The sequence below is a fragment of the Myiozetetes cayanensis genome, unplaced genomic scaffold, assembly GCF_022539395.1.
Source record: "Myiozetetes cayanensis isolate MyiCay16 unplaced genomic scaffold, myiCay2020 scf1, whole genome shotgun sequence".
NCBI lineage: Eukaryota > Metazoa > Chordata > Aves > Passeriformes > Tyrannidae > Myiozetetes > Myiozetetes cayanensis.
The window spans coordinates 36,593,102-36,735,963 of NW_026086604.1; the positions used below are offsets into that span (position 1 = coordinate 36,593,102).

Sequence of the window (142,862 nt, forward strand, 5' to 3'; positions counted from 1 at the left end):
TCTTACCATAGAATTTAGAGAAGGAATTAGTTAAAAAATATGTAAGTTGTATGTAATTGAGTTAATTATGAGCAAAAATAATCTCTGGGCTGCTAAAATACTATATAGGTTTGAAGAGAATTAAAAAGGATAAAATGCATCTATCTAAGGAAAGCAGGCCTAAAGCTATACAGATTAATTTTTACCTCAAGGAATATTCTAGAATAAACTTCATGATTAAGAGGTTAGCGTAAGGTTGCTAGGAACACATGCACTCACTGTAGTCTAATGTCCTTTTTCACAGTCAATGCACTGATTCAGAAGAAAAAGAGAAACAGTAAGTATCAAAGATCTTGAGTTTAGTATCATTTAGACACCATCCCACAACAGTTTCTTTAAAACAAAATGCAAAGGAAACATAATTTTCATGAAAGCACCAACCAACTGGCATGCTGTTTGCAAAAATCAGACTTGGAGAACACCTGCAGTGAGAACTCATAAGGATCTGTTGTCATTTCAGTTCCATTCAGTACTTCCATTAGTGATCTGCAAGATGCAACAGAATATAGATATATGAAAAATCTGGTTCTCACCAACCTAGGAGCCAGAAGACAAAATCAGATTTCAAAACTAGTTTCGTAGGTAGGATAAATGTCTAAAGTTAGCAGGATGAAATCATCAAGGCTAAGGCAAAATATTATACCTGAGAAGAACTTACATGTACAGCATAAAACAGGAAGAACTAGGTGGCACTATGTTAGAAAAGGTTCTGAGCAGAAGCTTCTGTCATAATAAGAAAAACAAGTTCTTTTTGCGATGTATTTATAAATGTTCCTCTCATCTGTGACACATGGGACATAATTACTGCACTCTTGTTGGTGTTGATGGCTTATACCTTAAGATAAAGGTAAAAGTCACACTGGAAAGAAGCCAGAGTAAAGCTGTAAAAAGAAATCATTCATGAGTGCAGTCTAAAAGAAAAGTTAACAAAACCAGTTAGTCTATGAGAAGATGGTATACATATCTGCTCATATAAACAATTAAATAAATAAATATATATATATTTATACACCAATATTTATTAAAACGTATTTGAAGCACATAAATATTATTTACATTGGGTACTGCCTCCAGCTCTGGGAACAAGACAGGAAAGACATTGACCTGTTGGAGTGAATCCACAGGAGGGGATGGTGGATGAATAGAGTTGGTGGAGCAACTCTCCTACAAGGAAAGGCTGAGAGAATTGGGATTGCTCAACCTGGAAAAGAGCAGTCTTCAGGGTGACTAACTGTGGCATTCCAGTACCTGAAGGGAGCCTAAAAGAAAAATGGAGAGAGACTATTTACAAGCGCATGTAGTGACAGGACAAGGGGGAATGGCATCAAAAAAGAAAGGGGGCAGGTTTAATTAGATATTAGGAAGAAATGCTTCACTGTGGGGGTCATGAGGCATGGGAACAGGTGGCCCAGAGAAGGGGTGGATGCCCCATCCCTGGAAGCATTCCAGGCCAGGCTGGATGGGGCCCTGAGCCCCCTGGTCTAGTGGAAGGTGTCGCTGCCCATGGCAGGGGGGTTGGAACTAGATGACCTTTAATGTGCCTTCCAATCCAAATCTATATATGAATCTGTGATTCTATGATTTCCACTGGAAGTATGACAACATGGAATGCAGCAAAGAAAATTCAGGCTGGCTATTGGACAAATGCGTATTTATAAATGCTGTTAGGCATTTGTACAAGCTACATGCAAGCATTGCAGATTTCCTTCAAACAGGTGCTTTTACAAGTCGATTAGAGAAATGGGTCTTGCAGATGATACCAATGTTTTGCAAATTCTGATCTGTTGCCTCCTTAGATTCTGTGAACTACTCCTAAGAGGACCCTGAAAGACAACACTTCTTCATATTCATGTCCACAAACTGAAAATGTTTGAGTAACACTGATCAACATACACCTGAATCAGACTCAGCACAGAGAGTAAATCAGACAATGTCTTGAGGCCTAGAAGCCTAAAACTCTTTTTATTCCCATGTGGAAAATTACATCACCTCCATGAATCAGTTTTTTTAACTTATAAATACTCAAAAAGCAGCAATTTTCTACTGTACAAGAGATCGTAGTAAACATGTCATTGAGATGTAGTGGCAATTGTATGAATGGAAGGGTTTTTATATGAACTAAGGAATTTTATTTACCTCCCCTTTCCATAAAGTCTTTCTAGGCAGTGACAGGACTTGAGGTAACGGCACTAAACTGAGTCAGGGCAGATTTAGATTGGATATCAGTGAAAGGTGTTTCACCCAGAGGGTTGTTGAGCACTGGAACAGGCTCCCCAAGGCAGTGATCACAGCACCAAGCCTGACAAGGTTCAAAAAGTGCTTGGACAGTGCTCTCAGGCACACGATGTGACTCTTGGGGATGGTCCTGTGCAGGGCCAGGAGTTGGAGTCGATGATCCCAAAGGGTCCCTCCGAACTCAGGATGTTCTGTGAGTGTAGGCTTTCAACACTTGTCAGGACTTCACCTTCTGCCCGGGCAGCTCTTGCCACACGCGTCGCGGGCGGAATGAATCTCACTGCAGTGGCACTGCACTGACAATTTTTATTCTAACCCAGGCACAGGGGCAGTTTCGCGGTGCGATAGAGCGTGAGTTTCCCTCGGTGCGCGCAGAGAGCCCCGCGCCGCAGAGGCCCCGCAGGGCCGCAGAGACGCCGCAGCCCGGGCGAGGGCGCAGAGCGCCGCTGCCGCCAGGATCCCTTTCCCCGGCTGCCTGAGCCACCTTCCCCCGCCTCTCCGCGCTATAAACGGGGCGGGACGGGCCCGCCAGCCCGGCTGCGGCCGCGGCCGGCCCGCTCTCCCCGCCTCCCTGAGGCGCGGCCTGGCCTGGCCCGGCCCGGCCTGCTGTGGCGGCGGCACCGGCACCTCGCCCGGGCGGCTTTCATGGCTTTCATCCGCAGGCGGCGGCTGGAGCGGGAGCTGTACTCCAAGGAGAGGTGAGCGGCACTGCCCCGGCGCTGCCCCGGCCGCCCCCGCTCGGGCGCGGCCCCGCGGCGGTCCCGGCGGAGCGGCCTCCAGGGAGGCCCCGGCGGGGCGGCGGGAGCTGTGCCCGGCTATTGCTGCACTGCCTCGCTTTGTTACTGTTCGGGGTCAGGTGGCTGGTGATTCCCCGGAGTTAAGGCCGAAAAGGGTGTAGAAAGGACCTGGGAAAATGAAAATGCTGCTTGCCTTGTGTAAACTGCATGTAAATAGCATCTGTATATTTCTGTTTATTTTTCCTCAGTTGTGTTGGTGGCATGGAGCTACAGCTCCATGTGTAGCTCTGCTACACTGGAGTTTGGGGTTTTTTCTTTGCCTTTTTTTTTTTTTTCTTTCCCTCTCTCTCTCCCCTGAACACTATAATCAGTGTATTGTCAGCCCTTAAATTACAGACTCTGTGCTGGCTCTTTAAAGTATTAAATTCAATTAGCCCTTTCCTGCTTGTTGACTGTAATCTGTTTTCTTTCTGGACATGCAACAAAGGCTCATCACACGTGCTTGAAGTGTATCCTGACTTTACTCCCTTATTTTTAGGTAGTGTCCCACTTTCTTTTTATGTGGCTTATCTGCATATGGCTTGTTGCAGAGTTTCAAAATCCTTTCCAATCTTTATATTTCCAGGTAGGAAGTATAAGGTGAGAGCAATAGGTCGGCGTGGGTCGTGCAGCAGAGGGACACGGTGGGAACAGGGATCCCCCGTTGTTTCCTGCTGCAGGAACCGTGTGGAGGCATCAGACTGGTCCCGTGCAAGCCCTGTGCAAATTCCTGTTGCAGGTCTCTGCTGGTTACACAGCACTGTTTATTGTTGTTGAGAAAACCGCATGATGAAGAGCTGGACTCACTCTGTCCACATAAATTCTGATTCATGGCTGTACAGCCCGTGACGCTACCACATCCTCTGAAGTGCTTTTTGAAGTACAAACGTGTTCAGGATCACTTTTTGTCTTCTTGTTTATCTCGTTTTTGGGGGCTGCTGTGGTCTCAGTTGTGTGTGAAGGGCTGCAGGGAGAATGGAGAGTCTTCTTGTGTAGAAGGAAAAGAGAAGGATTTTTAATTTGTTTTAATTATTTTTTAAGTAAAACATCTTAATTGTAGGAAAGGCAAGAAGAATGACTCTGTTAGCTCTGTTAAGGATGTAATGTAAATAGTCTCCTTTTTTTTTTTTGAGAAGCTGAGAAAAAAGGCCAAAACTCATCAGACTTGTCTCAAAGATCCCAAGTGGGATCTAAATCTCTTCTAAAAAGCCCTGAAAACAAACTCAACATATTAATGTCTGCCAGCATTGCTGATCTGCAGTTATTGATGAGAACTTTTTTCTTTGCTCATACTTGGAAGCATTTCAGGATTTTATTATTTGAGTTCGTAATTTGAGCTCTTCATGAAAGATGAGTCTCCTTCTCATTTGCTCTGGCAGCTTTTCCTGTATCTGCAAACTCATTTCTCTGTTTCTTGCCCTTACCTAACAATTGATATTTGTGTAAAATCAAAGTAAATTTGTATATATTTTGTACCCCATATCAGGTCTTTCCCCTCCCTCTCTTCCTGTGCTTTTCTGAATTAGGAAATCTTAAAAACATTTAAGTGATTTAAAAGATTTTGAGCTTTGAAATGTCAGATTAGAAATACCGAATTTTTATCACCTGTTTTCCTCAAAGTTCTCCCTTAAAACAGCAAAAACCTCTTCTCTTTATTGCTTAATTGAAGGGACAACCTCTGAGAACTTTTCTCCTTCCTGCTGGGTGGTGGTTACAGAGACATCAACTTCTGCTTTAAAGCTTCTCTTGGTCTTTGTATCCTTGATGTAGATATTTCCTATTTGAGATGGCCAGGACTTTTTGAAACTTCGTGGCAGCTGCATTTGTTGTGTGGTTTTGGGTTTAGGTTTTGGTGTTGTTGTTGTTGGTTGGTTGGTTTTATTTGTACATTGCTTTCCACAAAGCAATAAGCTGTAGAAGTTCCGGTTAAGGGTCCTGTAAAACTTGGTAAGCAAGTTAAATCTTCTTATGCGGTTGCTGGGGGGGTGGGGTGGGGTGGGGTGGGGAAGGGGAGATCAGAGTGGTTTTAAGTGATCTGAAAAAAAAAAAAATTCTTCTTAACTAATTAGTTAGTCTGCTTTCACATCTGGTTACATAAACCTTCTTTTCTGACTATATGCCATTTTCTAGTAGAAAACAAGAAAATGTTGAAATGTCCTGTGAGCACACCGAGGACAAGGAGCGGGTTTTACTTTACATTTGATTGAACAGATCCATGTCTCTGCTGAGCAGGGTTCACTCTATAAGGAATTTATCCTTAAAATTCATCTGTATCTCTGTTTCAGCTGTGTTTGTCTCTATTTTCACTTTACCCAGGTGTTCAGGGTGCAGTTATTATGTCCCTTTTTAGTTAGTGCTGTATGCATGGTTATCCAGTTTATTTAATCCCTAAAATATTAATCCTTCATGACAGGAATCCTTTTTTTACAAACAACTTTAGTTCCAAAACTTCAAATTAAATTACATGGTGTTTTGGCTCAAGTTGTCACTCCCTTAGTAAACTGATTTCTCGGTTGTGTTGGCAGCGTGCCCAAAGGTGGGCAAGTGTAACACTGTACCACTTGATACATAGACTCTATAAATAGTTCTCCTGGTTTGTCTTGCGTGGTTCTTGGCTTCCAGTGTGAGGAGTTCACCTCTTCTGCTGGAAGTATCACTCACATGACACAACCTACTGGCAGCATGTAGGAGCTGAAGATGGATCTTTTGTGTGATGGCTGCTTGTGCATTGGGTCTTTTTTGTTTGGTTTTTTGGTGGGTTTTTTTGGTGTGTTTTTTTTGTTTGTTTGGTTTTGGTTTGTTGTTTTGTTTTTGTTTGTTCTTTTGGGTTTTTTTTTTTTTTAATCTGGAGCATTATCTTACTCTGTTGGGACAAAATAGACAAAATGAAAGCTTTTATTCAAACATCAGCAAATGAGTCCTACAGCTGGCCTGTAGATACTTAGCTTTTGTTAGGAGAGGGTTTAATTTTAGAATTGGTTTTACATAACTCTGGGCTGCTGCTGGATTGGGCTGGTCTGCTTTTTCATCCCTGGCAACATCCTTTTATTATCAGGATTGTACTTCCAGTATCGGGTCAAGTGATTGTGCAAGGTGTAGTGGATCAACCACTTGAAATCCTTGTGTCCAAGTAGATTTCCAACATGTGCTTTTCTGATGAAGTGATGAAAATAGTAAGAATTCAATCACACATCAGGAATTTAAAGAAGAATCAGTGGGGTACCTTCTTTGGGTGGTGTAAACAGGCTTTTGCCAAGGCACTGATCCCTGCACAGTCATTTCTGTGTCCAGTTTGAACAAGTCCAGCGCTTCAGCTGGTAGGCAAAATTGGTATATAAAAATATATGGGTGTATAAATAAGTATATAAAATGAACTGTGGGTTTGTTGTTGGTTTGGTTTTTTTTTCTGCCCACGTTTTTGGTCTCAGATGAGGTTTTTTTTCAAAGTGATGTATAGAGGAACATGCTCATCAAGCAAAGTAAAAATAGAATTCTCAAGTAGACTAAACCTGATGCAATACTCTTTCTATTTGGAGGATATTTCGTAGTATCTTGGCAGGACTTTCAAAGCCCAGTTTGCATTTTGTAAAGTGTGCTTCACTTCATTGTTGCCTACTCTGAACAATGCTAGGAATGTTTGGGCGCTGTTTGGGGTTTCAAATCTTATGTATTGAGAATGACATCACATGAAGTGAAGTTTTTCAAGTGTTTTCCTGCTACTTAGGTCCTAGTTTTCCTATGCATCTTGGGTGTGTTCTTGACTCGTATTCCTCAGCCCTTTTCTGAGTGGCAATTATGTGGGAGCTCTTTGAAAAAGGCATTAAGTTTTGTTTTTCTTGGCAAGGTCGCTGCTTTTCTTTTTTTTTTTCTTTTTTCTTCCCCTGAAGCTGCTTCTCAAAGCAATACTGATTCCCTTCACTAGAAAATACTGTCCACATCACTTGCATATGATTTTTTTCTGTTGTTCTTAGTGTAATTTTTTGGGGAATATACAAAGCTAGGAATTTGAAATAAGTCAAGCAAAATTATACTGGCATGCTTTAATTTACTTCTCCCCTTAAGTGTAGGTGTTTGCCTTTTAAGCTCAAACAGTTCCTCATAGACTAGTAAAAGATTAACTCTTTACTCCACCAGGTTCTGTATACTTCTCACACTGGGTGGGAATCGAAGGTGTGCTAACACAAAAGCAGTTAGAGCCTACATTAAAGTTATCTGGGGGGAGGTAGAGGTGAGTGTGCCTATATGATATTGATTATATGTTGCTTTGCCTCCTGCCCCCACCCTGCTCAATACAATCTCCTACAGACAGGCACAACTCTATGGCTGAAAATCTTTTTTTCCATTTTAGATCTGTGAAACTTCTTGTGTTATTTGAAGTTAGTGGCATTGGTTTTTCCAGCTATGTGAATTGTTATAATAGAAGATACTCCCTTAGCTATCATGTTCTTCTTTCTCCCCACACCAAGCTGCTGCTGCTGTTGATTTTGAATACAGAACTTACATTGAACATGAGAAGTAACAGCATAAGTGCCTTTCCACCCACTTACAGTGAGCTCAAGCTTGTAAAGCTCAAGGCTTTGCCTGGGTGGCAGCAGTGGCTACCAATTTATTTCACCCTGAGAAGTGAAACTGCCTCTTTCTCAGCACCTCTGACAGCAGAGCTGCTGTGCAGGTTTGCTGCCTTCCAAAGGGTAAGGCCTTGTTGCCAACCACCTTGTTCTTGCACCTGACCCCTTCACATTGTACTGGCTCTGGTACTTCATGTGCCCTTCCATGGACTGATCCAGGTTACTAAAACTGCAAAACTGTCCTGAAGAAACTCCACAGTTCTGAACAGAAGCTCGTTTTCTGTTCTATCTGCTAATGTGATAATTTTTTCAGTTGTAATTGGCTGATCTCCACAACTGTAAGTAGTTTTTGAGACACTTCAAGTGGGTGAGACCAACAAAGCTATTGAAGCTTCTTCTCTTTTTTTTTTTTTTAAGTTACAATTTTCAAATATTACATGTATTAAGAAAATACTGTCATTTTGGAAGTTTTCTGAAAACTTGCCTGCTATTGATGAGACTTTGAGGATATAGACTGGACTGTTAAGGTATAGTATAAGGCACTGAACACCTTGCAAACTCTCCTCCTTTCATGGGGTTTGAACTTCCTTTGAAAATCTTGTCTAATTTGTCTCCGTGTAATTTTCAAAATAATATATTTTTTTAAATAGTCTCTTATGTCAAGTTAAATGTACAAGAAAAAATGGTCAATGATCCCTGAAGACATGGCTGTGGCTTACTAACTTTGTCAGTCTGTTGCAAGCCATTAAATAGCACTGTGACCACAAAATTGCAGACATAAACCTGTGAAATGTCTCTATTAGGAAGCAAGCTTAAAAATAGCCTGTAATACACTTTAAGGTGTGAGTTTTATTGCTTGATTTCAAAAGATTTTGTGTCAACAGGTATTTGAGTTCCTTTCCAAGATATAACATTACATTTCTCTAAGTAGATTTTTAATAAATAGTCATTAAATCATTTATACTTGGGAATTGTCAAGTAAAACTTGGGTTATTAATTTTGAAAATGTATTGAAATGAACCACTTGCTGATAATAACAAAAATATCTCAAAATTGATCCTTTTCTGTTTGCCTGCAAAAGAACTTTGTGATATTCGATTATTACTGTATTATAGGTAAACAAATTTTAGAGCAGTAGGCAAATGTAGAAGGTCCCTTTGGTTTCTATTAAACACAACTCTTTCTGTTAGAACCGGAATTGGTTCTTTTTTTTGTTTGGTTTCAAGTTTGGTTGGGGGGTGGGGGGTGTTTGTTTATTTTGGGTTTGTTTTTTGGTTTGTTTTTTTTTTTTTTTTTCCAGATACTGGTTGTTGCTGATAATTTAAAAGTACAAAAAAAAATCCCAGCTGTTTTCATTTTAGATACCAAAGCATTTTTGTACATTTGCCGATTAAAGCTTATGATTTGCCTGACTAACTGCTGAGGTTGAGGGGTTATTTATGTCTTGGGGTCAGACTTGAAGGCAAGGGAGGGTAGGCTGGGAACAGACTTGCTTATTGTTATTTGAGTTGACATTGGTTCTGTGATCCAGGGCGTACAGTCTGTGCTGTTAATTACTCAGCACAGGGAACTGTACAGCTGCTCAGTGGCTGAAGACCAAAACACAGTTTTCACCCATCACAGGTTTAATCAGTTTCTTATACAGGGCATCTCATGCATTCTCTTACTACTGTTATTTGTTGTGTGGGGTTTTTTGTTGTTGTTGTTGTCGTGTCATGTGCAGAAGAATTAAATTAGTCTTTTAGGTCCATACTAAGCATGCATTCAAATTCTTGTTGTAGGACTACGTAGCAGTTGATAGTATATAAGTTTGGTACGCCAGTCCTCTTGATATCACAAGTTTCTTTGGAATACCTTCTTCAGCTCTTTGCTTAGGCAGTCAGTCTAAAGTCCAGCTGCTCAGCTGCACATTGAAGATCCCCAGTGCTGTAATTTTATAGCTGCTGTGGTTGATGTCCTGTTTTTTTCAGGCCTTCACGACACTTTGCCTACTTATGCAAAATACTTGAGACTGGTCTGATCCCTTGCTATCTGTAGATACTTGTTAAACCTTCTGGCAAGCCTGAAGTATCATCCTGTGTAGTGATGGTTCTCAAGAGGGACCTTGTTGATACAGTAACTATCAGTGGCTCTATTTGTTTATGTGAAAGATATTTGCTCTGTGAAGATAAAAAACTCTGACTGTACTCTAGTAGCATCGGATGAAACTTGACTTTTTTCCTTTTTTTTTTTTTTTTTTTTGACAACCCTATGGATCATTAACACAGGCAAATGAAATTTAAATATTTAACCAGTAAAGACAGATTAGTTGAGAAGTTCCTGGAGGCTGTTCCAGAGATGAGGCATCATAAGAGTTCACTATCAGCAGTAACTTGAACTGATCTAGATTTGTTAGCCAATAGTTGAGATGCAAGTCTGAAAATTTTGTTTTCACTTATGGCATTGTATTAGTTTTTAAAAGGGGCAGTTTTTGTGACAGAATCTTTGGACAGGCTGTTAAGTTCATCCCAGTATGCTGTGGGTGCTTGAGAGGAGTAGAGATTGGTGATTCTGTTTGTGGAGATTTGATATCTGACTGTCTGCCTGCAGAAGTGACTTACTGCAGCCTGAAAATATAGGAAAATGCAGTTAGAGTAAATAGAATTGCAAGTAGAGTAGCAACAAGTATAGAAATGCTTGGAAGAGTCTACAGAACCAAATGTACTCTGTGGAGAGTGGAGGGGAAGGATAAAATGTGGAAAATGCACTTGCCCTATATGAGGTATAAAGTTTGAAGAAATGCTTTTAACAGCTGCCAGCCAGCAATACAAACCTTTCTCAAGACAGGAAAGCTGAGGTCAGTGAACGTGAGATCACGGCTTAGGAGCTCACTGGTCTCCAGCAAGGAGCTCTGCAGAGATGCTGTCTCTGTAAACTTGGGGAGTGAGTAGTCACGTGGAAGAGACACAGAGAGAGAGAATAGCAAAAGGCTAAACTGGATGCTACTAGTAAACATGGCATTTTAAAGAAAAGAAACCTACAATTTCCCGAAGTACCTAAGTAGCCTATACAAAGAGTTTTTCTTGAGTTTTTGTGCATACCTTGTGCATTTTTTTTTCCATGAAATCATCTGATTCAACAGGAGTAAGGATTATGCCAAGGAAAGTGTACCTCAAGTCCTTCCCAGTAGCCCAGAGCTTCTGATTTTGGGAAGGTGAATTGATTCATAAAGTGCCAGCTGTAAAGATAAAACAGTTTCATGGAGATAGTTATAATGAAAAATTTGGAAGAGAACTCTCTTGTTTTATGTGTTTTGGGTTATGGTGAGCATGTTCTAGTTACTGGGAATAACAGCCGATGTTTTGATGTTAAAACCATGGCTTGTCTTGAATATATAAAGGATGCCTGCATTTACCAAAAACTTTACTTTTAACTCTGGTAATTACCAGTGCTGTCAACAGATGAATTTGGAAAGAGTATAAAAATATGAGGAGTTTGTCAGAAAACTAGGTGAGACAAAGGAAAGAACCCAAGAATGAAGAATTTCAGAAATGAATTCTATTAACCAGGCATTGTCAGCTTTCCTGGGGAAAAAAAATTATGGTACCTTGTATGTCATTTCTGTGAAGCTGATTGTTCCCTATGTCAATAGTGTCTGTTTCCAGATGAAATAAAATATTTTTCAAACAAATCTGAGCATTGCCATTGTTCCTAGCTTTTTACTTAAATATTTTGGCTTGTGGATAATGAACTAAATGTATATGTTTATAAATGCTAGGAAAAAAAGCATTCTGATGGTGAGTTCCTCTTTATATATCCAAATGTAGCTTTATTAAAAACTTTGAATTTAAAAATGTGATAGGACTTGCAAGAATCTGAGTTCTCAAAAGCACAGAAATTTTAGGTTGGTCCCAGATGATTTCAACTGGATGATGTGTTAAGAAATGTAATTTAATGGTAACTGTGTAGAAGCTGCTATGGTTTCATATGCTAAGTGTGATGCCATATGGTACAGAATAACCCTTGATCACTTGGGGTCAGCTGTCCTGGCTGTGTCCCCTTCCAGCTCCTTGTGGACTCCCAGCCCCCTTGCTGGCAGAGTGGGGTGAGAAGCAGAAAATGCCTTGACTCTGTTTAAGCACTGCTCAGCAGTAACAAAAACCACCTCTGAATTATCAACACTGTTTTCAGCACAAATCCAAAACAAAGCCCCATAGTAGATATTGTGAAGAAAATCAAGCACAAGAAAAACAGCACAATGGGATCATAAAATGCCTGTTTTCAAGAGAGGAGAGGTAAAGATAAAGCTGGTTTGAAAAAGCAGCAGAGAATTAGGACAAGGTGTCTTGGACACAGAGGCAGTTTTGTGTGTATGGACCCACTGTTACTTGTAGTTACAGTAAACTTTTATTGTTATGTTCTGTTTCACGTAACAGCCACAACACAAATCTTTAAGTGAACAAGATGTATTTTCCAATAATGCTATTTTTTTTATTGTGAAATATACTTTTTTAATGAACAGGCTATTCAATTCATCCAGTTCATTTTGTGAACTCTCAATGTATTTACTGCTGTTTGAATACTGCTCTGGGGACTCTTGGTGTTTATTAGTGTTTTCACGGGCATTTCTCACGAAGCACATCATGAACACAGTACAAAAAACTCCAGGTGTGGATGTGAATAAATACTAAGTACTTCTGCAGATCAGACCAGCCCTGCACACAAACAAGCTATTTTGCTTCCAACTGAAGTGCTATGTTCTTGCTCCTCCTGCTATATCAGGATCTTCTGGCATGTTCCCCACAGCTGAAACACTAAGTGTTCGCCCTATTAGAAAACTGTTGACTTTTGATCACTTGCAGCAGTTTGAGAATGCATTTTCATGTTCCCTCTGATCTGCCCTATTTGCATTTACGTGGTACCAGCACAATATTGCCACGATCCAGCAATTAAATATTTTAGAAGAGTTCAATTTCTTATTTTTGCTTTGTTGTTGCTGAGGTTTGTTGTTGATTGGATTAGTCCCCACTGACTTCCCGTGGGGTTGAACAGGCAGTGGTACAGAGGAAGTACAGGATGGGTGGCTGGAGAGGTAGGCAATGCTTCCTTGGAGCTCATCCATCAGGCGACTCAGCCGCGTTGTAAAATCTGTAAACGTGTTTTCACTTAACACTTTAGAGCAATGTAATTTGGCCTTGCTTCAAAATGATCTAATTTCCTTCATTCTAATCGATGAGTTCCTGCCCTTCCTTTTTAAGTCATTGCACATTTTGACTGGCATACACAGGTCAGGCCTAAACTGATCTTTACTGGGTAGAAAGCCTGGCTATACTAGAATAGTTTCCACTGGAGGCACGTGAACAAAATCAAATATCTAACCTTATATATGCTGGAAGAGCATCAATTGATCTTCCTTCGTGTATATACAAATTTTCCTATAGGTTGTTCCTTTAAAAAGTAAAAATAATGCATTCTTGGTATATGGAGCACAGCCCAGAAATCAGTGAAGACTTCCTAAACACTTGATATCTTTTATTAAGAATACTAACTGTGAAGGTATTTCCTCTTGAAATTAATTATTTTTATTTGTTTGTAGGTTTTCACTACTTCTTCTTAACCTGGAAGAATATTATTTTGAACAGCACACAGCTAATCATATTATAAATAAAGGTCACAAAGATGAAAGGTACACAACTTTTACATCCTTTCATTTACTGGAGTCATTCTAGTCTCGTGTATTTGAACACAACTAATTTTTTTTATTATTTCTTTTAGAAAATTCAGAGGCTCTCTAAAAATCTGTTCAAAGTCAATTATCTTTGAACCAGATGACAACATCCAACCCATTATCAAGGTAAGCAGTGTGAACTTAAATTTTCTGGTAACTTAAGAGTCTCTTTAAAAAGGTTTTAAGAAAGATTTTATATTTTTATGACTTGCTGCAGATACCACTGAGAGACTGCATTAGTATAAAGGCCCCAGAAGATAATGAAGCAAATAATCCTTTCACACGGTAGGTGAATTTGGGTTACTGTATACATGTATTTAAATTCCTTTAAAACTGAAACACCCATCACTTCAGATATCTTATTTACATTTTAGGGATACATCTGGAGGGATTTCAGTTCTATGTAGCCAGGTAAGACCTGCATATAACAGTTTCTTGATGTATAAATGAGTGAGGTTACATAAAGAAGCAAACTTACATTCTTTAATGGTGTTTGTCTCAAAACTGGAGTCCTAGGGTAGAGAGTTAACTGAAAACAAAACTAATTAGTGTCAAAAACTCAGCAGTAATATGAAGCTTTTGATACTGGAAATTTTGAACTGTTAATGACTTCATAAAGTCATTAATTTCATAAAGTGAACTTTTTGCAATTTGCGTTTTATAATTGAGCTTAAGGAAACTTTAGAATTGAATGAAAGAGGAGGGTAGACTGAAATGCTTTCTTCTACTTCCTCTGGTGTGTTGTGGTAATGGCAAAGACATCTTGATCCTTGCAGTTCAGTTTTGTGAAAACTTTGGATTGTGCTGTATGTCCACCAAACAGTTTTGAGAAACTGTATTGAAATATTGTCTTTAAGTTTCAGTCAAGAGTTGTGTTTAACTTAGATGTTCATACTTAAAGTTAACCAAGGGAATACAGTTCAGATTTTGATAAATAGCAGTTAGTAGGTGTTCCAAAGCTGTAAAAGTTTCAAAATGATGTTTTCATTTTGGGAAAGAATGATGTTGAGGTGGGAAATACTATTTTAAACATTCTAGCATATTTGTGAAACCTGTCTTTAATAATACCTGAAATTGATAGCCGTGCTCAGTTACGTACTGCTGCAGTAAAAAATAAACTCAGACATTTAATATTATCCATACCAGAGAAGTTTGTGCACTGTGTTAAAGTAATCAGTATATATGATTTCATCTTGAAACTGCTTCTGTGAAGAATACTGTGTAGTCAGGGTTTCTTGAGTTGGTGGGATTTTTGTGTATCGAGTGTTTGTAAAAAAGATGTTTCTAACTGTTCCATGCAATGGTTCCACCATACACCATTAGTAAATGTTCTTAAGAATAAATGATTATAAAAAACATAGGAAAGAAGCATTCATTTTTAAGATAGCAAGTGTGGTTAGAACCCCTGACTCCTTCTGTGTGCAGCTTGCTAGTCATCATTCTGTCTCTGGGGAAGTGTTCTGAAATTATTGGGTAGGATGATAAATGCTGGTATTTTGTGTAAGAGCATACCGACTTCCAAGTGTCAAGTAGTCACTTGTACTTATGACACATCATGATCTAATTATAAATATATTTCTAAGTAGAATTCTGCCTTGTAGGAAACTGCATGTAGTGAATAATTGGAACATCTTAAACATTTTTGCCTTTTGGACTCAAAAAAAAATTGTTAATACATAACTGGATAAACAGCTTTTCTTTATGCAACAGGCAACTTAGAAACTGATGGCTTTAAAAACAGTAAATGGGAATAATAATTTGAGAATATTTCAGTATTTTTTCTTGAGATAAAATTGTGGGGAAAATCCTCTAAAATAGGGAATGAATAGAGTATGCTAAAATTTCTGCTCAACTTACAAGTAAAGGAAAAAAAAAGTCTACTCTTTCTTGTAGCATGAAGTATTCAGTGTACAATAATGTTTAGTCATCCCACAGAAGAACAATCTGAGTTTCTCATTCTGATTCTCCTGTGGCATGATTCAGGTCTGATGTCAGATGAATGACTCTAATTGCCATTAGTTTTTGTGTAGCACTTGGAGAGGCATGCTGAGCTTGTGAGCTTCTGAGCACACCACTTATTTTCTTTAGCTGGGCGGTGCTGTGAGTGGTCCCTTGGTGATGGCTTGCTCTGTTGTCAGCTGGTGGAAGTGGGAAGGCTCTATGTAGCAGCCTGGAGGCTTCTGGCTAGAACATGGTACCTATCTCTTCTTGCCAGTTTGGTACTTGTCCTTGGTTTGAGGCTGCTGCCACAGTGCCTTGGAGTGTAGCCTTGGATGTGGTAGCTGTAGAAATGAAACCGAGGCACTGGAAAAGACTCCTTGATTGGCCAAGTCTCTTGGACCATGAACTAGAAGACAGTAGGTGATGCGGTCCAGTGTGTTTTGTGCAGTTCAGAACCAATCCTGAATCGTGTACTTTAGGCCTTTAGCAAACTTTAGCAAGTTTGAGCTTTCCCTACAAACAGAGCAAAACCATGACTTATTTCTGGCTTGCCTTTCAGACAGTGGATAGATAGTAAGGCACAAATATCTACAAGCCAATGTTCTAGCAGTCAAGTCGTTTTATAGAAGTTGTGAGAGTGTTGTGAAGGAGAGTAGTTTCATATGGCTTTTGTGGGGGGAAGATCCTCTCAGATGTGAGAAGAAATAAAACTGTTAGAAAGCATGCCATGGGATGAGAGAAGAAATCTGGTGTCCGTGGTGGTTGGAACTGGAAGCAAAGTATTTAGCAGCAGAAGAAAGGCATTCATTTGAGAAAGTTTACATAGTAGTTTATGTTGTGATTTGCCAGTCTGGGGTAATTCCCATTTGGACAAAACTCTAAGGCCATGAGTCACCAGAAGAGAGGGAGGATCTTTCTCCTGAATGTAGCTGTGTGTGTTGGCTTTAGTATTGCAACTCCTTGAAGGTCATGTGATTAGCATAAAAGCCTACTATAAACTACATAAGTAAGCCTCTGAACTAAACTGGATTCTTGCCCCTTCTTGCTACTAGCTGATATAAAAAGCTCATTGTTTTTCTACAGTTTATCTGGGGTAGCTAAAGCAGGATATTACAACACAGTGTTTTGCTTGCTTAAACAGTGTTCTTAGCTTTGTATTTATCAGTACTTCTGATTCATTTTATTATTTTTTAATGTCTGAAACTGTAATGTCTCTTTCAGGTTTTTCTCATTAAAGAAAGGAATGTTATTGCACCCTATAAAACAATAAGAGTGAGTATATATTTTTTTGCTGTTCTTAGCAAGCTGAAGTTTTGCAAGGATTTACATTCTCATTTCTGAAAGAGTAAGATAATTATCATTTGAGGAATATGACAGTAAAGGTTGGGGAAAAAAAAGTAATTGTGCATATTGAAAAAACACATCTGAATTCTTCCATGATGGCTTTCTGATATTTCTTAAAGGACACACTGCAGACTTCATGCTTGCCATTTACCTCGATGTTTAGCTCTTTCGGCTCAACAGTCAGAGCTGTCAGTGGGCTGCTAATATTCAGTGGACACTGCATCCTGGATAAATGGCTTCTCCTCAGTTCTCCTCAGACCTCAGATGAGAGATTGATAATTGGTATTTTCCATCTGAGTGCTTCACATTTCAAAGAAATTGCAGATTAGGTGGCTCACATCAGAAATTGGAGGTTACTTCTAGTTGCTTTCTGCTGATGAGATCGGTTTGCTCTGATTCTGAGCCTGGAGGCTTCGAGGCATGGAGGTAAGGGTTTTTCACCTGAAGTGTGAGATGAGTTAGGATGCAGACACAAAAAAAAAAAAAAGCAGAGTCGTTAGACATATTGCCCAAGAATTGAAACAGACAGAATTATATTTCTCAATATATTTGTGCAAGTAAGAAATGTCAAGAATGATGGAGTCCATACATTTGCATTACTGTAGTGAACAACAAAGAGGCAAGAGATGATTTCTGTTCTCCCAGCAACTCCTTTGGGTTGGTTTTGTGATTAGATCTGCCTATAAACTGGGAGTTTAAATTTTTATTTCTTTGTTTGTTTTATTCTGTTAATTCCTCATGTGTTAAACCTGTTTTGTCTTCTGGTTCTTCCATTTTCTGTTTTGCATCCGTGTGCAAGATTTATTAAGTATCACAGAAATACCTTCTCCCATTGCCAACACAGTGAAAGAGAAAAGAATCAGAAGGACTGTTTAGAAGGCTTTTCACTTCATTTTCTCCTAAGTTATGATTCATCCATAGCTAAAACATTTCTGACAGTTAACCATTACAATTTACTTCACTAAAGTGCAGCTGTGTTTCTGCATTTTAAAACAAGTTCACCTTCAATCACTTCTGAATTTTTTTCTGTTGCTGCTAAATGTCTTCTACTTGAATCATTGCCAGTTCCATATGTTTCAGTGAGTGCTGGAATTGGGTAATACGTTTTATCTCCCTTGTCTTGCATCGATTATTTCAGATCAATTACAAAATACTGAGCTATTGTCTTTGCACACGGCTGAAGAGCTACAGAGACAACTGCTCACATAAGCTTTTACATTGTTGGCTGTAAGCAATCCTTATAGACCATCCACTAGGATTTCTGAGAGCTGTGTTTTCCCTGTTGAAGGAAAATGGTGCTCTGGGTGAAATGTTACAATGCTTTTATCTAACTTGCTTCTGAATTCCTTGTCTCCCTATAACCCAGTTCCATTTGCTTCCTGAAGCATGCTTTCCTCTTGGATTGGTGTCAGTTCAGCTCAGATCACATACATTACACCAAAGATTGTCTAGATTTCCATGTCTTTCTTCCTGCAGTTTTAAATTAATCCAACTATATCCACTGACCAATGTATTGCTGTACTCTTACTGATCACTTTAAAAAAAAGTCTAGCCTGAGAAAATACAAAAACTTACAGAAGTGTGTTGATATACTTTTATACTATGTTCAGGGGTCATTAAAGGCTCCCACAACCTTTGCTAAGTATGAGTTATGTGTAAATTTAGTATCAATTGGTCCGTGCTTATGCTATTGATATACTTAAATTAAAAGCAAAAAAATCAACTATAAAATGACACTTAAGAAAGCTGGGAGAACTTTTTAGGGGAAAAAGGAGTGTTTCACATATACTGACTGATGTGTTAGTGAGGCTTTTGTAAATGACTAGTCAAAATAAGCTGTGATGGAATTTGGGATCTTTTCCTCTCAAAGCTATTTATGTAGAGAAGAATGATTAACTTTTTTAGCTTAGATTTTAAAGATTTAATGGGCTGGTATCTTTTGTCTACAAGATATACAGAAGCTGTTTAAATGTAATATGTCACTTTCTAGTTCTATATTTACATGATTTTTACCTGATATTAAAGTAGGCAGAATATGTACATTTACTGGTGTTTACAATGTATTCATTTGTTCACTTCAAAGCTATTATGTTGCATTGTATCAAACAGCGGACAAAATACTGCACAAAGAGCTTACCACAGGGAAGATAAATTTCTAAAGAAAAAAGATCAGGTTATACATCTGCTTGTGGAATGTTTGAGGTATAGCACAATCTTTGATAGCATACTTTTACTACATTTTCTTTTATTATTTAGGGGATTTGTGGTTGTTTTTGCTTTGTTTGTTTGTGGGTTTTTTTGTTGTTGTTTTTATTTTAGTTTGCTTAATCTTTTTCCACTGAAATTTATTAACTCATTTCTGGTAAATGTACTTTTAATTTTAGGGCAAAACAGAACACTTATTCCAACTGGATGTTGCTGGGAAAGTAGGAGATGTTGTGCAAACTCTACATCAGGTTTGTGGTTATTTGGTATCACTACATACTTCATCACAGCAGCTTTTGATTTTTAATGTAGAGTTTTCTTTTTTTGTTCTCAAGAGGAAAATCTTGGAGCATCTATTTTTAAAATGTAGAGCTGAAAACAGCATCTAGTTCTGACAGCTGTCGTAAGCAACCCGTATTAACTTTTAGCATGCAGAGTGGTAGTATACAAAGTAATAACATGCCAGTAGCAATGAATGAACATTATCCTACTTTGAAAAGAAGTAATAATAGATCTTTTAGTATTCTGTCACAGAGAGTGCTAAAGCTCCTCCTGTTTCTGTTGTCTTCTGAGCTCTGTGGGAGATCTCCGTGCTATTTCACTTAAAGATTGTTGTTTAGCTTTACAGGGCTTCTTGTCTAGATAAGATGGGAGATCAAGCTGCCATGGTAAGTGTCTGATTATTTCTAATATCTCTGTTTAATAATGATATTATGATCACTGTTGAATAATAACTTTAATTGCTTTTGAATCATTGACCATATTTTCTTTCCTTCTACATTAGATAACTGCTATATTGCAATCACGCTTGGCTAGAACTTCATTTGATAAAAACAGGTACTTTTCTAATCACTTTCTACAGAGAAATCATTTTGAACTTCTTGGTTGATTAGTCTACTGCATTGATACTTAGGTGGTTGTTTAAGGTAGTGTGAGTTCTCTAATTCAGAGAGTTATCTTCTTTGAATTCTGAAGCATCTGTAATGGAGAGTAGGAAATTCTGTGTTGTGAAGATGAGTGGTTAATTTTTTATGTCTCTAAACTGTTTTGTTTATCTGTGAATTTATTGTAAATTGGGCATCATCATATGCCAAATAAAATTGTATAGAGAAGTCAACTGGCTTCCTGCAGCAGCATTCCTTTCTAGAGTGCCTGTTAAAGTAGAGGTCTCAACAAAGAACTTTCTTCCTGTGTGATATAGCCTTCCTGAAGTCCCCTTTCTGATATTCCAAGGCTATAAGCTAACCTAAAACCTTTCTAAGGAATTTAAAGGGTGCCTCTGCCAAAGTAAGAACTGGAGGTAAACTTACTCCTTTTCTTCACTTGTAGATTTCAAAGCATTTCTGAAACGCTGCATATGGAATGTAAAGCAGAAATGGTGACGCCACTGGTGACTAATCCAGGGCATGTGTGCGTTACTGATGCTAACTTGTACTTCCAGCCTCTTAATGGATATCCTGTAAGTGTCTCATAGATGATCTTGCATACAACGTGAGCACGCTGCCCTGCTAGTGGACAGATTTAATTTTCTGTACTATTTCTCTTAAATGCACATAGAGCACATCTCCAAGAAGACTATTTTCAGTTATAATCCGAAGCTCCGTAGTTTTCTTTGATCTGTGCTGCTCTGTTGCATTCGGTGTATCTCTTCTCCTGAGGCTTTATTCTGCGCTAACTTGCTTAAAACTTACCTACTAATGACAAAGCACAAAATGTCCTTTGTTCGTTCTCTATTAATATTTGAAGATCACTTTTTGTAACACTTTGTTTAAGATAAATTTCCAAATCTTACTGTGTGATGCTGTTCCTACCTAGTGAGAGCTTTATATACGTGTAGTTTACTTTGGAAGATGTTAGCTAGGTTTTCTTTTAAACTAGTCATTTCTTTCTCTAGAGGAAAACTGAGTACCTGCTGCAGATAGATTTCTACTTTGGAATTTCGTCACAGAAATAGCAGTGGTAGTTTTAGCAGGCTACTGGCTTAGCTATGATTCTGTGAAACACCTTCAGTACGGATGTGGCAGTAGCACAATTACCAGAAAATTTTTATTCTCAGGCTAATTTTTTCCCTAGTTTGCTTGTCAGCATGTGAGTTTGCATCAGCAGCCCTAGTGTTGCTCCATCTGGGTATGACTGGTCCCACAGGCTGGTAGAGCACAGTCTGGCCAGGGATAAAGGACCAAGTAAGACCCATCCTCTAATTCCAATGGTGGGCTGCTGGTACCCTCCACAGGGCTTGGGACCTGAGCCCACCTCTAGTGTTCTCATCTGCTGGGTACTCTGGAGGGAAGAAAGGAATCTGCCTAACTTGAGTGCCCTAAGGACAAGGAAAAGACAAGCAGAAGATTAAGAGGAGGAGTCTGGAGACCCAGGCACAGAGAAAAGAAAGGAAACACTCTGACTGCTCTGAAAGCAACATTGACCTAGAGAGATCATGTCTGTGACAAGAGGAAGGAAAGTCTGAGGCTAGTACTGAAAATGGAAAAGGGACTTAGAGAAGTATGTTTAACAAAGGAGGAGGAATTTGGGGAACAGGTTTTTTAGCAGGGCCTGTTGCAATAGAACAAGGAGTAATAGTTTTAAACTAAGAGACTAGATTCAGACTAAATAGAAAAGAAGTTTTTTACAATGAGGATGGTAAAACACTGGCACACGCGTTGCCCAGATGGATGCCCCATTCCTGGAAACATTAAGGTCAGGTGTGACTGGGCTCTGAGCAACCTGATCTAGTTAAAGATGTCCCTGAGCATTGCAGAGGGGTTGAACTAGATGTCCTTTAAAGGTCTGTTCCACCACAAACTCTTTTATGATTCTATGACATGCTAGAAGTGTGTCCAGGCAAGGAAAATGCCTCGCAGTGGAAGATGACAGGGCCATTTTTTTCCAGCCGCCAGGTGGCACCATTGGCACAGTTTTCCCAGCATCCCAATGGCTTCCTTACTTTTAATATCGTTTCTTGTGTGCTGCTTCTCTCTTGCATGAGCATTGTAACTGGTGACAGACTCGGGTGATAATACACTGTGGTTTATTTATTCTTAAACTGCTTTGCTGCTCAGGCAAAAAACAACAGCAAAGATAGGCTTCCTCTTTTTAATGTGACTGCTTAGCATCGCTATTCCACCGCTAAAATGACATGGATGGATATTGTTTTCATGTTGCTAGTATTTATAGTCAGCAAAAACTTCAGATTGTCTGGAGAGGGTAAGGTAGAAGAACATAAACCTGCTGGAATGTCTCCATCTTTTCTTTCCCCTCCCTCATCCCCCACAGAAACCGGTAGTACAAATAACACTGCAAAATGTGCGCCGCATCTATAAAAGAAGGCATGGGCTAATGCCACTGGTAAGATCAAATATTTATTTTATTTTCATGTCTTACTGTATCTATTGTTTCTTAAAATGACCTGCTGAAAATGTGTGCACTGTTAGGTAAAAGCCCTGCGTTTTTAAGAGCTCTGGACTAAGTAGTGAACAGCACTCAATGATCCCTTCTGGTTTTTAAGTGTTGTATTTCTTTATGTTGTCAAAAAGATGAAAACAGAAAGAGTGAACTCTGACAAGGATGAAAAATTTCTTTCATAAGCAGTCAGTATAGAGAAAAGGGAGAAGGGAGTATGACCAGGGAGCAATTCATTCCATTTATCTCAAACACCTATCTTGGGTTAGAATTAATTTCTCTCTCATGGTGTATTTTCTCTCTGGATTGATTCACTGAGGGATTTTGGTCACTGCTTCATATAGAGGCTAATGTGGAGTGATGAGTCCCACTGTACATGACTGAGAGACGGTGAGAGTGCTGCAGTGGAACCTCAGTTGTATGCTTTCAGTGTTTGCACTGAAATTTTAGTCTTCTAGAAAATGTTTTGTTTGGAAACACATTTAAATCAAATAGACATTTAATTCTTTTGCATCACTTCATTCGGTTAGGCAAAAAAGTATATTGCCTATGCTCAATTAATCTAGGTAGAGCCAATCTATGGACAGCTGTAAAGCTATTTGCTCAGCTGAGTGTAAACTGAACACTTTTATGATTAAAAATAAAAAAGTTAAAATATTTTACTTTGTGGGAAAAACTGCTCCCCAGTATAGATTCTGAAGATTTAGATATTAATAACTGGAATATTCTGTTAAAAAAACGTGAGTCTTACAGCTTGTCAGTACTTGCTCTCATTTATGTTTTTCCCCCTGTTAACTTTTAAGGGCCTCGAAGTATTTTGCACAGAAAACGATCTCTGTTCTGACATCTACTTGAAATTCTACAACTATCAAGATCGAGATGAGGTCTATTTCCTTATTGCAACATATATAGGTTTGCAGTATTTATTTATTCCTGTCATGTGTAGTACCTTGTGAATGGAAATTTGGCTGGGTTTTGGTCTGTTGATTTGTGGGAAGAATAAGAAGAATAAACAGAAGCTGTAAAAAATTGTAATAGAAGTAAACAAAGATCAGAATGAAGGTTGTGAAATTGCATCTATTCATATGTGTTTGAAGAGCTGAGTATGAAATCTGATATGGCATTAACTAATTCTTTTAATTTGCAACTTGATATGCACTATCGTTTAACACACACCCACCAAAAAAATCCAAACAAACAAATGAAACTAAAATACCCTCAAAACACTCTCTTCAAAGCAGGAGGAAAATAAGATCCACTCAGCTAAACAGTGTTTTGCTGAAAGAATATACACTGACTTGTGTATAGATCGCCCTGGCACTCAGTTTAGTCCAAGTAAAAATTCTATTGAGAAACTTCCTGCAATTGGTGAATTTCCAGTCCACACATTTTGAACTTTTCTGTTTTAATGGTAGTTGATGAAAATTACCATCCTGAAATAGTTAAATTCTTATTTCTGTTAAATCTTGTATTCATTAATTCTTAGAGAGTGATGCATGTCTTTTGCAGATGGTGAACAGAAACTTTCTAAAAAACACGTGTCCTGAAAAAAAAAGGAGAAAAAAAGCTAATAGTTTTCCTGTAATGCTACTTCAACTGAAACTCATATTTACTGCCAATATTGAAAATGTTTATATAAACTTTGTGCTATTTTGTTTTTGTACCAGAGCTCTAGTTCTGTTTTAATGAATTTGCCTAAATATCAGTTGACATTTTCCCCACTTCATAAAGCAAGGTGGAAAGGTCACAAAGGGATTACTTTCACTGAGAATTATTTTAGCGTTTAAAGTTTTTCTTTGGAAAGGAAATAGATTCTGACATTATTTTCTGTTATTGAAATAACTGCATGCTGTTACTCTGCTTCAGACTTTATTTTCTGGAAAACTTTCAAAAGTGAAATTTCAAGGTGCTGATGAAGATGATGATGATGACGTTGTTAGAGCTTAGAAATAAAAAAAGCCTTTTACCTAGGGGTGTTTGTAGCACCTCAGTATCTTTCTCTGACAGCAGAAGATCCTCTCTTTGAAGATGCTAACACTTTTTACTTGTAGAATTTAAAGTACTAAGGTGTATAGAGGGTTGGAATATGTGTTTCCAGCCTATGTTAAGCTAAAATAGAGGCCTGATGTGATCTAATCCAAATTCTTTTCTTGCCATTGTACCATGGTTGCAGTGCTTCATTTCAGGCATTTACCAAGGTACTGTTAACTGAATCAAAGGAAGGAACAATTTTAAAACAAATAAATAACCTAGTTGTCCAGCAGCATACCTTGATATTACAGCTATTAAGCAGAGAATAATGCAGCTTGAATTTCTTGAGCCTCTGCCTATAATTCAAACAGAAGCTCCAGCTGCATAATTCCTACTTTCGTAAGTGGGGGTCAAGTTTTCTTTTCCTCTAGTCTGCATTTCACTGGTTCTGAAATTGAATCTTGTTCATGTACATATATGACTTCTTTCCACACATCATTGTTAGTGGGTGTCCTTAGTTGATCAGTAAGAAAATATATTTAATTTTTTCTTCACTCTAGCAGAACTGATTGTAGAAATTTGAAATCTTAAAGGTTGCCAGATTGCCAAGAGCCTTGTTCATGGTCTGGAAACATTTTTCTGTAACTTCATAAATGTTCATCCATTCTTTTTGTTTAGTTTCAGCACTCCTTTATTTTTTTTCTTGGTTGAATGCAGTTTAGGTGCATTTGAAAAGATGTTAAAGTGAGAAATATGGTACCTATTGAAACATGAAGTTACCAATTGATTCTGACTTGTTCTATTAAACAACTGTGCCCTTAATTATTTTATAGGATCTTGCATAATGTTAATCACAGTATAATTTGGGGGTGGAACTCCAAACCTCACAACTCTTAATGTTTTGTTTTATTTTAGAGAATCATATTGCAGAGCATACAGCTGAAAGTTATATGTTGCAATGGCAGCGAGGACATATATCAAATTACCAGTACCTTCTTCATCTCAACAATCTGGCTGATAGAAGCTGCAACGATCTCTCCCAGTATCCTGTATTTCCTTGGATCATAGCAGACTACTCTAGTGCAGTACTAGGTATGTGTGTGAAAAAGTCATGTTACTGCCTTGTGCCCAGCCTGAAATGTGTGTGTGTGTGGGGGGCTTTTACACTGCATGAAGTTCATGTTACATCAAAATGAAGCCAGCATGGGTGATCTTGGATGTTTTCTTGTGGACTTAACCTTCCCCTCTGGTTTAGGGAGACAAAATACCTCACCTTTTTCTGTTAAATATTGCACTCCTCACATACAGACTACTTACTAAACATCTCCTTGGTTGCTTTGCAAATCAGCAGTACTGAGCATTCAGAGCCTTTCTGTGATTCTAAAAAAATGGAAAAGAACCAGTAAAATTACTTTTTATGGAACAACTTTGATGCACTGAAATGTGTAGAGAACCCAGGTATTCTTTTATAATTCTTAACACTACAAGCTGAATGGAAGAGTCTGACAAGGCTTGTGTCTAAATAGGCTCCTTTATTAAGGATTCTTAGTGCAGTTTGTGTGGGAAGTTGGTCCTTTTGAGGATTGTGTCCTTCTACAAGAAATAGAATAGGGGTATCTCATGGTATTTATCAGCATCTGCCCAAACACTTCAGTGGTGGGACTTGACTGCAGGACAGAATAGTTAATGAGTAGGAAGAAGCTGATACCAGCTGCTTTTGTGCCTCAGGTAGCAAGACCTTGCCTAGGTAATATTAATTGTAGTAAGTGTCTCATACATTAACTACTAGTTCTTAAGCAAGAAATTATGAGATTGTCTACTTGGAAGGAAGAAAATGAGTAGCCATTTACAATAAGACTTAATGATTTTGCAGTTAGTAGGGAGAGAGAAATTACTAAAAGGCTTCTATCTTCTTTTGGGTTTTTTTTTTTTTTTGTTGCTATTTGGGTGGGTTTTTTTCTTTTGTTTTTAAATATTGATTAGAGTACATGAATGTCTACTTAGTTTATAAAATTTTTTATTTTTAGATCTGACAAAGCCCGAAACATTTCGCGACCTTAGTAAACCGGTTGGTGCCCTGAATAAGGAAAGGCTGGATAGGCTCCTGGTATGTATATCTTGGCATTTATGTGCTGCACATTCTTGGCCTTGTACCTATTGACAATAAAAGAAGCTTTGTCCAGCAAGGTTTGGGAAATACGTAGATATCTAAAGCTAACTATAAACCTAATCAGAAGCAAACATTCTTATAATGATACTGCATTTATTTTCGGCTTAATTTCATTAGTATTGGTTTTTTCGGTACTAATGTAAAATTATTAGAATCCATTTCCTCTCTCGTACTACTATTTCATATGTTATGCTTTTGAATGTTTTCCCTTGCTTTTAAAATAATATCCCCACATTCATTTAAGTATGTGTATGGTAAGCACTGAGATACCATAAGCATATATATGAAACTTCAAGACCAATGGATTTAAATGCATCATGTAAAATACATTTAAAAAAAAAAAAAGAAAAACCATGAAAAAGTGGTAGAAATCTTAAGGTCATTTCCATTAAGAAAAATGCTGAATTTGAGGGAGTACTTCAAAGGGTGGAAATCTGCCATGGAGATCAGAGCACCAACTTGAAAATTCCTTATGCAGATAATAGTGCACCAGGTTTTTCCATTTCTCAAAGTAGGTAGGCTTTCTTTTCATAAACTGTCAAATGCAGACAGACTTAGAAGGTCCTCAGTTTCTTGGGTCTTATTTCACTATATAAAATCATTGTCTCCTATGGAAAGGTTATTATGCCAAAATAATTTACAGAACATTAACTACATTTAATGTGCTGGAACCTTTATTAGTTCTTAATAAAGCATTAGAAAAAAATATTGACAGAATAACTGCATTATATTGATAAAAAGATGTTTCAAAATCATACAGCTTCGTAAGGTTGTGGAAGGTAAGAACATGATCAATATTATGCTTCCAGTAATAGTAGATTAAGTTTAATTTCTAAAATCTGACTTTTCTCAAGCTGTTATCTGCCTCATACTTACTGCAGTAAAAGTCATTCTGTTTAGATTATGATAGGTTTTAGGGTAACACATAGGAGCTTCAGACAAGAAGGAATCTTCCAGGTTGAATGGAGTCAGTATGTTCTTCCATACTCTCACTAAACTTGATGTGAAAGACAAAAAGGAAGTCTATTTGCACACCTTGGAAATTGAGTCATTGCAGTTACATGTGAAAGTGAGAGAGGAGAAAATCCTGAATATCTGATAGTTCTGGATGATCAGTTTTAACAACTGTGTTACTGTATCGATTTGCTCTGATTAAAACTGCATGATTATTAGAACTTAAGGGTTTGTTTTATCTATCGTTAGAAAAATAATTGAGGGTCCTAATCTGTGCCTTTAAAAAAAAATGTATGTGTGTTTAGTATTGAGGGAAAGCAGGAATGCTGATTTTAAACAGACATTTCTTTCTTCTTATGTTGCAGACACGTTATCAGGAAATGCCAGAGCCTAAGTTCATGTATGGAAGCCATTATTCATCTCCGGGTTATGTTTTATTTTATCTTGTTAGAGTTGGTAAGACAGCTTTTACATGCTCTCTGAGCACACAGTTACCTCCAAAGCATACAAGGCTTGGAGCTGATGGTTTTGTTTTTTCTCCTTAGCTCCAGAATACATGCTCTGCCTGCAGAATGGAAAGTTTGATCACGCTGACAGAATGTTCAATAGGTTCGTTTACATTTTGTCTGTAGCTAGTCTGGTTTTGTTTTCAAATATGCACCAATGGGGAGTGAAAAGCCTTAAAAATAATTTCTTACTTTTTGTATTATCTAGTATTGCAGAAACCTGGAAAAACTGTTTGGATGGTGCAACAGATTTCAAAGAGGTAAATGGCTGGAAAATTATTCAAGTGTTTCTTGTTATCTGTGCTATGCTTTCTTATCTCCTGTTGATCTGAGAGTTTTTTTGGGGTGTGTTTGGTGGTTTTTTATTTTGTTGTTTGTGGTTTTCAGTTGTGTGGGTTTGTTTCCTTTTTTTTTTTTTGGTTTTTTTTTGAGGGGTTTTATTTTAAAGCTGACGATTACATTTTATGAATGCTTTATTAACTGTTTTAATCCTGTATCAATTCTGTAATTCCATGATTGATTGCCTGTGTCTGCTTTCTGGCTTTTAATTTAGCAGAAATATCACTGTGAATGTTACTGGAAATAAATGGGAATTACCAGAGTGGTTTAAGACTGCAAAGATATAATTTTATGTGTTGTCTCCTGGAATCTTGTAAAGTCTTGGCTGTATTGCAACACTGCATCTAGAAAAGTTAAACTCTAGAAGTAGTATCTTAGCATTTTTGAGCCTTTAGAAACTATAACTTGTATAATATGTTGAGAGTAATGAACTGTCAGATTGTGAGCACAGTTAAACTCCTTTCTCAAAGAAACATTATTTAATACAGTGATTAAAAAAGTCTATAGTTAATGGTTAGCTATGATGGTATTTAAATAATTAACCTCTGCAACTTCTGTCCTAATTCTAGTTTTATTCTAGATTTTTGTCTTTATTCTTACTTGATGTACTGAAAATGAAAAGATAGCTATGCAATAAGAGTTCTGAAGATACTCGTAGATATTATGGTTTTATGTCACACATTACATGTTAAAATATGTATACCACTGTGAATTTAGCAATTTAGCTCACAGAACTGCCTTGTAGGTAAAACTTGAAAAATTAATGCTCAACTTTAGGATTTGACATACGAACTTTGAACTTTGGTAACTTTCTTTATACTAAGTGTATTCTATTTAAGTGATTGGAACTAAGGTAATCTCAAACCTTGCTTCGTTTGTTTGTTTAACTTCCAGTTGATTCCAGAATTTTATGAAAATGATCCTAGTTTTCTAGTAAACAGTTTGAAGTTGGACTTAGGAAAAAGGCAGGGTGGAAAGATAGTTGAAGATGTAGAGCTTCCACCTTGGGCATCAGGTAATAATAGTCAAACTTCTTGTATCATGTACCTTAATTCAGGATTATCTGGGTTCCTGGAATGGTGGTTCTTCCTTAAAAATGTGCATTATGGTTTCTTCTAAAGTAATTCTTTCTTTAAAACATTGACATGATTAATAGTTGCTTTTAATTTTTATAAAAAGTTTGAGGTTTTGTGGGGGGGTGTTTGATTGGCTTTTGAAGAAGGAGGAGGAATAGAGATGGATACCAGTACTGAGTGGGTTATCTTCTCCTTTAATTAACCCTTCTTTTGCCAGGTCCTGATGACTTTCTTCAGAAGAGCCAAGAGGCTTTAGAAAGTCAGTATGTATCAGAACATCTTCATGAATGGATTGACATAATATTTGGCTACAAGCAGAAAGGAAGTGAAGCAGTTGCAGCTCACAATGGTAAATAAGCACTTTATGGAAACAGCAAAAAAAAGGGATGCTTCAATTAGGCAGGAATGGTAAATAACAACATATCCTAATGCTTGTTTTGTTTTGAGCTTTCATAACAAAGTGCTTTGAATGCTTGATGCCTAAAGGAAATGCAGTTGTTCAGTACTGGAAATAATGACTTATCTGGTAACATTGCCTTCATGGTGATTTGTATCTTTAAGGATGTACTTAAGGTGGTAGGCAAGAAAATTCTGTAGCATTGCTGTAAATTGCTCACACAGCATGGTGTGGCACTATAGGATGGAGTTAGTGTTTCCCTATTAAAAATGGGAGTCTGCAGGGTCTCCACGTAAACTTGTCTTTTAACTTTCCCCCACTTCAATTGCAGTATAAGAATCTCAATGCAATATTTCCCGTCCTCCTGAGAGAACTAGCAAGGGAAAGAATGGGCTAATGGGCTACAGCTCTTTGGAGCACGAAAGAAGGATTTGTGTGTTTGTCCTTGTCTACCTATATACTACTCTGCTTGTGGGAAGTTTCACTGTTTGCAATCTTATTCTGAACATGTGTCATGAACATGTGTAAGCACTGTGGGTGCTTACAAACGAGCTGTGTTGAAGTATTTATCTAAACCTAATAGTAATATCAATTATTAACTTATTCAGCAGCCTCATATTTTGCTGTGTATGTTACCAGACAATAAGGAAATGTCTTCTTTGTAATGGAAGACTAGCAGATCAGATTTTTAGGGTGTTTATTCCAGAAGCTCTGATCCTTTTGAAGGATTATAAGTAACAGACAATGTTGAGATAGTTTGCACTTAACAAGACAGGAAAAGTTTAGGAAGAAAACCTTACTACAGTAGTGGAGAGGGAAGGAATAAGCAACTCCTCATTTGGTAGTCAGTATTTGCTTCCAGGGTAGGATAGTGTAGCTTGGTTTGTGATGGGGTGTGTTTGGGGGGTAGTTTTGGTTTGGGGTGGGTTTTTTTAGTTGTTGTTGTTGATTTATTTTTAATGTACTTTCCCACATGTCCTTAAAGCATGACTTGGCTTTATTTTAGAATTTCAGGGTTTGGCAGCCAGTCATGCTGTGACTGTAAGCGTCAATCACAATGTATCAGAGGCCTTAAATACGGTAAATCAGCATATCAGTTATGGCACCTCTATTTTTATCTCTCAAATGAGAGTATTTTTATGCCTAATATGCCGCTTCTGCTGCGGTATGGATTTTATTAGCATAATGAATTGCAGACACTTGAGTAGATAAGAGACAGAAGGGGTCTGTGGATAATATATATGTATAAATGAACTTATGTCAAAGTAAATGTTCTTATGCAGAGGCCCCAAAGTAGTTCACATCATGGCAAATGAAAAGGTGAATACACAGACTGTTCTGATCATTCTTTATTACTTTTTCTTACTTGTCTAAAAACTAACCAGAGATCCAGTTATGCAACTGTTATTTATTTCTGCATTAACTGGGGGAAGGTATTTAATGAAGCTTAAATGAGTCATCCTTCCTTTATGGAAGGACTGATTTCTTTTGAAACTTTCCAAGAGTCTCCTAGAAATCCTAAACTTCTTTCAGGTTATAAAAACAGGATTAAAATGTAAGAAAGACCTCAAAGTCTATAGCCTTCTGAAATAGCTTAGTTACTTGAATATAGCCAAGATGAGTAAAAAAGAAAGCTTTGTTTTATAGCAAGACCAATAGAATGAGCCTTGTATACCTACATTGTACAAATAAACTTTTTTTTCCAGTGTTTCACCCATTAACTTATGAAGGAGGAGTGGATTTAAACAGGTAATTATCAAGAATCTGAATGTTTTTGTTAAAGCAGTTAGCTGAGTTTCTCAGTATCTCTGCAAGTTCTCTGCCAGCTGTAAAAGGGCTCTGTACATGAACAGTGTAGTTCTTCTGTTTCGTGCTCCCAAATATGCAGAGAACCAGCATCATGTTCTCAGTTTTGGCATGCCTTGGAAGATTGTTACTTGAACATTACTTCAGTCCAGCTTTTGTGAAATTGCTTCATTTTTTCAATTGATGAGCATATTGTCATTGTACATAAACAAAATGATGCAGCTATCATATGACTGTCTGTCAAATCTGTGATAGATCAGTTCTGTTAGAATTTGTGATGGCCTATAGTGCTGTAGTAAGTGCACATGCAGGCCCATGCTTTCAGGGAAGGGGAGGGGAAAAAAAATACTCCCTTTCTTGCCTTAATTATATATCTTCTTTTATAAAGTATTATGGACCCCAATGAAAAAGTAGCTCTCCTGACACAAATCTTGGAGTTTGGACAGACGCCAAAGCAGTTGTTTACAACCCCTCATCCTCAAAGGATAATACCGAGGTTGAAAAGCTTGTCTCGAACATCGAGTCACAGTGTTTCCTTAGCTGAGTCTCCAGGTAAATGTTTAACAGATAAACTGATGATGTAAAGGATTTGTAACTTTGAGTAGTTCTTGTCTTTCTCCCCCAGGATCTCATTATACAACTCTCTTGGTTCCATTCCCTGTAAGCCAACTCAAAATAAGTCCGTGAACTAAATGGTAAAGAAAAACAGACGAGACCAGTTTCAAATTTGAAAAGGTGTTGTCCTGCTTTCTCCTGCATTTTGCCTTCTGTTCCAGTGGTCTCCTATGGGACTGTTCAGCCTCTGCTTCTGAAGCTGTGGGAGGGCTATAATCCCTGGTCTTTCACAACATTTCAAATTCAAGCTGATACGACAACAGTTTCAGTGACAGTGTCTGCAGGCATTCTAGATGGTGGAAAGATTTGTTCAGGTTTTTAACAGGGATGTTCTTTGGGGTGATCATTTGGCTTGATCAAAGTAAACCCCAATAACTTAAATTAAGTATCTGAATTTTTCCCTTTTCCATGACCTGAATGAAAATATGTAAGGCAGGTACTCTTTTTTTTTCACCCCTAAATACTGTAGGGACAAAGCTGATTAAATAACTTTAAGAAAAGGATATGTAATGCCTTCACAGACTTCTGTTCAAGGCAGAATTTACACCACTTCTCTGAAACTAAGATGCTATTGTCATCATATGTACAGAGATCTAACTATAAATTGGACTGAATCTTCAGCCCAGGTATCACTTGGAGAGGTTTTTGTCATTTGGTTGTCTTCATTTCACCTACCATTTGGTTGTCTTCATTTTTAAGCAGAGGAGTGAAGATGAGTGCTACTTAGTGTGGCAACCTGTAGCATCCAGATGGCAAGAGTGGCTTTGAAAGTTATGTGTGGTGATAATGGTCATATGTGTTAAATACATGTGGTGGTATGCTGCCTAAGTCATTAATTCACAGGTGAACAGTTCCTCCTGGGTTGAACCTTTTTATAGTAATTGACACCTAATTATCTCAATCTTGTTGGATTTTTCCACTCCTTAACTTTTGTAACAGTGCAGTGAAATGAAGTTGTGACATTCATAACAGAGGGCAATAGAAAAACAAAAGCATATGCTTTGTTGTAGCCATAAATTGCTTTTCTAGTATTTTTCCTTTTGGAAAGCTCTTGGCATTTCAAAGGATACCAAAACATCTTAGCATAGTTTTTGTTTTTTCTATTTTGTTTGTTTTCCATTTTGGAATTATGTTCTGTAAAGTCTGCAGTTTAAAAGCCCTGGTTTGGAGAGAAAAATCCTATTTTTGACTGAGTAAGCCTATGCAAATTAAGGAAGAGATTTGGAAAAAGTTACTCATCTTGTCACTCTCTCCATTAGCCTAAAGGTCTTATTCCTGGAGCTCTGCATTATTTCATTACTTTCATATTTATGTCTGCAACTTCAGCTACTTATGTATTTGAAATCTGTCTTTATTTTCTGTTTGTGATGAAACTTTGTTGTTGCATTTTATTGCAGTTTCTCCAAATGAAGAATCATTTGAAGATTTGACAGAAGAAAGTATAACACTTGCCTGGAACAATATTGCCAAATTAAAATTAGATAAGCAATATAAAATTCACAAAGAGTAGGTACTATTCTTTTCAGTCAAAATTCTTCCATTTAATTGGGGTGAGGGATCTGTGTGTTAGTTTGAATGATGGGTTAAGGTTTCAGGTAAATACTTTTCTTTGTGAGATGGCTGATTGATTTGATTACACAAGATGAGTTTGAGTATATGGTGGATTATCAATCCAGAAAAGGTATTTGTCAGCTTGATTTTTGTTGTTGTTGTTGTTGCTCCTTATGCAGAGCTAGAGCTAAGTTCATTATCATTTTAGTACCTGAAGCAGATACTGATTTCTCTTCTCTAAAACTGATAGCAGCAGTCAGATAAAGACTTCAATTTATTTTTTTTATAACCCCAGGAGGACCTAACTTCTTCATCCCATCTGATTTGAAAGGTTAAACACTTAACTTCAGCTACTGTACACCTCAAGCTGCTGCTGTGTGAGCAGTTTGCCAAGTCTCCAGCTATAGGTTTTCAGTTAATCCAGGTACCAAACTACTGTTCTGATGGATTCTTAGGGAGTCAAGAGTCAGCAGGGCCACTTCAGGTGGACTTTGAAATATAACTGACATTGTTCATTATTAGGTATTATCAAAGAACAGATTTTTCTTTGGCCCCATCCCTTGTCCTAGTGACCAGACTACTAGGAGGATTTCTTGCTACCTTGATTCCAGCTACTTTCTTGGTGATTGCAACCCAATCTAGGAAAATATTATAACACTCATAAAACAAGGTAATATCTGTAGTTGAAAAAGGGCTTCTGCTGCCAGATTGTTAGCACACTTTCTGATAGCCCACTATGGGGGTCCTATACTAGTGTTTCACTTATTGTATCAAGGTATATTTTTGTCTCTAGGAGAGATAACACACCACTGCAGTGCCTTTAATCTCCTTGAATGTCTTAGTTCTTACAGAGATCAAATAACAAATTTCAACAGTAGTCTGTTTATAGTATGGTAGTTAAGTTTTAAAACCTATGAAGTCACCTACAAGCTTATTTGTATTAAACAGGGCAATTACTGGAATAGCAGTCCCTTGCAATGGGTCTTCTGTTTTCACTACATCCCAAGGTAAGTATTATTGCAGAGGTATTTACCAAATGCAGGTTTGTTATTGAACAAAATGGCATGAAATTTAAATACATATTTCCTGTATTTAAGTAGCTCAAGTATATGAATTTGTTAACTTTCATATGACTTTGACTCAAGGATTTCAATATTATCTAGACTTGGGAAGATAATGTTGGTAATAGCAGATAATAATAGAATTTCTCCATTTAGACACCAGAGTTCTCCTAGATTTTAATGGACATGTAACTGATTCAAAACAGGGTAGGCCCAGGCCCACATCACAAGCTTCAAAGGAGTTTCTCAGACTATGAGAAACCTGTATTTGCTTTTCATAGTAAGGTATTTGAATATTCAAGCAAGAGCAAAATTACTATCCTTTATAATAGTCATTTTATCTTCTATTCTATCCATTCTCCCCAGATTCAACTTTGAAGATGTTTTCCAAAGAATCAAAAACTATCCAGAGAAGTGTGTCCTTTTCAAACATGGTAAGTTGCTGTCAAAATAAAAACAAGATCACTGGGAATCTTCTGAAAGATGCTCAGAGAGATGGCTCTTAGCATACATCAATGCCTCTTTTCTTTCCTCTGCCTACTCAATTGTGCTGTGTGTGAATAATTTAGCAGAGTGAATTGAAACTCTGTCAGGCCACCAGAGAGACAGAGCACGTTCTGCAAACAAGGGGATGCACTTTACTTCTGCACTAGCTCTGTTCTGAGCTGGCCTGCTGTCCAGGGGAAGGGCTTGTGGTAGACAAAGCTGGTCTGGTGTGAGCAGAGACGAGTCTTCCTGAGCAACACTGAACTGCCACTGGGACCAGAATCACAAAGCTTGGATTCCTCCCATCCCATGCTCACATCCAGCATTGCCTCACTGCACTCAAGTGTTTGAAGGCTGTCAGTCAGCTGGGAGAGGAAAACCAAGCACAGGGAGTGGAATCTGTGCTGGGTGAATTTGAGCCATGGTTCCCTGATGAGCAGTGATCTCAGCAACCTCTGAACAACATTTTCCCCCTGCTCCTAAAACAGAGCTTGGAAAGACATTCTGAATTTGATTTTTTTTTTTGCTCTAACTGGTCACCAAGTAAGGTGCAGGATCAAGACCCTATGGCCTGCCCTGGGACATAGTAGCAAGTGAATCTAGATACAGCAATTCCTAATGCTTTTGCAAAGGGAGATTTAGGAACGTTATTTCTTGGCAGTGTAAGAAGGGAGCTCTGACTCCTAAGCCAAAAGTCTGTTTTTCATGAGGAGGCCTTGTATTTTTTTATTCTTGTACTCTTTTTTTCTTCTCTCTGTAGTTTTAGTGCTGATCTGTTGCAGCAATACTAGAAGCAACAGTCTTTACAGTCCAGCAGCTTACTGTTTTTCAAACAGATCTAAAATATGACTAGTAGAAGAACTGGTCTGATTGGTGGTTTGTTTTTGTTGTTTTTTTTCCTTGTTGTTTCCAGTGATGGTAATGTAACTGAGCAGGTGTCTGTAAATAATGTTTCTTTTTGAGAATATTAGGAATTAGGTAGTTACGTTTATTCGCTGAAAGAGCTGGGCTGATAAGTAGCTGTGAAGGACAGCAAACGTCAAAAGAAACCTTCATTTTTAGTTTCTGTTAGTTGCTTGCATACAGAATTGATAGCAGCTTACAAGATGAAGAGCTGACTCAGTTTTTCCTGTATGAGGAATTGCATACCATGTCCTTGAAATACCAGCATGTGAAAAGAAGATCCATCAGTTCAGCATGTATTTCTGAACTTCAGTGCTACATTTATTTAGCAGAAATTAAATATTCTTGCTGTTCAGTGTCCAGAGTCCAAGGGTTTTTTTGATTAGTGTTCATATAACACCTGCATGTTATGTTTATAAAGATTAAAACACTTCTTGTTCTCTAAAGGCGTGTTTGTGCACTGCTATTGGATGTGGGGTAAGAAACTGAGCATACTTCTTTCTTTTTCTTGCAGGCATTGTCATCTTGTCTAATCTTACCAGGAGATACCACTGTCATAAGTTCTTCATGGGACAATCATATGTGTGTATTTACTTCCTATTGACTTGATTGAATTGCATGGGGTGCCTTCATAGTTATGTTTGTGGATTTAGATAATGATACAGAAATTCATTGTTAAAATACAGTGTCTATTTTCTATTTTTTTCCATTAGCTGTCTGTTAGAAACTACAGAAACAAAGTTACTTTACTTAGAAAAAAAAAAGTTTTATGAAGGTGGAATGGTTTTATAACCTTTTTCTGTTAGATATTTTTATTCAGTTGCATTTGGAAGACAGCAAGACATCCTAATGGGACATGATGATGCAGTCAGTAAGATCTGTTGGCGTGATGGGCGTCTATATTCTGCATCCTGGGATTCCACTGTGAAGGTTTGTAGATGGGTTTGTTACACTTCCTTATTTATTTATAGCTACCACTTTATAAAATTCAGCTGGCCAAATGCTTTGGGGTGGATATACCTGCTGTACTAGAGTAATAACTTAGCTAGTATCAGAGTAAGTTTATTTCTAGAATATAGTCTTCATTTAGCTTTATCTCAGCTGTTTCAAAGATAAAGTATTGCTTTTCAAGAAAATCCATTCATTCTAACTTACTCTAAACAGGCAGTTTTGGAGGCAAATTGTGTATTTGCTGGAGGAACTGGAATGTTTTCTGACTTTGACTGGTGGTTCTTTTTCCTGAGTTGAGTAGGCTTCTAAAATGTTTAATAGTTTTGTAGTTAATGTTCTTTGGCTAAGGGGACCAGAAACTTGCTAATTCTAAAGAGCATGCCTACGGTTAGGTGGAAAGATAATTTGGAATTAGAGACAGAAAAGAATTTTCCAAATTTTCCTTGTGTGTGGCTTTTTGGTAAGTACACATTCAGTGCAGTGATACACCCATGCACTGGTGGGCTCCTGTAGGATATCTGGGATCAGCATAGTCATGTTTAGTATGTGTCTCTGCTCAGGGTAAATGAGTTCAGGTGCCATTTGTTGCTGTATTCTGCCATGTAGGCAAGGCCCACAGTGAGCACAATCAGTCCTCCTTGTATCCTGAGAGTTCAGAAGAGACTCCTCAGGGGTTATTCTAACACTTCCTTGAGCAAACCTAACTATCTGTGTTGTAGGTGTGGCACTGTGTTCCTGGAGAGACCTTGAGCAATAAAAAGCACCACTTTGAACTGCTTGCGGAGTTAGAGCATGATGTTAGTGTAAGTATGTTGATATTCTATCTTAGAATAAGAAAATTAATTGCTCGGTTAGAATCAAAATCATGTGGTAAAGCACAAGGATTGGGTTAGGGGGCTATGCAGTTATGTTTTGGGAAATATGTATAGGGACTTCTTGTTTAATTTTGGGGTTTTCTCTGTCTGATGTGTCCTATACTAGTGTCCTCTGCTTCCTGAGTTGAAAGGTTTTCTTTGGGGGACTGAAGCAACAGAGGTTGAAATTTTTCTGTATAAACAGAGGTTTCTTAACTTGCCTTCCTCAGCTTGTATTTCCCTATGAGGGCAGGGAAGGTCTGGGGTGGGTTTTTTTGTTTGCTTCTTTGGTTTTGGAAGCAGACTAATCTTTTTCAGATATTTTGATTGCTACATGTAAGGCAAGCAAACGAAAAAATTCCTCTGAGTTGTTCACCATACTATAAAGTATCTTAGTGAATTTCACTATAAATATATAAACACATTGTGTGCAGTGAATCACCAATGTGTAACTGCACACTTTGTTTATAGCCTCTAACATCAATCTACTAAGATATTTAGAATTACTGTATTCTAAACCTTCTTAACAGTTTTTTAACATGTCACAATGTAAGCAAATACTGAAACAGTTCTGGTAACATTTAAGAACTGTACTGAAGAGAACTGATGGGTAGGAAGTTTTTTAAAAGTAAAGAATTTTACCCTTAATGGTAAAGTCTTACATTTAAATAGAGAATATGGGAACTAAAAATAATCTGAAATGTCACCTAGCATTTCTGATTCTGCAAACCACAAGCATTTTAAGATATCATCAAAACAACCTATTTTTTACTTTTTATGGTCTGGATTTTTCATAATTGTACCTAATTAAGAATGTTGCAGAATTAAACTAAAAGTTTTTTGTAAATATCATCTAAGGGATGATGGGCTTGGTTCTGTGTATGTTTAAAAACTGTCTCAAGATGGCTCACATGAAAGAATAGGAAAATCTTGGAATGTTTAACTTTCTAGGTAAATACAATCGACCTTAATGCTGCAAATACCATGCTGGCATCTGGAACCAAAGACGGTACCATTAGTGTTTGGGATGTTACTACAGCAACAGTGTTACACCAGTTGCCATGTCATTCTGGGACGGTATTTGATGCTGCTTTTAGTCCTGGTACGTTGGATTTCAGCTTTTAATACGCACCTTTGGGAATTTCGAAGGGAATCTTATTCCTGATACCATGCAATATACCCACGTTACTGGAATCGCTACTGTAAGCGGGATGGTGAGATGTTTTGGATTGCCACGCGTCTCCATTATAAACAGTTTAATTGTGCACGAGGCTGTGCTAGGCTGTAGACCAGTGGTCTAGACTCTAAACCAATCTCGTTCATCATTGCTTGCTCAGCAAGTAATTTCCAGTAAATTATTTATAGACAAGTAGGTCAGGCAACGTCACATCCAACACACTGTATCGCAGACTGCTTTGGTAACAAGAACTGAATATCTAAAGATGCTTTTTTTTAATATTTGTTTGCTTTCTTCTTTTGTACAGACAGCAGACATCTACTCAGCACAGGAGAGGACTGTTGTTTTAAAGTAATAGATGTACAAACTGGAATGCTTATATCTTCTGTAACCACTGATGAGCCACAGAGGTAATGCTGAGAACGTGCATGTTAGAAAGCTGCAAAGCCAACTTAGCTAACTGTGGAGATGGTTGGTGATAGCAGAGTGGAAAGAGCACTAGTGCCAGCAACTTTATTTTAGTGGATTACTTTTTAGAGTGCAAAGTCTGATGTTCTGGCATGTTGTGTGCATTATGATCAAGCTTTCCAAACTGGGAAAAAAACCCAAACAAATATCTAAGTAAATAATTATTTGGGGTTTTTTTTCAACAACAACATTAAGGTCCATAAAAAATTATGACAGCTATAGCTAGCCAGCTCTTCCAGCAACTGAGCTATGGAGATGTCTAGGAAGGAGACAGTTCTCTTATTTAAATCATATCTGTCACTATTACTGATTTATTTTTTTAATTTTTTTTTTTTCTTTCAACAATCCTAAGGCAAGATTGGCTGTTACAATTAAGGACTGATAATTTTTTTCCACAAAGTGATTGTTTCAGGAATATGAAGTGGCAGAAGTGAAAATGGTGGCTCATGAGAGTACTGGGATATCATACCTATATGTAGCTGACTAGGTCTTCTTCTGTTATAGAAGTATGTTTCAGCCTTCTGTGGGGAGAAGGTCTGGCTGGATCTAGGGCAGTCAGAGAAGCCAGTCTGGGTAACGACCATTTAAAATGATTCGGGAATAATGTTTCCAGAAAGACTGTGTTAAAGGGTAGAGTTTCCTTTGGTATTGTACCTCTGTTTTCAATTCTTTTTTGACTTAGTTTGGAAATGTTTGGCTCTTGTTATACAAAAGCTTGACATGAACTGACTTCGGACTTACTTGCAGGTGCTTCAAATGGGATGGAAACACCATCTTATCGGGAGCTCAGTCTGGTGAATTACTGATTTGGGACCTTCTTGGAGGAAAAGTTACTGAAAGAATCAAAGGACATGCAGGTATGCCTGAACTATTCCTATTCTCAAAATTAATGGAAGATTCCTGTTTTTCAGCTCTGTTAATTGAATATTAATTGAGTAATAACTGTAAAATTCTGAGAACCATCTGCTCAGCCAGTGGGCTGTTCCGGATGTTATAGTCACCTGGAACACCAGAATTAAAAGTAGGTCCATGTGAACCTCTTAGGAAATCTAATAACAGTGGAGGAATATTGCTGTTTACAATACTGGCCAAAGGGAAATTACATTCAATTTTTCTAATTCACACATCTCAAAAGTCAACATTTTTCTACCTCATAGCCCTCGAAGCATTGTATAGACTGTATTGTGCCTTTTGTCACAGTCTGTCCAGACTCAGTCTAACAACAAATTGAGTAAAGTTCACTAGAGAAATAGTTTTAGACGGAGATTTCTAGGCTGATTAAATGTATCTGTACAGTCTTACTATGTTAGCAACCATTAGCTGTGTGAAGGAGAAAAACTTCTCGCTTTTATTTTGTTAAGGTTTTTAAGGCTATTTAACTAAGAGCAGTTGTTTCAAACTTTCCCACTGTAAGCTTGTGCTCTGGAACTTGACCTGTGCAGAGATCATTCCGTAGCTGGGGAATCTTTGCAAGTGGGCTTCTAGGCATATGGTACAAGATTTGAATATATCTTTAACATGAGAAGTCCTAATGGCTGAGCGAAAAAGCTCACTTTCTGCAGGAACTCTTTTCCTAGTGTGCCACCTGCATTCCTCACTGCAACTGATGTTGTCCCTCTAGTACACAAAGTCAGCTGAGGCAATGGAGTGTGAGATCATTACTGTGAATAGGAGCAGCCACCTAGAAGCCTACTAAAATTCTTCTTAGCATATGTGGTGTCACTGTAATCCAGACTAATGATCAGACAAAGATCAACTCTCTTAAGAAGATCTATTTTGTCTGCCTTAGTACCACACCCATTTGAATTTGGATTTACTTGTTTGTTGTTTGGGTTTTTTTTCCCAGGTGCTGTAACAGCCATGTGGATGAATGAACAGTGCAACAGTGTTATTACAGGAGGGGAAGACAAACAAATCATGTTCTGGAAACTGCAATACTAAGTGCCTTTCCCTCCAGCCATTTAAAGGAACTCTAATTTTAAACCAAACCTTTTAAAGGAACTTAACTGCGTGCAATGATGGTTACTGAAGTTCAACCCGATAGGAAGCTTTGTTCAACTTTCTATTTTATGGTGACTTCACTGAGAGCTCTTAACTTCCATAGCATATGCATTTGTTTTTCACGGACTGAAATACTGAAATTGCTTGTCTAAAATGATATCTGAAATTAAATTAAAGACCTATTTTTCTGTAATTAAAGAGCTCTTAACTTGCAGTCATTGTTTGCTTTACATGGAATGCATCATGGCTTGCTGTTTGAACTGGTTTGAGAGAAGAAGCGTTTGATTCTTAATTTAAGCCTTTTTGGACGTGTGCAGCTTTGTATTGTGTCTCATGACATAATGCATGTACCTCCTGTGTTATAGTCAACTTTCCTTCCTGGCGAAGATGCATGTGATTGTAAATACTGCTTAGAACACCCAGGCAGCTGCTGTTCTGAGCAGTGGTCAGTCTGGTCTGCTAGATAGCCTTCAGCTGTGGCTATTTGCAAAGGCATAGAGCAGAGTAAGAACTTATTCTATATTGCATTTTCCTACTGAAAAATAGCACTAATGTACTGGCCTGAAAGATAGACAAACGTAAAACTGATTGCCTAACAGAGAACAGTTACAGATGCATGTGTTGATAGAAGTATTCCCCTAATCCTGTGCCTTAAGTTATTTTATGCTCTGTCACTACTGCCTTTCATCACTTGTGTTACTATCCTTCTCTTAGCAATCCAGCATTTTCATGTTTTGTTTAGTGTTCTCAGCCACTTTCAACTCAAATCCCCTTTGAGACAGAATTTAAATACAGCATTTAAAAGAGCTACAGCTCCTGGGTTATCATGATTTATTCTGTGTTACTCTCTTAACCCAGGGACAAAGCAGCGTTGCACAAGGATTACTTTCTCTGGAGAACTTCAGTGTATCATTTTCTGGGAGGAGCTCTTCTGAAGTGAGAGACTTGAAATAGTATTTAAATGATTTATTACAGCAATAAGCATTCACAGTGGTGATGTTGCCTGAGCATGACCCAAGATCAGCTGGTTTTCTCCACTGCTGGTGTTGAGGTGCCCTGTCAGTGTGTCCAGGACAAGCATTCTTCTGAATTATGTTCTCTCAGTCCTCTGTCTGTAGATATCCTGCCTTGGGTTTGACACCCAGTGCCTATTCCAGAGCACAGCTCTGTCTTTGGCATGGCAAAACAAACGGCCTATGGTTAGGGGCTGTTCTCTCACTCCCCTGATCTTTTATTATGCTGGAGTGTGAACTCACTTTTTAGTAAGGCAGTGGTATTAAACCAAACTGATATTTATTTCAGCTGCACCACTCACTCACTTGGTTTAGCAAATAACTGAATGTTTATGTAATCAAGGAGAGTGTGTGGGGAAGGCACATGGGGCAAAAGAATAAGCCGTGTCACGCATTCCTGCTGGTACCAGTCTTAATCTTGCAGGAGAATGTTTGGTGTCTGCACAGTTTCTTCACCTCTGTTTATTTATTTCCCAAAAATATCTGTGTCTAGGCAAAGAAGATAGAATGTGATTTTTCTACACTTGCCTGAAAATGTGTTGGGGGATTGTCCTTTGTCACTAGGGGTCCTCCTGCTGAGCTAAACCAGAGGAAAATGACCCTGAAGATGTGATCCCTCAGTTTCAACTTAAAACTACCTCAGAGAGGACATACACTTAACCTTCTGTTGGTTAAATATGGATGCCTGCCGTGCATAGCTCTTGAGTGCATCTGAGGTTTACTTTCTGCTGTAAAGCATGCTCACAAAACAGCTATCAGCCAGCTTCTCCATTGCCTAAAGCAGCCATAGCTTTTAAAGAGGGGGGGGAAATCAAGTTAAACTCATTATTGTGTTAGTATGTTGTGTTTGGGGTTTTTTTAAAAAAACATATGTGTGCAAGAACTACATATAGACCACTATTTCTTTGCAGCTTAGCTCGAATTTATCTATGTATATACATTTAACCATAAGTTACTCTCCAATGCTAGGTAATTTTTGCCTTAAAAAAGAGCTTTTTGATTATTCTTTCCCTTCTGGTTGCTACATGCTATAGGTGGAAGGAAAACACTAAATGTACGTGTTTGTTTTTTCCAGTAGATCTCCCCCTTAGTTACAGCTATCTGTTCAATAACAAAAAGATAAGTATTGTTTTCTCATGTTCCCCCAACATGGTTTTGTCTCTGGTTTTTTACTTTTAGTTTTAGACAGATTTTAGTAAGGATTTTAGGTGGCCAAACCCCACTGATCAACCTGTAAATAAGGAGTTTTAAAGCCAGATTAGGTATAGAACTGGCCTCTGCTGACTCATCTGATCCTAAGTAAAAACTGATTAGGGTTCAGAGATCAGCATTTCCGTATGTTTGTTTGGGATTTTTCCAAGGATTTCACAGCTAAGGCAAGGCCCTCAGAGCTGACTGCTGCAGGCCACAAGCCCTGTGCCCATGAGCCTGAATTATACCAATGTTAGATGAAGTCAGCAATTACTGCCAGTGCATACTTGCCAAAGTGGTTCCAGAGACATATAATTTAGTAGCCAAACAGTCCAATTAAAATTACTCCCAGGATGAATTTGATCACCACTAGAGCCTGAAGTGGTGTGATGGTTTTTCTCGATTACCATAACTGAGAAATTAATTTGAGAAACAGGAATCTACACAAGGCTTTTCGTGAGAGGCAGAGCTGAGCTTCCACTGCTAAACTTCAGTCATCCCAGGAAGAGCAGGTCTGTGGCTCAGATCCACAACTGAAGTTTCCAACCCTTCCCCCATTACTGCTTCTCCTGCAAACTGGAAAACTTCCAATTAGCTACACATGCTAAGAAGGGACTGGCAGATGAGACTGTTTATTGCAGACTGCCAACCTCTGAAGTGTTTCCTTTCTTCTTAGTGTGATCTCTTATAAACATCTTTTGAAGTATTATCTCCCTTAAATGGACAAGCAAGTAAATAATTAAGATACCACTCTTCCCAGACCAAATCTGGATCCAGGTCAGTTCTGAAGGAATAGATTCCCCAAATCCACCTTAGAACAAGTAATATCTATACTAAGGTGAAGTTCTATGATTTGGGCTACTGCCCACTATGGGGAGTTCAGTAATCCTAAATCATAAATTTCATAGCTGAAGCCTGGAACATAACAGAAGAAGAAAGAAAATTACAACTGGTATTTAACTTGAGATCACTGAGCTTTAAAGTCTCAGCTGAACATGCCTATGAGCTGTTGTGGTGGCTTGACCCCAACCAGCAGCTGAGCCATTAGTTTCCCCCCTCACCCACAGCAGGATGGGCAAGAGAATGAGACGGGCAAAAGCCAGGAAAACTTGTGGATTGCAAAAGATGGTTTACTAAGTGAAGGAGAAAAAAAGATTAAAAAATTGATACAAAGGTAATCCCTCCCCAGATCCCACCAGCAGACTCATGTCCAGTCTCCAAGCATCAACTGCTTGGGAAAATTTCCCCCCGAATTATTGCTGAGCATAATGTCAAAGGGGGTGGGATTTTCCCTTGGTCAGTTTGGGTCAGCAGTCCCAGCTGTGCTCCTTCTCAGCCTCCTGACTCCCCGAGCCTGCTCACTGGGGGCAGGGGACAGAGTGAGAACCAGGAAAGGCCTTGACATGTTCAGCAACAGCAAACACACTGGTGTGTTATCATCCCTGCCCTGGTCACAAGCCTCAAACACAGCACCACACCAGCTGCTACAACAACAGTTAACTCCCTCACAGCCAGACCCAGCAACCTGCAGGCAGTTTTCAAATTAAATTCAAACTCTACAATAATGGCCAGTCTTCGCGAGCGAAGATCCGGGGAAGGTCTTTACACCTTCCAGCCTGCGCATTGGATTTTTTAGGTGAGACACAGTGTGCGCGGAACTGAGCCCACCCTTTAATCCTAAGGTTCATCTGCCGGGGCCAAGCGAGCTTGGACGGTGGCAGCGAGGTCCTTAGGACGTAGGTGGGTTGCCTTTAAGGGCTAACGAGCCCCACCTGACCGGGAGTGGCCCTGACCGGGAATCGAACCCCGGTCTCCGCGGTGATAGCGCCGCGCCTTTACCACTAGACCACCAGGGACTCCAAACTCTACAACTGACATGTCTTATAGCTGGCTTGTGTTGGAAGGGGCCTTAAAGATCATCTCATTCCAGCCCCTCTGCCAGGGGCAGGGACACCTTTCACTAGATCAGGTTGTTGAGAGTCCCATCCAGCCTGGCCTTGAACACTTCCAGGGTGGGGCATCCACAACTTCCCTGGGCAACCTGTTCCAGTGCCTCACCACCCTCCCAGTGAAGATTTCTTCCATTAAGCACATCTTGTTTAAAGTATCCCAGAGCTCTCCTTCTAAAACATTTCAGTGTCACAGGCAGTGAGCTTATTTAGATATTTTACACTGTGTTTCCTGTCTTCATTGTTGCCTGCAACTGACCTCAATAAAACAAGCCTGTCCTAGCTCATCTTAGGTATGCACACACACGGGATCTAAAGTTTCAGTCATTTATTTGGTTATGTCTGAATCCTTAAAAGAACATGGTTAAGGCGAGAGATAAGCATATTAGTTACAATTTGTATAACAAGTGATAAAAAGATTTGAGTATCTGTACACTACTTTAATTATGTTTACTTACTGACTGATGCCTTGAGCTATATTCAGCTTAGCTGGCATTCTTGTGTAAACAGTATTTACTAGAACAAAAAATTAACTAGTACTAGCCCTACTTCTAATACTCTATTTCAAATCTACTCTTGCAAACGAAAAGCAGTAAAAATACTCATTTGTCTTCGACATACAAAGCGCAGCATTGTCCTGGGTAACAACACGCAACTTTGCAAGTGATACCTGGTTCCTTTAGTTGCAATGGCTTATAGAAGTAGTAAGCTAAATAAGAGACCTATGAAAAGAAGTCATAACACCATTGGAATTTCACATTTGTAAAGCATGTAAGGCTACGAGTTTTACAGTGTGTGAATAAACGAGATATGTTGAACGGTAACATTCCCAGCCATTATAGATGCAAATGCTTGATGCAGCATATCTTCTCTCAGCCCCCAGAAAGGCTCATGTGCAGAAGAAAGATCACTGAGTATAACAGCCCAAGTTTAGTGGAATCATCATTATATATATGTACACACACATCCATGGTGCAAGTTTAGACTTCAGGAACAGAGTGATCCATCAGGCTTTTCATGATGCTAGTTGCCATCCTAAAAAAAAAGGAAAAGTCATTCAGTTTTGTCAGACAACTGCAGAAGACCACTAAAGCTTCTGCTCACTGTATCTTTTACCATTGCTAGCCCTTTAATCCAAATTAAAAGCTGGACTTTTACTCCACTGTTTTTGAGAACAAATATGTTGCTACGGAAAGCTGCACCAAACTGCACACACAGAAGAAAGAGAAGCCCACAATACTCAAGATTTCTGTTAGTACCTGACCTATACTGTCAATATCTTTTGAGATATGGGCATGTGTGCAGAGTACTATCCCACGCCCAAGGGAAGGAGGGCAGGGGGAAAGGAGGCTGTTAGACTGAAACTGCCTTGTAGAAAGAGCATACCAAGCCAAGGGGGTTCAAAAAACAAACAAAGAAACAGGAAAAAAGACTCAATTATACCTGAAGCATTATTAATTTCAAGCAACTTCAAAAACATATTTTTGCAGGACAGATTTAGCTGTAGAAAGCCACTGTTGCCAAAGGATTAGAAAAAGCCCAACTATATCCTGCCAAGAATCGTGTTTACGTCACAGGAATTATTTGCACTAGAAACAACATTTTAGTTACAAGGTAACAAATACTTGTGGTATCCACATAACTTGAAAGTTCTCAGAAATGCAGGCTTAGTCAAAATATGTTTAGAAAAGGGTTTTTCCAGACAGGAAAAAGCAAAGGATCATTACTAACATGTGAATAGGTTAAAAACAGAAACAACACACACAGTTTGAGCAAAACATCAGATGAAATAAATTTTCTGACTCCTCACTACCCCCTCCTCCAGTCTTCATGTAAAGTTTGTAATTAGATGTTAGTGAGTGCATTTTATAGTCACTGTCAACTTGATTATAATTAACACCACGGTTGCTTTTTATTACCTACCTCTTTATTATATACTCATAAATACTGGAAGGCATGACAGTAATGGTCACTACGTTTCCAGCTGTTGCCAAGATGTCTGCAACCTGGGGGTCCTGTTATTAAACAAAAAGTTATATGAGCGACACAACTGGGGCTGACCGATAAAGCTTCAAAAGTTCAAAAGCTTCTTCTAGACATTTCATATGACTTAAGGGACCCACAACTACTTGCTTGGAATATTTAACCTTCAGGACAAATCACTGAACCTGCAACGCCACTTCATAGATATCTGATGATGAGTATCTCACCTGAACTGACTAGAGAAGGGACACAGACATCCTACACAGAATTCCTGTTAAAACTTGAGGCAGGCTGGCAGGAGGAAGCTTGTTCTTTGTTTTGGCAGCAAAGTTAGACTACAGATAAAAACTGAAGGTGAGCCTCACCAGGTAGAGGCAGAGAGAAATTATGATTTGCACTCCCTACCAATACAAAACTGCAAAGAAGCCTCAAAACGTGTGTCTCTCCAATCAAATTACCTCCTGCGACTGACTTTCTTGCTTTTTATGAACATTAAATAATATATTACAAACTTTTTTCCTCTCCAAAACACAAACACTTTATGCACATGAAAAGCTCCCAGTTCTCCACACGCACTACATACTACTTATTTTACCTTCAGTCCAATTACATTCTGGCCATTAATTTCACAGATGTTGTGCTCTGTAAGAAGTCCATTTCTCGCAGCAGAACTGTCTTTCACTATTGAGGTTATTTTTCCATTCTTGAATATGAAGCCAATATGCCCTGTGCTGTCCTTATGCATAGTAATAATGCGTTCAAAAGGTCTAAAGAGACATTTAAAATACAAAAAAATGCTTTCAGAAGTCTACCAAACCACAAAAGGAACCACATGCTATTTTAGCATCTTTGGCTTACAAAAAGTAATTGTACTCTGACTCATACATCAACTATAATGAAAAGTAGTTGGGTTTAACTTCAGTTTGTTAATATTGTTATATCAATATATACTTGCTTATAAACCTTACATGTTTTCCCTGTTCTACAGACATTCTGCACCATCTGGATTAATAATACAAAGATCCCATACAACGTCCACCCACCCACCACCACAAACAAGCACACACAAATGTCCATTAAAAATTAAATTTTCTCTACAAATGTTACAAGATAGATAAAATAACACAGGCAGTTTTAGCAACGGTAGGTGGACCACAGGATTCTGGAGTATAAGGCTTCCCCAACAACATTTCTACTGCTTTATAAACAATAAACCTTTAAACTGTGTCTTAAAAAAGCAGTAGATATAGGAAGGCGGTGGGGAGTTGGGCACAGAAGTGGTAGGCACAGCAGGGAATCTACCACCAGAGTATTTTGATTCAATACATGGTAGAAGTAGCTGCCCTCCACTGGGTCCACTTTGGTTCTTAAGCAAGAATAAACCTGGAAAAGGCTTTGAGACATATACCTCATATCAAGTATCATCTGTCTTCCTGCAGCCTACAGACCTTAAATTGAATCTGACCTGTTGTTGCTACATACAACTACCTACAAGCCCATCATTTAATACAATTGAAAATCTGTACTGGTTCATCAAGCATACTGTTGGTAAAACTGGCATTAATTCATACGCAAGCAGAGTTCACAAGAAAACTACCATGCTAAATAAAATGCAAATTGGTCCATTAATACAGCAAGTATTTTGGTACTATTGTTGTTTCATTTAGTACAAGCGGAAGTCATGTTGTTAAACTCTGAATTGAAGAGTTTTGTGCTATTCTGAGGTTAACCTGTGCTATCACTCACTAGTTTATCTTGGAAAAACATTATGCCTCATCGTGCCCAGGAAGTTTACAAGTTAAGAACCATTTTGATTATTCCCCACAAAAGGGAACATTTCTGAAGATCTTTACTGCCAAGTACATGGACAAACAGATTCTGTTACGCCTGCAGTCCTGGTAAAGCAAGGGGAGACCCAAGCCCCACAGAATTACTCCAAGATGGATAATGACAATCCGTATCTGCAGTTGGCTTTACCTGTCCCGAATGATCATTGAAATCCTTTCTGCAGAAGCCTGTTTCAGAACCTTATGAGCTTTATCAGAACTCCATCCTGCACAGTTTTCACCATTGATCTGCAGAACTTGGTCCCCAAACCGCAGCCCAGCAAGGGATGCTGGAGAGTTTGCCTGAACTAACTGGACAAATATACCCTGCAAAAGAGAAGAAAAAGATAAGATGAGATGAAGTTCTTCCTTAAAGAAGAGGACCAGTTATAGAACACACAGCCCTTTAAAGTTTCCCATTCTCTATGCAATACCAGCCAAACAGGCAGAAGGACTTGCCAATTATTATTATTAAGGGGCATTTTTGAAGTATCAGTCTGTTCAGAGATGCGTTTAAAAGTCTGACAGATAATTTATGCTAGAATAAAGTTTGAAAATGAGCAAATCTGTTCTGTCTAGATCTCTAAACAAAAAACCAACCAAACAAAACCCACCAAAAAACCCCATGAGTTTAACACTGAAGTCTTACACAAAGGGGTAAATACTTTCCCGTTTTAACAGGAAATCTGAACAATTAGACCACCACAAACTAGTGGTAAATTTGCATATCTGCACTGAATTAAACTAATATCTCCTTTGCCAGACATCACAGTCTATAGACAGCTGGAGAAACAGATCAGCACTGTTAGAAACAACATGGTAGACTTCTCCTTCTTTTACAATCCTGTTAGCTTTCAACTTTTTAATCAACTATGATGTGCTAACACCTCAGCTAGAAAACCAAGACGTTACAAAACTATTTCTAGTCAAAGTACCTAAAAATCAAGTAAAGCATATCAAAACAAACTATAAATAATAGCTTTGGGGAGAAGTGGTGTTAAAGAAAACCTCAACACCACCCCATGCTACTCTGAGAAAACCCATTTGCTGTGTTAGGAGGACCACAAGAAGCATTTCAACCCTATCTATATGCTACAGTCAATTTAATTTTTTAAAACATTCAGATTAAATGGCCTTGCCACACAAAAAGAACCAAAACAAACCAAACAAATGAAAACACACCTAAGAAAACACAAACGAAACAAACAGAGTAGCATTTTCCATGTTGAGAATCAGAAGATCCTGAAACAGAAGCTTCAGATCATGTTTAAGGACCTTCTATAGAAGAGGAAAATACTTCTAAGCTGTGGGCAGTTCTCTGCATGCTGCTGAACATTGAGTACTGCCCAGTATTTCCACAAAGATAGAGTCAAGAAGTCCTGAACTTCTAAAAAGTATCACAGCAGCTATGCAAGGGCAAGTTCATGTTCTAAAGCAGAAAAAAAATCTTTTACAAGTATTTTTCAGATGTTATAAAACACATGGCACTAAATTGCCACAGTAAATTCAGATCTGAGTCCAGACAGCTGGAAATCTAGTTATGGATCTCATGAAGGACTAAAATTCTGCTCATGGAAAGCACTATACAGAAGACAATTTTGTGACTATACACCAACTTCACTACTAATTTAGCCCAGCACTAAGATCTCTAGAGGCAAAAGCAAGCTTCTACACTTACATTGTCAACTGACTTTAGGCGAAGTCCAATTTTGCCATCTTGATCTTTACACAGAATTGCTTCACGGATGCCTTGCTTAATTTCTGCTCTGCGAATTCCAATATCATTTCCAGTCACTGGAGCTACCATGTAATTAGTAGAAGGTCGTGTTACCAGTTGCTGATTAAAACAAAACAGCCAGACAACTTAGTTTCAACTTTTAAAAATAGATATATGTCAGTTTATATGCAGTAATATTCACAAAACACAGCACACACATAAAGTCACAACACCAGCTCTCCCCCCACCCCCTCCCAACACTGGAAACATAAAGCTCAGTTTAAGACCAGATTAAAATAGGCACTGTTACTTACAACAATTCACCACTCAGTCAAGTATGGTACTTAAGACAAATAACAGTCTGCTCTCTAAAATGCTAGATGCACATTTACTCATTATACTTTTGTTTTCTAAAACATGCTTGATTGGTACCTACACCCTGTGGCTGAGCAGCTGCTGCCACTGGGAAGTTTCTCTGCACCTCTTCCTCACTGAGGCTCAGGCCCATATACTGAGAGAGTTCTGGATACAATCTGGGGTATAAGCCTATATGAAAAAACAAAACCAATAATAAATCAATACATGTTGGTTTAACAGAAGGAGCAGTTACTGCTTTTATGTGCACAATTACTTCAACAAATCCTGCGCTATTGTAATTATTTAACTGGAAAATTATGACAGAAAACCCAACTGAATCAGGACTGGTTTAGAAGAGCAACCAAAAGAAGTAGCATTTCTGAGATAAAGAGTTTACAGAGAACTTTCAGTTTCAGTTACTCCATTCATCCTTTACAGCACAAACAACGTAAGACATGAGGTGGCAGGTTCCAAAACCAACACTGTGCTCAGTCCATGACAACATGCCCGCCCTTCAGAGCTCTTGGGCAATTACCAGGAAACTCCCTCCTACCGCCAAATCAGGTGTGCTGAAGAGCACACACACAGACCTTCCACCAAGTTCAAAACAGCACCTGAAAGAGTCATCCATGCCAAGGATATCCCAGACCCCAGGCTTGGGAGGGTTTCTACAGAAGTCTCCTGGCTGTAAAGTCAACTCTACAGGCTGCTTTGAGTCTTCATAAGAAAGCAGCTATCATTTTCTCACAGCTTCAAAATGAAGGGGCTTTAGACATGCCTCTCAACAAATCACATATAGCCCTTAAAATATCCACCCATACCCAAGAGGAGTGAGGTGCAGGGAGAGGAAGGAACAGACTTGTCAGACCTTGAGTTGAACAACTCTGGAAATAAGGCTGATGTTGCTCCTGACATTCCACAGATCATTAACTGGTGCCATTTAACAAGTGGCAGTTATGAGAACACTTGAGTGCACACAACATTCTCACTGAATCAGTGGGGACAGAAAAGGCTGCCTGGACACAGAGGTGGTGCAAAGGACGACTTCAGAAGCAAACAGCCTCCCCAGAACACAAAGCTTAGGTTCCTAGGGTTCATTTACAGGTACATGTATAAAAACAGCTATTATAAGCTGTTGAAGCAGCAATGGTCAAATTTTCTGGGAAGGAACAAGGGTTATTGCAAGATGAATGCCAGTACAAACAACAAACTTCTTTTCCCTTTAATACACTGCTTCATATGAGAGCTCTCTGACCATATCTCTGGACTTATCTATTAGGCTGTAGTTTCAGCAATATTGATTAATAAACTTTTCATTTGAATGAACTTTTTCTACTTTTGCTTGCTTTTTCAAGCCCATAGGATTATACGCAACACTGCACAAGATTTCTGCAGCTACACAATTTTTCTGTTTTGTTCTCCATTAAAGACCACAACATATGATGCATCTTTACTGGCTGTATTATGTTCTCACTTAAAATAGAGAGAGCTCCAAACAGCAGAACATATACTAAAACTCTTGGATGTTGTACAGTCTCCCATCTCTGCCAGGACAGAGGAATTTCCAGGGGATTTGGCACATCCTACAGATGATGTAGGCCTCCCTTCATTTGGGATATATCGAATGATTAATCACTCTACAGCCACACATAGCTCCTGAGCAATTCACACACAAGCTGATGTCAAAATTATGTCTTTGCATCTGATGGTCAAATAACTACATGAGAATTCAAACTCTGGACAGCAGAAAGGACGCTGCCAAGAAGAGACTGCTGAAGGAAAATCAAATCTGGTCTGGTGAGGTTAGGCCAGAATCTATTCCAGAAAGGACTTACCAGAGGCAACTATCTGGTGAGCTATCCAAAATCCTGCCCTAAAGTCACCTTAGACACACAAGCACCTAGAAAACTGCAGACAAAGTTAATGTCTGGTCCACTAGCATTCTTGACAGCCTGCTGTCTTAACCAGCACTGCTGCTGGTCAGAGCCTTTAGGCCTTTCAGATCAAGCGTAATTTACTAATCCAGAGTTCTGACCTCAACTATACCTTCATGGATGTACATGTGCATGGGAGAAAAGAAGAAATGTGTACACGTCATTCAGCTTTAGATCAGATGGACTTCCCATCAGACAGTTGATGGGAGCTTTATACTGACTGGAAGTCCAAAGCTGGAAGCTTTATACTGACTGCAGGACAAGATTAAGGGCCACCTTCCTGGGCACTCCTCTGTTGACAGAGATTTGTGTTTGTCTGTCCCTAAGCAAGCTCATCGGGAGAAGAATGACACTCAGACACATGCTGACCTCGAAAGCTTACAAACACATAGGTTGATAAATAAGGACAAATAAGTGTCTGAGGCAAGAGTTAAAAAGAGCTCAGTGGTACCAACAACCAAGCTTATTATGTTAGGCTCACTTGGAAAAGGTTTCAGAAATAGACAGGTGAGTGCTTGCCACAACTTCCTTTAATAAGCAAACACTGGTTTTTGACTCCTATAGCACCTTAACAAGGTGGGTGTTGGCATTTCCAAAAAGGCATGGTCTTGCCCTTTGTAAACAGGGTTACATACTTAACAGGTATTTTTGACTATACTGTTAACTTCAGTACTTCGTAACCGCTTTCCACAACATTAGGACACTATACAGTACATGAGCTTACCTCCATCATGAGGAATTGGAGCAGAAGCTTCAGACAAGATTGCTGGATTAGCTGGATTTGAAGAAAAGGCAGTCTGAGCCTAAAAGCAAAGAAACTCACATATGTTATCTTGTACAAGAAAAACAAGGTAGAAGACTCAAAATTCTCTTTTCTCTTGTACATGCCAGTTACTATTCATCCTGAAGTGCTGAAGTCAATGTTTTTATTTGAAATAAATAGCTTCAATACAACATGCTATAGTAGTATCACAATTTCTTCAGTAGATCAACTCATATCTTCCTCAGACACAAAGCTACAGTAAAAACATAGAGAGGTTTTACCATCAACTTGTTCTGGTTTTGCCATCAAGCAAGTTAAAGAGCCTTAAAGGACTCATTAAACTTGGCTGACAAAGCTTTATAACTTTAAGTTTTAGGGTATGACCTTTGGCAGAGTATTTTGCAATTTCTTTTTCAGCTGGATAGCAGCAGTTTTACCTCTTCATCATTTACAGATGTTATTAGCAAGACCTACTAAAGTCCCTTTCAGGTGTCAAGTTCCACACAGTCCAATGCTACTGGTTTATTATCTTCTGAAAGAAGTAGACCTTCTAAGATGATTTTTTTACAGCACTTGCCCCTACATTGAACACATAAAGCTTAATTTCTGCATTGCTGACTGACTCACAAATACAAGAGGCCTTATTTAAGTAAGCCAGTTTCCTTCCTTCTCAGTACCTCAGCTACTATTTTTTGGCCTTGTGTAATCGTGGCCAGTGAAAAACATTGCCTTACAGAGGCCTGGTAAGCGTGATGGAAATAGCTATCCCAATAACTTTCCTGAGGTTGAACGTCAAAGGTGGGGGAGAAATTACAAAATGCACAGTGAAACATCATGCTGAACGGGACACGTAAATCATCTAACACAACGTGACAGCCAAATTACTTCATGATGTTAAGGAAATGCATAAAAATAGAAGATTTCTTAGTCCTGTACACTCCAGGAAGTTGTCTTCAGAAAAAGGACTCACAGTAAGAATGACTCATTATTTAGTAATATCACATGTACTTAAAGAACAGGTTCCAACTCAAATGAGGGACAAAAAGAACAGGTTAGAAAAATATTTAATGTAACAAGTCTGTTTGTTTTAACCAGCAGTCATTTTAATCTCACTTTTGCTTGTTGTGGATACAGACATTATCTTTCTGTACTCTGCCCCCTATTCTTCTAAGAATGCCCTGAGATGTTTTTTAAGAGATAGCATTTTTGTAATGCACTTGTTGGGAGAGGCAAATAATTTAGCCTTTGATGCCAGCAGGTCAAGGGAGGTGATTCTTCCCCTCTACTCTGTGCTTGTGGGACCCCACTTGGAATGCTGCATCCAGGTCTGGGGTCCCCAGCACAGGAAAGACACGTATGTGTCGGAGAGGTCCAGACGAAATGATCACTGACATGATGAGAGGGATGGAACACCTCTCCTGTGAGAACAGGTTGAGAGAGTTGGGGCGGTTCAGCATGGAGAAAAGAAGGCTCTGGGGAGACCTTATAGCAGAGTTTCAATATTTAAAGGGGGCTTTTAAGAAAGATGGGGACAGACATTTTACCAGGGCCTGTTGTGATAGGACAAATTCTAAACTAAAAGAGGGTTGATTCAGACGAGATTAAAAAAAAGAATTTTTTTTAAATTAGGGTGGTGAAGCACTGGAACAGACTGCCTAGAAAGGTTGCAGATGCCCCATCCCTGGAGACATTCAAGGTCAGATTGGACTGGGCTCTGAACAAACTGATCAAGTTGAAAATGTTTCTGCTCATTGCAGAGGGGATGGATCAGGTGACTTTTAAAGATCTCCTACAACCCAAACTATTCAATGATCTGTGAAAAGTATCAGTGAAAACGGAATGACTTACTGATTACATTTATTACAATTTTAAATTGTAATACATAAACCCTGGCAGCTGGTCGATAAAAGGACAAAGAAGCACATTCTTGGCTCCAGGCTACTCATTTTTCAGTTCAGCATTACCTAACTGTAGGTAAAGGACTTTGGTAAGATATGGAGAATGGAGTGGGTGGACACAACAAAGAGAAATCCCAACACAGCACCCACAACTTCAAAAGCCCCACCCCACACATACAAACACAGGTAAGACAAGGCACTGCACTTTGGGACAGCACAGCAGAGTTAACAAGCTGTTCTGTGTAGTTTGCTTGACTGCTTCCCAGTGAGAACAGCAAGGACAGAAATTAAAAAAAACGGCCAGTCTTCGCGAGCGAAGATCCGGGGAAGGTCTTTACACCTTCCAGCCTGCGCATTGGATTTTTTAGGTGAGACACAGTGTGCGCGGAACTGAGCCCACCCTTTAATCCTAAGGTTCATCTGCCGGGGCCAAGCGAGCTTGGACGGTGGCAGCGAGGTCCTTAGGACGTAGGTGGGTTGCTTTAAGGGCTAACGAGCTCCACCTGCCCGGGAGTGGCCCTGACCGGGAATCGAACCCGGGCCTCGGCAGTGACAGCGCTGCGCCCTTACCACTAGACCACCAGGGGCTCCAGGACAGAAATAATAGTCACCTTAAAACACAGAACAACTCCTCGCCTTTGCTTAAGCTGGGAGGGAATGCAAGTTAAGTTCAGGAAAAGGTAAAACGCTGAAGAAAGCAAGGAAACCCTTTGTGAAATATATTCATGTCAAATTTCTCATGGAGTTTTTAATTCATTAAAATGTTTTTCATCATTTTCTTTCACAAGTATTTTTTTAGTCCTCATCGTTGCCTAATAATAAAATTACCAATATTCTTACACATAAAGGGTTTTACACAAATGTGATAACCTTGCATGTACTGAGAGACCTGGTCACTACATGAAATAGCCAGACATGAAGTATTTGAACAGACTGACTCTGTTTGCTTAAGACCAAGTATCTATGCTTCAAAAAACCCAAACATGCCAACATACTGAAGGTCATCCACACCATTTATGTGTGTTCAGCAGAGTGCCCAACATGAATATAAACGAATACATAAAAATTTAAAAATATATATCCAGTCAGTAAATTAAGCATTAATGATATTATATCAAGCTACAAAATAAACAGCTTGTCTTTCCCCTTTAAGAGTACAACGGTAAAACAAGTTCCCAACTACAATACATCTCCCCTTACCTAAATTAAATATTACCAGATATATTACTATCATCAGAACTCATCTGTTTCAAAGTCCACCATACCTGAATAACTTTGTCCACCTTCAGATCTTCTAGGGAAGGATAGAGAGACATTTTGATGAAGTCCCACTAGGCAAAGGGAAGACTGAAAAAAAAAACAAGTGGGAAAGCAAACAAACAACATGGTTAGTTGTCAGATATTTACTGAGTTTACAACTTAAAAAAAAAGAAAAAAAGAAAAATAAACCAGACAAAGTGCTAACTAAGTGATCTGTGACTTGCAAAACAGCACTAAAGATACATGACACTACAGATAAATTCCATTAAGACTGCCCATTTAATCTGTTATTAATAGCAGCCTTTGGGTAATAGGTTTTATTTAATGTACTTAGGACTGTCAAAGTTAAGTCTCAACAATGAGAAAGCCTATACAGAGAAAACCATTTCACAGGAAGCATTGCAAAGACAGACTTCAGGAGGCCAGGATGCAATAATAATGAGGGTTAAGAGGAAAAATCTAGTCACACTCCTCCCAGCTGGAACAGTATTTTATATAAAACTGCAGAAGCTTTCCTCTGTTATCCAAAATATCCAAACACTTTCATCAGTTCTGATATTCCAGTGATCTGGTTTAGGCTGGAATAGAGATAATGTTCTTTCCAGTAGCTGGTACAGTACTGTGTTTTGGATTTAGGATGAGAACACACTGATTGTTTTAGCCACAACTAAGTCCAGGACTTTTCAGTTTCTCACGCCCTGCAAGTGAGAAAGCTGGAGGGGCACAGAGTTGGGAGGGGACAGAGCCAGGATAGCTGGCCCAAACTGGTCACATACCATGTGGCATCATGCTCATATATAAACTGAGGAAGTAACAGGGCCAAGGGCCACTGCTTTTGAACTGGCTGGGCACTGGTCAGCAAGTGGTGAACAGGGGCAATGTGCATCCCCCATTTTATATATTCCAACTCTGTTATTATTTTTTTCCTTCCTTTTCTGTCCCATTAAACTATCTTTACATCAACCCACGGGTTCTCTCTTTTACCCTTCTGATTCTCTCCCCCCATCCTGCTGGGGCAGGGGGATCCAGCAAGCAGCTGTGTGGCCCTTAGTTGCTGGCCAGGGTTACACCATGAGATCCAGGAAAAAGCCACTACGGGGAACTAACTGGCTTCTTAAGTCCATTTGCAACACAGTAATTACAGCAAGACCATAAACCAGGAAAATTCAGTCCGTGGTGAGTTTCAAAACACAGAGACTCCAGGCTGGCTCTCATGTGATGTTGGGAGAGTCCTTTGACAACTTATCAGGAATTACTACAACAAAACCAAGGGGAAGAGAAACCCAAGCAAAACAAAAAAATAATAAACCACTTCACATGATTTTTAAGGCACCACACTGACATCCAGCTCTGTTAGAGCTAGTCACCTGAGGCTTCAGGAAATCCCATTTTTCCAGAGTTCTTTCACTCACACTCTCTCTGAGACCAGCTGAACTTCTGAAAACCATAATAAAACATTCCACAACAATATATGGGAACATTTTAATAAGGGGAGTAGAGAGGATAGAAACAGAAAACAACAAAATGTGATACAGTTTTGCAAGTTACAGAAGGCACTGAGAACACAGTTAACGAGGCAGCTTTATTAAAAGCTTTCAGTTTGGGGATTCATTTTCTCATCCAAAGAACAGAGGTCCTTATTCATGCAGTAATTTAGCAAAAATTCCAGACTAAAAGTGACCACTGCATAAATCCTTGAGCTACTGCTTCACTAAGTGCAGATATTACGTTGATTTCTAAATGAATACCACACACACAGATGCCTAATGTGATACTGCAGTAACACAATGGACATCTCTTCATATTACACTAAGCTCATCAACAGCTTTTATGCATGTTCAGCAGAGTGTCCAACAGCTCCAGTATCATCTCAAACTACAATTAAAACTTATAAAAAGCATGCCCTAAATGTGACAAATCTAAACTGTAAACACGTGGACCGTTATGTTGTAATAATTAATTGCCACTGACATTTTTGACTAACTGGTGCAACTAAACCAAACACAGTTAAAGCCTGAAAGCTTTATAAATTAAACATACACATTTAAAACTCATTTAAAAAGTTCTGTTTTAATCCAGCATTGACCTCAAACAACCAAGTGCTTCTGCTCATCCCAAGCGGGTAACAGCGAACGTAAGCCTTCAAGCCCAGCAAACCCTGTGGTCAGGTAAGCTGTGCCTGGATGCAAACACCACTCACACTCGACATCTTCTGTGCTACAGCTGCCCTCATAGATTCAGGTGCTGGCCCAAGCACTGGCACACGTTCAAAGTCAGCACAGCCCCGGCAGCAGGTAGGAAAAGAGGGCAGGCCAAGGACGGTGTGTTCCCAAAGGAGACAGCCCACGGCAAGGCATTAAGGGACAGCAGCACTTTGCAGGGGGTGATCTCCAGCATCCGCACAGCAGCAGAGAACAGCACAAGGACCGCTGGGTCCCCTGTCCCAGTGACCAACTTCCATGGTACACCCTGGCCAGCTTTAGTTCTCCTCCACAGACCAGTCTCGCTCTGCACGCAACTACTGGTTACATTTGTCACAGACAGGCAACCTCAACCTTCCTCTAGTTTATAAGGAGGAGCAAGGTTCTTTCTGTAGAAAAGCATTAGCAAAGCTAAACATATATTAATTCTCAGATCACAAAGGATGACACTCAAGCGGCTCATCCCGTCACTTGACAATCCCCTCCCCAGTCAAGGGCTCACACCCCAAGTGTTTGTCACCACGGATCTGCTGGGCTGGTTCCTTCATCATAATCTCACCAGTTCCTCATTTTGGTTTTCCAATTAAGTAGACAAAAGAACGGCCACCACTGTAACCATATTCAGTGAGCTCATAACTTTGCGTATGGTATTTCCAATTTCTGCAGCAACAATTGTAACACAAATACCTCTCATCAGGTAATGCAAGAGCCAAAATAAATAATGCACTTGGTTTCAAATAGGATTTTCAAATAACAACTGCCAGTGGCAGGGACCACCAGTAACTGCAGGAAGAACTTGCCCATGGCTTCTGTGAAGTTATTCACAGTTATAAACACGAGTTTCAGCAGGCGCTGTAACAGCTTTAGGCACTGACCACAAAAGGTGAGTCAGTACAACCTCCTTTCCGTTCAAAAATCTACAACATCAGAACCTTCTTCCTCAATTATTTCCATACTTCCATGTACTGAGGAGCGCAAGTGTTTAGGAAAGCAAAAGTGAAAGCCAAAGGAAGAGTGTGGGGGCAAGAGGGGCTGCCATAACCCAGCTAGTGACCCGCAAAACCTGGAATTAAAAGACCTCTCCCCACTTCTCAGTACCCTCAGCTGGAAAGATTGACTGCCAGTGCCAGCCCCTCCCACTAAGCAGATCCTGTTTGCCAAAGGGAAGTACGGGGCCACTGGTCGGAGACCTGTGAACGGCATCACTCGTGACACCCTGAGCCTGCCAGCAGGAAGTCCTGAGGGTGGGAGTGATCCCGAACTGCTCTCTGTGGCGTGGCTGGGAGAAGACGGGCTCCCCGACACATCCTCCACGCCAGAAATCACGGAGCTGAACACAACACAGGATCCTGCTGAACTCCAACCTGGCCAGCCTGTAGTGACCGCTGTCTCTGAAAGCACTCCCAGCCAATACCGGGGGAGGGGAAAGATCAAACCAAAACAAAAAACGCTACCGTGAGTCCTTTCCGCCTGTGGCCCATGGAAAAATTACAGCAGACCACAATGTCGGCACCTATACTGAACACTGGTTCCCCTTTCCAGAAGTCAGAAGCCTACTAGCCCCAAAATTCGTCTTTAAAGCAGATGCAGGACAATAGGCTGAGATATCAGGAACCAAGGAACTGTTTTGTAAGACACGTTCTCCACTAATAACTCGGCATTTCCCTCTTGATACATATCTAATTAGCCTCGAAGCAGTGCCCTCATTAGACACGCACCTCCGAAACCTGCTGCCTCCATTTCAGACCTGAAGCGGGCCCGCCTGCCCGAGAAGGCATAACCACCCCACCCCACCCCTGCAGCACCATCCAGCCCGGCTGGAGAGAAGTTGCTACAATGCCCGAGCCTCCTCGGAGCCTCCTCCGTGCAACGACCCCGGAGCCCGAACGGGAGGTCAGAAGACGCCCCCCGACCGCGGAGGGACGCGGGGGCTCCTTCCCTCGCCGTGTTCCCTGCCCGCGGCCGGAGGAGCCCCTCGGGCCGGCAGGAAGCCTCTCCCCCCGCCCCCGGCCGGCTGCGGGGAGCGGCGGCCCCGCATAAGCACTACGCGGCCCCGCGGGGCCCAACACGGCCCTCGCCGACGGAGCCGCCCCGGCACCGGCCGCCCCCGCCCCGCTCCGCTGGACCCGACCGCAGCCCCCCGCCCGCCCCACAAAGGGCCGCGGGGACGGGACACCACCACCCCACCCCTTTCCTTCCCTTCGCCGGTCCCGGCCCTCCTTTACCTGCGGCCCGGGGGGTCGGTGGCTGCCGCTGGTCGGGGCCCTGAGCGCGGAGAGGGGCGACGGCGGCGGTGCCTCCGAGAGTGCCGGCAGCGCGGCGGGGAGCGGGGCGGGCGGGGGCGGTGGTGGCGCTGGCCCGGCCCCGCGCATGCTCCGCGCCCGCCGCAGGCTCTGCCCGCCGCGCTGAGGGGCGCGGCGGGGGAGGATGGTGGCAGCCCAGCTCCGCTCTGGCCGCTTGTTTCATTGAGAATCACAGAATCATCAGGGTTGGAAGAGACCTTTAAGATCATCAAGTCCAGCCGTCCACCCAGCGCTGCCACTGTAACCCCTAAACCACATCACCCAGTGCCAGATCCGGACACCTCTTGAATACCTCCGGGGGTGGTGATTCCACTGCCTCCCTGGGCAACCTATTCCAATGCCTGAACACCGTAACACTTAAAAAAAAAAATTCTAATACTTAATCTGAATCTCCCCTGTCTCAGGCCATCTCCCCTAGTCCTCTCACTGCAGGCACGGCAGAAGAGACCGGCCCCAACCTCACTACACCCTCCTTTCAGGTACTTGTAGAAAGCGATGAGGTACCCCCTGAGCCTCTTTTTCTGAGACTTACCACTGGCTTGCTTTCGTTTTGTGCTGCTGTTGCCCGCATTCATTTGCTGTTACTGGTTGACAGCTGTTGTCTTCATGGAGGAAAACGTATATGCTGCTCATTTTCCAACTTTTTTGATTTGTTTTGGGATTTTGGTTGTTTTTTTGGGGGGGATGTTTCTCCTTTAATAAAGCATGCTCCACTAACCACCTCCTGTCAGCTTTGTTTTGTTTGTCTGTTGTCCAGGCATGGCTGGGCGAGCTGTGACACGCTGGAGCTGGGGGGCAGTGTCCTGTGGACCAGCATCTGTCTGGGCCTTCTCCCATGAATATCCATCAGAAGCTGTGCTGTCCTCTGGAAAGGCCCCCCTGGAGGAACCATGATGCAAAGCGTACCAGCAACAGGGAAATCCCAAAACAAGCTTGGAAAGAAGCTTTCCTAAGTCAATTACCATAACTCTTTCCCATTTGCCTTATTTACAGCATGAACTTCTCTAGCATTAATTTTCAGTCTTTAAAATCCTTCTTCATTACTGTTCTTTACCTGTTGTTAAATCTTGTTTATCATATAGATAATTAAATGTGCTGAGTGCCCTAGAGCTTCTCTTCACCTAAGAAATCAGAGTGTTTAGTAGAGGAGTTTCGCAGTCCTCCAGCACCTAGAAAGGAGGTCCAGTCTCTTTCTCCTGTCCTCAGCCAGTTCCAGCAGCTGTTGAGCTCTTCTGAGGGAGTACATAACTAATTGTCCCAGCAGAAATGAAATCCGCCAATAAACATTAATGTTTTTCTGCTAATTAGTGAGCCAAACTAGCAACAAAAGGATCTCTCAAGCACCAGCACGAGCCAGCTCAAGAGACTGTGTAGCTGGAAACAGGAGGAGGGAGGAGAGATGGGAATGAGAGGAAATGTTGATTCCATTCATTCTAGCACTAACAGGCTGTTTCATCATTAGAACTGCCTGCACAATCATAACTTTAGTTAAGCTAAACAGAGATTTTGTTGCAATGTCTATTTTCCAGGTTTTGGACCTCTCCAGTCACCAGCATCTTTGGTGAGCACCACATGAGTGCATAGGATTGGTGTAGCAGCCACAGCAGTGCTGAATACAGAGGATCAGCAACTCTCTGGCTGCTAAGAAGGCTCCTGTTTGATATCCAACGATCAGCCACCAGTGCCTGAACCCACAGCTACTGAGTCATACAACTACAGATCATTAAATATATATGAAGTGAAATTTTGGGCTTAGGGTATAAGTTCACAAAAATCCTGTCATTACGTGTCTTCTGGACCGGGAGGGAGGGAGGGAATCTGGCTCGCTCTGGTTTAATAATGACAGATGATTACTGCTTTTGAAGTGCTAAATTTTCTACATAGCCAAAAGACTTTTTAACATAAGTGCAGTGAGAGGTTTAAAACTGTACACTCATACCAAGTGTCTAACCCTTGGTCCTGCAATGAGCTCAGTGTGGTGAAGCCCTGTACCCAACCTGGAGAATCGAGAGTACCGTAGGGTCCATGTGGCATGGAAGTTGCAGATGTGTGATTGACAGTTTTCCAGGTAGTGCAATTCTGCTGGGTGGCAGCGCTGATAACTGAAGGGCAGTGTTTTGATTTGATGTTGCGTGCTCCTCTCATTGCAAAGACCTTTCTTCTCTCAAGAAAACTAGGTCATTATTTGCTGGTTTCTGCATTACTGTATTTCTTGTCTTGGTCTTTCAAGACAACTTACTATTATCCAGGTAGCAGCCTTTGTCAGTGGATGTCAGACCTGCACTGTCAAGGTACCCTCCCTGATTTCATCCATGAGACTATAATGGATGAAAAAAGTTCATTTTCTTTATGATGATGTCCTAGCCCAAACACTTGGTTCCATATAGGCTACTACTTTTTGGGCATACTGTGTGGGCACTATTATAGATATGTAACCTAAGAACAAGCAAAGTCCAGGTTAAGGGCATCTATTTGAAACAAGTGGAACAAATGGCCAAGTTATCAGATTTTGCTTGTTGAAATTAGAATATCCATGGGCAATAGTATGATAATATTCCATTGTCAGTGTACTGTTTGTGGTTTTTTACTGGTCTAGTGCCAACTTTCAAAGAATAGAAACCACCTACTGATCAGTATCAGTCTCAGCTGTTGCAAAATTCTTAATAAAATAATACATGGTTGTTACCCAAAAATTCACATTTCTCCTTTGAAGCTGGAAACAGGTTGTGCTTTTATTTATTAGGAAGCTCTCCACCCATTCAACAATGAGACATTATCGGTGGTCACTCAAAACATGTACAAATTGTGCAAGATAGCACCCTGTCAGCAATGGAAACAGAATAATTTTAATTAAGTGGTTCCATACCTGGGGTAGTTATGAGGGAGTTAATGGCTCCTGCCCTAAGCCAGGTGCAAGGAGCGTCCTGACGTGTTGTTTGTATTTCTAGAATAAACCCGCCCTAAACCAGCTTAAGTAACCGTGGTGCTGCATTGCACTGAGCTGTGCTGATATGCCTCCAGACTTTGTGAACAAGAATTTTTGGAGTTTACACATAGAAACAAGAGTTTCAGCATAAAACCCTGTTATGCAGAAGAAATTAAATTCCAGAAGCTTTGCCCCAGTAAAGTACTCAATATTAGAAACTGCTGGGTCACTTTGGTTCTGTTTGTTTCCCTGTTCATATTTTTTTGATCTTGCCTTTTAAGGGCATTATAACATACTACTTTTGCTGCACCCTCCTCTCAGCCCACAGGGTGAATGGTGCTTAGTGAGTGTATGATTTTCCAGTGTTCAGTTGGCAGTTTCATGCCTGATTTCCTGTCTGCTATTCAAACTCCACTCTAAAGATGGAAATACTAATGTTTTTGCCATCTTTTCTGAGTAACACCCTAACATCTGAGTACTGTGCAAACCATTGTTCATTTATTTTCTATCATAATTCCTGGGATACAGACAGGGAATTCAGGCACTTAAGTTGAATATGCACATAATGCATTATTCTGAGCTCTCAGTTCTACAGAATTTTATCTCATGTTTGTGAGAATACAGGAGATATTTTGTTAAATCACCACCTTCCTGACTTCACCCACAGTTGTGTGCACCCAGCATTTCTGCAGATTAGACCTAGAGCCTCTGTGAGGCAAATGGAAAATAAGCAAAACACAGGAACCACTTGTGGAGAGCCTGGCAAGAGGACTTATTTGTCACTTCAGGAGAGCTCTGCGTCAGAGGTGAGAACAGCACCCAACTTCATAGCCTGACAGTCCAGGCTGTGAGTAGTAATATGTTCCTCTCTCCCCTTCAGTCATTAGACACCTTCCAACCTTTACAACAGATGAAACAGAGGCCCTGCAGAAAACACACTCCTTCATGCAAGGCCCTGAGTCACTCCTAGGAGAGAGGAGACAGAAAATAGAGCCAAGGAAGGGGTGGATATGAGCTCTACACAGGCGAGGGGGAGGGAGTGACTGTGCTGTTCCTGTGCCTGATCCACAAGAGATATTTTGCTGGGAAGGACTTAAATAACCCGAACAGCTCTTTCCAATCTCTGACGTACTTGTTTCAGTGTTTAAGAATCTATATTCTTTGCCTTCATATTATAAAAACTAGGTAGGCATAGCAGAAATAAGGTGTGTATTTCACTGTAGCTGTATTTTTTTCTGTTCATTTGTTTCTGCAAGGATTCAATGTTTTTTTCCTTTCTCCAATATCTCTAAATCAACATTTGATCCATTTCATGTTGGATACAGTCTAGTTCAGGTTGTGGTCATTCTGTGGTCTAGATGAATCATGAAGAACTACAGACAGATCCGTCTTCCCTCAAAGTCAGAATCACAGAATGGTTTGTGTAGGAAGAGACCTTAAAGATCGTATCATTCCAAACCCCTGCAATGGACAGGGACACTTTCCATTAGACCAGGCTTCTCAAAGTCCCAACCTGGCCTTGAATGTTTCCAGTTATGGGGTATCCGTAGCTTCTCTGATTAATCTATTCTACTGCCTCACTACCTTCACAGTAAAGAATTTCTTCCTCATATCTAATCAAAATTTCTCCTCTGTTTTGTTTTACAGCCATTGCCTCTTGTCCTGTCACTACATGTCCTTGTAAAAAGTCCCTCTCTTGTTCTCTTTTAGGCCCCCTTTAGGTACTGGAAGGCTGCTCTAAGGTATTCCTGAAACCTTCTCTTCTCCATGCTGAGCAACCCCAGCTCTCAACCTGTTTTCATAGGAGAGGTGCTCCAGTCCTCTGATCATTTTTGTGGCTCTCCTCTGGACTTGCTCCAGTGGGTCCACATCCTTCTTATGCTGGGGGCCCAGGTCTGGTTGCAGTACTCCAGGTGGGGGGTCTTGTAAGAGCTGAGTAGAGGGAGAGAATCACCTCCCTCACCCTGCTGACCACGCTTCTTTTGATGCAGCCCAGGACACAGGTGGCTTTCTGAGCTGCAAGCGCACATTGCTGGGTTATACTGAGCTTCATGTTGTGACCAACACGCCCAAGTCCTTCTCCTCAGGGCTCTTCTCAGTCCATTCTCTACCCAGCCTATATTTGTGCTTGGGATTGCCCCGGCCCAGGTGCAGGACCTTATATATATGTTAACAAAATAAACCAGCGGAGTATACCTCTGTGTTCTGCCTTTACTGGATTACAGTAATACACAGGAGTCATCTGAATGTGAAAATGAAGAAGGAATTAAAAGAGACTGGAGAGCCACTGCCAAAGAATCTCCACTGGGATTGTCCAGCCAACGTCACGGTGGCTGCCGGTCAGTTGGTACAGATGGGGCAGACACACTTGGTGACCTCCCCTTGCACTTTGCAAACACAGGGCACAAATGTTTGTGGCCAGCACAGCATGGGGAATCATGAGCTCTGATGTCTCAATGGGAGCCTGACTCTTTGTCTTAAAATGCCACCAAGGATACATTTGAGCAGACATCAGCCTCTGGGATGGGGTGGTGTGACAGAGATGGGCACTTCTCTTGCTCTGGCTACTGGGGCTGTAACCTCTGGCAGAAGAGGAGAAGGAGAGCTAAGGCCAACAGCAACGTCTACTGCTTCAGCAAGGCTCACTAGTGGCACCTGTTGGAGAATTTTATTGGTACCCTAGAGGTGAATGAAACACACCTTTGTAATTAAATATAAAAAACAAGTTAATGAATTTAAAGCATTGGGCAGAGTGCTACCACAATATGCAGTTCTACATGGAATCTTCAAAGATGTATCACAAGCAGATTCCTTATATACTTGCACCAGCACCAATTCCAAGAGTATTTGCATGGGGCACCTCAGTGTGGCTGTGGGTCCACCTCTCAACTAGCTCTGCTGCCCAGAGTTAGTTCCTGAGCTTGGGTCCCCCAGGATGGCTGCAAGACAAAGCTGAGACTATTTTTTACCTCATCACCAAGGGAAACTTCACTCCCTTGGAAGGAGTCTGTTCTGTCTCTGGCATTCCTGATTCCAGCCAGTTTAACCCCTCCTTGCCCTCCATGCCAGATGATTCCTCAGTCATGGATTACCACTGCTGAACAGTTATAATTAGAATTTCCCTTTTATGTCTGTGACCACTGGAAGTCTTTAGATCACGCCAAAAATTTTGGGGGAGACCATCATGGGAACTTGAATTGCTATGAGTGATCAGAAGGCAACTCATCCAAAGGCATGTGTTGGTGTTGGCACAGTGCTCTTACTTTTCTGGGGAGCTGTCTCCACACTGACTCAGCAAGTCAAATGCTTTCCGTAGATCAGGAGTGGTTTTTGGAAGTCTGCCACTGCATTTCTGACCACACTAAACCTGTTTCACTTATGAGATCAGTCTTGAGCCATATGGCTACTGGAGCACCAATGTTTAAATGTGTGTTAAGAAAAGCAATAATTTGTCCCCATTTGTAAACATTCCAGGTCTCTAAATGCTTCTGTATTTTACCTTGTGTTTTGTCTTGATCTTTCTCACCTCCTGTACTCTGCAACATCTATTTGTCATCCCTCATCTATCAGTTTTTATTTCCTAGGTTAGCATGGTTTTTTTGTACATTTCTGGTTTTATTTTTGTCTTTCTACTTGTAGTTTCTCTTTTCAACTGCAAAGCAAAGCTATAAGAGGTAGATCTCTGATCGTTGCCTGTTTAGGTTGAAAAATAATATAAAAACATATAAAAGGAAATGGGTAAAATCCAATATTACAGCAATTCTGGTAATGGAGAATCAATATTACTTGTTAAACATCTGCACAGAGAGATATTGTTTCAAATTAGCCATCTGCATTGAGTGGCAATTCAATTTTCTCAGGCCAGAAGTCTGATTCACATTTAAAGCCAGTAGGCTGTGCTTTGGACAGCTTGTTTATGTAGTCCCATATTCAAAAGGAGAAAAAAAAAAAAAGAGAAAAATGCTTTGGCTGCATAGAAATGTGATCGTGAAGAGGAATGTATCACAGAGAAGAATTGAAGCAATGACTGGAAGACTTCTGCTGCAATATAGAGAGGGACTCACTCTTCAGTTCTTCACTTCTATCATCAAATAAATATTGTATTATAAAAAGTAGAAAAAAGTAGGAAAAAATAATATTTTGTTAAGTCTAGGAGTAGAAGAATGTGTGCTTTCCCTTGGAAAAGTAAAATGTGCCTCAGTCACACAGCTGTGTGCCCCACACTTCATCTAATTCTTTGCATTTTGCACAGTCCAGTGAACCTGAGATCTACAGTAAAATACATATTTATGTATAGATGCTCCTGGCAAAATTTCCCATACCTAGGCAACAGGCTAGCAGCAATCCACCAGGGATGCTCTTGGAGAAGGATCCCTGTGTTCACGTATAGATCCAAGAGAAAAGTGAAAGGATTCTGAAACCAGAGAAAAACTGTATGAAGAAAGCGGTAGTGATGACCACCAGTATTTATTTTCAGGCTCCAGATCCTTTCCAACTAGCTACATTGTTAATCCAACTTCTCCACTTCCTCTAAGCATCTGGAGACTTCTCCAGTCCCCAGGTGGCCACAAGAGACACTGAAATCACCACCAAGGGCAAGTCACTGGTGGTTTCCAACAACTGGTTACCTGTTGGCCTCTGCCTCCCCCTAGATCTGCAGTGGCCATAGCTGGAAGAAAGAGTCCCCACGGTGACTACAGGTGCCAAGCTGGCTCACAGCCAGAATGGCACCCTGCCAGTAAGGTGATGGACCTTTCATACTGGAGTGATGGAGGGTGCCACTGCACAGGGTGATCACTTCAGGAGCAAAAGGAACACATAGCCAACCTCCCAGCAACCTCATGTCAGGTTTGCCGAAGCCGCACTGGCTGCAGGACTAGAGGGATACCAGCACTTGCACAGAGAAGATGGAAATAGCTGTAAACAACAGAGTGGCTCTGAAAATGCCATCCTTTTCACAGAATAGGTACTGGTGTCACTGGCTATTTTTAATATTTTTTAACTTGACTGCCCAGTCCTTTACAAACTGACCATCCAAGTCTGTTCATTTTCCTATTACATTGCCAAAGCCTTGCAGCTATCTTCCTGTCTGTTAAAGCTAAAACCAGATTTATTTCATCTAGATAACTGCCTTGGATGGAAGAACAGCAAAACAACCTTTCTTTCATACTGTCCTTTGGTCTCCACTTAAGATGCCTGCTAAACCAACAGCCGAGGTATCTGTGAAAGCATTTGGCACTTTCTTGTTGGTGATTGAGCCTCTGCTATTTGGAGCCTTTGTTTTGACTTGCTTGGCCAGCATTGTATTTTTTCTGTGACAGTCATGAAATTTAGATGTCCAGAAAAACACATGCAATAGTATCTTACTTGGATGTATATGTAGACAGAGGGAAGGTCTTCTTAAAGATCATCTAGTTCCATCCCCCTGCCATGGGCACGGACACTTTCCACTACGTTACTCAAAGCTCCATCCAGCCTGGTCTCGAACACCTCCAGGGATGAGGAGTCCACAACCTCTCTGGGCAACCTGTTCCAGTGTCTCATCACGCTCACAGTAAAGAATTTTTTCCTCGTATCTAATCCAAACCTATCCTCCAGCATAAGGCCATTCCCCTTTGTCCCTCTCTAGTGTTCTTGTAAGCCCCATTTATGTATTGGAAGGCCAATAGCAATTTTTTTTTTTTTTTTTTTTTGGTAACAAAAGTAACCAAAAAAAAAAAGGAAGAAAAAGCATCAGCAGAAGAAAAGCAAAGACAAGAAAAGCGAGGCAGAAGGTGCTGTTACGTTCCCTGCTCCATCTGCTGGAGCAGCCAAGAACTGCTTATTGTGTTTGCCCAGACAATTATACTGCATTAATCTTCTCCTGTCTTGTTACCTAACTACCTTTTTCCAAATAATTGTTTGGTAGCAGTGAGCTGTAACATTTTTGTAATAATTTCTGAGATTTGATTTCTCCCTGTTCAGTGTTTTGAGGCACCTAGGTGTAATTAGGCATCTAGGTGTAATAGAGTAATATGGAAGCTTCTGTTTTGTTATCAAATGATATGATCCAATTCTAGAGATGTGAAAAGAAAAAGTTGCTTTAAGAAGATGCAGTTTACTGCACTGGGTGAGGGTTAATAACTCCTCATGATTTATTTTACATCCATTTACTTTCCCTGCTTGGGTTCCCATCTCAGTTCTCTTTTGTCTCCACTTTCATAATTGCTCTCTTTGCAGCTTCTTTTCTGTGATACTTAGAAAAAACTTTCATAAATCTTAATATTCTCAATTGTTAACAGCAACCATAGGTTTAATAGTTCTCCTTTCTACAGTTTTAAGGAAACCTGTCATATCAGAATGCAACATATCATTAAAATACTCTCATTCAAATAAAGGATGGTATTTGTAATCGAGATTTAGTTTCTAATGTTTGATATTAAAAGGAAGATAGTGGCATTGTAAATTCCAGGTTTGATGGAAGGGTTACAAATTTTTAATTGACATTCCTAAAGAACAAAGAAAAGCTTAGATAGAAAAGGAACTGATATGGGGTAAGCAAGCCAAGTACATTATTTGATATGTGAGCACATTCAGAGGACACTCTGAGATAAATGTAGAAATATTAACTTGGTCATTAGAGGAAACATCTGTCCATACTATTATTTAAATGCTATGGGGCAATTGTCCTGAAACAGGATGCAAATAAACCCAGTTCCCTAGCTTGTCCAACTTTATAGCCCCTCAGTGTTGATTATCCTAATGTAAATACAAGGCACTGTGTATTCAGAGTGCTTCACCATGGAAAAAAAAAATGACAGGGTCAAGTATGTCACAATTATATCAGTTTACAAACGAGTTGTATCTCTACAATCTACAGATAAATAAATAAATAAATTAAATAATAGTATTCATCATCATTGTGCTTTTTAAAGAAAGAAATATGAGCACACTATTTTCCTGGAGCCAGATGACTCACAAATTCTGCAGAAGGCAGAGTGTAACTTAAGCAAAATCTATCCTTTCAACAACCATGACAGTTGCTAAAACAGAGCTGTAGAGTGATACAAGAGTAGCATGAATTTATTTTAGACTGTGTAAGGTAATTAAATAATCAAACTGATTGGCATTATGCTCTACAGCATAAAACTTTACTCATATTCTTTTAGATATTCTGTTATTATTTAGGTATACAAGACTTCCACGTATTCCACTGAGCCAGGAAAACCAAGGAAAAGGTGAATCCAGCCAGGTATCTGTGGGATTATTTTTGGAATTCCAGTCTTTCTGGGGAAGATACTACATTTCTGGCATGATTGCTTGGTAACAGCAGCTGGTTTATGAGGGCAGGCTGGTGCTGTGGTTGGAGGTCAGGTCTATTGTTGTAAGTGGACACAGCAGTCAGCGTTCTCTCCGCTATGCTTGGACCACCACTGATGCTTTCCAGTTTGCAGACGTATGGTGGCTGTGCCAGGTCACCACTGATTAAAAATAGATGTTTCTGGAGAAGAGTAAAACCCTAACTCTGTTGAATGCAACATTTGCAGTGACCCCAGAAAACCTGGTCCTCAGGAACCTCAGTGATCTTACCCAGCATAACTCCATATCCTCATAAAAGCCATTATTGTACATGAATACAAAGAAAAATACACAGGCACGTAGAATAAATGCCATTTTTATTGCATAGAAGCAAGAAATAAATATTGACTCTCAGGGTTCAGTGACTGCTGTAGAGCACAACACACAAGAGGGTTTGCCAGTAGGTGGTGACACATAATTTTTTATTGGCTATTTTCTGGCTACAAAAGGTTCTGAGCTACAAGCAGCTACACTGTGCAACTTCTTGTTTAGGATTTCCTTTCATATTACTCCACCTTTCTGAGATCTCTTTTACATGTTTCACAGCTGCAGTTGTATCTCCTGGCTGTAGCACATCAGCCTGATCCTCTTCTGTGAACTGGAGGGCTGACTTCCCTCTGCTGAGCAAAATGGGATTTTTGTGTGGTTTCAGTGTTTTTTGTCTGCCGATGAAAGAAATTAACCCAGTTCCTGAAACACATGCAAGAGAAAAAAGCCAGTCCTTTCTTTATAGCATGTACCTCTTATTTACTTCCAGTGAATAAACAAGTTTTATAATTAGCTGTGTGGAAATCTGCTATTTACTGCCAAATGTAATCAGCAGCCTCTCCTAACTCCATCACACCCTTCTGCGCAGCATTGCTGCTGTGTTATGAAGCCATTAGTAACCCTGGAAAGAAATTATTCACCTCAGCTTGCCCTATCTGTTGTTTTCTATTAATTTAAATACCATGTGGGTCATGACTAATTAGAGCCATAGAGCTACAATATATGGCACAAAGCTGGGGTCTGGATGATTAGTGAGTTGTTTTGGAGCAGCAAGAGGAAGCAGGACTGAAGGCTTCAGGAATCACCATGGAAGCGAGCAGGGCCTGTTTGTTTTATGGGAACAGTATGGGCTCCATTTGGACTACCTGGAGCAGAGAGGATAGATAAGAGTGCTCCTGGCAGCCTCTGCCCACAGCCAGCGGGTGTATCTGGGTGAAAAGTGTCTTGGTGTGCTTTGAGGTAGAGTGGTACGGTGTAACTGTGCATCAGTCTTGACACAACTCCTGACTGGAGACACAGCAGAGCTCTGTAGCTGCTGACCTTGCAGCCAGTGTGGGCAGCTAGGCTGGGGTGGAAGCGGGTGCTAAATGCACCATACTGAGTAAAAAGTCAGGACGCTCTTTTGCCTGCATCCATGTGCTGTTGAGCTGCTCTTTTTGGACTGGTCTAGGCTCAGTGTACACAAAGGCTTTTCCAAAAGATCTAATTACAGTTGTTAAAAGGTTCTGCATTTTCAAACTGCCATCTTAATGCATTACTGAGTTCTTGAGGGATAAACACACATATTCAAACTTACGGTGACAAAGGCTTATCCATTCAAAGATATGTAGTACTTTATTTCTGATGGTGTCAACGGCCTGAGTTGAGTCTTGAGCCCAAGTCGTGTCAGTTCTTTGCATCAAAATTCTTCTTACCATTTATACCAGGAGTCTGCTTCATGAAGCCAAGGCAAAACAAGTTTGGTATGTTTTTTCTGACTGCATCCATAACTCCTGTGGGTCACCCCCTTGGGCAGTAGCAAGAGAGCCAAGCTCACACACAACACACAGTGTTCTGCAGAAAATGTAGTATTTGTCAATCAGTGGGACCACCCAGTGTTTTCAAGCCTTGCTGTGCAGATTGGTGGCAACTGCCTGAGTTTGGCAGTGGGAAATGGGACCCAGTGTCCATCTAGATGTTGTATGTCTGCCCGAAGTCGGAGAACACCAAAATACCACACCTGGAACATCAGGTCACTCTACTGGCACAGCTGAAAAATCAGGAAGGTCTAATGCCCACTAATATAAATGAAAGGAGATTCACACTGCAAAAGTATCTGTGGCAGACAACACTCCTGCTTGACTTTATCACAAGAACATATATCACAGGCTGCAGCCTACTATAGTACTGGCTGGCTTTGGGGCTGCAGATTGCCCTATTTAAGACTTCCCTGAGAGAAAAAGCAATTATTTCAGGTAGGCTGCCAAGCAGCTCCTGTGCTCTGCCTACATCTGGTTATACCTTTACTACTATTATATATGTACAAAGCAGAAAGTGAAAGAAGGCAGGCACCCTAGAGAAGTTACTGCTGCTCTTTGCTGGCAACAGGATGCCATTTATAAATTATGTTATCATCACATTGCAGTGCAACAACCCAAAGCATGGAAGGAAAAGGCAAGTGTGCCTGACAGCTCTACCAAACGCAACACAAGATAGCGTGAGGAGCCACAGGCAAGTGTTGCTGGTTAAATGTTATTCCTGTATGTTGAACACAAAACTGACAGTAGCTTCTGACTTTCTTGTTCAGTGTTGTTTGTACATAAAAAAGGCCAAGATCTACACATGCAGAAAGAATTAGACACAAATAGGATAAAATTGTTAGGCTTGTTTAGGATGAGGAAGTCATAGGATGAAGTCAAAGATGACACCCAGAACTGAAATTTTCCATAACAGAAACAAGCAGGGAATGGGAGAACAAGGTTTTTATAAAGCAATTATGTAATAACAAACTAAATTCAGCTGATGAAAAAGAATTTTTTATAGGAAAATAAAAGAAACACCTATACTTAAATGAAAATGTGGTAGGGGACTGGATCTTGAGCTGACACACAAAAGGAGTTTTAGGTCTTTTAGATTAGGTGAGGGCAAACCTCAATGCTGCAAAAAGGGGTTATTTCTTCAGTACATGAACTTAAAAAATGCCTCAAATGTAATGGCATATACACAATTACCCCATGCCTCTCTTGGTTTGAAGACAGGACAAGATTCCCATCTGCCAGGTTTGCATGTCAGTGCCTTCGGTCTAGTGTTCAATTGTGACAGCAAAAGGTCCAGATCTTCACTGTTTTGTCACACAACTGTAGGGACACCAACAAAAAGTGGTACAAAAGTGAGCCTGAAAAACCCTTCAGTTTCTCTCTTAGAAAATGTAGTAGGCCCTGGATGACTAATGAAACATCGCTATATCTGAGCTGCCTCCTTGGTGGCCTGATGCCAGGTGCTAGGAGCAAGCCAAAGTTTGAACTCTCACGAGTCAACAACAGAAAGAGGAAAAGGTTTAATAGGAAAATAAAAGGTGATCCAAGGAGAATGAAAAAAACCCCCAGACTAGTGTGGTTGTTGAATCCTGGTTTTCTCTCTCTTGTGCTGCATTACAGAAAGCATCCTTGAAAATGTTCAAGGTCAGGTTAGATGGGACTCTGAGCAACCTGGCCGAGTGGAAAGTGTCCCTGTCAAGAGCAGGGAGTTGGAACAAGACGATATTTGCAGTCCCTCCCAAGCCAAACAATTCTGTGATTCTATGATTCATTCTATGATTCTGTGAAAGCCCATTTTTTTTCCTTTCTTACAGATAAATGTTATTAGAGGAAGTGAGTCCACCTCCGCAGCCATCCCTTTACCCAACAGCTGAACCCTGCTGTTCCCTCTTGCAGTGGCACACCAGAGCCAGGCCAGTCCACAAGAAGGAGAAGGGAGGGGGAACAGGCTGGCAGCTGAAGGACAGCACAAACTGCAGTCACCACTTAGCCCAGTCTGAACCTTCTGGACAGTGGTCAGTAGCCATTTCATATATTGCTAAACTTGAACCATAAACTGCAATTGGTAAATCTGCAGGATTAATCAAAATACACCTGACTGACCTTCACATTATCAACTATTACAGCTGTGTGGTTACTTTGGAACCGCTACTGATACGTGACATCAGCTCAAGGCCAGATCTGCAACTGTCTGCATCAATCCAGCGAAGATCACTGCAGAAAGGTGCCAGAGCAGAGACAGAACAAGCTCTCTCCAGAAATGGTTAATCAATAGCTTCTAGGTTGATTCGGTGCCATCAGGTTCAGTGGTGCACCCACTGTATATAAATCTTGACCTGTCTTGTTTGTCACTCTCAGTCACCTCTCCTGCCATACTGGTAGTTACCAGTTTTCCCCTTGGAAGTTTTTTGGGCATTACCAGAAATGTTCCTAGTATCCTGGATCTGGGGAACAGCAATAATACTCTGTTGTGCATTTTGTTTTCTTCTAGGAAGGAGAAGAAGGTAAGGAATCTATTTGTACATGCATCTCAGTGTACCTATCCTTTCTTTGTGTCAAATATACTGTGTACATGACTAAAAGAACTGTAGTCTTAAGACTTTCAGATGCACAGATGCAGGATGGCATAGGCAATGCTGTAGTTTGGTCTTTTGATCGATTTATGGTACAATACAATTTTTTTGTATGAACTTTCTAATAATGGTATAGTAATGCATAGAGGTAGCTGTAGATATTAATCTATGCATAAATGAAGTAATTAAAATATGAATATCTATGTTCTGATTTCCTAAAGTTCTGGACTATAGTTTTACCTGTATTGTAATCACAGCTAATACTTACTTATATCTAATTATATATTTTTGTATTATATTTTCATTTAACAACCATTAATAATTTACTGAAAAATCTAAAGTACTATATGAAAGTTATTTTCGCAGTCATGATGTCCTTATGTAGGAAAGCAGTTTTCTGACTCAAAAAGTAAAATCATTTAAGCATATCCTTCACTTTAAGCATATACTTAAGTTAAAGAATGTGCTTGATGATACTTTTATGCTTACTGAAGAACATAGCAAAATTCCCACTATTTTCAGAAAGGTCTGGTCCATTAATGGAATATGCCAATAATAACAACATTTCTGCACTAAAAAGCTATTCCACTTGGTATTCAAAGGAAATCATGGATACCACTGCCCAAAAATGTGTCAGACAATATTAGTGTGATACGTTATTTATTAATGTGATAATTGCATAATTCTGTATATATAGCAACAATTTTACATTTAAACAGGTGAAAAATATACTTCTGATATAGGGAAAAGAAAGATGGCATAATCAAACTGTATTTCATTATGTTTATTAATGGTACAGGCTGTTAAAGTTGTACTTTCTTACATAGGATAGACCTCACAAGAGGCTTAGCCCTTAAAGGAGAGAAAAATATTTGTTAATATACTATTTATTTGAGATTTTTTTTTTCTCATTTTTTTACATTACAAAAAGCCTAGCATCAGTATTTGACTTACCTGGTAGTCCTGGAGAAGAGATCTTTGTACATACTTATAAATACAGCTTGTGTTTGTGTTTTGTAGGCGACAAGGTGAGCCACCACTTGAAAATGGGTTCCTTCCATACCTGGGCTGTGCCTTGCAATTTGGTGCCAACCCCCTTGAATTCCTCAAAGAAAAGCAGAAGAAGCATGGCCACATCTTCACTTGCCATGTAGCAGGGAAATACATTCATTTCCTCACTGACCCTTTATCATACTCTGCATTGATGCGCCAGGGAAAATATTTGGACTGGAAGAAGTTCCATTTTGCTACTTCTGCCAAGGTACTGCTGGTTTTAATATCTAACATGCAAAGTATCTGCTGACATACCCAGTTAATTCTTATAAGCATAACTATGCCTTTGAAATAGAATTGGTTTCACATTTCTGCACTTTTACTGATTTAGAACATTGTGGTCTTTTTTCCCTTTCCTTAGTGGAAAGGCAATTTGCAATGATTTGGATTGTCTAAGACTGTACATTATTTAGCAACCTAGTGTCCCAAATTGTTAAAGCAGAAACACAATTAGCACCACTGGTAAAATGATAATATATCTTGCTGAATCTGAAACCTTCAGGAGGTTCTCACTACTTCGGAAGTTTTGGTCTAAATGCCTTAAAAAATTATGCACCATAATAGGAGCTCAGTTGAACTGCTCCTGTTGATGTGGCAACTGAATAAAAGTCTAGGTAACCATGCCATTTATCTGTAAGCATCTATTTGAATCTATTTTTATTGGCTACTTCACTGCTGTGGATCACTGAGATCACTGAGAAAGTACCAGTTCTAGTATTAATAGGCCTTAATATCTATGCTTTCTTCTGTTAAGCTGTGAAGTTATACTTTTTCTTTCGTTTCTGTTAGACTTGATCATCAAGGTTATAACAGGCCTTACTTATCGTGCATACAATTTATTTTGTGACAGGCTTTTGGGCATGGTAGCATTGACCCAGCAGAGGGAAACACCACTGAAAATTTTCATCAGACTTTCATTAGAACCCTCCAAGGCAATGCCCTAAACGCCCTCATTGAAGCAATGATGGAAAACCTACAGTATGTCATGCTGCAGTCAAGAACACCTAAACTTCAGTCTAATACCTGGGTGACAGAAGGACTTTATACGTTCTGTTGCCAGGTGATGTTTGAGTCTGGCTTTTTAACACTTTTTGGTAAAGAATTTAATTCAAATAATGACAAAACCCTGTCACCAAAGCAGGAAACTGAGAGAGCTCGTATCCTAAATGCCCTTGAAAACTTCAAGGAATTTGATAGGATTTTTCCAGCCCTTGTGGCAGGGCTGCCCATCCACCTCTTCAAGAGTGCCCACAGCGCACGAGAGAAGCTGGGAGAGGCACTCCTCCACAAGAACCTCCTGAAAAGAGACAACCTCTCTGAGCTTGTCACCCTCCGCATGTTCCTGAACGACACTCTGTCAACCTTCGATGACATGGAAAAAGCAAAGACCCATGTGGCAGTTCTCTGGGCCTCTCAAGCCAACACCATTCCTGCCACTTTTTGGACCTTGTTCTTTCTTCTTAAGTAAGTCCCAATGTTTCTTCTTCCCAAAGAATAAAAATGTTTGTTGTCTTTCAAAAAACCATTAATACAGGACAATTCTGAGGCTTGATATTTCATCAGTGTTAAAAAACTTTCTGTTGGCCACAGACATGGTATGTTGTTCTGGACTTCCACAGAAACCATCTTCACTCATCTGAGGCCAAGTAGTGATAGCACAGAGCAACCCTGTAGAATTTTTTTTTTTAAAAAAACCCAACACTCCAGGGCAATGCTACACTCTGCCAAGAAAGCTTTGGAGTAAATCTATGTGATATGACATCAGAAGTGCTAGTTGCAGTCAGAATATTAATTGTATTAAAGGCTCCCAATATAACTGGACATTTTTAGACCATCTCACTATAGCAGGTAAAAGGAGCTTTAACTTCATCAGTTTTCACAGGTACTTAATAGAAAACAGTTTATGCATCAATAGATCCTACTGAGGTTGCAGTGTAGACTGCAGATGCTGAGCTTGTTACTAATGAGACAAGTGCACAGTTCAGATAATACTATTAAATGTGCATTTTAGAGTGGGCCTCTGTAGAGTATAATTTACTTCAGCATGACTAACTCTCAAGTATGTGTCTAAATTGCTGACACATTTATTTAGCACCCTCATATCTACTTGCCAATGCTAATCTGTGAGATTCTTTAGTACTTTTCACTACCAGAATGCATTTGGTTTAGGTTTTCTGGACTTGGAGTCTTTTAACACCCTGATTGTGCCTTCATCAAGATGCTATTGCATCCTGTTTTATTGTCTATATGTATTTTACCATAGCTTATATATTCCATGTCTGTAAGAAAGCCTAAACAGTGAAAGATACTATGTGAGCTTTCAGTATTGGGAAGATAGAATATAACCTCACCAGCCAACCTAAATGATGTTATAAAACTGATCTGTAACCCTGTTCCTAAACTTTCTAACTGCAGAAGGGCTATTTCCTAACCTGAACTGGCTGGTTTATTTCTTATTCTTGGCACCTGAGTTACACACATCAGTTCTGTCCCACTTTAAATCTTGCCCTTGGAGACAAAATCAAATACTTAGAGTTCTTTTTTTTTTTTTTGAAGCTATCATACATTTGCCAAGACATTAAAAGGGGGAACTGCAGCCTTTTGCTACAACATTTTTGTTTCAGAAGGTTGTACTTGTCCGCTAACAAACTAATTTTTAGTCAGGAAGAAATTTAATGGCAAAACACCTTTTTAAAGCATTCTGAAGCGTTAATTATGTTATATCTTTCCTCTCTTGATCTTAGGAGTCCAGAAGCAATGAGAGCTGCTACCAAAGAAGTGCAAAGTGTTTTGGAAAGTGCCGAAGAGAACGTCAGCTTAGATGGCAAACGTATTTCCTTGAACCGAAAACAGCTGGATAACATGCCAATACTAGGTATGGTTATTTTATGCAGGAGTACCAGAAATCACACTACAATTTCCATGGTCTTCTATTTATTACCATAGAAATGCTTACTATGGAATTAGCAAGGAAACAGTACAAGAAACTGTATGTTCCTTAGCGGTAGCCAACACAATTAGGCTTCCAAGTGTTCCAGGTGGTGCTGAGAGTACGAAAATGCACCTGAATAGCATTTTTTGATGGGTAATGTCATGTCCCAATACTCCTACACAGCTACCTAACACAGTATTGGAGACCTGTGGATAGTTCCAAACAATATTTTGTTTGGTTATGTCTTTAGTTCAAATAAAAAAGTGTTGCCAAAGTTTATATCCCAATTCTTACCCTGTGATGTAATATTTTCTGATACTATTACTTTTCTTTCTTTTTAATATTTTTCGAATTGCAAGCACATTTTTCAGAAGTTACAGAGAGTTTTGATAATGTAGCCTTTTAATTACTTTTGCTTTAAAAAAAAAAGTATATATTGAAACAAAAAAATAACCCAAATTACTTTTTTTTCTGAGCTCAGGTTTGTGTGCAGCACCTCTTAAAGTTTTAGAAAATCCTGCTCACTGCACTGTTTCTTTTTATGTTTCCATTTTTCACTGGTTCATTCTTTGTCTCAGAATGACTGTGTGCCTCACTTTCAAACATTCTGTTGCATCATCTATAAGCATTTTTCTAGGGGAAAGTGGATTAGGTTCTTGGTGTTATCTGCAGAGGGGATGGAAATACTAAAAAGAAATGGGAAAGATACTTTCTTAGGCATTTGAAAAGTTATAAATAAAATATTTCTTCTAATAAATTCAGGGTTTGATAATGGGTCTGAAATACTTCAATATGCATGACTTTCCCCAAGGATGTGAAGGTACTATTTTCATGGTAATCCTTCATTTTCCTCTCCCAACAGACAGCATCATCAAGGAGGCAATGAGGCTATCGAGTGCATCCATGACTTTCCGAGTTGCCAAGGAAGATTTCACTTTGCACTTAGAGAACGATTCTTACAACATTCGCAAAGATGATGTTGTAGCTCTTTATCCTCAGCTGCTGCATTTTGATCCAGAAATCTACGCTGATCCCTTGGTAAGTATTTTTCAAAGTGCCCTAAACTCGGAGCTCTGGTGGAAGCTAACAGGCCTTTAAAAAGACAGTCTGTTCTTACACCTCAAGATGTAGGCAAGAAAAAGAATAAAATCAGTGCAAGCACTCTCTGCAAAACATGTTATAGTGTGACCAAAAAATGTGCTGCCAGCCCAAAGGGTCTTCTACTTACTGCCTTCCTCACTAAGGGAAGATCACAATTATGGGGGTCTTTGAAGAAGGACAAGGATAAGGATAATATTTTCCCAAAGGCAGAGAATGAGAATTCTTCCGGTTCTGCTGCACAGAAAAGGATGCAGGTTATAATCCTTATTTTTAGAGGTCAGGAAAGAAAAGGAGAGTTATCAGCAAAGAAGCTGGGATCATGTCCTGCATAACTGAACTTCTCAGTGGCTACCCTTTCCAAAGCAGCACCATGCTGTACGATGCTCGTTGCAAGAGGCTCTGCTTTCCCAGCCTGCATTTTGTGTCTCAGTGGCTTTACCTGGTCTTTGGAGGCATTCAGATATCAAAGTGACTCTTTTGTGTGTTTAATTACAGACATTCAAATATGATCGCTTTCTGAATGAGAATGGAGAAGAAAAGACTGACTTCTACCGCAATGGCCGCAAGCTGAAGTATTACTACATGCCATTTGGGACAGGCATAGCAAAATGCCCTGGCAGGTTATTTGCTGTCCATGAGATTAAACAATTTCTGACTTTGATGCTTTCGTATTTTGAGATAGAGCTTGTGGACAACAATGTGAAATGTCCTTCTCTAGATCAGTCCCGTGCAGGACTGGGTATTTTGCAGCCATCAAATGATATTGATTTCAGGTACAGACTGAAATGCTTATGAATATATATTTTGTATTACACATACAGACTATGTAGTATATAAATATACTATATAACATATACTTTATATACATTTTATGTATATATGCAGATGAAACATTTCAAGTCTTGGGGGAAAATCTATATGAAGATGCTAATTTGCCAGTCTAATGGAAAATGTTTACCAGTATGGTACCAACATGCAATGGATTTAATGCACTGTGTTGATGCAAATGTCTCCCTCTTAATCAACCATTTGGAAATGCAAGTTAAGATTTTGAATTACACCTGTATAGTAGCAGCTTTTTTTCTGTCAGTAAATACTTTCCCACAGTTATTTAGAATTTCATCAACTAATTCAAAATAATTGTCAAGATTGAACTAATTAACTAATTAACTAATAAGTTAAAACTTTTCTTTTTTATAATTGAAATGTTGGGGGGGTTGGTTCTCCCCACAGGTGAAATAAAGTTTTTGTTGTATAAAGGCAGATTCACAGTGGGGAGGGAAGAGTTTCCTGGGGAAGTACCTTTATGGTTTTATGAAAAACTAGAAAAAGACTTGAAGAAAACCTACAAAAATGTTCACGTTCAAGTGAAACTGCAAGACTTTTATTATATTCATTGTAATATACTTATTATACTTATTTTCAGAAACTTGTAACTGTATTAAAATAAATTATATTGGCTGAACCAAATGCATCTCTAGACTGTTTGTTGTTTTAACGTCTTAACATTGTCAAAGATTTCTGCACTCAACCAAAGCCCCTAAACCAGTTTCAAACTAGTCAACTCAAACACCAGTATGGAGATAAATTAATATCCACATTATATTCACCTGTGGTTCTGTCTGGCTTTTACCCCGTTACCTAAACTCTGTATTTCCATAAGCCTCCTTAGGTCTTCCTAGTCCAATTCCATTAAAGCTATCATGGGTAGGATGCCCTTGCATTTCATTTTTAGTTGTGCCATGTCCATAAGAACAATTGTTCCAGGGTTAGTATAATTTGGTTCTCTGTAACATCCCCGTCCCTCTCTGCTGCAAATGACAGATCTATGTTTGTCACGAAAGTCCATTTTTTAGTGAAACGTCTTCAGGCTGAAAGAGATAGCTTTCTTATCAGCTGCTGATGAAAAGAACAAATGGACTTAAAACGTGGTTATCCTAGTTTTGTGTGTTTCTAAGGGCTTATGGTCTGGCCTTTTGTCCTTGACTCAAAAGTAAGCCTCATCACAGACGAGGAGATACAGGGCTATTACACATTTTCAAATTTCACATTCTGGCAAGACATCCAGTCTGGTTGATAGAGCTCTTCCTAGAATTTTGGATTGAGTCCTAGAACTGCTTTAAATTATCTATTAGTTTCTCTTCTCACTATCCACTATGCTAAATATCAAAAGTTAATAAAAAGATTTTGCAGTGTGTGATTGTTTACCTGTGTGTTGTCTTTTAAATTTTATTTAATATTTTTTCATTTTCAAAGGAGAACAGAGAACACTATTTTCATTTGCAATATGTATAATATTAAACTATTACAGATAATGCAAAGGGTTTTGAATTATTACTTTGATTCTCTTGGTAAGGCAAGTATTCAGTACAGCTTATTTCCGTACATTCAGTGTAAGCTAGGTCTGATTTGGAGACTGCGTGCAAGCCTGACATCATAATTACTTATGCCCTGCAATATGTTATTATCATTAGAGTATCTAGTTGCCCTTTCTTAAACAAATCCTGCTTAAAACAACAGGTTTTGAGGGTAGCAAGGCCACACAATGTTTTAAGCAAAATACATTTCCTTGATGAACAGGAATTATCAGAGAATTGTAACAGCAGAAAAAACGATAAGACGACGGCTAAACTAATTCTAGTTTCCCTGGAAAATTAAGCTTTGTTTTATGTCCTTTTGTCTCCTTCAAACTGACTGCTCCAGATTTTTCCGATTGTGGTTTGATGTTTGGGGTTTTCTCAGTTCCTTTGGTCTGTGCAAAACTGAAGCATCCAGTAGCTCTTAGGGATGATCTGACTTTCACCTTTCCAAGTGTGGAAAAATAACGGAAGATTAGTGAGGAGTATTGTGAACACGTTCAAGTGACTTGCAGCTGGGGCGTCAAAATCCACACACATCATACTAATCACTGTTTAGCCTTGTGTGTCAAACAGCATCAGTGTTTAGATAACACAGGCCTGTGATAGGTTTAGAGGCACCCTATTGGATGTGCTTGAGATTCCTGCCCTGCTGTGGGAAAGACCAAACAGTGGTAAACTACATCTACACACATCCCTGCTGTACAAGTGAAAAGAGCAAGTTTGGTGATTCCCTAGCACGCACCGAGCTCCGTGGTGCCTGCATCCCTGCCTGTGGGCCTCTGCCTGGGTCTGCTTTGGGGATCCCCCCACTGGTAAGTGTTGTGGTTTAACCACAGCCAGCAGCCAAGCACCACACAGCCACTCGCTCACTCCCCAACCAGTAGGATCAGGGAGAGTGTCAGAAGGATAACAGCTAGAAAACTCACAGTTTGGCTTTAACAAAACCAAATTTTCTCTGCATTTCATCCATGGTTTTGTGGTTGTCTTCCTGTGTTCTGCCTGAGCTGGCTCACACACAAAGGGAATACCAACAGTAGAGAACTCAGGGGAAGGTAAAACCACCATAGGATTCACACTGCAGATTAAAGTCAAGTTCTGAACATTGTGGACAGGCTACTGACTTAACTGCAGAATTGTAATAAATTGGCAGAAACCAGCACTGTTGCCAAACAGGTGTCCTGCAGGGGTGGCTCAAGTGTTCCTGCCCAAATTCCCATGGGAATATGGTCCTCACCCCTCAGCCTGTCACCACTCCTCTGTTGCTGGGGTAGCAGTTCTCCATGGATGGCTGGACATAACCTGTGTATTGATATTGAGTGTATACAACAGTGGCAGTCAGCTCTTTCTGCTGGTTCTGGACCTCTGAAACATGAGGAGTATACAGCATATCTTTGGGGGACTCAGTGGCACAGTGACAGTCTTTAATGTTTAGCCTAGTGTTGTGCAGCTGAAAAGATCCAGCATAAGCCCCTGAGTATGCTTCCAGTTTGTGAAAAAAAGACGTGCAAATGAACAGCTTCTTTCTTTGTCTTTTTTTTTTTTAATTTTTAATTTTTTTTTAATATTGGGCTATATACAAGTATTTTTTTGTTTGCTGCCATGGCTGCTAATTTCCTCACCTCAGTTAAACCCCTGTTACCGGCATCACACAGATGCAAGTGAGGGGAGAAAAGAAAGAGTACAAAGTCTGTGGCACTATGCCTCAGCTAATGTAATCAAATACTTCAGCAATCAATAGTCATCTGCCTTGTCAGTGTCACAACACCACAGGGTTATAACAGGGTAATTCTCTTTGCTGCCTCTCCTAAAAGGAGTCCTTTTCTTAGGAGAACAAAAAAAGTAATACTTAAGACCAAAAGAGCAATTAGAAAAATAACTATTTTCTATTTTAAAAGGCTGGTGGAAAGCAGGCAGCTGTGGGCTGTGGGAGTATTTCACAATAAATACTTTATTAGGTAAAATGCATAAAGAGATATGGGCAGAAGGGGGCAAAGACCTCACTTCCCAGGTGAGACCCCTAGCCATTAGGTTTAGCTCAGGCATTCACTCCTTTTCCCAGGGAATCTGTAGCCTGTTTTCTCTGAAAAAATGTAAGAGATTCAACAGGATGGTTTGCATGGCACCCTGACAGTGCCCTTATAGCTCAAGTGCTCTCTTAGCTGAGGAAAGATTCAATTTCAACATGGGCTTCAAGTCCCTGAGGAAGAGGAGGTTACTGAGTTCAGTCTCTCCCACAACCCAAGGGACAACTCTAACCTTGTGGGTGTTCTGTAAAGAGCGAGGAGTACATCCTGGGGGACACATAAACCTATCATGGATTAGCCATACCAAGGAGTTTAAATGCATAGATTTTTTGGGATCCAAATGAGCTCAGTGTTGGGCTAGTCAGGTGCCTCTGCAGAGTGATTTTGGGATTATGAGCAAGTTGAGGGAGAGCAGCTGGCTCCTAACCCAGCAGGAGGCATTTTGGCTGAACAGATCTAGGTGGTGAAAATGTTTTACAGTTTTCAGGCTAAAAGAAATCTTTACTGATCATGGAGTTCTTGGAGGTGTCATGATGACCTTACCAATGAAACAAGACACTTTGTCAGAAAACAAGACAGTTCTACATTTCTGAAACCAAAGCTGTTGGACATCCTGGTCTATGGATCCTGATGGGCTGAGGGTCAAAGCTGCATGCAAAGTGCTGCTCTCCTCAGTCGAAATTACAGTACTTTTGGGTTCAAGAAGAAGCAGAACTGTACAAACCCAGTACAAGAGCCTGACACTTAGTTCGGGCAGCCACTCTTCCACCTGTCAACAGTGGTGTTGAACAAAGATTTTCAAGCCCTGCCTAAAGTTCTTCAGTTGTTTTTGTATTTTACTTTAGAAACATCAGAATAAATGAATAAACTTTATTTACATGATGAGATGTTTCCTGCAAGCTTCTGATGAAATAAAAGAGGAAGCAAAAAGAAGGAAAGTCATGGGACAACTTTTCTGAAAGCATTAAATGAATTTTAGTGATAACTATGCCTTAGTTGATGATAGGGTGCTTCAAAAGTTGTGGTTCATCTTCTTGTCATAAACAGAGAGCTGTAGCAGCATAATTAGTTTTTTTTCATTTATGAACTGCACAGAGTGCTACAGTTGCATGTCAGCAGCAGGCTGAAGATAAGGTCAAGATCTTCTGATGCCCCTGCTCGTTGCAGGGTTTTGAACTGTATGACCTCTAAAGGTCCCTTCCAACCAAACTATTCTATGAGTCTATGATCTGCTCTCATTTACACCACCAGGTCCACACAGTTAAATAGAAAACAGACAAGGCTTGATCATAATTATGCCTAGCTGCATACAGGAGGTTTGGTGGTAAAAGCAGTCATTGCCTCCTAATAACCTTAGAATATAAATAATAAGAAGGTTACATACTATTAAATGGACTGCTATCAGTGCAAATACCCAGCTTGCTAACTGTTGTTGACTTTAATTTGTTTTCTGCCAAGACAGACAACTCTGTGGGACACATTTCAAATCAAATGATCTTCAGTGGCTCACGTGTCATGAAAGGAAGAGAGGTCACTTCAGAACAATTCACTGAAGAGCCACAGATTTTTGAAATGAAAAGTTAATTTTACTTAATTCACCTATAAATAAGATACTGCAGACCCCAATTATCTTTTTAAGGATAACAGTAATTTCTGAAATTTGTCTCAACAGATAGCAGTATCCCATAGAGATTTTGAAGGATTGAAACATCTTGGCTGACTCAATCACTCTTGTTTTGAGAACTCTTCAGTGTGACTGGCTATGTAATTATTTCTCAGTAACATTTTTGTGTAATAGACAATTGGAAGGGGATTAGCCCCCAGTAACTGCAGACTTGAAACATACAACCATCCATAAAAAGTTCATTAAATACCATAGGCTTGAAAAAGTCTAGCTAGAGGTCACATCACCCTATGCATGGCAAGAGGTCCACTTAACCCAGGGTTTTGGTAAGCACGAGTGGAGCTTCCTTGGGATCTGCGTAAGGCTCCTAAGTAATAGGTTTGCTCTCAGAGGTGCTCAGCCTACAAATGTTCAGCACATTTCCAGAAAACAGCTGGCTTTCTGTCAGGTTCTGGAGGGCTTTGGGAGGCCTCTGTCCTCGTGTTAGCTGCAGGTAAGCACCCTGTGTGGAGTGCTGGCTAGTGGGAGCACAGGGATAGTCCTTGCTGCTGCCCCTGTGGTGTACCTGTGCCTGTGCCAGCTGTGCCATGGCCAGTCTCACCTCTCACTGTTTACAGAGAAAACAGTGCCAGACCCCGTCTCATCTCAGCCTGTGCTCCCTACAGACATCTGGACTCTGAAGGTAAACCAGAGCCTGCAAGGGAATTGCAGACAGATATGAACATTTTGTGCCTGTGAAATCTCTGTTCCTCATCCCAACGAGCTTGCATGGCTGGTTTGAAGCACGGGGTGAGGAACATGGGCCAAAGGGTTGCATCAGCAGGCAAGAGGGGAACTGGGTCTTTCTGACCTGCAGTGACCTCAGCTCTGCTCCCTTCTTTAAAGATAATTGCTCCTTACAGAGGCAAAGACTTCCTCTCTGCTTTATGCGACATTTCAGCTCCACTGCTCTGCCCAAGTAAGCAAACCCTCAGGAAAGGCAAACAGTCAAGGGGGGGCTTTCTAAAAATATACCCTCCACACTGAACTGACTCATTTCATGGCTATTTTATTTCTTTAATATAAGATCTTGGAACAAGAAATAATATCCTTATGAGGTTTAAAAGCTGATGTTAAAAACAACAGGAGAAGCCATTAACAGTGCAAGGAATAGTCAATCACATGAGTTCTGTTCACTGTGCCTCATACTCGGTACATTAGCTTCTTAGATGTATTATTTAGACACAGCAGACCTGGCTAAACAGCTGTTGTCCATTGAAGCTTCATGTCTGCAGTTAGAAGAGCTTCTCCTGTGTCTGTAAAGAGACTGTAGTCTGAGGTCGTTTCCTGAAATCTGGTGATATGGTAATGCATTAGAAATTCTGTGAATATGCAGAAACCACAGCCAGGGTCTGGGGGTGCTGGATGCAGATACACAGGGATACACCACACTGCAGCGGTATCTGCAGATGGCTGACATGAGGTTCCCCCTGGAGGAACAGAAATGCCAAAAGGTAGTAGCCAGGCTGCAATTCAGAAGACTCCAGCTGCCTGCTGAGGCTCCACTCACACAGAGCAAGGGCTGGAGTGGTTACTAAAGCTAACTGGTGGCACAAATACACCCTTATTCCCCAGCCTTCCCCGCTAAGAATGTTTTTATTATTGTTATCTATTATTGATATTATTTCCACACAGATCAGGACTTGTTATAAGAATTGTACAAACACAGAACAAAACCACCATGCTTCTCCCAAGGATGTCACAATCTAAGGAAAAGACAAGGTGAAACCAATCCATCTAGGAGAGGGCAAGGAAACAATGAGACAGCGTTGCCAGCATGTCAGCTAGTGGCCTGAAGAGACCAACAGGTTGGTTAAGGTCAAGTTTATCACTGACACCAAGCATCTTGATCTGGTCAGATCTAAAACATGAGAATTAGACAGTTAATATCAGACAGCAGATAGGTGAGGATTAAGTTATGAAGCTCCTTGGTAATGAAAAAAACCCCAAAACACATAGTTTATCCTTGTTACTATAAAGGATGCAGGACAAGGTAGCAAGAAAGGAGGGATGACAGCATAAGATAAACGCCCTTTGCAGCAAAAACACGAATGGATGTAGCAGGAGAGGAGAACACTGGAAGATTGCTACAGTGCAGGGAGAAAACACTTGGGTGAATGTTTTATTAGGAGAATGGCTAGGAAAGGCTATATCTTAGCAGTTATGCAGAAGCCAAGAAAACATTTGAAGACGAGTACCACTGACAATGACAGAGGTTACTGATGGGTGACCGAGGGTGAGGATGAGGTACTGATTTTGAGTCTTGACCTGACTAAAGACAGGGAAACAGTGTCACTTGAGTAAAGCAGATATGAATTCAATTGGGGAAGCCAGAACAGCACTTGAAAGCAGTGCTCCAGAATGTGGTTTTCAATATGCGCTCAGCAAGCTGTGAAGAAGAAAGGAACATGACATAAACACCAGTGAAGTAAGCTTGCATTAGGTAACAAAAGAGTGAGGGAGAACAAAAGGTTAAGGAAGGAGTGACAGACAGGGTGACTCTCAGGAAATATGACAGGATGGAGTCAGAAGACATGGAGGAGATCTCTGTAAGAGCATGGTTTTGTGGAAACCATGAACCTCAATTTTCAGAGTAGACCTCAGACAGTCCCTATTCCAAACAGTTACTCGGTAAATAAAATACAACAGACTGAATCCACATGCAAGTACTATGCAAATATTTGCCACCACTGTGATCAAAGATACTAGGTGATAATGTTCAGCCTTGAAAACTGGCCTTGAACAGCATTTATTAAGGTGTTCCACTACTACAGCTATTGCTAAAGATCAGTACATCAAACTGCACCGTCAGTCAGCCTTGAACTTTTGTGCAGAGGACTACCAGTGAAACCATACAGAGTATAATGTGTCTGGAGCCCACCGAATAAAACACGTGTGCAGCTATCACCAGCACCATAGAACCATTATTGCAATTTGTGCATTCTCAAAAATATGCTGGGTAACAAGAGGTAACTAAGGAAATAGAGGATTTTTACTGATTCTTATGCTTATCTGGGGAATAATCCTAATAATTTGGAGGTAGGTATTTTTCATAACTTAATAGCCTTTACTTCAAGTTCCTAGTTTCAGTGTAATACAGATTTTTGTAATGAATATATGGTAAGAATACAAATGGGTGCCACGTATCTAGATGAAAATATGTTATAGTCTGAAAAATAAAATATTAAGTTGTGCCACCAAAGACCATAGGAAAATAAAATTTTTTAAAAAGTTTGAAGTCCTATTTTGGGCATGACAGACAGACAAAGTGAGAGTCAGATCACAGGTTAAGAAACCTATCTGTAGGTGTCCATACATTAATTAGGTTTCAAAACTCATATAGGCATTGGATATCTGGCCAGCATATGCAGGCAGCTAAACACCAGCAGCTGCCAAAATAGGTGTGACTACTTTAGGGTAAGCCAAATAAATTTCTAGAGTGAAATGATGGCACTAACAAGGGGTTTGACTCATTTGTCCCCACTTGGGTATCTAGAGACATTTGAAATGCCTGTAGGAGCTCATGTTTCTCTAGACTCCTTTCATACAGACATACATCCCAAAAGTCAAGTGTCAAATCTGTTGACTTCATGATGTATTTGGAGACTGAAAAGCTTCTGGGATCTGACTGTGGGACAGCAGCCTGATCAAGCCCTAAAACTCCACTGAATAGAATGGGAAATGGCACCATGCTCACAAATAAATGCGTACAGGTAGATACCTACATATAAGTGCTCTAGTCTTTGACATAAATCCCATTCTCAGAGTTTCAAGGACTGTCAAAGAAATGTAAGCTTTGAATTCAGTCTTGGTTATCCTCTTTGAAAAAAAACCAAATTTTGATTTCAACAGAAACAATAGCTTTTGATCATATAAATAATAAACCTGTCCTGGAGACTGCTGTGCTTGATTGCACTCTGAGATGAGATCCTGGAGAGAGAGAGTTCTTGGTTTAGGGACCATATCATGCAATTTTTACACAAGCCAAGGGAGTCAAGACCGCACAGATTTGGAAATACACTTTAACCAACAACTTCTGTGGAAAAAAATGCACACTGTAGTCAATTAAAACAGTTATATAGGGCTGAAATTCTTGGATTGGAAATAAGCAAATTAATTCTTTCCTTTCATTGTATTGAAAATGACATATTTTTGATTTTCTTCCCATTTAAAAAGCTTTCATTTTGAAATTACTTCAGATTCAAGGACTAATAGGTGGAAAGCATAGCACTTTGTTCAATTTGATCTGTACTGGCTGTCACAGTCTTTTGGTTTGCTGAAAAGTCAGATATATTTGACTTAGGTCAGATCTACTAAATGTTTATCATCTAATTCTTTCTGAAATGAATTATTTTCATTATTTTCATAACTTCCCTAGTAACTAGAACTTCTGCTTTTCCATTTTAACCACAGAACTGTTACCTTTCTCCTACCATGCACTCAGTTATTGAAATCTATGCAGATTCATACAGCATTTACTTTTGAAATCATTTACCAGCCAATTCTTTGGAGTTCTTACACAGTAAAAGTTACCCAACACACTTAGCACTGGTTTGCTTCCCATCTTGTCAGTATCAATAGGAATTTAATCTAAAACTTTCAGCACAGGAAGAGAAACCAACGTGCACCACTTTTGAAAGTCTCCTCTATAACTTTGACTATAAGGGCAGAAAGTAACTGTATAATTCTATTAACTTGAAGTAACAGAAGATATATATCAGAGTAGATTCCAAGAATGACTTTTTATCTATTGCTTATGCATAAATATGGAATATGGAAACCAAAGAGATATTTGTGTCCGCTGCTGTTAGATTTTGCTATGCAGCATCTCATGACTATCACAGCCATAATGTTCAAATCAGTTGATGAGGTGCATCTCGCACAAACCATTTACAGTAAACATTCAGGTGCAGTGCTGCATCTTTCCTGTTTACTTTAACATATAACAGAGAAGACCTATCCAAACTCCTAATCACAAATCAAAGTCACCAACTGCTATTTTATAATACTGCATTTTTGTTTTGTCTTTCTATTTATCCCAATAAGCTTCCACATATTTGCCATTTGACGGTGCGTGAGAATTTTATTAATTTACTTGTTTATACAGGGAGTAAAAGAAAACAACCTCTACTGAGAGAAAGTAAAAACAGCATGTCTCACTCGGCTTATAGGTGTAAGTCAAATCTACTTCCATCATTACTTCCTCCCCCAAATTTGATAAAGAAATTACATTAATCATATCATTCAAAGAAATAATTTTAAAGAAACCAGAAGTCAACTGGAAAACTCTTCTGTGAAAGAATTACTTTCTACCCTAAATGATAATCTCACTAATATACACTAGAAAACTCAGTCATATTAAAAAAAATATAAAGACATGATTCTATGGGCAAAGGTTGTGCTTCAGTCTCTGGGGTTTCTTGACACCTATTCCCATAATTTTTGAAATAAGGTGATTGAAATCCTTGTTTAAAGACTTGTCACAGGTGACAGTGGTCCAAATGGGTCCACAGACTTTCATCTTTTCATTTGTCATGTGCATCACATCTGGTTTGCCTCAGCCAGCCAATTCTTAAGAGTCATAGAACAGTTCAGGTTGGAAGAGACCTTGGAAGGTCACCTAGTCCAGAGCCCATTCTGCAAAAAGCTTCAACTACATCAGGTTGTTCTGAGCCCAGTCCAATCTGACCATAAATGTTTCCAGGGATGGGGCATCTACCACCTCTCTGGGCATCTAGTTCCAGTGTCTCACCACCCTCATCATAAAAAACTTCTTTTTTATATCTAGTCTAAATCTGCCCTACTTCAGTTTAAAACCATTACCCCTTGTCCCATTGCAACAGGCCCTGCTAAAAAGTTTGTCCCCATCTCTCTTACAGGCCTCATTTAAAGGTTCATTTAGAAGTTCTTAAAGGCTGCTCTAAGGTCTACCTGAAGCCCTCTCTTTTCCAGGCTGAACAGCCCCAACTCTCTCAGGCTGTCTTCAGAGGAGAGGTGCTCCAGCTCTCTGCTTACTTTTGTGGCCCTTCTCTGCACTCATTCCTTGTTCCTGGGCTGAGGACCCCACATCTGGTCAAAATCCTTCAGGAAACCCGAGCAGAGGGGCAGAATCACCTCTTCTTTTGATGCAGCCCAGGACAAGTTTGGCTTTCTGGGCTGCAAGTGCACATTTGCTGGGTCATGTCCAGGCTTCCATCCACCAGTGCCCCCAAGTCCTTCCCACAGAGCTGCCTCCCACCTGTTCTACTCCAGCCTGTCTTGATACTGGGATTGCTCTGACCTAGGTGCAGGACCCTGCACTTGGCCTTGTTTAACCTTCAAGGGACTGATGCATTGCTCATACGAAGGAGATCATAAGCAGAGTCACTCTTGCTGCTCGAGATTTTTTTTTTGTTTGTTTGCCTTTTAACTTCCTTATCTTGACAACCCCTCGGCTCACAGAACAAGGACAAATTCCTGCTGACTTCTACAGCAATCCAGACTGTTCTGCTTTAGGACACAGAGGAACAAGAAAAAAAGAAAAAGAGAAGAAACAACAGAAAGGGGAAGTTCTCTCACAGCTAGGTTGCAATATCTGCAGTTTTTGGCATGTCACGGGTTTACAGATCAGCTGCAGTGATGGCTAAAATCACATTACTGGGTTGAAACTGGGATGGCAATACTGCCAAAGTGCCCTAAACTTGGGCTAAAGGTGATAATTGTCCACTTAGTCAAAAGTTAAAACAGATTGAAGGTCTTTGATATAAACAATTTAGCTTAGCTATGGAAAAAATAATAAAAAAATGAAGTACAGGGCATAGAAAGCAGAATCCATTAGTGATGTTTGCATGAAATACAACAATCTTTCATTATTGAGTTGAAGAAGAGTTGCTTTCCTTTCTTTTGCTTTAATCTATGTCTTCCAAATAATTTTTAAAATACAGACAAAAATCTGGCTCTCAGAAAGAAGGTGAATTCTTGAGATACAAACAATTGTGATCAGCCACCCAAGCAACTCATTACTCAAGCAGAAGCATTAGCTGTAGAAGACCAAATAAAATGGATGAGGTGAAACATAATACATGAGATCCTGATACTATAGAATGAAACTTTGCTGTCAGAAGGTTCCCTCATTTTCAGTGACAGATGTTTAAGGAGGCAAGAACAGAAAGGAAGGAATGACAATTATCAAAGGGGGGCAGCCACCTGCATGGGAAGTGCAGACTACAAGCTCTGTAGTGCTATGATAGCTGGAGTAAGAAGGCAGTGTCTTTTATTGTCATATCTGTTGAAGCTTTTCTAGCAGAAATACCTGATATGAATTATAATCTATTCCTCCCTCAGAATGTCAGGATAAAGACAGTAGAAAAAACCTCCCCCTAATCATTTGCTAAAACCATGACTATGATTGTATAGTTACAGATTTTTTTGTCAACTCTGTCTTGCAGGAATTAAATACCCTTATAAGTGCAGACAAGCTTTCTATAATGATGTTACTGCTACTACACAAAATTTCAAGCTCTTCTGAATACATTACAGAAATCCTTATCGCACTGTTACTCTATGGAAAGGAGACTAATTTGTTCATTAAGGAGTATCATGGAATCATAGAAATGCTTAGGTTGGAAGGTACCTTGAACATCATCTAGTTTCAACCCCCCTGCCACAGGACCATGTTGCTCAGAGCCTCATCCAAGCTGACACTTGAACACTTCCAGGAATGGGGCATATACAACTGCTCTGGGTAACCTGGTCCAGAGCCTCACCACCCTCACAGAACACAATTTTTTCCTAATATCTCACCTAAACCTCCTCTCTTTCAGTTTGAAGCCCTCCTTGCCCTATCACTACATGCTCTTGTAAATAGTCTTTCTCTATCTTTCTTGTTGGCTCCCTTCAATTACTGGAAGGCTGCACTGAGGTCACCCCAAAGCCTTCTCTTCTCCAGTCTGAATAATTCACATTCTCTTAGCCTTTCTTCATGGGAGAGGTGCTCCATCACTCTAATCATCTTGGTGGCAAGTCTATTAGCAAAATGTAGCTTTCTTCATTACAAAAATATCTCATTATTGTAATAACATTTAATAAATATAGTTACTGTGTTTGTATGAAGACAGCAGCACTATCTGAGCTTGGATATGCTACTATTCTAAGAAAATGCATAAAATTAAATGCGTGTGTGTTGCTGGCCTTGACTATGAGTTAGCCATTTGGAAATCACTAACGCCAGGTCATCTCTACCTTCTCTGCTTGCGCAGTCGATTGGGTAATAACGCCCATACAGACAGCTAAGGCAAACAGACCTTGCCAGGTTGGCATGTTCTGATACTGCAATATCAGCCCCAGCATTTACCCAGACACTGGGAGCTGGAATTGAAGAAATCAGTAACCTAATTTTTTATTGTTTTAAAGTTTTACTGTAGTAGGACCTAAAGATTGCAACCAGAACCAGGCAGCCACTATTTTCAGGAACTGCAGACACACTGAGAGATATGAAACCAGACACCAAAAAAACTTAGGATTTGAGCATCAAACCTAAATTTAATTATTCTCATGTGTGCCTACAGGCAAGCCAGTAGTCTCCAGGGAGTTGCTTAGGAAGACAGAACTCAGAGACTTTCTATACAAACGTAAAGTAATGTTTAGATGAGTAAGTAAGAAGTGAAGACCTCTGTGTGGAAGAGGTCAGTGCAGGTTAGAGAAGAAATATGGAGAATCAAAGTTCTTCCAAAATCCTTTTAAGGTCCTGGTTTTCTCACATTTATTTATTTCCTTATTTATTTGCTTATTTGCTTTATTTATTTATTTTGCACCATGACCATATTCTTATCATATGTGCAATCTAAGCTTGCTTTCTTAGTTTGGGTCATGAGACATTACTATGAACCCAAAAAAACCCAGAGAGAACTGTATTCCAAAGGCTGGGCTCTGCAATAACAGGAATACAAAAAGTACTAGCCAAGTAAACCTCATATATTATTGAGTTCTTTGGTGGAGGTGGGGGAATGCGTCAAAAATAAAACTCAAGTGGTTCATCCAAACTTTTCCCGTGTTGGGATTTAAGATAGAGGGGGAAAAGTGAACCTGAATCCTAAGCAGATCCTTTTAAGGTCTAATTGTCTGATCTCCCAGCTGAAACATTCACTCCTTTCACAGAGACCAAATCATGGCTTACAATTTTTTGTGTGGTGGCCGAGGTTACCAAGCAGTTCCAACTGGATCTAAGGTCTGTGTCTGTTTCCAGGAAATAGAGTGTTCAGGAAAACTTCTTAGAAAATGAAACAAATTATTATACTATAAGAGCAGGAGCAAATAATTCAGTGAAGAACATTTTAACATAACCGTTTGCCTATATCCACTTGTGCTCTGTCCTCTGCTTTCTATACTACACTATACTACAAGATCTGGGAACTGCTATGGGAAGTAGCACTGCTTTGACAAAAATATGCAGGAATATAATTTTAGAGGTAAAAGAGCTGAGAGCATACATGCGAAAACAGTATCAAAACATATCAAAACTAGAGAACCAACATCAAAAATAAAAAGAAAAGTGTAAACTAGTATTCACATGTATTGAGGTACTTATTTATGGACAAAAAGTGGTAGCACTATTTTGCATTTGGAGACAAAGTCTCCTCTATTGAAAATGTCTCAATTTTTTATAACAAGAATCAGCTTGCTAAGTGAAGAATTCAAATGCAAGTAGAAATAAATACCTTATCTATGTTCTTCTCTATTAATTGCAAGTTTTCCAAAAAACTAGCACTTACATTTTCACATTCAGGCTGAGTTTTTATTTGCAAAATCTAATTTAAAATGGATTAACTAAATCATCACAGAAGACTGTAGGGACGTTTACGTTGTGGACATCTGATTAATGCTGACTTAATATAACTTGATTAGGAAGAGTTGCAAGATAAACAGAAATGAATTCTGTTCGCTGGAATGGAACATCTGTACGGGGTTTGCACAATGCAGGCACAAATTCTGAGGCTTCCACTGGTCCAAAACACCATAGACAGCTATTGACATGAAAAAGTTAATTAGAATTTAATTCAGAATTCAGAAAATTTGTTTTGTCTTCGAAGTGCAATTATTTGGTAGTGTTAAGGTTAGAACTAATACACTATGTATTCTGGTTGGTTTGTTTTTTGCTAGAATAGGCAATCAAAATTTTTATACCTGTACCTAGTAAGACACTAAGAATTCTACGAAATAGATACCAGCTTCACGGCCCTGTATAAGTAATCCATTCTATTCAGACTTCAGCTAAAAATATCATATAGGAAAAATGACTCATGGTTATTGCCATTTGGGAGTTCTTGCTCATTAGTATTTAAATAGTCTAAGATCTCAGCAAAGTAATTTGGACTGATGCAGATTTATAAATGTAAAATAGCAGTTCTTCCAGAATAATTCCTTAAAGGCTTTTTTTTTAAATTCCACAGTTAAGAATGTTTCTCTTGGTTTATCTTAATGTAATGTGGAATAATAACACATCTACCTTCTCATAACCCTGAAAGAGCTAAAACATGTAGTTTATAGATCACACATTTAACTCAAGAGCAGACAGCTCACTAGAAAACAAAAATGAACTAAAATAGCCTCCTCGTTTCTCAGTTTTAGATTAAAAACTAGTTTATTTCCTTTAATGTTCAGGTGTGCTGCCAGAGAGCTTTTCAATTATGGAAATAACAAGACCAGTTCTAAAGGAGAAGAGTTGTGAGTAAGAAGTGAAGAAGATGAATTCTAGTTTGTAATCTGAGTTCTTTGATGTTCAGCAGATTTTATTTGGAAAATCTGTAATGAAAATAACGAAGAGGTACAGTGATGTACGTAGCATCTCCAGCCCTTTAAATATGAAACATACATTTATTTTAATTCTAAGTATGACTAGACAAAGTAAACTGCTTTTCAAAAACTAGGACATCTTATTTTACTTTGTCCTAGTAGCAAACACAAATAAATTTGGTTTAATTGAAACAAATCTTACAGAAAGCCAGAGTAATGAGAATTAAAAAAAAAAAACCAAAAAAACAAAAAACAAAAAACAACCAAAAAACATAAAGTTGATTTTCAAAGTTGGTTCATTCCAGTAGTTCAACTATTGAAAAATGTGTTTGAATTTAACTTTAAAAACACCTGAGTTTCCAGCTTTGTACAAGCTGTGTTATGCAATTCATGTTATGCTTTTCTCTACCAAACAGTCCTCTAACATGTTTTCCCCCTGTGAAGTAACTGCCCACTTTAAATCACCTAATCTCCCTGTTTTATTCCTGGTAAGTTACCTGTTTTGAGGTCTTTTCAGATAAGACATTTAATTTATCATTCGCATTACTCTTTTGGTCCTATGTCTAAAGCAGGACCAGCACCATAAACAGTATCAAACTCATCAATAACAAACACAGTGATTAAAATCATCTTTCTTCCAGTCACAAAGTCACATCTGTAAACCTCAAAAGGTGTGTAAACAGTTCTGCTGCACTGTTTTTTTGCTGTCATCCACCTCTATTCCTAGGCCAGTGTTTTCCAGGCTATTAGTGTCTTTCACAGTTGGTTTCAGATTTCAAATTCACACTTGATGCAAGTGATCCCATTGCTACAGTCTACTAAATGTTCACTATATTTGCAGTTGTATATCACTGCACTAATATTTGGGTTTCCAAAATTTATTTTTAAACAATTGTTAAGCAGCTAAGTAGTACCAGTCCTACTTTTAATCTCTTCAGGAACCCATTCCAACTATATCCATCCAATAGAAACACCACAGGCTTACTGCTTTTGGCATGTTATTAATTCAGTATTTATTGTCCCAGAGTCTCTCTGCTCCCTGTCTCACCTGCACACAGAACAGCAAACACCTCTGCTGAGGCCTGTCAGGTTTAATCAGCATGGGCAAGGGGAAGGTGCATCTCCTCTGTCTGTTCTTCCTGCACAGAATAGCACAATTTAAAGACCACGTGAGCAGTAACTTAGTGCACAGGGAGCTGGCAAACAGCACCTTGGAGTACTTGTGTGTGCTCTTCCTCGCTTCATTTAATATTGTACAGATTTTCACCAAAGAGCAAGAACAGCATGAGATAACTCTTAATAAATGCTAATTATACAAGTGTGCCCAGCAGTTTAATTAAAGCAGGATGTTTACAAACGTCTCGATGTGTTGCTGAAAAAAAAAAGAAAAAAACCCAAAACTAACATTGCATTTACCCAGAATAAATGATTCCTGAGATTTTTAAAAAAGAAAATATTCAGGTTTTGTTTGACTCTTGTGTGAGAAAGGATTTCCAGGGAAGACAAGCAGAAGTGAAGCCTGAGCCTTTCATAAGCTGCCTACAAGAGGAAGCAATAGGATTATTATCTGTACTTCATGGAAGCTAAGAGAAACTTCCAAGCTCAGCAGCCTTACTGTGAGGGAAAGATCATCATCCTCTACCAAGTTACTTCTCCCTCGTAGCCAGTCTTAACTGCATTTCCACACAGGTCTGTACTCAAAGAACAGTGTTGTGCCAAAAATGCCAAGATATAGGCTACATAAGTGAGAACTTATGATAAGAAAAGGTATGACATAAAATTATGAGATGGAAGGTTCCATAGGTTTTAAAGTACTGAGAAGCAGTGAAATATTTAAACACAACCTTTGATATGTTTTCTTAGTGCTTGACAAAGTCATGTCAACTACTGGGACTACCAGTTACTCTCAGCTGCTACTGAGCACTAAAATTTACCAATAGCTATTTGAAACAAAGAGATTTTGATAATATGCAGTTGTGGGTTTTGGCATAGAAGGGAAAAAAATTCCTACAATTTAGTTAACCACTGTTCTTCACACATCAGTGTTTAATTAATAATGGTCTTCAGAAATAATAAGCAATGTAACTTTAGGTACATTCTGAATTGAAATATGCCCAAACCACAGACTGTCCAAGATCAATATCACAATACTGACTTTGACTTTGCATTTATATGTGTCCATTCCTTTTAATTCTTAATTCCAAGTATTCTTAAATACTTGGCACACAACACAATCACCACTTCGTCGCAACATAAATTTGGAATAAAACAAGAAGTCTTGACCATGGTCTTTAACATAAAACTTTAATTACTTAGCACATGAAATGAATTATGATTAAAATCATGCAGATATTCAGACTGCAAAACAAAATACTTCAAATACAATTGCATGTTTAAAATTTACTCAGTCAAATATCTACTTTGAGGTAAAAATGTAAGAATATACTGAGAAATTATAACCTTAGCATAAATAAACAAACATTGATATTTTCAGAACAAAATAATCAGTGAAAACAGCAATTTTTAACACATATATCAGTACAAGAGAAACAGCCCATTTACCTTCTGTTCGAGTGTAATCCACTTGTCTGATATAAATACCCAAATACTATAAAACTGCATACTAATAAAACACAGCAGATAGTTGTCCCCCAACATAAGATTCCTACCTGTTTACTGCAGCATTGAGGCAAGTTATTTGAAAAAATATATAATTTCAAAGATTAAGGGGTTTAATTATACAGCTTCCAAACAAGCATACTGAAAGCTGTACAACTAAATCCTCACTGAATACTACAAAATGCCTTTGGCCAAAATTCCCAAAGACCTGAAATTCAGGTCAAAAACACATGACCAATTCACATGTTTATGCTGTCACTCACACGCACAAAAGCAGACAAGTTCTGTGTTTGTGCACCTTGGTGTATTTTTGTTTGGGGTTATTTAAGTAACTGTGCAAAGAATCATGTAGCTGCACAGGTTTCAACTGCATACACAGATTCAAAGTGACCATATGCCTTCTCCAAATCACGTAATTTCTCCAGATCACAGCGGTCTCTCACATTTCTCTAACTTCAAGAAGAAAGAAATTCTTATTTATTTTCATCACAAGTAGAACAACGAGAATACCAGCAAGAACAACCAATTACAGTCTGCAATGGTTGAGGTTTGCATCTCCTGGACTGATTCACTCATACGAGTAACAATGCAAGGAAAATGACAGAAAAACAGAATATAAATATTATACCGCACCATGAAACACTACAAATAGAATATACAAAAATTACATTAGGGCATTAATTATCTGTAAACCTATTAAAAAGAACACCTTAATACAATCTGGAAGGTAAACATAACCTACAGTCTAAGTTTTCAAATGGCTGTTTGTCAATGCAGCATAGAACATTTCCATAGTGCAAATCTTACCAACCGTATGAAAGATACTGTCCCCTTCAGCAAAATGCTCCTTTACCCACCCCCCTCAAAATAATGATTCGAAGTCCTATCTCATTTCACATTTAGTACAAGACGTGGTTTGAAACATACTAACATATGGAAGCTTAATTTTAACACTGAAAAAAGGTTGAATAATGTTGAGAATTAAAATAAAAAAGTTAGATATGTTATAGCTGGAAGACATGAAATCCAAAAATATAATCCCTGGAAATGAGGAAATAAAAAGACACTGATATTCCCTTTCTTTCATCTGTTGGAGACATATTGTATGACAATGCAGCAGGCTCCCTATATTGTACAACAACTATAAGATTACTTTAATTGCTGAAGAATCACAGTGTTAAGTATATCTGCTTCTTGTAGTGTCAGGCTTTCATCTGTTAGCTCTTTATTTGGAAAGGTAGTCACAAGAACAAAATCAGTTGTTGCAAAGGCTGGACGGGACTGGATAATGAAATCTCGAATGTGCTTAATCCTGTGAAAAGGACATGGACATGAAAACTGTGTATGATTCCATTTTGATATTTATCTGTACATTAAGATGATCAGACAACACAAAACCATCAGACTAAACCATTAAGTAAGTCCTAGATTTAACTTCCTTTTGATCCAGATGACTAATAATTATAGCCTACAAAAACTTTTTGATTCTTCTATAAAATGCCCTGAAAAATTAAAATGAATGTTGCTTTTTTCTCAAATAACAGAAACAAAATTTGTAACATGGAATATATTACAAACTGGTTCCTAACACAGGAAATCAAGTAATTTCAACATCACTGTCAAAAATTTCATTGTTAATTACCAGAATCACAGAATATGCTGAGTTGGAAGGGACCCATAAGGATCCCTGCACAGGACCACACCCAAGAGTCAGATCACGTTACTATATTCTGAAAAGGTGAAATTATTAATGGAGGGAGGAATCTTAAAACATATGGCCACAGTGAAGAGAAAGCAGGGGGGAATTATTAATGCACTTCCATAGCAAGAGGTTTCCTTTAACTTCCCTTGGCACTTCTGAACAAGTTAACAAAACAATCACGTCAACAGCATGACAATACTAATTTAATTTTATAAGACATCGATAAAAAAATAGTATTTTTGAGATAAAAACATGAAATTTCAGGTTTCTCCCCTAAGACATTAAGCTAAGAATAAATCTTTGAACATCTTTTGTAATTAGTAAGTTGGCAAATTTATTGTAGCGAATAACCAGGGACTTCAGCTTTCTATCAGTCTTCGAGGCCTTTGAGATAAGCAGTGTACTTTAGTAGCTTGTTTTGATCGTGCATAAGTCAAGGATAACTAAAAAGATTCACAGCCAAAAGAAAGTTAATAATGGTTAAAATAACCTGCCAACACACTCTTGGTTACAGATGTTACTGGCAAGTTTATCACTTTGACCCTTTCAGGCAGACAGAAGAACACACAGCATGGTTAGAGAGGCTCCCAATGAGCCATAAGGTTTCTCTAAGTCACTTCTGCACAGGTGCTGTGAGGAAAGGATCTGGGCCTGTACTATCAGCTTACATTATCAGGTCTGCTAAAGAATCAAAAATTATTGCTGTATCTTCCTCCCTATTGGCACCTCAGCTAAAATTGCCTCATTGTTGTCTGTGTATATTGTCAGGTGTACATTGTCCTTATTCTGAGCAAGAAGGAAAAGAAGGAAGCAGGTGAACTGCCCATGCAACAATATCAACACAGAACTTCTAAGACCACATCCAAGTCAGGATTCAAGTTTCACCTGTGCTCTAACACAATGGTGCAGCTTTCAAATCAAGGCTGGCTTGAAGCGTTGGTGGACTACTGCCCAAATCTCTGCCCTCTGCCCAAAGTTCTCTCACCCACGTAGTAGAAAGCAGAGCTTTGCAGAACCTTGCCCTAAATCAACCTCTTAGGTAAATAAACAGGGTTGACCAACACAATTTGTGGCATTGCCCCAACGTCAATAAAATTGGTGGCAAGCTCTAATCAGAGCAAGCAAGCTACTATCAGATCTAAAGACCCCACCAAGTTCCCACACTGCCAATTCTTAGGAGTTGACCATCCAAAACAAAACAAAAGTTGGGTCTCAGTATTATGTCCAGTCCACATGCCAGAATTGCAAATGAGCATGTTGTGTCTATATACCCTTCTGCAAATGGGCTGCAGTCTACACTCAGAACCCTTGTCATGTTTAGCCACGCTCTTAAAACATAACAAGGTAGAAAGCTGGAGCTGGCACAGGATTTCTCTGCCCACGCTGTGGACTATATTCCAAATAAGACTATACTCCACACTTGGCAATTAAGTGTTTTCACAGTGTTTTCTGAGTCATCCACCTGCTCTTCCTAGAAAAGGCCCAGGAATGAGATGACTACATAGTAGGTCTGTCCAGATTTCAGTCATCCTGAGAACAGTTATGGCTTGTGCTGTGCCCTTAAAAAAATCACAGGACATAATTGGATATAGAAGTTTCTGACTTTGCAGTTATCAAATATCTTGTGTTTTCAAATAAAGAATTTTGCTTTGACAGCCAATTTATCAGTATATCCATGTAACAAAAATGACAGATCTGTACACTTCAGTGAAGCTGTACTTCCCCCTTTTTGATGTCTTGCTGATACTCATTTAATGACAAAACACAAACTTATCAAAATAGTTACAGTTACCTGCATTGATGCAGAATCAATTTACCTGTGTGTTTGATTAAATCTTTGTATTAATCGGCTTCCATCTGCTAATCTAATTTGAATTTTAGTTGCTGGCATGGAATCATCAATCAGAACAGGCGCATTAAGAATGGATTTCTCCTCCTCCTCTGGGGAAGAAGGCGTGCTGACTATTTCAGGTGTAAGGCTAAAGGATTGAAAAAAAAAAAACTGAATGTTTCAGTTATGCTTTTCATTGAATAACTACCACGTATAGCTAGTACATATGAGCAGTGAAAATCCTCTCAGTTATCAGAACTAAGTATAAAAACAGCTTTTCTACTAGATACAAATAATGCTTTTGTAGTTTCTTGTCAATGATTGCAATATTTCATATTTATTTTTCTTATAATTGTGATATCATTACATTTGCATGATTTTAAATAGGTAACCAAGTACAGTTAGAACTATATCTGTTTATGCTTATAGAGCATGAAATGACAAATGCCTCTGATACCAAGATTTATATATCATATCTCCTGGACTATATTAAAATATAATCATATACCATTATGATGCACTAAAATGACACAAACTGCTTTAGGAATTGTTTTCAGGAGCATTACTTTATGATTCTAGGCAACTCCCATCCTTTTGTAGTCACAAATGATATTAACAAGACATTGATAACCACCACAGAGCACGTGGAGTTCTTTACAACTAGTAAAGATAAAAACAGACTGATTGGAGATAACCATTTGGCTACTCCTTTCATTGCTTACGTATTTGAGACTTCATCAGCTAGCCCAAACAAACAAAAATGCCATAAAACTGGTATGCACATTTTCTTATATGTGAAACCTCCTCTCTCGCCCAGCTATTTTCTTCAGTCATCTGGGCAAGTGCTCATATGAAGAAGTTATCATATACAATTGCTCCCCATTTCACCTCTACCAGAGCTTACCCCCTTCTCAGTTTTACTGAGTATATTTCCTCATTTTTAAAAAGATGGAATATAGATTAAACACAGCAAAGAATCATTCGTTGAATTAAAGTACGTGAAGAAGCACACCAGTAATACCTTTTTTGTGCAACCAAATATATGAATAAATTCAATGACAACCAGAAACCTAGAATTATTTACAGTTCAACAGCTAATATCAAGTCAGTTGGATAAGATACTTCAAATGCTATGTGAAAAAGCTGATAACTGGCAGAGCTGAGGTCACATTACTGTTTACTCTGACCAACTTGGGTGAACAGAAGTTATGCACTTTTGGACAAAGTAGTCTGAAATTTTCAGTCACAGGAATGAAACTGGATATGAATACAGAGCACAGAATAGAAAATCTGACTTTTTTCACCTTCCAAGTTTTTGTCCTTCGCCACTGAAAGCTTTAAAGCGCAGTCTGGGCTTCACATATTCTTGTTCTTGGTGATCTTCCATATCCAAATTAACCTGGCCACCATGAACAAGTCGCTGCAGTTCCATAGGAATTTCCCTTAATTAAAGATAAAAACTTTCCTAATTACATTCTGAACTGCAAACTGTAAACTGTACACACACAGTATGAGTCAATATTAATAGTATGTTCACTTTGAAAGTCACACTCAATTGTTTTATAAATCAATTTCATCATAAGGGAAGAAAAAAAAATCAGTGAGTTGACAGTCAAAACCTAAAACATACTGACAGTCAAAACACAGAATGAGCAAACAAAACATGTGAATCCAAAAGCTGCAGTAACAAGTACTATTCAGAGTTAAACCACCAGAGGAACCAAAGTATTCCAAATTTTCATATGCCCCATGCATACATTTTATGGGTGCAGACAGAGAAGAAACCTGCAGGTTTTAATAAACATGTGGAGAAAGCATTTTTCTTCACTTCACTTGAAAGTCATACATCAATAAAGCTGCCATTTTAACTTACCCTCTTTTAACAGACTCAAGAAACTGAGCATTTATTGGGTCTGAATAGGATCTCAACTCGCCATCATCTAAACTGAAGCCATTCCTCCACAGTTTCAGCAAAATTTGAACCTATGAAGCAAAAAAAGTGGAATAAAAAGAGAAAGACAGACACATAAAGCAGTGCAATTTCACACAGATTAGTAGTAACACAAGTTTTGATCTACACTTAACAGATTTTGTACCAGATCATAAACAAGAGTGAAAATGACAAAATAAGAACAGAGCACTGGACTGTAACTGTCATTGTCAGATTTTTCTGTAAAAAAGGAAATAACTACTATCTACTTTGACACCACTTTTACACCTGGGGAAAAAATCTCTTAATGTGCTATCCATGACATTAAGCATGATACAGTGACTGTGCATCTTCACAGCATTCCAATTACCTTTAAAAGCAGTAAACATTTTTGTTGATAAAGAAATAAACCCATAAAATTACAAATTACTGCTGATATTGCCAAAACTACTTTCCTCAGATTGTAACATGCTGAGCTCCAATGAAATTGATACTACCTCCATTCAGTTCAAATGCTGAGAATCCAGCCTCCTTCCTTCCCTACTTTCTTTGCTACATATAAGGTCCAGCCAGAGCCTTTCAGCTTCAAAACCTGTACCTCTCCCTTGGAACTGCCTTGCAGTCCAGCATAACTAGCCTTCCCTAGACAGTAAAACTGGCCTTTCCTTAGAAAACTATCCCTGCTCCCAGGTACAGTAAGCCCACTGCAACAAGTTTCTGGCTGAGTACAGATTAATTGGAGGGTACAAGGATTACTTAGTAGACTACAAAGTAGCAGCTCCCGGTGACATGATAGCACCACCCAGCCAGAACCACATCCTCACTCAGCTCTTGGCCTTACTTATTTCTTGGGTTTGTTTCTAGATGATCTTAACACTTTCTCCAGCCATTCACAAAAATGTCAAAGTGCAAAGAACTTTGTTTTTCCTCAACCTCTCCCTCACATCCTGCTTTTCAACTGATAGGAAAGAAAGGCCAGACAATGTCAAAAGGTCTCTAACATGCTGCTTCACCTTTCCTAGAATACACCAATGTCCTCCAGTTTGAGATTGGCTACTTTGCAAGCCACAAGAAGAATCAATTCCCAGATGGATTAAAATGTCAGCATAGCAAAGAGAATGTAGAACAGCACCTGGTGGAAAGTAATTGAAAGGAAGGTGTGCTAAGAATTTCAAAGTAATTCACATCTGACAATTCCTTAATGGAGGCTTTAGGGATATCCAATGAACATCTGTTCTCTTTGGACACTTTAACAATTTCTACTTAACACACACCTAATATTTAGGTATTATTTTTTGTTCATAAACATAGTTACAGTAATACTGGCATTTCAAGCTGTAAACAGGATTAAACAGGCATCTGTTGGAGGTTGTTTTCTGGTACTCAGAATTTTACTTACATCTTGATTTTCTCCATATATATATTCAGAGTGCTTTTGTGATGAGTCACCCAATCTATATCCACCACCAGAAAATGACTGGAAAAAATACACAGAAAAGCTTATTGGAATAATTACCTGAAACAGTTTATTAAAATTCTTATTTAGGTGCAAAAAAAAAAAAGGGATCCACAAACTTGTTCCTGTGATAAAATCAAATACTCTGTTATAATATTTATTTTCTAAGTGGGAAATTATACCTAGTAAGCATAATCAGGCTAAGCAAGCTTTGTGTGATGCATTTCAGTTTCTATTCTGTACACTTTTTCAAACATAAAAATCAAAGAACAGTTTGGGTTAGAAGAGACCTTTAAAGGTCATCTAGACCAACTCCTTTGCAACAAGCAGGAACATCTTCAAGTAGAACACACTGCTCAGAGCCCCATCCAATCTGATCGTGAATGTTTCCAGGGATGGGGCACCCAAGACCTCTCTGGGCAACCTGATGCAGTGTTTTACTACACTTGTAAAAAAATTCTTCCTTATATCTAGACTGAATCTACCCTCTGAGTTTAAAACCATTACCCCTTGTCCTATCAACACAGGTTCTACTAAAAAGTCTGTCCCCATCTTTCTTATAGGACCCTTGTCCTCATAGGAGAGATGTTCTATCTTTTTGATTATTTTTGTGGCCTTCCTTGGGAGTCACTCCAACAGGTCCATGTCCTTCCTGTGCTCAGGACACCAGAGCTGGATGCAGTACTCCAGGTGATGTCTCACACCTGGAGTGAAATACAGCAGTGGAATCACCTCACTCACCCTGCTGGCCATGCTTCTTGTGATGCAGCCCAGGATATGTTTGGCTTTCTAGGCTGTGAGTCCACATTGCTGGGTTGTGTCTAGCTTTTCATCCACCAGTACCCCAGGACCATCCCCACAGAGCTGCTCTCAATCTGTTCATGTCTCAACCTGCACTGATACTGAGGGTTGCCCTGATACAGGTGCAGCACTTTGCACCCAGTCTTGTTGACCTCATGAGGTTCCCATGGGTCCACTTCTCCAGCTTGTCCAGGTTCCCCTGGATGGCAGCCCACCCCTTAGGCATGTCAACCACAACACTCAGTCTGGTGTCATCTGCAAACTTGCTGAGGGTGCACTTGATCCCACTGTCTGTGTTACTGATGAAGGTATTGAACAGCACTGGTCCCAGTATGGATACTGTCTCATCTGGACATTGAACTGTTGATCACTACCCTCTAGGAGCAATTCTACAGGTAAGAGATTTTGATTTGGGATGCAAATTTAGTCTGGTTTCTTTTGTAATCAATTATAATTAAAAACAAAGCAAATAATTCCAGTTCATGATGATGTCTAATGATTTCCTCTGAAATTGTTTGGTTCTTTCTGTGTTTATTTTCTAGATCAAGCTATTGGAGCATAGACAATACACAACTGTGCTGAGCAAATCCTCTGCTATTTGAAAACAACAAAAAGCTGGACTTGCTCTGATGTGGTTTGATGAGTTTCAGAGACGCTAATGTAAAGAGAGATCAAAGCATCTTTTAACTTTTACCTTAGCTTTACCGAAATCACCAGATGCTCTTGAGGCCTCATCTAATGGGACAGCCCCATGTTCTTTTGCTTCCTTGAAGAGTTCAGCAACAATTTTACTCGGATTACTGGAAGCCCCGGAAATCTGTAATCCTCTATATTCTGAGTCACCTGAATAAAATCTTTAGAGTAGTAATGTACATCAGCAACAAGGTTTTAAAGGACAAGCATAATTTTTAATCTTTCCATCAAAAGAAAAAAAATAACAAGGAGATAAATTTGGCACAAAACCTTTTCATTCTGATCACAGAAATTTTCCATTTGGTTCTGACCTTCCCAGTAATCCAAGCAGCACTACACCAAAGGTATTTCACTAATAACCAACCAGATCCCAGAGGTTAGAGAGCAGGTCCATATGTTATAAGTGAACACAGTCCTGATGCAGCTGTGCATCTTATATGGATGTCACCTGCTCCCAGAAAGACACATCTCCTCAGGGAGACTCCTGTGCATGGGTCACAACTAACCTCACCTTGGTAGAACAAACATGTAACTTTTTCTGGAAAACCGGAACAGTGCCACAATTTGATTTTTTAATTCACAGATCTAGCATATTTCTACTTCTGCCAACACCAGAAATGGAAATTTTAAAATGAATTTACTTAACTTTTCAAGGTATTCTAAAACCTGCAGAAATTGCTGTGAAAGGTAATTTGTGGGTTTTTTTCTTCACCACAGTCCCATTATTAGCTCTTGAAGATGAAATGTTAAACTACAATTAATTCAAAATAGTTCAATAGTTCAAAACTGTATCTGTTTGATTATGAAGATCAAGATATTCCTTGAGAAGGACATTATAATCTCTAAATACCAACAGAACAGATGCTATAAAAATCTGTATATAAATACATAATCTGGCAAACCTGAGTGTTTTGTCTGTGATTACAGGAAACATTAATAACTAATAAGTGCTTCCTACTTTTCTCAACTTTTACATTTAACCACTTGAGACGAGGTAAATTAACTAATCCATGAGAAACTGTCTCTCAGGCTACTGACTTCAAAAGTGTTCATTCTACCATATTTTACACTTACCAAAAACCAGTATTAGGTATGAAGGTACTACATAACCATAATGCTTTATGATGTCACATAACTGTGAATCCCTTAGTAACATCTCCCCTTAGTACATAAATCCTTATTTATTATCCCAACTGCCATTTATATGGAAAACCTTTAATTATTAGATTTAAAAGAATGATAGTGGTAAGGAGACGAAACAAGAACTCTGATAATTTTCATTCATTCAAGAAAGGAAGTACTCAAATATTTGAACAATGGATACAAAGAACAACTCAGGATATTTGAGAAAAGGCAAAAAAATTTTTTGAGTACAAGTGTAAGTTACAATCTTTACAACCACACAGTCATATGTTAAGGCATCTACAGGTCCTAATCACCACAGTCAGATTCTGCTAAGAGTTTTACTACAGCAGTGTACTGCTAACACTTACTCTAATAAGTCACATGGCATCCCTGCAGTTACTAGCCCTTTGCAGGACAGACCTAGCTCACATGCATTTTGAAAAAACATGAGGGACCAAAGTGTGAACATGACAAAAACCCCAATTACTTTCACAATTGTTAAATGATTTTTTTTTGTGTGGTTTAAAAATACCTTTGGTTTTCTTTGTCATCGCTCATGCTTCTCTCTGGTTTTCTCAACCTTCTAAGAGAATCCAATTTAAGACTGCCAAGAGAATAAAAGAAAACATTTGAAGATGACCAATACATACACTTTACTAAGTAATTCACATCTAACTTCTGAAACCACTTCTTTTTCAAAAACTAAGGATATCGAGTTGTTGTGTTTCTTCTGGCCTCATCTTTTTTTTTTTTATTTCTGTGCCAAGGTACATAGCCATGAATGCTTCTCAGTGAATAAGCTGGAAAGGGCACACGTATGGCAGAGTTATTCAGCATTAACAGATGGACTGGATGGTCATTGCAGGCCTATTCCAACTGAACTATTCTATTCTAGCAGAATTCTGCTTTATGCCACTGCTGGTCCCACAGATAACACACAATACATAGAAGCTCAACAGCTGTTTCAGAATCCAGGGTTGTTAGCTTGCACAATGCCAGGAAAAGCTATGCAAATATACACCTTATCCTGTAGGACTCGATAAAACTCATTAATATAAGATGTATATGAGGTAGCCATCTACCATGGGATAAGAACATATATACAGCCTGCTACATGAGTAATGGCAGATCACTAGTTCAGATTTATGCAATTTGTCTGATTACTATACCTCTGAAATCAAAGTGTAGCAGAGCCAGCCATTTCTTTTTTAAGTATCAGTGTTGATGAAACAATGTAACTCTACATCTCAGGGAAGAATCTGCTTCTCATTACTTTCTCAGAAAAAAAATGTATTTTCTGGACTTAGATCATGTGCACTAGAAACACTTTTAACTTCATTTTTAATGATTTAATTTTATTTTTTTCCTTTGTCGCATTGTAGGTTTTGTGGGGTTTGTGTTTCTGTGCCCACAGTTTTAAGTTTCTCTAAGGAGCTCACACAACATGACAGTAGGGCTCAGAGGCATCTTCTATACCTGCAGCAGAGAAAGGTGAGCTGAGGAGGTGACTTCAAGAGCAGCATTATGTTTCCTTACAATTAATACACTGCTCATCTGAGAGCAACATGACGTCTACTAAAAGAAAAATCTTGTTTTGGATACCATGCAAATAGCTGCCATCTCCTCTTTCTCAGACGGATTCCAGTGCGATTGCCAACTATCACACTGAAGTATTAGAGAAATAGTATTTCCTTTGGTTGGGAGTGGGAAGTTGTAACTTCACAATATGTATTGGCAAATGAAGCTGTTTGCTTGTTTGTTTGTAAACTTTGTTCTATGTAGCTGATTAGTCAACTTCAGTGGTTTCAACAAAACAAACAAAAAAAGTCATCAAAACAGATATTATTTTCCAAGTGTCACACACTGTGCTAAAATTTCTCTTCCTGAAGAGATCTGAATTTACAGACGTACTTGAAGCATGACTGGTGACTACAATCTTTTCTTTTACTTAAACTCCTTTAACACAGAGATCCACACTGGCAGCAGCAATTAAAAGACAAGCCAAATACAAGACTTGTTATGGCATCACTGACAGTAATGAGGTAAAAACTTTTCTTCTTTTCATGATTAAAAAAAATTAATTAAAAGCTGCCAAGATTTCTTTATAAAAAATTCAAGACTACATGGAATCTTCACATGCTATGTGAACTGCAAACACTGCCGGCTAGCAAAACCTGGATTTGTATATAGATATGTGTTTTTCCTTCCACCTGCCCAACCCAGATAAATTAATTAGAAAGTCTTTCATATTTCTGTCACCCCATAGCTGCCTACTAATGAACAGACTAATAATTTTACAAATTAAACTATTTGTCTCATCAGGTACTGACATAAATACAACACTGAAAGCAGCTCACTTGCAAGTTTCACACAAACAAGTTATTTGCTAAACTCTGAAGAAGCCAGTTACTGCAGTATTTTTCTGACAGCAAATTTCCAAATTATGTCTGTATAAACAAAGTGTAACACTGCATTTCACTTACAGCATCTTAGTCTTATTTGAAGTGGGTTTAAAGTGTTTTGGAATTCCTGAAATACCATATAGACAAAGGCTCTTAAATAAATTCAATTTTAAAGCATTCTGAGAAGACAGGCAACACATTATTGCAGGAATTCACAATTCTAGATTATGACCATGATGAAGTTTTGTGAGCTAATACAGCACCCATCCACACTTTTCTCAAGTACAAAGTATGTCTTACCTCTGTGATACTTTTGTATTACTGATCTTTGTAGCTGTTGGTTTGTCAGAACACAATGACTGCCTTTTAGCTTCATCTTCATATAACTCTGCCAAGGCCAGCTGTAGGAAACAGAACTCTTTTTAAGAAGTCTGCAACTCTAGAACTACATGTGGAACTGAAACAAGACAAAAATTAATGTGAAATGAGCCTCTCTCCAGAAAATTAGAAACATCAACATGAGAAACCCCAACTAAAATTCAGCTTCCTTTCTGCTTTATGAAAAAAATCCCACACAATGCTTAAATGCCATTCTGACTTGCAGCTTGTACTCTGCTGTCATATTGCTCACACTGCTTCACTAGCTACATTAGGCCTGCATTAGATTCAGAATCACAGAGTATATACACAGGTAGATATTAAGCATCAGTTCATCAATGTTAACAAACTAAAATAGCTACGTAATCCTCTGATAAGACTGGGGCAGCAAATAATAAATATTACAAACATTTTACATAGAAATTGAAAAAACATAACTCAAATAAGCTTGTACTGGAATGAAGAACAAATTCAGCCTTGCTGGCTTGAACTCAAGACATCACTGCAAATACTTAACAAAACTCAGCTTTTTCATAAGGATGCACTAAAAGCTGCCATATCACTGGCAAGTTCACTTTTAGGAACTTGTGCCAGGGACATCTAACATGCCATTTTTAGCAATCTTACTTTTGTCCTGAATACTTTGCTTGTCAAATCACCTTCAGTTTTGCAACCAAACCATTTTGTTTACACTATGCAACTAATGTCATACACACCAGAAAAGGTACTAGGCTACAATTCCATTGCAGTTCTATGTTGAAGGAATACACATTAAAGTAAAATGGAACATCATCTGTCCCTCAAAACACACTGCTATGAACACAGAATATTAACCCCATATTATTGTAAGGCATTTTCTGCAGGGAAAAATATGAGCTGAGGTATTATACCCATTAAGAAAATTAAACTGAGTAAAAAGACAGCTCAAGAAAACCACTGAAGACCCCCACTCTATCTGAGGAAACAAGCAAATACCTTTTAGACATGTAAAGCTGACTGGGTAGGTCATGGACAACATGTACATAAGCAGACACTAAACAGAATAGGCAAAGATCTACCCTGTACCATCCCTAATCCAAAAACTGAGGGATGCTGAGGGAGTATAAAAGGGTTCCGTGCATTCCTCACATTGCATCTCTTACAGTGCCATGACAAATCAAGTACACGGGGATGGATGGATGGATGGATGGATGGATGGATGGATGGATGGATGGATGGATGGATGGATGGACGGTCAGCTACCCTGACCCAGGAGGGTATTTCCTTGGGTTTTAGCACTTTATCCATAAGAATCAACCCAAAATGCCTGTCTGCTGCAGTGGACTAACACCTTATGAACCAAAAGTATCCACACAGACTTTATTACTGTTATATACTGTAACAGGAATAAAGCAATACCAGGGATTATTGCAACAATAATACTGGAGAAGAGAAGGCTCCAGTAAGACCTCAGTGTGGTCTTTCAGTACTTAAAGGGGGCTTATAAAAAAGACAGAGAGTGACCTTTTACACAGGCAGATAGTGATAGGACAAGGCAGAATACTTTTAAACTAAAAGAAGAGAAATTTAAAGTAGATGTTAGGATAAGACTCTTTATTAAGAGGGAAGTGAGGCACCAGAATGGGTTTCCCAGAGAATCTGTGGATGCCCCATCCCTGGCAGTGTTCAAGGCCAGGTTGGATGGGGCTCTGAGTAGCCCAGTCTAGTGGAAGGTGTCCCTGCACATGACAGAAGGGTTGGAACTAGATCTTTAGGCCCCTTCCAACCCAAATCATTCTATGATTGTAGCAAAATTAATCTCAGCAAGATGAAATTCCAAATAGTAACAAAGGTAAAAAAAACCCCAAACCCAAAAAACTATACCCGTTTTTCTCTGTTAATTATGTACAATTAAATGAAACAGGGGCAGTTTCACCTGTTTTCCTATCGATTTGTTGATCAAAAATTTCGAACCTTCATGCAGCGTCAAAGTCACACATAAAAAAGGAATACTGCTAAAAGGGTTTGTAATTAAGCCTTTAAAAACCAGTGCTGAACTACATTTGTGACCACACTCCAGTTTTCCCATGTACGCCTGGGAAAGGTCTTGTCCTTAGTCTTACACCACATCTGCGGAGACTGACACTGTCACGCGGGACGAGACATTCCTACCAAATAATCAGGAAACACAATGGCGCAGAAATAACCTCAAGTACGGTTAGAACCCAGATACTCAAGTGTCGGGAGAGCCCCTCCAGTTCCTTGGAGAGTTCCCGCCCAGTCCCACCCACCGTTTCCCAAGGGGCCTAGTGCCCTTCCAGGAGCATCCTTCCCATCCCAGCCTCAGAGGGGGCGTGGGCGGCGGAAGGACGGAAAGAGCCCACGCCGGGGCAGCCCCGGCTGAGAACCCACGCACAGCCCGCTCCCCTCAGGGCGGCCCGACGGAGAGCCTGGACTGCCCCCAGGGAAGGCCTGGGGCGCCCCCGAGGGGCCGCAGCGCTCCGCCCCGCCCGGCCCCGCCCCGGCAGCGGGACGCCCACCGCCGTCCTCTCACCTGCAGATCCCGGGCGCTGGGCGGGCGGCCGCTGCTCCGGGGCGGCCGATCCCTGCGGCCGCCGGCGGCCCCGGCCCCGGCCGCGGGCACGTCCCTGTCCCCGTCCCTGTCCCTGTCCCCGGCCCCGTCCCGGTGCGCGGGCGCTGCCCCGCCGTCCGCCATCTTCGCGGGGCGGCGGCGAGGGCCGGGCGGGGCGGGGCGAGCGCGCGGCGCGGCCGCCATGGCAACGGGCGGGGCCGCGCCGAGCCCGCCCAGGGCCCAGGGCCGGCTGCCCGGGCGGCCAAAGTGCCCCCTGTTCGTGCCTCTCAGCGGGCGGAAACATCAGCGTGCTTTGCTTGCGAATGGCATGGCTTTTCTGTCAGTTAGTACTCAAACCCTTCTTCGCTAGTTATATCTCTGGCTTCTCATGCTAATCAGTCCGCAGGCGCGGTTCTTCCCTCCGCTTAAATCTAAGATCTGTTTTGGTAGGTGGTCTATGAGTCGGTGGCCGCGGCCTCTCACTGCTGGAATTACCTTTTCCAGAATCACAGAATCCCCGGTTGGAAAAGACCTCTGAGATCATCGAGTCCAACGCATGACGACACCACCATGTCAAATGGACCGTGGCACTGAGTGCCATGTCCAGTGTTTCCTTGAACAGCTTTAGGGACAGTGACTCCACCACCTCCCTGGGCAGCCCATTCCAATGTCTAGTCACCCCTTCTGTGAAGGAATTTTTCCTGGTGTCCAATTTAAACCTCCCCTGGTAACAGCTTAAGACTGTATCCCCTTGTCCTATGGCTAATTCCTGGGAGAAGAGGCCCAACCCCCACCTGGCTACAATCTCCTCTCAGGTAGCTGTAGAGTGATAAGGGCCCCTCTGAGCTTTCTCTTCTTCAGGCTAAACAACACCAGCTTCCTCAGCTGTTCTTACAAGATCTGTGTTCCAGACCCTTCACCAGATTCACTTTCTTGTGGATACAATTGGACTCTTCTCTTTCCCCTAGTTACTGCTCAGTTCTGCTGGTTCTTATCCGGACAGCCCATTCATCTTGGGATTGTCTTCCATTTTTCTTCAAACAAAAGATTAGCCAAGTGTATGGCATTCACAGTGGAATCACTTAGTCATGACTGTCCAGCTGCAGGTACTGAATGACAACTAAAAAACAATTTCAAAGTTTGACACAAACACCTGTGCAAATCTTGAGGGGCTCAGATCTCGAGGGGCTCGGTATAAATGGGGACAGCAGGTGCTGCTGCCACCAAGGGAGCTGGGACATTGGGGTATGTTGGTGTCTCTCTCTGTGTGCCCTCAGACTCCTTTCCCCAGGAGGCAAACGTTGTGTGCACCCCCTCGGGCAGCAGGGGCCCAGCTGTATCTGTGCCAGCAGGCACAAACGGGAGAGTGGGCTTGCCTGTGGCCTTCCCTCAGCACTGGGAGATGGAGGAAGGCCTGCAGGCACTGACAGAAGACTGGCAGACCTCACTGCATGGTGTCAGTCCAATGGGCAGAGCATGCATGTGGCACACAGAGAATTTCTCAGTCTGCTTTTGAACGCAAGGCTGTCTCCAGAACAATGAAGTGCCATCGATGGTGGCTAAAAACCAAACTGGGCTGTTCACTTAAAATGCTTAAGCTAACTTGGAGGAGAAAGGCGTATTGGTGCTCAAAGTGTTGACTCTCAGATGCTAGAATACTAAAAGTGGTTTTAGAAGTGTGAGATTTTGTTTTGTTTCTGACTCTTACATATTAAGGATTAAAACCTTTTTCTAAATGTGGAAGTTGAGTTTCTCACTTTATTATTATGGGCTGATATACTCTGAAACTTTGAGAAAAATGCTAGCTGTCTTGTCATAATTCTGTAGTCAGGTACCAAACCTGACAACGTTACATGCCAAAAACTAAAACTAGAAACTTAGAAGTAAAAACTGAAAGATCTCTGTTACCTCTAACGTGGTGGTTTGACCCTGGCCAGCAACTAAGGGCCCATCCAGTTGCTCACTCTCTTCCCACCAGTGGGATGGGGAACAGAACGAGAAGGGCAAAAGCCAAAAACTCGTGGGTTGAGATAAAGACAGTTCAATAGGTAAGCAAAACTTCTCATGCAAACAAAGCAACACAAGTAACTAATTCACAATTCCCATTAGCAGGCAGGTGTACAAATGCCATCGCTCCAAATGTCCTCTCTTTCCTTCTTTGTTTCCCAGCTCTATATGCTGAGCATGACACCATATGGTCTGGGATGTCCCTGTGGTTCAGTTGGGGTCAGAGGTCCTGCCTGTGTCCCCTCCAAACTCCTTGTGTACCTCCAGCCTGCTCGCTGGTGGGGTGGGATGAGCAGAAGAAAAGGCCTTGATGCTGTGTAAACCCCGCTCAACAATAGCCAAAGCACCTCTGTGTTATCAATGCTGTTTTTTAGTCACAAATCTGTCTCGGGTGGGAGAGGAAGGTTTAGACAAAATTTGTTTAAAAGTCCTGCTGTTGAGTCATGAGGGGCAGAAAGGACTCCCTTGCTTTCTAAACCCCTGCTCTTTGCTCAGAGGCTAAGAATCCAATCTTAGCCTTGGATGATGTCAACAGCTTAAATTTAAGGAATTATTAGAGGTATGATTGAACAACTTTTGTCCTGCAGGTTTTTAATGATTGGAAAATGAGAATATTTATATGAAATAAATAACTTATTTTATCCAAATGATCAGACAAAAGATCTTAATCAGAACTATTTACTACACAATATAAATGCTAAAAATCTACTAGTAAAGTATAATATAGCATAAAGAAGCACTGTAACAAAGCAATTATTGAAGCAGTTATACTAAAGCTAGAAAAAAAGAAATAATTATTAAGTAGAGATTTGATGTAACTCACCCATACCAGTGCTTGTGGGGAGATCTCTTTCTCTCAGCCTCTAGGAGTATCCTTAGAGGGTGTCCCCAGATGAGGGAGGAATCTCCACATACACACCCCAAAAAGGGTTATGTCAGAAGAACCTGACTGCATGAAAGGGGACTGGACTTTATAGTATAAAGTGATTGACTGCTATCGCTTTACAGGCCAACTATCACCTTATCTGTCAAATCAGACTTCAAAAAGCGGGGTGTGTGTTCAAAGTCTAGTGAACTATAATGCTTTTAGCATAATTAACACCAAGACAACACCCTGGCTCCAGCAGTTGATCTTGCATGATAGCTTGCATGACAGCTTGATTGGATTTTAGGCCTTGTCAGGGTGGGTCTATCCTGCCACAAAATCCAAAACATAGCATTTATGGAAAATGAACTCCAGCCTAGACAGCATGGAGAATTTTTTTACTGTGACCGGAATGCTGAACTGCAATACAGTGAAGCTGCAGCTGGAATGGCCAGCTAACCATCCTCCATGGTTTCCAGTGCTGTGCAGTTCAAACACCTGGCACTTTCTAATCAATCTCTCTAGACCCTATTGACACCAGTTCAGAAACACTGGTAACGGTGGCAAATGGAGCTGGGATCTCATAGAACCATTTAAGCTAAACTATAGCTCTGCACTTATGCAGAGTTCATGGCTCGTTCATGCCTTCATAGTCAACCAAACCCTCAGTGAGAACGTGTAAAGAACAGTCTCTTCCAGCCCACAAAAAACTGCAGAAAAAATACACATGGTCTGGTACTCAGATCCATCTCAAGGGCTGATCCTACCTGCTCTACACTGGTGACAATATTGTTCTAATGGAGAATATAGATAGGAATACTTGGGTTTTTTTCCATAGAACTATATTTTGTGCCTGACAAAATATGAATGGCACCAATGAGGAGGTATATTCTATGTATACATATGTATACAACATTTTATATATAGGACATTTCATGCAGCTCCCACGTTCTGGACTTTATATGCTGATCAAGGATGCTTGCAAAAGACTCTTTCCTTGATTAGGGAAAAAAGAAACCTGAAAAATATAGGATCCCCCCTTAGTTGTCTCCTGTATTTGAAGCGTTCGTATGAGGACTCTGCCAAGCATGAAGCTGTAGTCACATGTTGTTTCATTCAGCCTTCCTTGCACTGATTCATGGTGCGCAGCTGCTGTCTAAGTCAAAATGTCCTGTGGTGATGCACACTGAATTAGTGGAGAGGATGTCTAAACTGTAATCACTTTAAAAGCCAAATAACTTCATTACGGAATCAGTTTTTTATAATTCGGTGTTCCATATTTTGACAGGCATATCTTCCCTAAACATTGGCATTATTCCTGTCTGTCTTTCTCTGTGATCGCATCCTCTGGTTAAGGCTGCCAACAACATTTCAAGAGATCACCTGAATATAGATTAGCACATAATTTTTTTTTCTCAGTAAAATTTATATAGTCATAGATATCTGGAAATTTAAATCTGTCTAACCTAAGCAGCCATTTTAATTTGCAAAGCATTATTATTGTGACCAATGTTTTCTCACATAGCTGTAGATTTAAACATTCAATTACTATCTGGCAGCTCTAGTTCCTTAATTAAATTTTGTCCTGTATTTTTCTTTCTGTCTGAAATGCTCTTCAATTATCCTAGATATTTTCCTCCTAGAGATTAAAACAAGCAGCATTTACAATCTCCTATTTGGGAGTGAGCCAGGTCTTTTTTTTTTTTTTTTTTTTTTTTATAATTTCACTGCAGTCATTACTGGCCAGAAGCAAATATATAATTAAAACACAAGTAAAAATAACAAAAACCATTTATTAAATCTCAACCCACTCACCACATCACATATTGGATATAACTTTAAAGAGAAAAAGGAAATAAGAATGAAGACAGAAAAAAAAAAAGGTAACATTAATAGTAGCTTTCTTAGAAAGACATTGTAAATGTAAAAGCATTGTAGAGGCTTTTAAAGGAGTTAACAAGATAGGGATGGACAACAAAACTGATATTTTTACGTTTATAAACATTAAGGAATAACCAGTACAAAGGGCTTGGAGGCTGAGACAGAGCTGAAATTTGGTGTGATTAAATGCTCATTGAACTGAGATGGAAGTAAGACAGGCAATATAAGCCCAGGTTTTTGAACTTCAAGGACTAGTGATGCCACATTAAATTTATGATGCAAACAAAACTAGCACGAAATATTTAAGTTTCAAAGCAATTACATATTGGCCTGATGGGATTATCCAAAACCTCAGGAACCCTTTTTATCTTCTAGGGAACACATCAATTTGGAAGGTAATTTTCAGCAACATAAAAAACAGGAATGCAAGTATCTTCAAAGGATAAACAAAAAGTACATATGTAAAGTGACAGAAGTCCTGTGGTTTACTTAAATATATCTTTACCTAGAAAGGTAGGAAGACTAGAGGGTATAATTAGTATGCTAGGTTAACCTTCCGTAGCTAAACATGGTTTAACTGGCAGCATGTAGTCTGCATGCGATCTGTGGGATTTTCTGTTCTATCTGCTGTTTTTTCTTGAAGGAAATAGGGAATAACTGTTTGAATTGAGTTTATTTGTCAAGCACCTATCTCTGCTGTTCCAGGAAAATCCTCCTGCCTTTAGTACTCTGTGGATACAGTGTATTCAGAAAGGTCTGTCAACAATGTTCCTAGATCAAAAGTGTTCAAAGAAAGATGTCATCTGGCAGAATCAGGACAACTGTTGATAGTTCAATGTGTTTTTATGGGAGTTCCCAGAATTTGAACTTGGCTGCTGTATTTAATGTATTTTTTACTATGATAGACTAAGTCTTACATAGAAAATATAATTTTCTTTCAATTTAGCCTTGGCAGCTGTGACCTACCAAAACAGTGAGAGATTCTGTCTGTCCTGGGGCTGTCCAGGATTGGATTTCTAACACCTCTGGACTTGGAGAGCTAACAGTGGGAGGGGAAGTTTAAGGTGGATATTGCCAAGATGTTCACTTTGTCATTACACTGAGAAGGCAAAATATGATTGCAAAAACTCTTGACAAGTGTTTGATTTGGTAAGTGAGGCATATGGAAGAGTTCAAGAGAGCTTAGGAGTGAGGTTTTTGCTGAAATCTCAGGACATAAAAACTTTTATCAGTTGATAAAAACTTTTAAAGGCACAGTGAATCATCTTGATTAGAAAACTGGGATCTTTCTTATTCAAGCACCAAATGCATGAGTGCTGACATAGCATTTGGATTTAAATGAATTTGCTTGTTTCTTGCCAAAAATGCATAGTCCTTTAAGACTAGTTTTGTGAGTAGTGAGCAGCAGGTAATGCTCTGGTTTTATTGCTTCTCCAGGAGCTGCAGTCCCCCAGAACTTATGCTGGAAAGAGAGGAGTACAGTAAGTAGGTGGATATCTGTGCTTTGTGGTTGTGGAGTGAACTGTGTTAAAGGGAAATTTCCCATAGAAAATAACGTAGGAACAAGAAAAGGTTTGGGAGAACACAATGGGTTGTCATGGCCTATGGTCACAATGTACCAGCAGTTTTGCAACTGATAACATTGTATGATTAATTAAAGGAAGTTTCTTAGGGGCTGAGAGGTTCATATTTGTATTAAAAAATAAAATCACCACCAAAGCAAACAGAACATAGTCCAGTAAAAATCTATTGCTAGTTCTAAAGCTGCACAGTTCTCAAACTCAGTATGTTAAAATACTTTATTAGGCCTTTTGTTGTTGTTGAGGTCTGATGTTCTGCCATTTCATCATCACTTCAACCTAGAATTTCTTCAGTCTAACTCTGAAATTTGTATTGGATTTTGTTACAGACTTTATATTACAATAACAGCAAAAGAGCAACAGTGTCTTTATTTCCCAGCACCTGTTTGGTTGTCTCCAAATGTTTCATCACTGCCAACATTTTGGTTTTTGTTGGTTATATTTACTTAGAGTGTTGAAAAGATTCAGTAATGTATCATTCATTTGTGGGATCTACAAATGACAGGTATTTGGCTTTTATTTGACAAGAATTGCACATAGACAAAGTTTTCTAACAAAACATAAACAGTAGAATAAAAGGAAGGAGGAAGAGGGGAGACAAACATGGGTGGGATGGGGCAGTGTGTGGGTGAACCAAAACAAAAAAAAGCCCCCTACAGCTTCAGTTGTAGCATACAAGAGCAGAACTGAACTGCTCCCAGTTACAGTGGACAAATAAGGCTGGTCACTTCAATACCTTTGAGAGGAAAATTCAAGTAGTTTGGATCCCTGACAAACTTTGCAGTTCACGCTATGTAACCAAAGGGTTCAAGAACACACAGGAAAGAGCAGAGGGCTTTAAGGGTATCAGACAAACCTTTCACATACAATGCATGCAGAATAAAGGCAAAGCTGATATTTTCCCATATTTTTAAGGATATTTTGAAATCAAGTCTTTCTATGTTTCCTGCAGATGTACTGAAAATCAGGATATTTAAATTCATCCTGCCAGTGCTTCTGTATGTTTATTTCCCTTTGATACTCCACTAACCATCCACTTACCTCCCTCAGGGGCACTAATGGAGGCAGAGGCATGGTACACACAAAGATGAAGATTTCAAAGGTTTTACAGTTGGTCTGTAGTGAAGCAGATGCTGCAAATCAGATTTATGAGGCTGCAGTAAGGAAGCATCTTGATGAGGAAAAGTAGTGAGGGCATATTTACATCGATGAGAGAGCAAGTCTACAGGCAGTGTGTCTGCAACACACCTTCCGCAGCTTCTGCTGTGGGGGCAGCTGGAATAATAAAAATATTAGACAAACAGTTACACAGAACTAAGGAAGCCAAATTCCTGTAAATCTATATCCTGCATTCCCTATTTCCATTTCTCCCTTTATAGCCCTCTCCAGTTCCAAGCCAAAACATCAGCTTCTTGCCTTCTCCTGTCCTCCCGAAGGCCATTTCAGAACCTACAGCCCCTTCTGTAAGTACCATTGGCATTTTTGTGTTCTCAGCACCCTTGCACTGCAATGACCTATCTCTCCCGTGATGCCTCTTAGCGACCTCTTTTGACCCATCACTTGGACCAGGGACATCACCTGCTGTGGCTTGTGCATAGCGGCACGTCTGCCTGTCTGCCTCCCAGAAGAATGTACAGACTTCATTATCCCTACATTTCCCTTTTCTGATGCATGAATAAGCTATCTCCACTTCACTTGGGCATCTATTTGGTAGGTTTTGCTATCTAGCAAAAACGAAGTACAAATCAACTTCAAATTAATATGAAAATTGATATATTTTATCAGCTATAATAGAAGACCCACTCAGCTGGGTCAGGAACATACTCTGGATATGACTGTGTTAGATGAGATGAATCCTCCCTTAGAAACATCACAACTGATGAAATATAGTGTGTGTACAAATCTTTCCAGAATCATTCATTGTGCTGATGAATCCAATTTTGTTTCAGTTACAAACATATGATGAACCAGATAACATGTAAAAATGATGCAACCCAGAAGTCAATTCCCCAGATCCTGTCTATTGGTTTCAGAGCAAGGTTTGCCTAGCTCAGAATTTAGAAGATTTGGGTAGACCTCTTATTCTGTTCTCCCTAAAACAAATAATATCCATACAAATTGTTTAGTGTGTAACCAAAAGAGTTTAGGAAACAAAACACTTTCTTTCTAATGCCTCCTCAAGTATTGTTAGAGATTAAATAAAATGTAAAGGGAAAACTTTCCGCCTGCATTACAAAGAAAAAAGCGTGAGGTACCAGCAGGTGGTGCTGACACAACAAATAAGCAGGATCCGCAGGCTCAGCTTTAAGGCCACCGCTACAAAAGTCTTCCTCCCAGCTGATATCATTACCACATCACTTTCTAATTTTAAATATTGTCGTCTTATTGCTGTGAAGGCTAGGAGCTGTAGCTGTGTACCAATGCAACACAGGTCTAAGTTCTACATACACAGAGAACAAAAATACAACATACAGCATGCTGTTCCTCCAGTGGCTCAAGCAAACAGGGTAAAAACATGTAACATAGTAGTCATGGAAGTTCTCAGAAGTTTTGAAAAAACGCTGCCAATGAACTAAAGGTCAAATTGAGATGGCTTCTTTACCTTCAGTATAGTTCTCACCTGTGTGGGTACCCTTGTATTACTGCAAACACAGGCATGCCTGAAAAGTTGCATTGTACAGCAGGCACTTGAAAAAAAATTTGTAGAGAAATAGTCTCTGCATAAAACAGTATCCCTACTGCTTCAACTTGTTATCTGAAATCGAATCATTTATCCTGTGAATTATTCAAAGAAAAACATATTTCTCACAAAGTCCTCTTAATATAAATATCTCATGGTTACACACTTGTGGAAAGCTAGAGTTGTCCTTGAGTCTTTTTTTCATCCTGTCTGTCAGAGCAGAGCTTTATCATAAGTTAAGGTGAAATTTTAGGAAACATCAGTTCTAGTACAGGCAACACATTATAAGGAACTTAATCCCAGGAAATATTAATTTGTTCTTTAACTTTCTAGTAGTAGTTCCAATGCATGGCTTTGTTAAATTTCTATCTCTTGTAAGTAGAATTACAGGCAGTTCTCACTTGTCTTGCGTGTTATTTGCACCGAGTATTTTAATATTTGATTAGGTCCCCATATCTTTTGGAAACAACTCCAATTCTGTCTTGTTTTATTCCTTTCAGTCCTTATTTCTTTTATCCTTTGTTACTTCTTCCTTCTTGGGACACAGTTTGACATGTTTCCCCCCTTTTTTTTTTAGGATGAAATTAAGAGTACCAGGGAATATGGGGAGTAGTTCTTCCCCATTCTCTTAAGCTTCTGACCTTTAACTCAGGGCAAGCTCTAGAAAGTCATCTACAAGCATCCTGCCCATGCAACCTTTCCTTTCATTTCTGCATTTTTCATTTCTCACCTTTGGCAGTTCTTTAATCTTCCCTCATTGCTGAAACAGTAAATGGAAGCAATGAGGAGGGAAGGAAGAATTAAAGGACGTGTATAACAAGAGACAGCTGTTGACTGTTAGTCTTCTGCCAATGCAGTATCTTCTAGGCCCTTACAGACAAATTATAGAAACCTGAACCTACAAATCACCTTCCCATTAATCTGCATTAGTGGGGGCAGCCCATGGTGGAGACCTAGAAGCTGCCACACCTTGTAAGCTGAGAGATGATGAACACCACCTGTGCTATTTCAGTATATGTGAACTTTGGAAAAAGACATCACCTGAAAAATGTCTGTAAAGAAAGAATGCTGGGAAAAGACACATCTCCAGTAAGTCTTTGAAGTGCTCTGTACAAAGCAAAAGCACAGGAGTTCAGGGAAGGTCACTTGGAGTGGCACAAGTTGTTAGATTGATGCTTGCAGGTTTCTGCATGCTGGAGTAACTGGGAATCAACTGCAAGTTATTTTTAGAAGCAAAGTGTTTTTCTTCCATGAATTTCCTTTTTTAATATCAGGTTTGGCCCTTGCTCAATCAGGATGAAAAATTAAAATCTTGAAATATATTCATGAGCAAAATTACATAAGTAATTTTATTTATTCTTTGTTGTTTAGTTTTGATAGTTTGGAGTAGCTTGAATTTCCAAATAAATAACTTACTAGAGTTGGAATATCCCAATTAATGATGATGCTAGTAGACATTTTGACAGGTTCAAAATGTGCAGTTTTTTCCTCAAAATATTTTTAGGGACAAATATTTGTTGAAAACAAAGCCCTTTCCTCACTAACATGTCGGCTCTGACAATATGGCACTTGGCAGTCAAAAAATCACTTGAGTGAGAAATTTCTGCTCACCTGTATTTATAAGAAGGGAGGGTTAGGCAGTTCTGCAGTCCTGCCTCTTTGTTCTTCCCCACAGATGACTGTGAAAATACTCTTGAGGTTCTCCAAGTTCTTCACCTAGTAATCTAGTCACTCATCTCTGAGTGAAGACACTCTGTTGTTATCTGCCTTGTAGTGACACTATATTTCAGACTGATGTGAAATTATGTACCTGTTAAATATGTCAGCAAATTTTGATCCAGCTAGAGCAAAAATATAGTAAAAACGGTCCCAGGTTGGACAGTCTGTGTGTCCCCCGTGATGCTGGACATCCTCCCATTCATTTCTAATCAGGGAAGAGCTATTGGTTGCTACAGCGCTGACAAGCAACATTAGTAGGCCTTATATTATTAAAAGAATTTCTGAAGAGTTGATTCATGCTTCTGTTGTGATTTACCATTTAGGAGCTACCAGCTGTTAATGGGTCACTCAGCCTTCAAAAACCAGGTTGCTGGGAGTTTCCCCTAGGGTGTTTATGTAAACCTCAATTCCTCTCTTTGACCTGTTTTGTTTTTAAGTGAAAAGCCCTTTTAAAAAGAAAGCTGTCTTCAACACTCATTTTCAATTTTACTGTGTAATTCTAGGTGATGAGACACTGGTGAAGGCAAAACCTTCCCAAGATGGATATTTCAAGGTTGTACAATTATGATGGAGCCAAATTTCCTGGAGAGACTCTTCCTCATGGAATATTTTACATAGTCCAAATCTCATGCATGACTGCATAAGAAATCAGTGGCTATAGGGCATTTTGGTCCTTGTTTGAAATTACTTGGTATTACATGTATACAACTTCTTATTCTACTGGATGTGTATCAATCTGCTGTCAAGTTTGGTCTGCTTACAAGTTTGGTCACTATTACAAGTTGCTGATTTTTTAAAGATTGCTTTTGTGTATCTCTACCCTCATGACTGTAAAACTATGTTCAATATTGCTGGTTTCAACAAATATCTGGTATTGGCCCAGGAATCAAACATATTAGCAAGGCATAACACCTTCAGATACACTGATGTTAGTCTAGCAGAGCCAAAACAAATGCTGTGGGTGAGTGCTATCAGCCTACCTCTCACAGGAGAGAAACAATAACATGATAGAGATCTTTGATCAACAGAGAGGTTTCTTTTGTAGTAACACCTGTGGCACAGCACATCTGTGAATCAATTAGATGCTACATTTGTATTAGGAAGGAAATGAACTGATTTTTTTTATTGTGGAAGAAAGGGGGGGGAATGGTGACTTGCTCAACAGAATATTTTTGCATTAAGTAATAAAAAATGAGCATATTTTGGGCCATTGAGGGTCCCTTCCGTATTTCTCTTATTAGTAATGACATTAAGCTCAATTTGATTGTCTAACTGTACCCTGAATTTTCAAAACCCTTCCACTTAAGAATGTGACTGGAATACTGGATTGCACAGTTGAACGACTGGATCATTTCAGTCATCAGAAGCTGCTTTCAGTGCTAGCCAAGGAGGCCAGTATGGGGAATTTGTATTGGAGTCTGGAGGCTTGATTGTGTGGAGAGTGTATGCTGGTTTAAGGTGAAGTGTGGTTTACAGGATTCAGGATTGTGATCTGTGACTTCCAGAACTGCTACTTGTCAACCACATGGAGATAACTACTTATGTGTGTTCCTACCGTGTGACAAAAATAAAGAAACGTGACTTAGATCACCCATCTTTAAGTGGATACTGTAACCTCACAAAAAGTTCAAGTAAGAAAGTTCAGTGTTTTGATTTAGGTTACAATAGCTTTGAAAGGGTTAAAAATATGGGTGTTGAAAGAGACATAATGTAACAGGAGCAGTTCAGTCATCAGAATAATTATGCTGGTAGCACAGTCCAAAACTTTTTCACATGTAGACGAACTTGAGAGCCTTCACACTGTAATGTGAGCTGTACAGGTTAACTGTTCTGACATAGTTAATTATTAGACCTTTTGTTACAACTGAAGGTGAAGTTTGCTAGAAATCAACAACTGAAGACTGTGGAAAGCAAAATTCTAAGTCTGAATTCTGTGAATGTTGGGAAGTTGAGATTTGCAAGGAAAACTTTCTTTGTATTTTAATTTACTAAAGTTATCAGTTACTCCTGTATTTGATGTGCTTCCACCACATCTCCAAGCAAAGTCAGCATGTCCATACTCCCTGCAATAGAATTTTATGACAGAAAGCCTGATTTTTTCCAAGTAACTGAAGTGGCTACAGATACAGAAAAATGTCTAATGGGATTTGGTGCCTAAATACTTTAAAAAATCTGGTCATAAGTGATTTGCTTAGGATTACAGTGCAAACCTGTGATGGAGACTTGAACTGAGGTTTTAGGAAAGGTCTGCCTGAAAAAGCTCAGTTCCAGAAGTGTACACTTATACTTGTGCATTTTTGCAATGAATTTATTTCCGTCAACTTCTGACACAGTACAGGTTCTCTTTTGTTTAGCTTTGCTAAAATTGAAGATGAAACAGCTTCCTTCCTGTTATAACAAACTACCTCTTAGTATCCTGAAAACTCACTTCTAATGCAGAGTTTCTAACTTTGTTTTTTTTTCTGAATATACATTTAACTCATTTGTTCTTTGACTTTGAGAGACCATGGCATGAGGTCAATACCAAAAAGTGGTTGGAATTTTAAATATAGACTAGAGGCAGAAATCCTGTTGACATTTGAAAAACCTGAGCTCTTCTATTAACCATATGCAACACAGGTCAGTTAAAAATTAAGGCAGGAGGGAAGTAAATTATTTTCTTCTTCATGGTTTAAGAAAAGGAAAATGAATCTGAAATTGAAAGGTTTTTTAACAAACCAGTCTCATAGGGCTGAATAAATTAAACTGTCAGACTTTAGTCATTACACATCTTCCTGTGTGAAGCATGGAAATTGGAAGCACAGACTGTGCATATTATGTTAATACTATTTACTCTACTTGGTATCCATGACGTATCCTGGTGAGTCTAAGCTACAACAGAATTATGCCTTACAGAAAAGAAAGAGAAATAAGGTTAATGAAACAGCATCTTGGCACTATAGCTAAGTAAAACACATCTCTGACTAGAGTGCTGAACAGTATTGGGGGTATTCATGAGCTATTCTGCAGATGCTATGGCTCACATTAGCATGTATAACACCAAATCATCCTGTCAAAGAACCCTTTCTCTGTTCAATGGCGTAACAAGGCATTGATTGTGATTGTTGGATTATAGAGTCTGTCTACTAAGATTCGTGCAAGATGCTAGAATGACACAAAGGGCCATATTCTTCACTAGAATCCAGAAGTGCAACTTTCATAAAATATGTTGTCCCCAAAATATAAGGAAAGACTACATTTAGAGCCAACTTTCTGTTTCATTATGCTTTAGTATTCTGTGGTGCGTTACATGGTGCTTCGATTTCACAGTAAACAAACTATTCAGTTCCACCAAAGAGATATTTATCTTAAAATCATTTACAGAAAACCTATTGATTTCCCCCAGGGTAGAGTCTTATTTTGTCATATTGAGTGACATCCTGAAGCCTGTGGGATTATTTGAGAGTAAGCAATGTCTTTTCAGGTAAAGATGAGACAAAGTTAATGAGTATTTTTGTCTGCTGTACAGTGCATTGACTTCAACAGAACAAACACCAAACCACTCTTGGATATTGAATCATTCTTTTTTTGCTATATAATATAGACCTACTATAACATAGAGCTAATATTTCAGGAGTCAGTGACTATCTCCAGGGCTACAGCTAGCCCCCCATCCTCCACTATGCTGACAACAACTAGTTTTACTTTGGAAAACCTCAACATTTATTATAGTCACTAGAAGGCTGAGCATTAGTTAACTAACATGACATATGTGCAAGCTGTGGTATGAATTTGCAGGTGACACTCATGCTTTGGTCTCAGCACTAGAGTGTTTTATGCAGTTATGTGGTGATTCTGCAGCTGGAACAAGAATGAACTTACTACATTTGCTCTGGACTCAAACCCGCAGGGTCACAGCACTGCAAAGAGAGGTGAGGCCACGGCACTGGGAGCTGCCAGTTCTGCACTGGGACTATCAAAGTTCAGATGTAACTTTTCAGGAAAATGACATGCTGAAAGGGCTTGTATGCCTATTAACACTGACCTGTATTCCATGCATGCACCTCACTGTGTAGTGAGTGACTAGAGCACCATTGCTCAGCCCTGCCACCAGAACAAAGCATACTTCTGAACAGATGAGAGAGGTTGCTCTCTCCAGCCAGCCACAAGCACTTGCTCCCATCTTTCCAGACCAGTGCTGAGGGCTTTCAGACCAAAGCTGTGGTAGAGATGCTCTGCAGCATGACTGGAAAGGGACAGCAGTGCCTTTTCCTGGCCATGAGAAGAATTTTCTAGCTCTTCAAGTAGCAGCACTTTAATAAATAAAGTTTGTTTTCCGAATCTGAACACACCTGTAGAAAGAAATTCTTTACTGTGAGGGTGGTGAGACACTGGAATAGGTTGCCCATGGAGGTTGTGGATGCCCCATCTCTGGCAGTGATCAAGGCCAAATTGAATAAGCAACCTGGTCTAGTAAGTGGTGTCCTTGGCCATGACAGCAGAGGGTTGGGACTAGATGGTTTTTAAGGTTCCTTCCAACCCTTAACATTCTATGATTCTATAGAAGTGTTCTGGCTTGAGAGAAAAACATAGTGAAAAAAATGCACTGTGGAGTGTGGTGAATTAATTTATTCATGACATTAATATTTCTCTTTAAACCAGACCAACCTATTCTTAATTTGCTTTGCTAATCAAAATATACAGCTGTAATAAATTTGAGGATGAGGGGAAATTACCAAGTTCCAGAAGACTGTTTCACAGCAAGTTTTACCAAGTGAAAATTTAGGCAGAGTATCTAGAGAATCTATAATACAAGTTCTCTTTATTAACAGTAAAACTAAATGTGTTACCCAATTCACTTTAGATTCAGCAACAAGTAAGACAAAGTTATGACTAGATAAATCTAGCATATTGAAAGAAGAAAAAAACCTAAATATAATTAGAAATAGATATAGGTCCCAGGATACTACCTTCATTAAAAGACATGGAACAATAAAGGAATTTAGTTGACCATGTCATGGGAAAATGGTGGGCAGAGAGACACCTCTAGATACTTTTGCAGCTGACTCAGTGATGAATATACTTAATATACACCTTGTTGATTTTACTGTTTCATTCTACAGTTTCATTTGAATGGGTGGTCAGGAGTCACAAAATTCACTCGGTAAGAAATACGTTGCTGCAGAAGAGAAATATCTGAGAAAGAAATAAGGCTGTGCAATATATGTGTCACCTAGGAGGTTATACTCTAATTAAAAGAATTAATCCTAGGCAAATTTACATGAGAAAGGAAGAAATCATGGAAACTCAGTGTGGTTTTGTGCAATGTTAATTTTACTGGACTTTATGCTTTTGTCCAGACAGTGTATGTGGGCTGTGGAATATAAAACAAGGCTGGAAAACTGCTGTGCATCTGCTTTGCTTTGTTCTGAGGGAGTGACAAATATGGCTCCCACCAGACTTCAAAAGATTAGTCTAAGTGGTTGAAAGATATAAAACCCAGGAATTGCCTAAATACACATGAAGTGTTAAAATAAAATGTTTAAATCCAAATAACAGGACCTTTCTATAATCTACAAATATTCCACTACATAAACAGACCCCCTCAGAGTGGCAGAGAATGTAAAGGCAACAAGTCTCCCTTGAAGGAAGGCTTTTGCAGAAAGCTGGCATTTGTGTTAAAATTTCTCTTTGATGTAGGCTGCACCAATCTGACAAGCCTCACACCACTGTGAAAGACACAGCAACTGCTTATCAAGCACGGAAAATGTCAAAAAGCAACATGATTTATTTGCCAGCAATATGGGAAAAGCACTCCACACTACAATGGGCTTGACCTAAGGCCCTTTAAATTTAACAAGAGAATTTCATAAGTCCTGAGCAACTACACCTTCAGGAAATCAGGGGAAGAACAAGCCACTTCATCAACCTCTCCTGACTGCACTAGTGCTTTGGTGGTGTTCTGTTTAACATTTTCTCTCTCCCCTCCATATGGTGCTGGTAGTAGCCAAATGTTGATATTCTCCTTTGCTTTCCTGATGGAACAAAATGACCATTGTTACAGCCCCATGTCCTCCTTTTACAACAACACCATCAGCAGCATTAAGGGTTCTCTAAAAGTGCTGGGCAAACCCTGGCATCTACCCATCACTGCAGTCAAAATGGGCCACCTGAAGCCATTGCACCCAGCTGTGCTCCAAAGGTGAAACTCTGGGCAAAAGGACCTTGGGAAGGGAGAGAAATGTGATGTTTCCTTTGCACGAAGGAGTTTTTTTGAGAGGGAAGGACTCAGGACATTGCACAGGGGTGTGGGGCTCTTCCTTTGAGAAAGCACCCATGCAGTGAAATGAAATACAAGAACATTTTTTATCTCCTCACTTTAGGAGATAAAACAAGGTGCTGGACTACGTCCCCAGGGCAGTGCGAGCTAGTAGAGCTGAAGCAAACAGGCAGGTGACAGAGGGAAAATCCAAAGAAATGCCAAATCTGGGGGTCTGGAGGTGCTATTGTGTGTGCTATATTCGAGAAAAGAATATATCTGGATGAGGTACAGTGTCTGGCATTTTCTAAACTTTAAGGGATTTTGGATCTAATGTCTTGCAAAGCCTCAGCAGCAGGTGTGATTCCCTGGCTGCCCTTGAAAACCCCAGCCACAGGAGATATATGTTATTTTTGGAGAAGTATGGAAATACCCTACCCACATTGTAAACACTATAGCTTTGAAAACAACACAAGGAAATCTTTCAGGTGGTCCATCCATCGTGGTTGGATTGAGGTGGGGTTTGAGGCCTCCCCCAATACTCTTTGTTGATGTAACAGTTGAATATTGGGCCATGCAAATGTGTGTGGAGAAGAAATGCCTTCAGTCTCACTTATTCCCTAGGTGCACACAGTGCATGAGTATTTCACCTCTAAGTGCTTCATCTGGCGGTACTGCCAGTGTTTCCTTTGTGAAATGTGGTAGGCCAGAGGGATTTGTCCCTCGAAGTGCCAAATGAACCCTGCTGCTGTACGTGACCTTTTGGATATGATTACTCCGATTTATTTTTTAAATATCATGATTATTTATTCTACAAGCCAAATTTATCTTGTTAGTCTGAGGTTAGAGTCAAGGTAGGACTGAACCTTGACATTTTAGCAATATTTTATTTTGTAAAATTAAGGCCATGTTTGGTGAATTTTATTATGTTACAAAACCAGAATGAAGAAAATGGATAACTTTTTTGCCTCTTCTTCCCATAGATTTTTATACTGTCATTCATCAAAGGCAGCAAAGCCTTAAAAGCCCATACAACAGCCTATTCTACTCTGTTCCAAGAATATGTCATGTGGTTACATACTGAACAGGGCTGTGTGCAACAGAGCAGACTTAGCTGAGATGACTGGAGAAAATGTTATCATTAGCTCTGTAGGCAAACAACATTAGGAGACAGAAAACACTTGTAGAAGCCAATATGATTAAATCACTGCTTGCTAGTCACGATCACGTTGCATGTCATGTCCAAAAATATCAATGCAGTTATTGAAGGTAGGACTAACAAAGAGTGCAAGTGTCACCTCTTTTAGGAGGGAGAAAGTGTCAGACTTATCCCCTCTTTTTTTTTTTTTTTTTTCCAGGCTAAGAAAGAAAAAGTCTTGATTAAAGGAAATGATATCATGGGACTTTTCTAAGCAACATTCAAGATGCAGAATAGAAAGTTCAGCAGTAGAAATGAATCAAAACGTCAAGTAGATATTGTTAGGAAGTCTAGCTTTCGCAAAAGGTTCCTCATGATTTCCATACTAATTAAGGACTAGAAGACGATTCTCTTTTGCTGGCAAATTACCATACTTTAACATCAGTCACTGTGGGCTACAAGGTATCGGGCAGTGACTTGTAATGTGTCACCTTAGGTCCAGAATTGATCTCACTGTGCAATCAGCTCTGCCACCTAACACATCTGGGCTGCATCTGGTCACCAGCTGGGAAAATCTGTGTAACACTGGCCCATTCAAGCACTTGGATTGCCAGGACTCCGAGTATCTCTTCAAAACCCTCCATTTTGTGATGTAGATATACTATGAGTTACATATAAATGGGTATATTAAAGAGGCCAAGTGCTTGTATACATCATACTTAGCATCTGACTCCTCTAGAGCAGATTTTTCAAGGAAAAATCCCTTGAGACCCTGTTGAAACAGTCCCAAACAGAGCAGGCTAGCAATTAAGTAATGTGGGCACGCAGGGCTCTTGTTTCTCAACTGACTTCTTTGCCCTCTTTTGTTTAAGGTTATTGTCCTGACCATGCAGCACAGAAGATGTTCAGTTACAGTGTTCCAGCTCATATAATCTGCTACATTCATCCCACTGCAGTGTCCTACTTGGCATGTCACACACCCTTGTGTATGTATTGTTGCTTGAAAGCAATAATAATAAAAAAAGGACCTGTTCCTCAGTGCACTGCATGTATTATATAAAAATTTGGTATGTTTTCCCAGTCACTGAGTCGTATGTAAACAGATGTGTCAAAAACTTCAGCCTATGAACAATATCGACTGTCAGAAAAAAAGAAAATATATGCAGATTATATAATGAAATTCAGAGAAACAAAATCCGTTACCAGGCAGTGCTTTTAAATGTATCCACTACTAGTGATGAGACTTTAAATTCTTTCTGCTGCCATGCAATGAAATGAACTGTACTGGAGCAAATGTAATAAACACCAGAAATATAATAAATATTGTAGCCTGTTGTAAAAGGAGATGGTTTCCTTAGCAATAAAAATGATGCCAGAAAAGTATCCTTTCTCTTCTCTTGCTTTGTTTTTTGATGAATTCTCACAGTTACTGGCTGATAAGAGGAATCAAATATCTAGCTTCAATTGATATAAATAGAAGCAAAGTGAATACATTTCATGCTGATTAGTAACTGGAAAATTTTTTTATTTCAGGCTCTTTTTAAAATATCAATGATTTTAATGTTATTGTGCATTTTCTGATTGATAGTATGGGAAAAAAACATATTATGTAACTGGCACAACATTTGAAATGGTGAACATTGGCATATCATCTACACTGATTTCAGTTCTCGTGGTCGTGAGACTCATTGGTCACATGAACATATTAATGCTTAAATCAAATTCTCAGATTTTCGTACTTGGAAGAAGCAGGTAAGGAATGATTCATACTGTCTCCCTATCCTAATAGCTATTAGGAAACAAATATCTTTTAGGTAGTTATTAATCTCTGTACTCTTACATTCCTATGTGCAAACTTTTTATGAAAAAATCAAGCAGGAATTCTGAAAACCTGTTTCTCGTAGGACCTGATTCCTCTTTACAGATACCCAAACACTGGTGACATGAAAGAACTTAAAAACATATGCATTTTATCCTTGAGATATAAGATAAACTTACTTGTTATTATTGAACACAGAAGGAGTATGTGCTTTGTAGAGATTATGTATAAATCTACAACACAGATATTTTAGAAATAAATTAGATTCTCTGTTATACCAGCTACATACAAATTTGAACATTCTGTATTGCTGTCCTTGAAAGAAGTAAACAAACCCAATCCTCTCCCTGCATGTCTCTTGCCTATCTTGTTCTGATTTAGTTATGACCCTCAGAGGACTGTTGTTGCAGGATGAGCAGTGTTGCTTTTTTAAATAATGACCATAAAATATTCTGAACAAAGCTGAGGTGTGCACAGCATACACTGCTACTGTTTTGAAAGCATATTCAGAAATGTATAGATAACACATTCTGAAAGAATCTGTACCTTGTGGTGTGATTAGGGCCAGGGACTAAAGAAGACATAGGTAAGAGCAGATGCTGCACAAGGTAATAGGACAGTCACACTGGATTACTATGTCATGAGTGGTCTGCAGTGCTGATGGCCAGAAAAGAGTATTTTGCTTCCGCACTTAACTAATACAGTGGCAGTCTGATGGACCAAAAGCAAAGTGTGTGACTGAAGGACAACTTAAGAGTATGTGCAAAGTAGTGCACTACAGTAAATGCGCATTTTAGTATGAAGCAAAAGACTCCATTACTCAGTAAACACGAGAAACCTTGGTTCCAGTTCTTCTGAAATACCTACTATGTCTGAAAAATATATCCAATATTTAAGAGCTTTACATTCTTATGTTCTCGTTCCTGCCATAAAATGTCTGTGTGTGACTGGAAGACAGTACTTTAATGCCTTGTTAGGCAGTGGATCGGATGGCAAACAAGTAAAGTACATTGTCTCCTGAGCCTTTGAGACACTTGGAAAACAGTCCTGCTTTTTTAGTATGAAGTATAGATGAGTTTAATTTGAAAAGAAAGCTTTCCCATGAAAAGCTGAGCCAGGAATATCCTAAGGGAAATGATCGGATGAATATTATCTCCATGAATTTCCTCTTTTCCTGTGTGCTCTGTCTTCCAGACCAGCCTGAAGCAGACTCCAAAATTTGATAAATTCACATGAAGTCATCAGCCTCAGAGCCTCTCAGAAGAGCTTGATACAGAGCACGAGGCTGTTGCTATTACTGTATTGGTCTTGAAAGAGTGAAGCTGACAACAGCTGAGGCCTGTTTCAGGAGTCTCTCACATTGCATAGAGGTGGTTGAAGTAAAGTATTTCCAACACAATCTTTTTGCCATGAGCCTCTAGCTGATAGTTTCTTTTTCCTGAATATGGACTTCAGCTTAGATTTCTCTGGCCCAACACTTAAAAATCATAGCCCTTGACCCTTCCAGAGTTAGTTCACTCTCTTTTTGCAGCCTCTTATTCCGTGCATTGAAGGCAGCTGTCATTGCTTTTCAGTCACATCCACATGTGGAAATATATTCTCCATTATAAAGGGAAAAATGGGTTCATTTTAATGGTTTCATTAGGTAGAAGACCAAAGCATTCTACAGCTCTTTGCTCTCAGTAGGACTTAATATTTTCTCTTTAGCCCTATAAAATTACCCTGCAACTCTTCATTTGATCTCTGAAAGGGAGTGTTTTGATGCAAGAGATGGTGTGAGCTGTATATATGCTCTTAGGGATGCTTTTCCTCCATTCATTTATAGTGCCTTTTCATCTCCTACTACTCTCACACTATCAACTGTATTGTTGATAGTTGTTGATGTGATACATACAGTGATAGGTACTATTCGACAAGTCCACTAAATATTAATAAAAGTGTTTTTTTTTTCAGAAGAACATTGACAATTGTATATCTAGTGATTCTTGATGTTGTAAGCCAAATAACACCAGCTTTCAGGGTTCTTTCTTTTTTCTCTGCCTATTTATTTTATTTCACCACTGCCCTGCATTGAAGTTGACCAAGGACTGCAATGTCGTTGCTAAATCTACCAATTGTTATGTGAGAATTGAATCACAACAATAATTTCATACTAGAAGGGAAGGCTCAATTTTAAATCACCTTTTCTTCTCCCAGATATACCGTCATTAATTGTGGGATGTAAAGTGCGATCCCAGGGTATACTGAAAGTGCCTTGGAAGGACTGGTCACACTGATAGAAGAATGGGGTAGGTTCACTCAGAGAGCTATTTTTACCAGACAGAATTACAGGGGTGAGGGAGCTATGCCTGGTGTGTCACCCCACAGCAGTCCCAACCCAGGTCATCCCATAGGAAATCTCCCCACACAGCTTCATAGTCTTCCACGCCTTCTCCAGACTCCCACAATCATCTGCTCTACCTGCTCCACCTGCTCCATATGTATTTCTAGGAAGTAACTACTTCTTTTTATAGTTTTTATCTTACTTTATTGCACTGACTTTATTCTCCCACCTCCAGCTCCAAAGTTTAGTGTCTTGTCCCAGATGGCGAGGAGGGTGGCCACCAATTTCTCTGTGAAGTATAGTGTCTTGGCAGAAATGCTATGGCTCCACTGATCACGGGAGGTTGCAGTGGCCTGGAAGGTGACTACACACAAAACATGGGGTCAGGGCATGCCTTCAAAAGCCTAACAACTTCCAAAGATTCCCTTCCACAAAGGCTCTTGATGAGGTCTTTGGAAGGAAGTTGAGGACAGAGGACAATGTGCTAAGGCACTTCGATGATCCTTGCGGGTCCCTTCCAACTCAGAATATTCTGTGACTCTGAAATGCTGAGGCTGCTCTGGTGGCTGAAAAAGCATATAATTGGGGAAATGTCACAATCCAGCTGTGGTGATGCATAAAATTTCCCTCCTGCCTTCTCAGGCAGTTCACAGCATCGTGGGAGAGCACTTGAAGGGAGCGTTAGGCATTTCTTGCAGTGGTGATAGCGCTTAGATTAGGTAGTGGCATTTTCAGGTTTTCAGATGAAACTTAAAATATCACAGCTGGCAGCATTTCCAGCTTCAGTTGCTAAAACTGCTGTGGTAAACTGAGTTTTTGCTTCTCCTTTCTACATTGAATAAATTGAATTTCCTTCAGCTTGCTACATGCTGAATATTCAAAGCCAGACTTCAAAAGTCACATTTCTGTCAGAGCAGCACTGACATTAAAAATGTCCTGACTAATATATGAAGTAGCTTCACCTTTCTGTCCTCAACCATGATTTCCCTGTCTCCAAATGCTGCAAGTGCATGGTACCACATGAACTACCAGTAGTCTTTCACGCTTGAAGTAGCTATATGTCACTGCTAAAGGTTGTGTAGCCTTAAAATACACTTTGCCATTCATTGGAGCATGAGGACCTATGGATATGCATTATTCAAAAAAGAAAAAGCTCTTCCAAGACCTGGCGGGGCTTAGCTAACTGCTTGCTTTCCCTTCTGGAAAGTAGAGGGGACTTGCACCATAACTACAACTCAAACCAGGCATTCTCAGTGATGTTGTCTGATGCACTGCATTTAGCAGGCAAAACTAATACAAGACTCTAAGTCACAGAACATTCCCGTCACACAGCTCCTGCAGTTTCTCTGTTGCCAACGTCTGCAAAGTTTTTTTTCCACTGTGTAAATATTTGGTTGGTGTTTCTTTTGTATAAATAGTTGTGCTGCTTCGGCAGTGTTTAAATTCACTGAAAGTAGGTACTTCCGTACTGAACGCAATGGGAGCACATTTTGATATCATGTGAGGAAGTTCAGTTTCAGGCCACATGAGTTCTTTCCTGAGTGTGATCTATAATATTGCCTGTGGAGTTATTCCTGCCTGGCAGAAGAACTCCATTAGGATATGATGCTATTACAAGCTCCTTTTTACCTTCACTGTGATCTCAGAGGGACACTCTTTTATATTCTCTCAGACTTCCTTAGGAACTAATTTATCTTTGCAGAGCTTGTCCTGCTCTTTGGAAGGCAGAGGCTCTTATAATTAAAAATGTGACTAGGAACTGTTCTGGGGAAAAATATATGTCTCTAGAATACTATATAAAAAAAATTCTATAGAATAATTTTTGTCTCCCTCCCTTTTTAAAAGCACTTATCAGGGTAAATAATTAATACGATCTGGGAGCACATAACAACTTTTATCTGAAGTCTCCTCTTCCAGGCAGAGGTAAGTGTTCTAATGACAAAAGCAGGAATGAAGCATCCAGAAGCTTGATTTGGGACAGATAAAGCTGTGCAGGTTAGAGAGGATGCCACAGGAAGTAAAAATGGTTTGGGGGAAGGAAACAGCCACTGGAAATAATGAAGAATCTCCCTTATGACTGTCTTTCACAAGGGAGGAAAAATGACAAGTGAAATGCTGAGCGGAATTAGAGCAGTCCCTGGGTCCAGGACCTAGAAGTTCAGAGCTATGTGTCACTGTAGGCAGAAAGCACTCATCTATCTGCACAGCACAGATAGCTCTCTGTATGTGAACTGGGTACTTGAGGTACAGCTAGGCATCTTGGAAGTGCCTGAGTTTATTGCTTTCCGCATGTGGGAACATCATTTTGACAAAGGAACCTGGAAATTGAACCATAAAATGTGTTTGTTGAAATGCAGAAATGAGCTTTTCCTAAATTATATAAATTGCAAATGGGCATGAAGGGGAGTTGATTTTCTACATGACTGAAAATATCCAGTTTCAGGAGACTAAAGAAGATGAGGCTTTTGCTGGGTAACAGGATCCTGACAGAAGCTTCTGGTTCATGAACACCGTGGTGAACCTTATGTTTCATATGGCCTTGTTGTCTATGAATCAGCATGTTACAATCTGTTAGGCTTTTTTGTTTAGTTGGTTTTTAAACTCACAGCAATGCCTATGCATCAAGTGAGCTTTTATATCTAACACAGCTTCCTAATTGAAAGAGTGAAAAACTCTCCTCTACCAGAGGTTTACACAGAGGTTTACATAGAGGTGAAACATGCCAACAAAGCAGATAATCAGGTGCGTTCAGTGAACTGTCAAGGCTATGGAAGGATTATCTCTCCCTACCTAAATCAAACACGTTGCTTTGAAATAGAGTTCTTTGTATAAATACTGAAGTGTAAACTAAAGGCTTCCCTCATGTGCAAAGCAGCCTAAGTGCAAAGCTAACTTAGCTCCATTCACTTGACAGGAGTTCCTTAAGAGTTTATTACACTGCTAAACTAAAATTCTCTTTCATGGACCTCTTACATAGTAGCAGTGACAGATGGAACCAAATATTACATGTTATACTCTACTACCTGGTAAAATTGATGAGCTGTCTTTTGGGAGTGGTCCTTGGCTTATACTATCTCCCAAACTGTGCCTGGGAACTGTGAGCAAAAATAGAAGTCAAATAATGCCAAATACGTTCCAGAGACCCTTCTAACGCTTAAGAGTAAAGATACCCTCAGTCCCTGTACCTGGGAACACTCCTCAGTGTCATTCACTTTCTAGAAGAGAAGTCTGTGTGTGAGTTCATTTTGTGTGACCTATAAATGTATATTTTTAGGAGAGGCTGGGGTTACACACATCCACAGTGAAATTTGGAGCAGTTTTTTCTTTCCTTGCTGGCTATTTAAATGGTTTACTACTGTCTCTGATGCCTAGCTCTCAGGCTAAACTTCTGTGGAAGTACAAACAGATGTAGAAACAGAGGCAGAGGCTTTTGTTAGCAAAGAAACTACCACTTCTTACTAATGCCAGTTTTTGAAGGGAAGTTTATAGGGCTCATTATTAGATGGATGGACATCCACACTGGGATAGCCTCTTCTTTTTCCTAAAACACTAGTCTATGGATCAGTTTCAGATGATTGTGTTTATTTTTTTCCATATTGTTTTGGCTTCCATGAAGATCTGCTTTAGAAAAGAAGTAAGGTTAAGTACAATTAAGAACTAACCTAACTTTGCCTGGTAATAGGTATGGGAAAACAGGAAACCTTGAGAAAAGCTAAAGGTGAATTGTAGTGAAGCCACAAATTAAATATACACTTTATCCATTATATTCACAGCCTTCCTACAGGATTGTATTTATGTTAAAGTAGTCTCAGGAGGGCTGTGATGTTATTCCTTGCTAGCAGCAACATCATGCTGTGAATTACAAGTGAAAACATAATTAAAGTGGAATATGAAACTACGTGGTTCACATAGGGCTGTTGTACATATAATATCAATCTCTGGACACATCTAGAAAAAACCACGAAAAATAGAATTAACATATCTAGGAGTTATTTTAAATTGATCACCTACTTGTGTATATAAACATATTTTAATTGTGTTTTTCTGTACAGAAATTTAAGACAGTTAAGCATACTTGCATGTCCTTAGCTGTGTGAAGTTATGGTTTACTCACTCTCCAACACCTTCAGTGCTCTAGACAAAAAAGCACAGTTTGTCTTCAAGTTACTTCTGGGGCCATTAAACTATGCCAGGACAGTGCAAAGAAAGTTTGAAGTTATCTTTGGTTTTATCCAGGATGTGATATAGAGATGAAAATATTTCTATGTGCAGCACCTGTTGGTGTTTAGATTCTGACTCAATTCCATGATAAAATTTTCATTAATTTTACTGAAGCCAATACACCAGCCAGGGGATCATTTGGAAACAATAACATGAAGACAACTGGAATTATTAAATCCGGTTCAATTCACCTCATCTGGTACTCACCTTATCTTATGGTACAACTTGATAAATGTCAGGACTGTTCATTTTAATTAAAATAAACAGATCCATGTAGTTAGAGAAGTTGCATTATTCATAATTCTGAATAACTATCACTTCTGCTAGACTGGGTTTATAACTGCAGTAATCAGAAACCCAATTAGCATTAGGTATTCATCCCTTTAAAAAACTTGGTTTGGGGATTCTATATTGGAATCTCACTAATTTGGATGAATTCAGACAGGTTTAAATGCCCCAAGTCCAACATACATAGTCAGGTTCCAGT

The 142,862-nt window shown here is 39.5% G+C and overlaps 4 protein-coding genes across 5 annotated transcripts; 2 read left to right on the plus strand and 2 right to left on the minus strand.

Annotated features, from left to right (window-relative positions):
* Window positions 1–2,713: 2,713 nt before the first annotated feature.
* Window positions 2,714–45,823, plus strand: NSMAF (neutral sphingomyelinase activation associated factor). Its single transcript, XM_050328943.1, has 31 exons — window positions 2,714–2,972; window positions 13,194–13,283; window positions 13,373–13,451; window positions 13,543–13,610; window positions 13,700–13,736; window positions 16,488–16,538; window positions 18,995–19,066; window positions 19,436–19,483; window positions 19,600–19,652; window positions 20,145–20,274; window positions 22,086–22,157; window positions 23,015–23,123; window positions 25,098–25,274; window positions 26,210–26,289; window positions 27,672–27,762; window positions 27,852–27,915; window positions 28,021–28,072; window positions 29,046–29,166; window positions 29,445–29,576; window positions 31,331–31,373; window positions 31,819–31,982; window positions 33,443–33,551; window positions 34,545–34,603; window positions 35,024–35,091; window positions 36,561–36,628; window positions 36,853–36,976; window positions 37,717–37,800; window positions 38,803–38,953; window positions 39,336–39,438; window positions 40,244–40,353; window positions 41,343–45,823. Exons 1-31 carry the CDS (start codon window positions 2,920–2,922, stop codon window positions 41,435–41,437), a joined length of 2,757 nt encoding a protein of 918 aa, XP_050184900.1. The 5' UTR covers window positions 2,714–2,919; the 3' UTR covers window positions 41,438–45,823.
* Window positions 45,824–45,963: 140 nt separating this feature from the next.
* SDCBP (syndecan binding protein) lies at window positions 45,964–61,945 on the minus strand. The gene is made up of 9 exons (XM_050329076.1): window positions 61,815–61,945; window positions 57,394–57,475; window positions 54,192–54,270; window positions 51,613–51,722; window positions 51,138–51,296; window positions 49,611–49,786; window positions 48,229–48,400; window positions 47,574–47,665; window positions 45,964–46,685 (listed from the first exon to the last, which is right to left on the minus strand). Exons 2-9 carry the CDS (start codon window positions 57,442–57,444, stop codon window positions 46,631–46,633), a joined length of 894 nt encoding a protein of 297 aa, XP_050185033.1. The 5' UTR covers window positions 57,445–57,475; window positions 61,815–61,945; the 3' UTR covers window positions 45,964–46,630.
* Window positions 61,946–76,280: 14,335 nt separating this feature from the next.
* On the plus strand, window positions 76,281–83,069 carry LOC126644716 (cytochrome P450 7A1). The gene is made up of 6 exons (XM_050324386.1): window positions 76,281–76,444; window positions 77,534–77,774; window positions 78,417–79,030; window positions 80,311–80,441; window positions 81,361–81,536; window positions 82,095–83,069. The coding sequence occupies exons 1-6, from the start codon at window positions 76,365–76,367 to the stop codon at window positions 82,392–82,394; spliced, it is 1,542 nt and encodes a 513-aa protein (XP_050180343.1). The 5' UTR covers window positions 76,281–76,364; the 3' UTR covers window positions 82,395–83,069.
* A 17,637-nt stretch (window positions 83,070–100,706) lies between these two features.
* Window positions 100,707–116,057, minus strand: UBXN2B (UBX domain protein 2B). Of its 2 annotated transcripts, XM_050321164.1 has the most exons (10): window positions 115,887–116,057; window positions 113,276–113,376; window positions 111,106–111,177; window positions 109,450–109,609; window positions 107,898–107,975; window positions 106,442–106,551; window positions 105,873–106,010; window positions 104,555–104,716; window positions 103,770–103,771; window positions 102,277–102,401 (listed from the first exon to the last, which is right to left on the minus strand). In XM_050321164.1, the coding sequence occupies exons 1-10, from the start codon at window positions 116,046–116,048 to the stop codon at window positions 102,277–102,279; spliced, it is 1,110 nt and encodes a 369-aa protein (XP_050177121.1). In that variant the 5' UTR covers window positions 116,049–116,057. The 2 variants fall into 2 exon arrangements, with proteins under 2 accessions (XP_050177116.1, XP_050177121.1); XM_050321159.1 differs by lacking the exon at window positions 103,770–103,771 and having other exon boundaries at window positions 100,707–102,347.
* Window positions 116,058–142,862: the final 26,805 nt, after the last annotated feature.

Excerpts from the sequence above, each read along its gene's own strand:
- NSMAF (XM_050328943.1), top strand. The coding sequence starts at position 2,920 with ATGGCTTTCATCCGCAGGCGGCGGCTGGAGCGGGAGCTGTACTCCAAG. Across the intron at positions 22,158-23,014 it reads GGCATGGGCTAATGCCACTG|GGCCTCGAAGTATTTTGCAC; the intron begins GTAAGATCAAAT and ends TTAACTTTTAAG. Across the intron at positions 38,954-39,335 it reads TGATGCTGCTTTTAGTCCTG|ACAGCAGACATCTACTCAGC; the intron begins GTACGTTGGATT and ends TCTTTTGTACAG.
- SDCBP (XM_050329076.1), bottom strand. The coding sequence starts at position 57,444 with ATGTCTCTCTATCCTTCCCTAGAAGATCTGAAGGTGGACAAAGTTATT. Across the intron at positions 54,271-57,393 it reads AGGTGGACAAAGTTATTCAG|GCTCAGACTGCCTTTTCTTC; the intron begins GTATGGTGGACT and ends CTTTGCTTTTAG. Across the intron at positions 49,787-51,137 it reads GCCTAAAGTCAGTTGACAAT|GGTATATTTGTCCAGTTAGT; the intron begins GTAAGTGTAGAA and ends TCTCTTTTGCAG.
- LOC126644716 (XM_050324386.1), top strand. The coding sequence starts at position 76,365 with ATGTTCCTAGTATCCTGGATCTGGGGAACAGCAATAATACTCTGTTGT. Across the intron at positions 77,775-78,416 it reads ATTTTGCTACTTCTGCCAAG|GCTTTTGGGCATGGTAGCAT; the intron begins GTACTGCTGGTT and ends ATTTTGTGACAG. Across the intron at positions 81,537-82,094 it reads AAATCTACGCTGATCCCTTG|ACATTCAAATATGATCGCTT; the intron begins GTAAGTATTTTT and ends GTTTAATTACAG.
- UBXN2B (XM_050321159.1), bottom strand. The coding sequence starts at position 116,048 with ATGGCGGACGGCGGGGCAGCGCCCGCGCACCGGGACGGGGCCGGGGAC. Across the intron at positions 106,552-107,897 it reads TATATGGAGAAAATCAAGAT|GTTCAAATTTTGCTGAAACT; the intron begins GTAAGTAAAATT and ends TTTGCTTCATAG. Across the intron at positions 102,348-104,554 it reads AGATTTAATCAAACACACAG|GATTAAGCACATTCGAGATT; the intron begins GTAAATTGATTC and ends TCCTTTTCACAG.